Source organism: Mugil cephalus, chromosome 17, assembly GCF_022458985.1.
Source record: "Mugil cephalus isolate CIBA_MC_2020 chromosome 17, CIBA_Mcephalus_1.1, whole genome shotgun sequence".
In the NCBI taxonomy this organism is placed as follows: Eukaryota; Metazoa; Chordata; class Actinopteri; order Mugiliformes; family Mugilidae; genus Mugil; species Mugil cephalus.
This window is the reverse complement of record NC_061786.1, coordinates 6,754,913-6,876,107: the sequence shown is the minus strand read 5'-3', so window position 1 is coordinate 6,876,107 and position 121,195 is coordinate 6,754,913. Positions and strand designations below refer to the sequence as shown.

General features: G+C 43.0%; 4 protein-coding genes across 10 annotated transcripts; 3 read left to right on the top strand and 1 right to left on the bottom strand.

The window, feature by feature from the left end:
- The first annotated feature begins 3,336 nt into the window (after nucleotides 1–3,336).
- Nucleotides 3,337–36,157, top strand: ldlrap1b (low density lipoprotein receptor adaptor protein 1b). 6 transcript variants are annotated; one of them, XM_047611033.1, is made up of 10 exons: nucleotides 3,337–3,614; nucleotides 17,092–17,234; nucleotides 18,448–18,560; nucleotides 21,351–21,465; nucleotides 22,576–22,648; nucleotides 28,466–28,561; nucleotides 31,286–31,380; nucleotides 31,796–31,830; nucleotides 33,449–33,480; nucleotides 34,687–36,157. In XM_047611033.1, the coding sequence occupies exons 1-10, from the start codon at nucleotides 3,530–3,532 to the stop codon at nucleotides 34,731–34,733; spliced, it is 834 nt and encodes a 277-aa protein (XP_047466989.1). In that variant the 5' UTR covers nucleotides 3,337–3,529; the 3' UTR covers nucleotides 34,734–36,157. The 6 variants fall into 6 exon arrangements, with proteins under 6 accessions (XP_047466989.1, XP_047466986.1, XP_047466988.1 ...); XM_047611032.1 differs by having other exon boundaries at nucleotides 3,338–3,614; nucleotides 31,286–31,419; XM_047611030.1 differs by lacking the exon at nucleotides 33,449–33,480 and having other exon boundaries at nucleotides 31,289–31,380.
- Nucleotides 36,158–53,899: 17,742 nt separating this feature from the next.
- On the top strand, nucleotides 53,900–59,339 carry LOC125024028. The gene is made up of 6 exons (XM_047611657.1): nucleotides 53,900–54,062; nucleotides 55,343–56,624; nucleotides 56,770–56,906; nucleotides 57,177–57,277; nucleotides 57,426–57,519; nucleotides 57,808–59,339. The coding sequence occupies exons 2-6, from the start codon at nucleotides 55,344–55,346 to the stop codon at nucleotides 57,935–57,937; spliced, it is 1,743 nt and encodes a 580-aa protein (XP_047467613.1). The 5' UTR covers nucleotides 53,900–54,062; nucleotide 55,343; the 3' UTR covers nucleotides 57,938–59,339.
- fndc5a (fibronectin type III domain containing 5a) lies at nucleotides 59,152–91,427 on the bottom strand. Of its 2 annotated transcripts, none has more exons than XR_007114694.1 (6): nucleotides 90,458–91,426; nucleotides 74,198–74,313; nucleotides 73,100–73,298; nucleotides 64,105–64,194; nucleotides 63,799–63,990; nucleotides 59,152–63,387 (listed from the first exon to the last, which is right to left on the bottom strand). XR_007114694.1 is itself a non-coding variant. In XM_047611658.1 (6 exons), the coding sequence occupies exons 1-6, from the start codon at nucleotides 90,609–90,611 to the stop codon at nucleotides 63,334–63,336; spliced, it is 747 nt and encodes a 248-aa protein (XP_047467614.1). In that variant the 5' UTR covers nucleotides 90,612–91,427; the 3' UTR covers nucleotides 59,152–63,333. The 2 variants fall into 2 exon arrangements, 1 of the variants encoding a protein (XP_047467614.1); XM_047611658.1 differs by having other exon boundaries at nucleotides 63,857–63,990; nucleotides 90,458–91,427.
- A 14,337-nt stretch (nucleotides 91,428–105,764) lies between these two features.
- On the top strand, nucleotides 105,765–107,644 carry LOC125024002. The gene is made up of 5 exons (XM_047611620.1): nucleotides 105,765–105,871; nucleotides 105,967–106,085; nucleotides 106,174–106,234; nucleotides 106,347–106,441; nucleotides 106,551–107,644. The coding sequence occupies exons 1-5, from the start codon at nucleotides 105,773–105,775 to the stop codon at nucleotides 107,428–107,430; spliced, it is 1,254 nt and encodes a 417-aa protein (XP_047467576.1). The 5' UTR covers nucleotides 105,765–105,772; the 3' UTR covers nucleotides 107,431–107,644.
- The last annotated feature ends 13,551 nt before the right edge of the window (nucleotides 107,645–121,195 follow it).

The following is a 121,195-nucleotide window of genomic DNA, read 5'->3' as shown; positions in this document are numbered from 1 at the left end:
TAAAATCCCATTCAACTCTGACAAAAAGGAACTCATGAATAATTTGTTCATGAATACCTCTGATCACTGTTAGTCCAGACGGGGGGACCGTGGTGCTTCCACAACGCTATCCAGCAGCTGCGGATTTGTAGGTGAAGTAAATGAGAAGTGTGTCCCATTTAAATATTGCCAGGAGGGACTTTTACACTTTTTTTTTTTTTTTTTTAAACACTGCTTCTTTGTCCACATTTCAAATTCAGACAGGTAGTTTCTGTGCTCTGCTGACCTCCGGGCTTGAGATAATCTGTCAGCAATTGAATCATGAAAGAGAACAAATTATGGGCTGCCACACATTTTGATTTGACTGATAATTCCTCTAATGCAGTCTGACTTTCTTTTTCTTTTTTCTTTTTCTTTTTAGATTTGATATTGTTTTGGGAGGGTTGTAAGAGGAGATAAAGAGTCCCCCCTTCCAAGGACACTGAATTTCAATGCATGAAAGGAGCCCTCGGCTCAGCATTCTGCCACATGCCCGGCTTCCCCAAGCACGCGTGATTGACCTGTGCAGTGAGACAAATGTGGGCGAAGCTCCCCGCTCATTTTCCCGGCATTAATCTGTGCCCGGGTTATGCATACATTTGTTTTACACTCCATCCTCACTTCTATTTTATTACTCTTCCACTCCCACTTTGGCACCACGCTGCTTTGGCAGAGTCGAGCGTGTGGAATTAGCAGATTATAATGGGTCTTTTTCCAGCAGTCAACATTTGGCACAGTTTTAATCACGATGCATTTAGGACTCACAAATGTAGAGTAAATCCAGCTGTTTGAAGGGAGGACGACATGAATGAGAAGATCCAAGGTATGGCGTTCGTGTTTCTCAGATACATTAACAAATTTCTCTTTGAAAATAAAGTTTCCCTCCCCTCCTGGCTCTCAGAGAAACTGAATCAAAATGAATCTATTGCTCAGAAGATCACCAACAGATTCTCACCTATAAATAAATTATGTACAGTTTAGTTTTATCTTTCCACCACCAGAAACTCCTTGATATTTCTCCTCAAACACTGTAACTATTACCCGTGTTACTTCTCTGAAGTTTGTCCCACACCCTTCAGTGAAGCATGGCTGTAACTGCCAATAAAGAAATTGTGATTCAAAATGAATACTCCTACCTGAGGACAGAAGTATGGCTTAGTCACCAGTGCAAGATGTGGTGATATGTCTCCCTTGGATTTATTGCTATTATTATTTTTTTGTGTGTGTGTGCAGAGCAAGGCCGGTACTGTCTGCTATAACTAAGCCTCAGATTGAAGATAATGGTGGTGTTGCCTAATGTGTCCTTGGGGACCTATTAGCCTGTTGCTCTCTTGTGTCTGAGCTCGTCATCTTCTATGAAATGTGGCACAGCAAGATTTTTCGCGAGCCATTCTCCCGGGTGATTCACTTACTGGGCGATGATGTAAGCTAAGCGAAACTTCGGTATCGCTTTACATCTCCCGAGCACCGACATCCGAACAGTGCAGATTTTCAGATAAGTAATGTAATCTTATTGCAACTAATGGATTACAGTCATAAACATTACAATATAACTGAAGATGCTATCAAAGAATGGCCGTTAACACTCTATATATATTTTGGTTTGTGCTTAAAAATGATTTAACTTTAATGTCAGCATAAACAGAGCATTGATCTATCTTATTAAATTTACTTAATCGATCCTGATTCTCGCACCACGTGAAATGTCCTACCCCTTAAAAAAAACAATCAAATTGATCTGACATTGACCTCACAGTTCCAAAGCTTTTAACCACCTGTCCATCAAAGGCCAAGTGGGGGCTAGCTTGATCTCATAGGAATTACAAATGTCATGATCGTTGCTGGATGACCTTAACTTGTCCCTTTGACCGAGTCATTTTTAATCATGAGATCACACAGTTGGGTGCCTCTTCACCGGTCAGCAGTTTCCTCTTCATTTCTGTGAAATGAGTCGCCTTTGCCTCCAGTCTGCTAAACATTGGGGCCTTATGTTGTGGACAATGGTTCACAATGCAATGTGACTCGAGAGGAGCCTTGTCACCCCTCCCCTGCAGCTGTTCACTGTGGGATATTGGCCAGTAGCTTTCTAAGACACTATGGGGGCAATGTGATCACATTGTATCTAATGTGAACAGGAGCCTGTTGTGATGGAAGTGAATGAGTCAGTAAAGGCACAAGTAAAAAGTATAGTGAGGTAGAAATGTATAAAAAGCATATGGGTATATAAGATATACAAAGATATATAAGCAAATTACTAGGGTGTATATAAATGCAATATACAAGCAAAACACAGGTAATATAAAATGTAAATTTAACTTTACAATCTATACATTATCTAAGAATACGCAATACGGAATTGACATGAGATATATAGAGTGTATATGCAGATAAAATGTCTGAAGAGGTAAGTTTATGAGTCTGTACATCATTCAGGCATAACATCATGACCAACTTCGTAATATTGTCTCCCTTGTGCCTCCAAAACAGTTGTGACTGATCAGAGAATGGACATGGGTCTTCTGAGGGTGTCCTGTGGTGTCTGGTAACAGAATGTTGTTAGTGGATGTCTTTGGGTCTTATGGTTTGAGGGGAGGGGACTGTGGATCATCCCACACGTAAATGATCAGTCTCAGATCTAGTGAATTTGAAGGCCAGGTCAACACCTAGTGCTGTTCTTCATGTTTTTTGTTGTTGTTTTGTTGGAGATGGCTGCTGCGACCAAGGAGTGTCATTGATATGGCGTGGGGGGTGTCTGGTCCGATCTAGGTGGGTGGTACATGTGCACGTGAATGGCAGGTCCAAAAGTTTCCCAGCAGAACATTGAGTTCTCACAAGATGGTCAATGTTATCTACTTCTCCTGTCAGTGGTTTTAATGTTGAATGAAATAATGATGGGTATAAATAGCGACACGGCAATGCACTCTTGTGAACAGGTATCTCTCAGAACATATGGTTACTGAGAGGACTCATGTGAGTTTAATTTTTATTTACTCTAGTCTGGTCCACCTGGCCAGGTGAGTCAACTGAAGCGGTCCCACCCTCCCACGTTTATTTTTTACTACGTACCTTTTAAGAGCTCAGACAATAACCTGCGCGGCTGAATAAAACATGAGCGGACTGAACGCAGCCCGTGACACGACTACCAAAAATCCTCCTCCTCCTCCTCCGCTGACTCTGTGGGAGAGGTGTGTTAACAGGAACAACAGCGGATCCGTCCGTTCGTCCGAGATCGTGTCCCACTCCCGTGACTTCACAAACGGGCGTCACACACGTTATCCGGTTAATTTGCATACATAACACCGCCCAGGGGGAGGGAAAGGGGAGGAAGGGGAGGTGGAGGCACGAACATGGTAATCTGCCGTCGGCAGAAGGCTAGCCGTGCGGAGTGGAGGAAAAAAAGAGCCGGAAAAAAGTTTGCGCGGAGAGAGGTCGATTTAAAACCGAGCGAAGTGTTTCGACAGAGGCGGAGAGGTGCTCGTCGGGCTCTTCGCCCCACTTTTGGATTTACGACATGGACGCTTTGAAATCCGCCGGGAGGGCAATTATACGGAGCCCCAGCATCGCGAAGCAGTCCTGGGGATCAGGGAAACATAAAAGTAAGTGTCCGGCCGCTTGGTATTCCCCATTATAGGCTTTAGACTGAGCCAATTTGGCCAAACCGAAGGCTAACTTGGCTAAACCGAGCTAGCCTCCACCAGTCGCTAACGTCACAGCCGGTGTTTTTCTGAGCTTACTTTACAAAGTCGTGTGCGAACGCCGCACGAAATACCAATCATTCAGTCAGACAGCCAGTCAGTGAGTCAGTGTGGCGGATGTTTGGCAGACTCGGTGACCTCAACCCGCAATAGTTTACCATTAGAGCGTGTGCAGTCGGAAATGTTTGAACCACTGACTCTATATATTGTTCTGAACTTGACACTCAGACTGACAGCTCCTAACTAACCCGGCTCCCGTGGAGGGAACAAGCACCCCCGGCTGCTTCTGTTCCAGCCCTACAAGCTCGGCGAGTTAGTGGTTCAGTTGCGTTCACTGACATCAAGACGAAACTTTAGCAAAACTGTGAAATCATGTTTTTCTGTCTGCCACGTCACTGTGCCGAGGAGGCTCTGCGGGGAGCCGGCACCCTGAGGTCCGGACAGCGCAGCGAGGAAGCAGGGGGGGAGACACCACGGGAGACACCATGGGAGAGATGAGCGGTCTCCCTCCTAGCTAGCCTGTACGACCCTAGCAACGCACTGTTGCTAGGCGATACACAATGTGGAGAAAAAAGAAAAAAAAAATAGAGAGGGTTTATTAAGGAGTGGTCTCCGATTCTTTAAAATCTCACGTGTCTAGTTCAGCCTTGTATTTAGCTCCAATTAGGGGGTTAGTTCTCGTGACTGGCTTCATCTTTCTAGTGAGTACAGTACAGTCATCTCACAGGCTGAGCATCATAACACGACTGCTTGGGCTTTCGCATGCAGCTAGATCCTTTTTATGTATGCTCGCACAAAGGGGAGGTGGGGATGCCCCCTGCTCCACTGCCCTTTTCTACCATTTCGTAGACAATAGAGGAGTTGGCAGCGTGGGGGATACACGTGTCCGACTGTGCAATCTGCGCTTTGTTTTTGGTCCTCCCTCCTGTCTCTCCGGGACGCGATGCACGAACAGCGGGATCTTTCCACGTCTGACCAGGCAGTTGTCACAGAGGCCCAATCAATCAGGCCACGCTGGAGGCTCGGACTGATGTCGAGCTTTGCCGTGAGTCTACATTCAGTCCGTGGCAGAAGCCCCCCCCCCCGCCCCCTGCTGCTTTGACATTCAAGCGCAGAGAATCAGCTCCTGTCAGGGTATCAGTTCTTCGACCGCATTTTCTTATTCGCCGGAGGTTCCCGTTTTTTGATTGAAATTAGGTGGCTCTTCATCTTCCTCTATTTTTGCTTTTTGCCATAATTAAGTTCATTACTGTGTTTCTGTGTCGTGAATAAAACAGCCTGTCTCATCTTTTAGCCTGCACACTAGACCCCGTCTCTCGCCTGAGATTCATGCAGACCGGCGCGGTTCAGTCCACAGAATAAAAATTTAACGGCGTGCCTCCGGGCTCGGATCGTATTAGCTTAAAGACACAACATTTCTAGGCCGAGACAGGTCCATAATTAGAGGCAAAGTTTTTGCCACGAGTCTACAGTAAGCTTGTCTCTTCCCGCCCCTGTGTGGGCTCGGCCCTGTCAAAGCAGCCTATTCACTTCTTTGGCATCTATCAGTGCTGCATTCCTTTTTTTACATACTGTTGGGGTTGGATTGCAATGGATTTCACTAATGTTTTCATAAAACTGCTGCGTGCCTTTTCATGGTTTCATGTCAACATATAAAGTCAGATGTTTTGCATGATTTGTTCTGCTTTTGCAGTCATTTCCTGTGGTTTGAAACGACTCACTTGCTGCTGAGATGACAGATTGCTTTCCTGCACTGACCTCTCATTACATCCAAATAGTTCCCAATTTTCTGGCGGTGAAATACGTATGTATTTATGTATGTATGCATGTCTCTTTTTAGGTCATGAAAGTCCTGTTTTTTTTTTTTCTTTGCCAATCTGAAAAGTGTGGGAGGCAGTAAAGGGAGAGCTGTATTCTGCGTGCTTGTCAATATTGAAGCTGTCAGAATATCTGCTCAGTTGAATCGTGCATGCATTTGTGTTACACTTCCCTTGACAGCTACAAGTGTGAACCACTGTTGACGGGGCTACCACCTAAGATCCTTGACGACTGATTAGAATTCTGTATATTAAGCACATTGCATTACGGCTTTGGCAGAAGGCACTTTGAGTTGGCATTAAGTAACACACCTGTAGTTTTTAATTAAGTGTCATTCACTGTAGCAGTGTGTGGTCTGCACCAACCAGGTCCTTTTACACCTCCGGCCCCGCTCTGGTCGGTCAGTACTGTGTCCTCTTGCGCAAAGTCACCCAAAGGGGGCTTGCCAGGCTGTAACGGAGATTGCTTCCTGCAGGGTTCCTTTATGGAGCCGTAAAGTCCTTACTGATTTACAGCCCCGTTAGGTCTCCTGTATCGCATGGTGTCGGTGTACGATGTGCATGAGTGGACAGGGCTGCACAATCATGCCTTGTCACGGTTTCTTCTGGAGGGCAATTTTAATCCTGCGTGGGAAATGGATGTTTGCCTTTCTCTTGTTTCTGCTGACAACACTGGAAAGATATGAAACAATTACATGTCCAAATTGTGGTTTTTAAACACACAAGCTCAACCGAGCTGTGAATTGCAACATGAACATGAATTTGTTATTTACAGTGTCATACTTCACTAGGTTCTCTGTGACCCAATAGCTCTTCTGTTTATGTACTATAAGACCATTTTTATCTTAGAAAATAGATCTACAATGTAATATTCTTTGGCATCATCTCTAGACGTATGGTCATTGTGACTGTTCACAATTATTTAGCTTTACTGTCTGTAGGACAGGACCTTGGTTATTAAAAAAAACAAACAAAAAAAACCCCTGAGACTTTTAGGGTTAGAGGAATGCCCACGAATACAAACTATATTTAGACAGTGATCTCAGCCTTGAAACAGTCTCATTGTTGGTAATTTGGTGTCTCCAGCAATTACACCTCCTACCCTTTAATCTGCGCAGAGCCAGTGAGTTAGTAAAGAAGAGGAGATGACTCTATAGGTCCTCAAGCATGAACAAAACATTGGTGTGCACTCGCAGTTTGTATAGCCCTTCCTTGAAACCACAGCTTGTCTGACAAGTTTATTGGATGTCTCTTAAATGTTTGACCGGTAGGCAGGAATGCAACTCGGGTAGCTGATAAAGCAACCTGCTCCCTCACACCCCCCCCAGAGCAAAAATAATTCAGGTAAAACTTGTTATTTTTTTACTAAAGCTTATTTAAATCTTGCTTTTTTTTTATCTTTATTGTCCCAGTACACCCAGAGCTGTAGCTTGAAGAAAAAGAGATCCATGGTATTACATGCTTTCTGCTGCGGCTTTAAGGGGCAATTGTAACCAATATAAAATTCCTGTACCGGCCTTTGCACGCAGTTGCATAGTTGAAAGATGTCCCTGGGAAGGAGCACACCTTGGAGTAAAGATGATTTGTAGGGGAACTGACGTGCACGCTGCTAAAATATCAGGGACACTTTGCAGAACTCTGATCATATGCGTCAAACACTGACTGGTTAAACAAGACAGATACTCAGTCAGCCCTCAGGCAACAAAACGTAACTCTAACAAAGATTTACACAGTAAAAGTTTAGCTTATACCATTTATTGTATTTTGTTTGGTGTGGTTTGTCTTGCTTTGTCCAGCAAGGTTTCTGTTCTGTTGCTGAAAGTCTACAATGAATCCACATTTCAGAGTCATAATTCCAGAAAACTATTCCGCATGTGTAATGCGTGACATATTTCAAGAAAGAAAAACAACAAGTCCCCCGCATTAGAGAAGTTGGAAAGACTGATAAATTGTTTTGGCTCTGTTCGGCTGCAGCTGTGCGGAAGTTAATGGTGCGTTGTAATGCTGCTGCTCAGGTCAGTGATACTTTGGGTGTAATGATAGTTTTAATTTCGGGCCAATTCAGATGATTGCTAGTTCATTTGATCAGGTCATTTATTCCGTAAGGCTGTTGAGGTCAGGCTCAGAGTGTTTAGCGAAAGACTTTCAGCAAAATTGCGTTTGAGAGAATCTGTCAGTGGACTAATGCACCATCCTCAAGTTTATACGTTCATTTTGTGCATCTACGTTGTTTATGTTAGATAGACTTAACAAAATGCACCCTCTCCCCGCTACATCCTCATTTGGAGGGGCATTAGAATCCAGCCCATCCCGTTTTTAGCGTGCCTGCGCACCAAGTGCTCCAAGGATCAGTTTCATAACCTAGATACTGGCCTCAGCTGGTCATCAGCTGGTAATCCATGACTGGCATGATCACTCATTTCTCCTCTCCCGCTCCTCACTTTCCTCCTTTGAGTGGATTTAGCCGATACTGAGAGACACGTGTCTTGATGTTCCGCCTTAAACTATGACTATAAGGCTCTTATCCTCAGCAAATCCCCTCCTTCGTCCAGCTGAAACTGTTTTGGGATGGCCCGCAAATGAAATACTGATAGCCGCACAGCCCCTGCAACATGTCCTGCGTGTCTTTGGGCACGCTCCAGCGTTGATGTTTAAGAATATCATGAGCCAGCTGGTCGAGGGGATGAAAGTAGAGGAGCATCATTGAGCCTGAGGACTGAGGAGAAAAAAGAGGTCACAGGCTGGTGGGCGTCAAGGATCCCCGCTGACTGTTCATTTCACTTAGTTTGTATCGATTGGTCTGTTAGTGAACTGGGCGGTAGTTTATGTCTCTATAGGCATGCGTGTGTCTCTTAGAGATGTTTTGACCTGGGTTTCTGACAATATGTAAAACCACAGAAGCTGAAGGAGGACAATAATACCGGATGGGTCTACCAGGCAGGGACAGACAGTGACTGTCACCCCATGTGGACCAACACCCTGTTTCCCTTTTTAACAACAGTCTTTGTCTTCTTCACAATGCTCTGTTTCATCCTTTTGCCGTAATGACTGTGTCTGTTGTTAGGAATCAGTGATGACTGTGTTTGATTTCCATTGGAATCAGGCTGAACCGAACATACAGGCTGGCGAACGCCGCTACATGAGACTCAGCATCAGTCGGAAATAGTCACAGGACTTAACTTTCCTAAGGCGCAGTTAGAGGTTGTGTATTTCTCTCTCAGCAGGCTTTCTGCTTTGTCTCAGTGTTTCACTTCAGGCATCTTCCCTCCTCTGAGTCGGCAGTTTATAAATGAGCCCAAAGTGTCCTGATTGGAATCTAATAATGCTGGAATAGGATGTTTTCGCACGTCTTGTGTTTGTGTGAGGGGGGGGTCATCTCACCACAGGGGCAGGTCGGCCAAGGGTTTAAAAAGCTGGTGATGCACGAGCAAATATTGCTTTGGTGATTTGTTGCAATTTATCAAAATAACTGGGGCGTATTGATCTTTTAGACGCTCCCCTCATTTTCAAAGGCTGATTACAGTTTGTCTAAGCAGGAGGTCAGTGACACTGTATTTTATTCTTTTCATTATGGGGCACCAAGTATTTTTAAGTGAAAGGATGAAGATTGCACCTAACAAAAGTGCGTTGCTAAGAACATGCTTGCTTGTACTTAAAAAAACGGCTTGTGATGTTTTTAAAGATTTGCATCTTCATTTGGAATGGATCGGGGCCAAGTGCCGCAAATAGCGCTTCAAATCAGAGACAGACTAACTCTTTGTTGACTTTGCACCCTTCATTGCATTTGTTGATCGTAAGAGTTTGTTTTTCGCACACGAATGTGACAGGCTTGCCATGGACATGAGGTTGTTCCGTCCCACACAAGTTTGTTTGGGTTGACAATTGACTTTGACTTTCTTATGGGCTCACAAAGCCTCCCTGACTGAAGAGCAGCTGGTTTTACCTTTGTCCTTACAAAGTGCACTACCGATCCTCTGACAAGACCGTGTGAAAGGCAGCCAGATAGTACAACTTTTCCCAATATCAATGACGCACGTCTCCCACCAGAACAAGAATTGACACCCAGCTATAGCCAGGTTTCTGTGGCTATAAATCTGAAGTGAACAAAAGCCTCTGCGCTTTGTTCATTTCCCATTTTGCTGCGGAGAAGGTAGACAGGTGGGCAGGCGTAAGCCGTGCCGGACCAAAAACAATGATTCATTCACGGTTTGGGATCCGGAGGGCTCAGATGAATGCGCTGGCATGCGCTCCTCTTACATACGGTGCCATGCAGAGAGTTCTCAGCGCTGGGACGCTCCTTTCAAATCTTGACAAAGGGGAAACTGTTGATGCAGCCGGTTTGACTCGTGGACTGCTGGAGCTGTGGAGTGTTGGTAAGGCTGTGACTGTTGACCTCTCTATTTGAGTTTGCATGTCAAACCAAGCTGTGCCACGTCGCTCCTACCCCCCCGTCTCCAGTCTCCACAATCCCAGAATACTAATTCACGACAAACTTGGTTGAATATTTAACTGCTTGCTCATGTACCCGCAGCTATTCCCACATATTCCGGTATCACTTGTAGGATGATCTCTGTAACAAGGATTTAAAAGGATTTTCCCAGTTTCTGTTGAAACACTACCGCCTACTGTTGTGATGTGATGTGATGTGATGTTATGTTGTTAATCATCATCCAGATCGTCACAGTCTGACTCTGACTCTGTCAAGTCACCTGCTCCGCTTTGTCACCTCTGAACTGGATTTGACTGAATCTTCTCTGTGTTTTGTCTTTTCCCAGCAGTTGGGAAATCATATCTTGCATTCAGAGAACCATTTTTATCCCCTTCAAGCAGACGAACGCAATTAATGTTGTCTCGGGGGCAGCTAGATCGCGGCGATAAAACTACTGAGCTGTCAAGATGGTGCTGGCGATTTGTGTTTTTATGCTTGTGTCGCGGGACGCTTATCTCCCTCCCTCTCCCATCCCCAGAGCATTAACTACGTTATTTAGCCTGCGCTCGCATCACAGCCGAGTCTTCCTGCCGTTTCTACGGTGATTAAACTGTTGCATCTCCCTGATTGTCCGTCAGTTGTGTTGTGCGAAGGAGGTGTGTATGTAGGTGCAGGTGTGTTTTATGGCTGCGTTTTAGGACTTGCTGACTTCATTTCCATATTGGACCTGGTATTTGTCTATTTCAATGCTTTGTTATTCATTTCTGACTGTCTGTCTTTTTTTTCCCTCCCTGTCTCCTTCCCCCTGTTCCCTTTAAAGCAGAGGCGAAGCCAGAAAGAGCAGATCTTCTCCCCTCATTACTGTCACTGGCTGTTGACAAGGAGAGCGATAGCGATCCTCCCTGACCCTCCCTTGTCTAAACTGCCTGCTTCATTTCCTCTGCGTTGGCTTTGACCAAAATACCCCACCATCACACATCACCCGCCCCCCTCTCCCCCTAATTCTACACGAGCTCAGCACTCAAATCCCTTTGATTATAATTCCCGAGACCGCTGCGCCGGCTTGCCTCTCCAGATCTCTTGTTGCATCAAAAGGACCCAGCTCCCTCTGTAGTTTTGGCTTTATTAAATCTGCATGTAAAGTCACAGCTTATACATAAACTGAAATCATTCAATCTTAAAGCCCGCGAGTAAGATCTTTCGGCGCGTTTTCCTCCAGCGTGGATCAGAGGAGTCGGTTGGCCGCCAATAGCACTCAGAGCTCTTTGTCAACAATAAGATTGCGTGGGTTCAAGCTCACGGGTCCATTGACCCCCGCGGGATCCAGTAACCTGCTTGACTTCATCCTCGATAGTACGCAGTATAGTCTGTCTCTATCAGGTGCTGTTTTCACATGTGAACCCCAGACAACCAGACCTTTCTGTTTCCTCATCACAGGCAACATAATATTGTACACGCCAGGCTCTTTTTCACCAAAGGTAGCCTGTGCAGACTCATCTGTAATTATGGCTGTTGTGAGTTTACCTCAGAACTATGTATTTGGATTTATACGCAAAATCAACAAAAGCAAATAAGAGCCTAGCAGAAAAGAGTACAGCAGAGCTTCACTCTGTGCATCAACGTGTCTTCTCGCTTTCAGTGAGTTATCCTCACTCAGGTTGCTCAGGTTCAGTCAGATATTACACAAGTTTTGTACTGGGAGCTTTCAAGATAAGGATTGATAGTCAGTGCAACTGATTTTGACATTTGGCTGGTGAACAATCAAAAAGAATAGATATAATATATAATTATTAATATTTCTCTTCCATGAATGACTATACAACAAAACTACTGGGAAACTCTTGAAACGCGCGCGAGAGACAGTTTGACGCACTCATGCGTCGTAAAATACCATCAGTCGTGCAGAGCTCGCATTGCTTTAATGACTCATTTACAGAAACATTTGATCCCTGACTCTGACGTTCCTGTATTGTTAAACCTGACCGCTTCTCACATTCTTCTCCTCCTCACTTGGCAGTGTGTTGTTGGGGCTGTTGTAGACTTGAACTTCGGTTCACTTGAGGCCGTAGCAGAGCAGAGAAGCAGCCCAGAACATTTTTTTTTTTCTTCCTTTCTTCTTGTTTTGCATTAGCGGAGGAGTGTTGAGACTTGTCTGAAGAAGGAGGCCGAGGGGATGGGAGTAGGTTTGGATTGGTAGAATGAAGTGCATTGTTGTCCGTGTTATTACAGGCTTACTATGCTTCAATAAGTCCCTCCTATGGGGTTTATCGGCACTGCTCTAGTACTTGTTATTATGCCAAAACTATCTCTAACAAGTAATTATAGCCAATTAAAACTAGATAGAACTAGACTTAATGCCACCTGGAAACATTTTGAAAGTTTTAGACTAGCTTTTCTGGATATCATTTATTATTGAGGGTCATTTGGGTTTTATTATACAAGTGTATATAGTTTACAAGTGCTGCCCCTTTTCAGTGGAGCGCCATATTTTGAATGCGTACAGTAGTCATTGGCAAGAGGCAGCATTCCTTGATCCTGTTTGAATTTGGCCATGTGCTCCAAATCCCATTTAGGTTTCTGAGAATCCACCCAGTGAACGACATATCTGGACTTGCACCATATGCATCATCAACTTGAAGTGTCATTTAGGCATATTTCCTTTCATCTTCTCTTAAAATGAAGGAAGAAGAAATAATAGAGGTGCAAATCACTGTTATCTGTCTGCTGTTGTTCCATTGTAGGATTCTTGACAAAGTGGTCTTTTAAATTGACAAATGTTTTATGTGCAATACATGGAACAACTGTATCAGAAGATTAATGGTGTCCCTCCACTGACTACTGTATATTCTCCGTAATAAGCTCTCCTGACGGTCCGCCGGCGTGGCCAGATGTCTGTAGCCACACTACAGACGAGAACAATGACTGAGAACAGTCTTTCCAACTCGCTGTGTGAATTTAATACTTAATGTCAAACTTATCTTAAGAACTTTCACGTGAAATGTGTCTCATGGTTTGTATTCTTTGATTCTTTGGCACTTTTCACGCAAAATCCCCAACGGCAGAGCAACGGCGATTCCCACTGTTCCCTTGCAGCCTTAAATGTCTCAATTCTCTGACTAAGTCTGTATTTACGAAATCCACCATTGAGAAGAGTATCATCTTGTCGTTAATCCGAGGCTGTCATCATCAGACTGTAAACCAGCAGATATTTATTTCTGTTCATTGAGCCTTTTTCCCTGACTCAAATTTCCTTCTCCCTGGCTTGTATATTTGCCTCCCTCATAGTGTGGTTTGATTTATGTAGTAGTTTGCGCGTGTGTGTGTAGACTCAAACAGTTTCAGAGGATAAGGTTGCAGGCACCACGGCCTGTTAAGACTTACAGACCAGGAGCCGGAACAAGAATGAGTGTATCACCGTGTTTCTTTTTTTATTTGTCCACCCCTTCCTTTCAAAGTTTCTTTTGAAGATAATTGGCTAATCAGACCCTCACACCTCTAATCCCAGCTGATGCTGGACGCAGCTGTGGCCCGCTACCTGTTACCCCAATCAAGTCCCCTTCCTCTAAGCCAGCATCGGTGCTCCATCACCCGCTCTCTCTGGCGAATTTACTGGCCAATGTCGACCAGGCGAGCAGCTCTCGGTGACCAACCAGAGCTCCAGCATAGCGAAGAAGCCTTTGAAGTTTGCTCTAATCAGCACTGCAGCTGCAGAGAGCTGCTGGTAGTGGTGGTGGTGGTGGTGGGTGTGTAAATGCAAATGTGACCAAAATGAAAATGGATTATTGTTGCATAGAAAGCACCGTGGGTATATGCACCAGTCTAAAAATAGCTCTACTTGCTTTTGAACTGCCGTCATGTTATTCTCTGGAAAAAAAGCTGTTTCGCTGCTAACTCGCATTCATTTAGGCCACATCAACTCAAACCAAGACAATATTTTTTCTCCAGTTTTCCTTGAAGTCTTTTTGAGAATTTTTCTGTAAATGATGATCCGTTGCAAAACCATGTCTAGTTGTAGAAAGGCTGTAGTGCTTATCCCAGGTGTATGCGTGGCTCTGTTTCTGCGACAGAACTCAAGCAAAAAAAGAAGAAGAGGCGGACCATGCACATCATTCATGCATGCTGTATACAAACATACAGTCCCTAATCCTTTTTAGCTCATCTTAGTGGTGAAGTAACAGTATATATTTGCCCTAACCATCCAACAAGGGTTAATATCTGATGCAGCACCGTCACAAGACTAGTCCACCATTGGTGGTGCTGTTATGAGACGTCAAGGGGCTAGAGGGTCGATGGGTGGGGTTTGTATCAGGTGTCTACGTGATTGAAAAAAATAAACAATGCAATGGCTCCGTATTATTTTCATCCTGGGACCTGGATCCAAAAAGTTGCGGTTCCAGTCACTGAAAAATCCGGATCCACCATGATGGTCCAAAACCAAACGTCGGACCAAATGTGCAAGACTTATGCAGTTTACCCAAAAATTGGATTTGTGCTGAAACAGCTGAGTGAGGCCAGATGAAAAATCTCCCCATTATTTTTTTTTTATCTCTCATTTAAGCCTTTCAGCAGCCTTCTCATATTCTCTTAGGATGACTCCAGTTCCTTATTAATCTCTGTGGTCAAGGTGAACTGCTGGTCGCTCTGCTTCGGGCTTCAAGTAGAAGGGCTTGCTTTTGAAATCGCTACTGCACCAGCACAAGCCTGCTGATTCAGCTGCGCACACTATGTGAACCACGTCTCTCCTAACCCTTGAATCACTCAGAGCATTTTCAAAATAACATTTGACAGTCGTTTGAAATTCAGTGTGGCAGACCTGTCAGTGGTGTTGCCTTTTGTAAACACTGGAAGCACTGAAGGGTTAGAGGTGTTGGACTAGGTAAGGGTTAGCCGGAATCACCTCCGTCACATCTGTGTAACTGCTGCAAATGTCTCCAACGCCTACACCCTCTAACGGACATTTATAGTGCGCTCGGTAACTTGATTTAGGTCATGAATAGCAGCTAGTGATTCCTTACCACAGATTCTATTACAGTAAGGGTGTTACTTCTCCAGGCACTAATGTAACTGCAGGATCAGCAGAGCAGGCCAGTCTGATCTGTTCACCACACTTAAGAGCTCAAAGACCCTGACCTTGGACTGGGTGTTCACTCTCAGACTCGCCCATTACTTAAGTATGGGTTTGGTTAGAGCTACATTTAGACCATTAAAAACCATTCTCCATAATCGCTCACAGTTGGCTTGGTTTGGCATGAGAAGAAAGTATGTAGGTTAGCCTCTGCTGCTATTTCCAAATGGTTTATGTTCCTTGATATTTTAAGTCGAGTGATAGTCTTCACAATAAATAAAATCACAAGGCTTTGGCCTTTTGGGACAAACGGGATTTATTGCGGTTCTTTAAAAAGACAGTGAGTTTGTGCAATGAAATGCTGATTTTATTCAGTCTGTTTCATTATTTGACCATGAGCCATGGTTAATTTAACTGAACTGAAACTGTTGACATGAGGAAGGCAAGAACAGGCACCGCGCAGATGATGAACTGGTTTATTTAGAACTGCATAGAAATGCAGTGTTACCAAGGAGAGGTAAAGTCCACAAGCTGTACTGGGGGAAGTAAAGTCTGTTTTCATCATCCGACTACTTGTGTGTTTTTACTGATTGTCTGTTGAGCAGAATTGCTGCTTGTAGCGTTCTGTTTTCTGTCAACTACTGAGTAATACTTTCAGCTTCAGTATAAAAGGTACTAAAACACTGAACAACTCATACCGTCAACACTCACGAACCTCAGAAAACCTTCGGTGGGCCAATAACCTTAGGCCAGTAAGAGCTTTGGAAAGTACAAACCTCTTACCATGAATACCTGGCTGCACACCTCCTCTCACAAAAACACCTCGGCAGTGTCAAGTCTTGCATTTAGATCGCCGCCTAGATACTGGGCGTCGTAAAGGCCACACAGGAGGGCCGATGGTGTTGTTGACAATAATGTGTTCTAATGGGCTTTTTTCAGGAGACAAATGGATTCCGTCTGCCCCTCACTCAATCACGCCACAAAGAGCCAAGCCCATAAACATTTTATGAGCTTCAAGGAGAAGTTAGCATTGTTTACCGTGGTGGGAAGTGGCTGAATACGGACGGAGCAGATGCATGTTTGAGTGAACTTACGCTTTCAAATATATTTGTGCAAATATTGACGTATTAATAATGTTCAACATCCATTATGTCAAATGACATAATTTGAACAACTAGACAACCGTGGATATCATATATGGGCTTAGTAAGAAAAAAAGTAGCAAAGTTTGTTCTTTTGAACCTGAACTTGTATTTGATCTTGGTTGATAGTGTATGTTGATAACTCTGTACACTATATGGAGATGAGCCCAGGAAGTTTACTAAGGGAAGAGATGCATCCCTGCTGCAGAATGAATAAATTAATTAAGTTCCTTCAGGATAGTAGTTGCCTTTATGTGTTCTGTTAAGTGAATTAAATGTTTTCTATCCAAGCAAATATTTTAAACCGAAATGACAGATTTATTTTGCTCAGGCCAAATTGGTAATATTAAGAAACACATGTTATTCTTTATTTTACTTGACTCGTCTGCAGATAGGCAATGAGCTATCTGCAGACTAAAAGGAAACACAACTTGCAAAAGGGTTTTTGTGTGTTCTGTTGTGCAACTGGAGGTTTTTTTTTTTGTTGTTTTTTTTTTAGATGGCTAGAATTTTTAAAGAAGTGGTTAGTGATATTTTGAAAAATGGATGTGCATGACAAACTCATGTGCTTAATATGCAGACATCCCACGTTCTGGTCTGTTCGCCCAACATCACCACACAGTCTGAAATGGCAGCTCGGGAGGTTATTTATCTAGTGGAATAAGTATTCCAAAAGAGCACGTCTGCCCCCGTAGCCTGTGTGCATGACGAATGGAGAAAGCATGTGCTCATTATATACACCCACGATGAGAACCTGGTTTGGCTGCAAATAGCTGAGTCAGCATCCTGTAAGTGGACTGAGAGAATACCGTGCTGCCCTGACATGTCCTGACACAGGATCTCCAGCCTTTCTCACCGTATAGACAGCAGGGTTGTTGCTGGTGAACCGAAGTGTCACCGTTTTTTTGTGTCTTTTTTGTTGCAGAGCTTCCGGAGAACTGGACAGACACGAGAGAAACCCTGCAGGAGGGCATGGTGTTCCACCTCAAGTACCTGGGGGTCACGATGGTTGAGCAGCCCAAAGGAGAGGAGCTGTCTGCAGCAGCTGTCAAGAGGATAGTGGCTACGGTGAGAGGCAACACACACACACACAAACGAACACACACACACACACACACGCTGAAGGGGCTTAAGCACAGGGCAGGCAAAATCTCTTTTTAATGCACCTCTATTACCCGAAAATGAGTCTCTCTCAATCACGTAAAATATTTTCTCCACATCATCACCACTTGAAAATCATCCGGTAGTTTTCCCTCCTCCTCCGACCTGAGCGACACCTCGGTAAAAAGTGACTGGTTGCCCTCCTTCCCCAGGCCGGGGTTGACATTTAAAGAAGGAGGCAATTAGTGTGGACAATGTCGCTCAGTGTGCGGCTCAGGCAGCTTTATCGTCGTACAAAGGGCTTAATGTTATTGGATCTGGCAGCTCTGTAGATAATGAAGTTAGTGGCTGTAGAATAGTGGGACCTGGGACACGGCGATGTGTGCAGAGGAAGGCTGCGATTCGGCCTAATCTGTCGGCTGCCCTTGGCGTCCCTCTGAAAGGCATATGTTTTCAGAACCTGTCATTTTAAGCAACACGTCAACTTGGTAAAGTACCATTGAATGTCTCTTAAGCTCTTACTCACACAGGTTTGGTGTTGACTTATAGAAAACACACCTACCTGTTAATAGGGCTGGGTGTACTGATTCAGCTTGATTTATTTGGAGGTATTACAACTTTGTTATGAAAGTGGCCTTGACAAAATTCCAAAATTCTGCCACACAGCAGCTTTCAGGCCTGATGGTACTCTCAGAGTTATAGTTCATGTAGGGCACGTTTTGGATCTCACACACACATGGACTAATCTCACCACCACGAGAGTGTTTTTTTTTTTTTTAAATTGCAACTGAGCTACTGTGATGAAGCAATATCACTTGTGGATGAATAAAGTCTGCCTAAGGTCACGCACACCAGTATTACAAGAGGAGATGAGTAGTTGCAGTAAATATATGGCATATATTTAAAAAAAAAAAAAAAAATTCAGTCCAGGCCTAGTTGGTCATTCATGCCACCAGCTCTGAAGATCAATTCTCTAGCCATAAACTTTTATTTTTCAAGTTAAGTTTGATGGTGAGAAATGTGCTTTGTAACACGGTCGTTGTAATTTGCCACCCTCACTGGCATTAAAGGATCTCATGTTGTTTAGTCTGATTTAGATTTTTCTTGTGTTTTCTCACTCCCACCCTATTTCCTCTGTGTGGCCTCCACCCTTTCTGTCTCCTAATTCTCTCCTTTCCAGGCCAAAGCAAGTGGAAAAAAACTCCAGAAAGTCACGTTATCCGTCTCCCCTCGTGGAATCATCCTTTACGACAGTGCCTCAAACCAGCTGATAGAAAACATCTCCATATACAGGTCGGTCTACTTTTTTCAACTCCTCAGGCAGCTGTTAACATTTCTCACACACCCCGTGTCCCCGTCTCAACCGGGCCTTCCCGATTATGAAGCACTTACAACCTTAGCCTATCCTCTTTCACCCACAATAAAGCAAAAGTCGTTATTCCCCTCTCGCGCTCATTTATCACCGCATGGAGGTTGATGTTGAGAAGTGTGTTGCTCTAAGTGTTTGTGTGTGTGAGGGAGGGTAGTGCGTCTGTCAGCGGTGTGTCTCATCAGTCTCGTCTCTCCTGGGAGCACTGCAACAGCTGTACGTCTGGGTTTTTACCCAAGGTGCTGTAGACGTGCACACAGACACACTTGTCTTCTCGAGTAAATTCCCACAGATGTCACTTTCCTGCCACAACCTGCTCCCTGAAAGCTGCGTAACCTCCACTGGCCCGCAGCTTATGAGCCAGGCTCAAATCACTTTTCTAAAATTCCACATTTATGAGCCTGCAAATCAAAGAGCGATGGGACTTTCTGTCATTTTTTTTCAAGCATGAACAGGCTTATGTTGAATGGTTTCCTCTAAGCGCGGGCAGAGAAGGACAAAACTCCAGTTGTTGACGGTGTTCTGGAGTTATTCTGGAAAACCGTGATCGACCAAACGTCCTCGCTAACTGATGTTTCCGTCTACTCCGTGTCGCCGTGCGTTGCTAAGCTCGGGTTGCCAGGAGTTTTTAGTTTCAGCCTTCCCACCTGTTGTCACCGAACAGCTGTTAATTGATCCTTTGTTGGCCCTCTGATTAATCTGCTGAACACCAACCAGAGGACTCTTGCCCTTTGTCAATTCCCAAAATCCTGCGCTACTGTTGCTAGGTGCGACGAACAATAGCCATGTGGTGACTGTCCCTCATAGAGAAAACACTGAGCGCGTGTAAAAACTAAGGACTGGTGAGAAAGTAGTGATCTGTTCAAAGTCTGCGAGGGTTGGAAACGGTTGCAGACGCCTCCGCGTTACCACTAGTCTTTCAACACTTTTCAACATTTTTCTGTGAGAATGTCTCGTGGTTCTTGTTTGTCAAACCTAGCAACAGTAACGTAGGCAGAAGGTAGCAGCCCTCAGGTTGGTGGTCAGCAGAACAGTTGGAAGGCCAACTAAGGGGCAACTGACTGTGCAACATGGGAGTAAATATTTCTCGAGCATTTATCTTGATCCTGAAGGAAACCTAAAAGCAGGAGTCCACTAAGATTTTGAATACTTATGGTTGTCATCACACGGATGTGAACACCCTGGAGATAATGCGCAATCTCTTGGCAGGTGTGGTTTGATAATGATTATTAGAACACGTGTGAGCGCTGTTTGTCTAAACACTGGTGACCTCAGCAGTCCGACTGAAATATGAACACAGCCTGAGCAGAAGGTTTAAGTTCTGAATGTGACACTATGTCATAGCAGCTGCAGCACGTGCCCCATCACAGTTCAGAACACGACGTCACAAATGAGGCGAATGTGAGTGTGAACCAGGACTTCTGCTTTGGCCTGTACCGGGAACGCTGAGCCACAAGTGTGAGCACACCCTGAGAATATGCCTAAACTGTTTCTGTGTTCATAATCGACTGAGTTACACCTCCCAGAGGAAGCCGCATAAAAAAGTGCCACACCTGCATCCGTGGGTTGCAGAACACAAGCCCTTATGTCCCTTTCATTTATAGCCGTAGCAATTAAAGACCGAGCTGACGTCTGGAGGTGAGTCTGGCCGTGACCTCAGGGTTCCGTGGGCACATAAAGCAGCTGGATGCATCTTGCTCCACTGCGAGATCCAACCCAACCCAGACATCTGCTCTGGAGATGAACGGCCAATAAAAAAAATGGATTAGAACAGACACCCAATTTCCCCAAAGCCCTCCCGCCCAAACATTCGACCGTAAATCTGAACGGTGTTGCGCAAAAACCCCAGATGTGATCCTTCTCCTCTCCATTTCTTTATTTATTCATGTATTTGTTCCACAACTTATATTGTCATTACTTGACGGAGTGTGCGACTGTCCCACTGTGAAGTTGGTGCCCAGTGTAGATGTGTGAAGGAGAAAGGAAGGACAGATGGCAAACATTCATTATAGCCGTCCTCCGTCGTTTTGGGCGTCCCTCCCCAACTGGCCGCTGTGTGTGTGTGTGTGTGTGTGTGTGTGTGTCGCCGTGGTATCGGAGTAATGGCATCATGATCAAATGGTGGAGGAAGGCTATTTGCAGAGCCTCGTGGCTTCATTTAAAAGCACACTCCGCACCTGGGACTGAGCCAGGCCGATACCTCAACACGCGCAGCCCGTCACCTTCTGCGCCGCGAAAATAACCAAGAACAATCACCTCTGCCTGCGTGAGTCTTTTCATGCACTTCGCGGGGGCCGGGCCCGCTCTGAAAGCTTGCGCGAGTGTCACGACTGGACGCAGCAGGTGCGTGATGCAGCAGCAGAGAAGAATGGCCCGTCTTTGAGGAAACGGCACAGATGTCACCGCGCGCACGTTCCAATCAAACGCGTGACATTGTTCAGCTCTGTACCGGCGCACAGCTGGAGTGTGGATTTGATCATGTGTACAGTGGTAAGCTTGTGAGTGCGGCGGGTTTTAAGAATGTCAGGGATTATTTTTTTCAGTAATAGTTTTTACAGAAATGCTAGATTGAACAGTTTAAATCAGATCGCTGGACTCGCTTAAGAGCTTAGTGCGAATAAAGTTTCACAGCGGTTTGTTACGGGTGTAGAAATCACACGAGTTTTTGATAAAGTCTGCTCATCTGCGTGTGTGTGTGTGTGTGTGTGTTTCAGAATATCATATTGCACTGCGGACAAAATGCACGACAAAGTGTTCGCCTACATCGTCCAGAGCCAACACAACGAGACTCTCGAGTGCCATGCCTTCCTCTGCTCCAAGAGAAAAATGGTGAGTAAATGAGTTTGTGTAATTATGCGTCTCTGAGACACCCGCTGTGTTCACGAGTAGGCTGTTTTCACAAAGTAGTGTAATAAACACTTCATGTGAGCTGAACACCCACCTCTCTTAAGAGTTTCAAACCAGCTGGATCCGTTTACACCAAAAAAAAAAGGTTAATTGCAGTTACTTATTTTTAAATAAAAGAACATTTATTTTGGGAACTTTGTTTTCTCACTGAGATGGAGTAGTAGCGTATCTATCTGTTAGACATGAAGATAAACCAACTCTTAGTTAACTTGGTTTAGCATCGAGGCTGGTGAACTCTGCCTGAATGAAACAAAAAGTGCCTCCCAGCGGTGCCGATGGGTGCGGTCAAACCACAATCTGCCCGGCAGGATTTACTCAACCGTTGTGGCCCAAATCTGGGGCGCAGGAAATAGCATGGACGGAGTCGTAAATATAAACTTCAAGCGCAGAATCTAGGACTGGTAGCACTCTCATGTAAGATGATATGTGAATGAGCATATTTCCCAAAAACGTGGAACCGATGCCTTCCGTTACTATACTGTGTATAGATAAATATGTAGTAGCATAAGGGAACAAGCTGTTATTGCATAATCTTTTTGGAACGTATAGATTCAGTTTGTGCTCCTGATAGTCCATAAAAATCACTTAATGCAGATACAGTGTGTTGCAAAGAGACCTGAGAAGAGCCACACTTCTACTTCGAGTCACACTTTCCTTGTATTTAAGCAAGTATCCAAATATGAGGTCAGGAGAATGAAAGGAGTGAGAACATGAAGGGCGAGGAGGCTGTCATCCCACTCTTGGAATTCTCGCCATCCCTGGAGGTTAGCTGAACGAGTGAGCCACTCCCTCCTCTTCCTTCCCCTCACTAATTTAGCTGTGGCCAAAAGGCCAAGCATCCTCCCAGTTGCGTAAACAATTTGTAAAGAAGTCCACGGGTTTCTCTTCCTTCTCCTCTCGAATCTGTGAAAAGCCTGCTTCTCGCGCTGGTGGTCACTTCCTGTTTGCACCGCAGAAATATCTCTTCTCCTTCCTGGAACTCCATTCGAGTATTATTCATAGCTCACTCTTTTTCTGTCTCTCCACCAACAGGCCCAGGCGGTAACGCTGACCGTGGCTCAGGCGTTCAGGGTGGCGTTTGAATACTGGCAGACCGCCAAGGAAGGTACGCACGGTTGCTCCCGACAACCACAGTGTAACGGATGAGTGAAGACGTTCCTCTTTGCTCCTCTTCCTCCTCCTCCTCACTGTGGTCATTTTTTCCTCTTTCTGTATACATCCTTCGTCTTCCTTCTTACGATAATCCTACGTTTTATCCTCCCAGGCAACACGAAAACACACACATTCCCATGTCGTCCTCTCGGCTTAGCCGTCCTGTAGAGAGGTCATGAGGACACGCTGAGGAAATCACTGTTATCTCTGGTATTAGAGAGGGAGTACAGATTGTAATTATTAAGGAAATGCATAAATTAACCACACACCGCTCAACATGCGTCAACGTGACCGCATCAATAATTAACATTCTTTAATGACAGAGTCACAGGCGTGTACTCATATTAAATACTTATACTGGTCGGGGATTGGATCTATCAAATGCAGTCTCTGTCCGTCCTGCGGTTTTTCATGACTTTTACACTGGCAACTTGCGATCGCATAGATCAGATATTAAATCAAGGTCTAAACAGCAGGGGTGGGCATATCCATCTAAATATCGATAATGTCGATACCAAGGCTAGAATCAGTATTGGATCGATACTAGTGTGGTGAGATCAGTACTTTCTATTCTATACATCCAGCAAATTACTCCTCACAGAGTTGATGCCTGTCTGTGCACGGAAGGAGCTTCTCCATCTCCACCCGCAGCCAAAGGTGGGATAAAGACAGAGTTTGATACTCAGATCCCAGCATCACAGCAGCATCGCACAGCTGGCACCGATGCTGTTATTGAGATGCGTCGCTAGTCAGAAGATAGAAGATAATTTCACGGGATGCAGACCCACTTCTTTAGTTGGAAATGAATGAGCCAATATTTCTGTGTGTAAAAAAAAAAAAAGTAAAATGGGAATTATTTAATTTTTATACTGTTAACTTATTTTACATTCTAATTAGTTAATAAAACCACGGCTATTTGCCTCAAATATTTGTCCTGCATTTGAAGTAAAAGAATATCGGTGTCAGCAATACAAGCCCTGTATTTACTTGGTGTTAGATTGATACTAAAATTCCCCAGTATGGCTTACCCCTGCTGAACAGGCCCCGTCACGGTGTAAGACTCATCTAGGTGTTGAAGTGGAGAGGAGGTTAAAGTTGGCCTGAGGCAGAGGCAGGCCGGCTGGAGTAAATCTTCCACCGCGATTACAGTGATCTTCAAGTGTGTGGGATTCTCTCTTCGTGCATTTCATCTTTTATTGCGCTCTGCATCGCAGAATTCCTTTTCTTCTCGGCGTATTTTTTTATTTTTCTGTTTCATGTCGAACCCGTAACCCCTGTGAGTTTTGTGGGAGTATTTCGTTGCAGGGAATAAAGGGTATAAGGAGCGGTGCGCGAGTTCAGACACAACCGTGAACACAGCAGGCAATCAAAGTGCTGTGTAAGGATAGTGTCACACTCACAAGGAGCTCGGCTCAGCAGAACATGCATGTAATTTGCTGCATGTATGACTCCAGAGTAAATGAGCTATTCTCGTCACATAATACCGGTATTTGCATCGCCGCCGCCCCCCAGCCGTCTCCTTACATCCGCGTTGCTTTGTGTGCGCTCTTTTGAAATGTGTGATTATCCATTGTTGCTTTCGGTTTTTCATTCATTTATTTGTTTCTTCATTTTTTTTTTTTTTTTTTTTTTTGCACCTGCCACCTTGATCTCCAGCCTCCCCGCGCTCCCAGTTGAGTTCCCCTTCTTTTCCCCCTCCATCCTCGTCCCAGCGCTCTGTTTATCATAAGGAGCGGAGAAGAGGAGAGCGAGGCGGAGGGGGGATGGGGACGCGGGGAAGAGAGGGCAAGAAGGCATGAAAGGCGGGGCGAGGGAGGGGTGCGGGGATGGCGAGCGTGCGAGACAGAAAGGAAAATGATTGTGTGTGTGTGTCAGTGGGAGCCCCCCTCTCTCTCTCTCCCCGACAGATACAGCGGCGGTGCCATTGATCCCGTCTGATGCGAAGGAGCCCTTATTTATTCAGTCCTTTAGAGACGAGCGATTGCAACTGTATGAAAATTCCTACCCCCTCTTTCTTTCTTTCTTGCAACATTGCTACCCCTTCCTTGTTGGTTGGGAATGCTTTTATGTGGGCACATTTCCTTTTCTTGTCTTTTTTCTTTTACAAGATCAGTGTCATGGACTCCTTGCCTCACGCCTCTTCATTTTTTATTTTTTTATTTATTTTTTGCAATATACTACAGACAGCCATACCACTTTTTATCCTTAATCTTTGTCCCACACCGCATTTCACTTTCCTCCTCTCATCCCTTTTCACCTCTCCTCGAGGTTTTCTAGGTGGGTGTAGTATCCCTTTTAATTTAATGACATGTTTTCTCCTAGTACTCCAGGTTGTGCTAGGGGTTACGGAGAGGATAGGAGGAATATATTTTCAAAAGGAAGCTGCGGTGTTCTCTTGTGACACGGGAAGAAAAGAGAGCTGAAAAAGAAAAAAAAAAATCCTTTCGAGTCTGTTTCATTAAAGTTACAAGACCCCGGAGGATCAGGGCAGGAAGCGGGGTATCCACCGCACGCCTGTCTTGTTTCTCGCCGTCTCTCCTCCACCACCCAGAGTGGTTCTCCGCAGCGCACCACACATTCCTGACCCACATTCCTCCGCATATTAAAGCGCCCATCTCTGCTCATAAATCTGCGTTCGGATAGTATTCACTGTAAATACTACGGCTTTGAACTGGAATGTTCAGAAGTGAAGTTGACTCCTTGTGTAGCAGCAGCAGCAGCAGCAGCAGCAGCGTAATACTCCAATCACACTGAACACTACACACTGGAAAGGCCATGAGGAGAAAACAGGTGCCTGGGGAGATTTCTGTTACACTGCCATCTCTAAGCTACCCGTTCCCATGAGATTTTTTTCTTTTTTTAAACAAACGGTGGTGATGAAATAAAAATGTCTCCTTGCTGAACGAAGGTCCTTTTGGAATAGGCAGAAATGGACGTCTCATGTGGAGCGACAGCTCTGAAATCCTTATTTACTGTGCGTCAGCATCTTGACCCCTGTGGGACTTATCAGTAGCACAGAAGGTCTTGTGTTTTTTCCGCAATTAGTTTGAGTATATCTTCTTAACCTCCGTGTCATTGGAAATTATATTTTAGTTTAGGCACAGATGGGTGTTTTCTAAGTCCAAATATCTGGGCCTCTATTTGTCCGTCGTGTCAGCGGAGGAAATCTCTTGACAGATCGTTGGTCTTAACAGGAGTGAAAACATTTGACGTTGACAGAGAAAAATCCAAAGGACAAGCTCTCCCTGCATGAACTGATGCCTCCACGGTGTTTCACTTTAATTGCATGATGGAAAATGCAGCTTTGCAATAATAATAACAATAATAATATTGTTGAAGCCCAACAGACATTGAGTTTAGCTGCACACTGCGCAGGTCTCCAACAGGGGTTCCGCGCCCCCTAGGGAGTCCACGGTGGTACTGCATGAGAATCGCAAAATCCTTGGTTTATTAGACATTATATATATATATATATATATATACATTTTTTTTTCATTTCTTCAAATACATATTAACATGTCAATCCTTTTTTATTATCCAAGCTTTGTGGTTATGTGGTCTTTGAAAGGCCTTGCAGGGGACTTTACGTCCCTCATGGTACAATGCATTTTCTCAGAACAGGCAAATAAAGCAATCCTTTTTCTTCATAGCTCACATTTACGGCACGTGCTTGTGCAATGTGCGTGAGATGCATCTGCACTCTTCTAGCAATTGTGAAATTAGGAGATTAGATAATACATGGCAGAGAGAAATTACCTAATAATCTGCATTGACCAAAAAAATACATTGAATGACGGTACACGGGAGAAATGTAAAAAAAACAACAACTATCCTCTCACCACAAGAAGTGATGATGCAAAGACAATATCATGCGCAAGATGTACACACTTCATGATGGGGAAATGTTTTTCAATGTAGCAAGAACTGTTTGTGGTTAACAGTTCCCTTCAGTATCGGTAATGGAGACAAGGGGGGGTTTTATAGATTGAGTGTAAGATGAGTGTAATAAGACCCAAAGGCCTTAGTAAGATAAACGTTTTTTTTTCCCAGTCTCAGTGAGCAGAGGTCACAGGTGGTACCTTTAAACACAGTCAATTATTGCTTTTATGATTGGAGATGATGTGGAAATTTGTGGAAGAAAGGATCGACCAGGATGTAGACATGATGATCTTGCACAGAGAAACTTTTATTTAGACTAATCTAAAAAATGAGAATGCTCAGCAACTTTTAGAGTCTTCTAGGAGTTTAAAAACCCTCTCAAAAACAAACCCTCCTACATTTTCCTGGTGGATGGAAAACAGCCCAACCCCTCATGATTCAGATGTACTCTAACACAGTGTTTCTCACTTCCGGTCCTCGGGACCCACTGCCCTGCATGTTTTCCATGTTTCCCACCTCCAACACACCTGATGGTGGGCGGACGACCGGAATTGAGAAACACTGCTCTAACAAATACACAATCAAAATGTCCATTTTGTTAGTGAAGCTAACGAACGAACAAACATTCTCTTCTTCAGAACTGACTCAGCAGGGAGTCATGTCCAGAACATTTTAAAGCTTAGATACTCAGGGGACAGGCAGCTGAGTGAATTCAAAACCTCCTACGGAAAACCTGTGTAAGCAAAAACGCAGCCTTTTGACGAATACAGAAATAAGACTGACTTTAACATGTGCCAACCATTGGCCGTATATACTGTGGACAAACCCATCGTGATGTCACCTACTGGATTTTGAACCTCGAAAATGAATCCCAAAGCGGCACCATGTTGGATGAGCTTTACTCCGCCCACACTCGGATACTACTTAAATATGTATACGGGTGTCGTATTGGGGTGGAGCTAAAGCACGTTGAGACCCTCCCACCCAATTCCTATGCTACCTGTTAGTTCAGGTTTACCGCCTGTCACTCAAAGCAGGAATGCCCTTAATTATGCAGAATTCCAAACCTTAGTAAAAAGATACAGAAATGAATTATTACAAATTAATTATCATCATAATCAAACAAGGCTATAGCCATACGCCACCACCTGGATGGAGAAAAATATGACTGCGATACATATGAGAAATCCACCATGAACTTCAGTGATGTTTGAAATTAAAATCACTTTTTTTTTAATAAATAACCGTAGTAGAGTCCTCAAGTCACTGATACATTATGTAAACAAGAACTGATACTATTTTCTAGGCCTCGTGCCACCTTAATCTCTTAACTGTGTTGTCCTGCCACAGTACTTCCGCACACTTTCGCAGCGGTACGTTCCTAGATTCCAAACTTTCACTTCGTAGGAGGTTCCGAAATGCCGTATAATCAGAGGCTGTAAAGCTGCTCTACTTGCCCCATGCTAAGTTTAGAAACAGAGCAGTGTCACGCAGGAAGTGCACTGCAAGCTGTTGTGTTGCACTTGGCAACCTCAGAGGGTGCCGTGCCTCCTCGGTGTCAATGCGGCAGGAAGTGCACTTCTTGTCGTTTGAGATGTGTGAAAGTGTTTGAAGCTGCGGTGGACCCTCTCCTGTAGGTTTCATCTGTGCTTTAGATTAGTTGAGCGATGGCTTTAACCTTATCTGCCAAATTACCGCGACTGATTTGTTTACGCATATTACATGCTCGGTTAGTGAAACATTCAATGCCCACATTTCCAGCTGCCAGAAAAGTAACAGCTCCTGCAGCAATGCCACGATCACCCCGTGGTGCTTTGTGAATGACAAATCACTTGTCTTTACCGACTGCTCTTTTTTTTTTTTTTTTCTCCCTTTGTCCTGCCACACAAAGAAAAAGAGAAACGAGCGAAGTCGGGTTCAGACGGGGAAGGAGCCAGCAACTCCCAGTCGGACAGCTCGGCCAGCCTGGGCAGCCTGAAGGGAGGAGGTGAGTCATGTCACCCATCATCACGTCTCTCCGTCTCTCTCCGCTGCCTCTGTCCTCCTCACCCTCTCTGTCACAGCGAGCGTAGCCTCGGGGGAGAGGAAGAGTATTCAGCCAACTGTCAAAGATTGGCCTATATTGAGGCGGCAGGTCAGATGACAACAGTCTCCGCTTCCTTGGTTATAATGTCTCACAAACATAACAGTGGAGAGCGAGTGACATTTTTAAGTGATTGTGTACGATGATAATGATGATGGCCTCTTTAATTCGATAACATTAAATGTTCATTGCTGTTTTGTGGATTCATTAAAGCAAATCTTGGTTCAGCAGTTCTATTGACATTGTACGATAACAGATAACTCTTATCGTGCTCGCACAATAGCCCGACTGTGGAGCACAATCACAGCCCAGTTTGTTTGAAACGCATTGAAGAGAACTAGGTTTTCTATGACCTCAGTGTTCCACCAGAGTTCCTTAGATTTTAGACGGGGTCATGCCCTCCATGCATATCGCTGACATCCAAAGAGTCGGACAACCTCAAGGCATTATTAGTTCAATGTCCAAGAATCAATGAGAAGAAGTGCATCCTTTTGTCAGAGGCACGGTAGTTGTACACTCTTATTCTCTTATTCCTATTTGTGTTTGTGCCTTTTTCTGTCACACTTTGTTAGCCAGCGTCCAGTGTCGGCATTGCCCCGCATCCGTTTGGTATTGGAGGTTACAGTTTGGGACGGGCAGTCTTATTTTTGCTTATTTATTTATTTGCGGGGGAACATCAGCTTTGTGCAGAGCTTTCCCTTCTGTTTAGCCAGGTGGCCTCCAGCCACGCAGAGAGAGATCTCTCTAAATCTGTTGGGACACTTTGTTTTGGCGCGGCGCTCTGATTGCGTGGCATTTCACGGCAGATGCGGATTTTAAGGATGATCCCCCGTGAGAAGACTCAACAAAGCAGGGGTTGGATGCAGATTTCTGCTAACTGAGAGGCTTGATGTCTGTTTCTGGACTAATATTATCCCTCTGACCATTTGGTGGGTCATTTAGCTGCCAGGGAATTGGATTTCTCTAAGGCAAATTGGAGTAATTGCCGAACAGAGTAATACACTGTGCTTTGGAAGCTTCTGAGTGCATTTTGAACCAGGTTGAGCGACGCTCTCCTGCCAAAGGGTTTTAGCCGTGAAGCAGTGACTGGGGACGGCGGAGCTTTAGAGCTTTAGAGGAAGGTTACATTCAGATGCTCTGCACTTTGGCTGATCAAATGGCAAGCCTCTGAGTCAGAGAGACTCTCAGGATTATCAGTGGTGTTGTCAGAGGTGAATCAGCTTTATCCATGAGACATGATACCCTCCGCTCCGTCCCGCTGCCAGGCCTCTAACGCTTGGTTTTACACTCTCGAAAAGGGATCTACGCAGAGATACTTGTGCGCTGTTGTGTCGACATGGTTCTGTAATTACGCCACTGACACATGAGTCAGCTGTGATATAGTTTTCTGTGTACTGCAAACTGGAACCTGACAGATCGCATGAAGTTAATAAATGTTGAACAACACTTCTTTTTGTTGAAATCACTGCACACCATTAAAGAGAGAAGATCTGTAAGTAGATGGTGTCTATGGGGAAGAAGAGGGGACGTTCTTCTTTGCTTTTCCCACTTGTGAACGAAGAAAAGCATTTCACACCAATCGCTATTGCTGCACGCTACATCACCAACATGTATTGACATTATCTAAGGAGAGGTGGTCATCTGGCTACGACACAGGGTATGGAGCTACACCGCACCTGTTGGTGTAGACCTGGCTTCAAAAAATAAATGCTACTCGGTGTGTTAACCTGATTGTTAGAGGGATTTTGCTCTATTTACAGGTTTAAATGTAGAGCTGCTAATTCTTTTTTTCCCCACAGCAATTAATCCGATTACTATTTGCCAAGATTCTTCCCTAAGTCCAAAGTGACATCTTAAAATTTGACTGAACACCAGTTCAAAGTCAAACTGTAATTTGCTTTAACACAATATTTGAAGACCTAGTCATCAAAATAGTTTCTATTATAGATTCGTGTTTCTTCCTAGAGCACCACTTCAACCTTAACAATAACCTTAGCTGTTCCATCAGATGAATCCTGATCCTTTCACCACGAAGGACGACTCCGCATTATCACCCCCCTCATGACTACACAGTATTCCTCATGCCTTTGAGCCAGTGTAACTTTATTCCTTGCTGATCCCTTTGTCTGTGACTTTTACTTTGAAGGAATCCAAAATCTATTCAGATATCAGTAGGGTTATCTAGTTTCAGACTCACCGTTAGAGGAGTAATTCTCCCGTTCTCCGTGGACAACATTAGCCTAAAAGACGGGACAGAAACGAGTGTTGACACACATTATTGAAACACATTAATCATCAGGCAAGGCCATTACAAGCCAATCCCATTATAGATCAGCGGTGTCAACGTAGTTAGGCGTAAAAGTCAGGGGGTTACTCAGTGCTCACTAATCACAAAGTGACAGTGAGCAGATGGCTGAATTGATGAGATACATTAGAGGTGTAATAATGAAAACTGAACATTAGTGGATAGCGTGGGATCGTGGATCTTTTACGTACATAAAAGTGTGACAGTCACAAGTGCTGATCATATGCTTACACGGAACAAATGTATCATTATGTTGTCGTTGTTTACTGACTGGAGGCTTAACTGTAAATTTTATTATCTTAAATTGTGCTTGTGTTTTTCAGAAGTAGCCACCGGGAAACTTCTGGATTTGGCGGAAGGAGCCAACATGGGGCTGGTCCACTCAGGAACAAAGCAATCTGAATCGGATCCCTTTACGGTGCATAATCACGCAACAGAGAACAACAATATTGTATGGGTAAGACAAGAGCCGGGCTGGTCAGAGAGTTTCAGTCGTATGGCTTGATAAGATAAACTCTGAGCAGGAAACACTGATTGACTGACCACAGGGTCTGGTGAGGCCCTGTACCTGTGGTGGGCCCCGCAGCTGTACCGCTGCCACAATGAGGTGGACAATGGCCCATTGAACAGAACAGGTCTTATCGAACAGTCGCATAGTCGGAGAGGATGTGACTTAGCTTTACTTCTCCTTTGAGGATGGAGGAAAGTAACAAGAGGTTACTACTGTAAATGCATGTGTGAGTGAGTCTGTTAATATGTCGTGATTAGACGCTGTTTACTGATCATCTCTCGGGGCATAAAACTAATAAACATGTGTCTGTTGTGTCTGGCAGGAGTTGGAGGACGGTCTGGACGAGGCTTTCTCAAGGTGAGGGGAAGTGTAAATTTGTGTTTTCCTCCTCCTCTGATAAACAGCCGCACAAGCTGCCGTTGAGGGAACAGGCGCCTGCAGCGTGGCCCGCTCTCGTAATCAGCTCTGGCCTTCCCCGCCCTGAGCTCGGTTTACAGGCCGACACCCGCCCAGAGTCATGCTGCTTTTGTAGGCTCCGTTTTCCATCACGCTGGATTTCACGTGAGGTCAAGAAGCCTGTGATTACAAGCGTTAGCTGCTGAGGGACACTTTAGAAACCCAAAGGAGAGCGGCTTATTTACACTGTTGTACACTCTTCGGTTTTATTGTGATAGCAAGAAGCCGTATACATTATCCGTGTTGATTGGAATTCCCTAAATCCTCTGTCTGCCATCAACAGACTAGTCAGAACAGATCCGGAGTCCATGTTCAGGTTGCAAATACAAATGTTTACAGCTATTTGTTTAGGGCCGCTGTTAAGACGCAGCCCCTTATTAGCATGTTTATATGTTCTGCTTTTCATTTCCTGTGCTAATTAGGCAGGGGCGCTCTTATTTTCTCACTTTAATTTATTAGCGGGAGGCCAGGCTTTATGGTTTCTGTAATCAAGCACTAAGAGGCCATTTTAGCCCTGTTATCAGATGATTATTTGCGCGCACACACTGTAATTACATCCTAACGCCGTTACTCTCCCGCTCCGTGATTAATGAGGATGCTGCCAACATAAGCAAAGATGCACCAGTTTTGTAGCCTATTGTAACTGAAGGAAATTTAGGGCCCCATGAGACAGGTTGACACCTCTGATCCCAACGTCCACCGGCACAATCGACTTCTCCTGACAAGGAGAGAAGGGAAACTCGGAGGATGACTGAATGATAATGTCTGTATTATCTTTAATTTCACTGTTGGATGTTCTGCTCTAGGATTGAAATAATCCCCAGATGAATGGATCGTTTACACAGGAACAATATACATGCACTTTCTGTACTTTCTGAGTCACAAAAAAATCAATATTATTTTGGGAAAATAAACCATAAGTAGCAAAATTTAGGGGTCTAACATATTAATTGATATTAAGCTGTAAGGTGTACGTTCTCAGTACACCTTATATAGGTTTTAGACTGGTGTTGTTTTTCTTTCTTTTTTTTTTTTTTTTTTTAGAGACAACAGTGTGTGAAAACAGCTCACAACCACTAGGTCTTATATTTCTCTCAACATGCAGGAGATAATGCAGCAGGCAACTAAGAAAATGACTCTGTGTTGAATAATATTTTGTGTTTGATCAGGGACATTTGAGTTCTCTTACAGGTTTGTCACTATGCCTCTACATGAGTAGGTTATGTGCTTATGTTGTCAGGGACCAGTGTTGTAGCTATTATAGGGTCTTTACTGCCATCTGCTGGCTGCTGCTCAGTAACTGGAGGTTTAGATTAGATTTTTAGCTGAGGACAAAAATAAGAAAACAGTGTAATATTTGCATATATATATATTCTGTTTTGTGAAGAGAAAAATAAACCTGTTTCTAAGCATTTAGACATGAGGCCAAACAGTGGCCACATAAGTGCCCATTAACTTGCTAGTAAGGCAGTCAAGTTTAATTGTTGCCTGACTTGTGATGTTTCCTTTGCACCCCCAGCCGCAGTCTGGATAGCTTTGAATCCTACTCAGGTAACAATATCATTCACTGGATATTGTGACTCCCACCTCATTCTCCCCTCGTCAAGTCACGATTCAAGTCCGCTCATCTGTGTGGATGTTGGTCTTCAGTCAGATTTATGAAGACACGTGTAGTTTTGTCATTAACATAGATCAGAAACTGACTTACTGTAAAATGCAGCGAGGACCAAACCTCCCTCTTTTCACCATTCATGGTTTAACACGGCAAAGGAAAGTCTCTCTGCCACAGAACCTGATGTTTCCTCCACTGTGTCCATGTCCTCATCACAAATGTTGTGGTTCCGCTTCACGTCCCATCACCTTTCACTGTGTTAAAACCATGACACTGAATGAGAGACGTCGCTGTGAATGGAAGTGTTGTGTGTTCACATGTAGGACTAACACGTTTACAGTGTAGAATAAGTATTCAGTATGTGGGATGTTGGATTGTCTTTTAGGCTGTAGTTAAAGTGGACGACGTGACAGCTGCACAAACGTAAAGACACAGCTCACGGAGCGCCCCTGGTGGCTGTCTGCGGTATGGGTCATAAGCTCTACCTCCATGTTAGTGGATGGGACTTTGGCCAAAACACTAGTCTTTTTTCCCCACGGATGGTTCCTGTCATTTTAGGTAGTTAATATAATACCGATACATATTCAAGCGTCCATTCTTCTGAGAAGTTTTGCTTTAGTTAGTAATTTGAGGCTATAGAAACAGGATGTGACATGATGATGAACATGAGGCAGTTCATAATCCAGCATTTCTTTCAAACTGGTGGGGATAGAGAAGAGTGTTGCACTAACCAAATGCAAAAGTCGGTGACTCATAGGGGAACAGTGGACGGGTCATCTATAATGTGACTCCACTCTCAGACAGGACCGCTCAGTCTCTCCAAACTGGCAACGTGGTGCCACCCGTATCCCCAAGACACCAGCATCAGTTTGACCCGTCATAGTCCATATTTTCTGCAGTCTGTAGATTCTCATGATCATATCATAAGGGAATCATTTTATTACGCATCTGGCCACATGTGACTTTAGTTTTGTTTAGTCATGATCTTCTCATTACAAATAGGATATCCATTTTTATGTCCATCCTCTGCTCATACACTTTTTAAAGTAGCAAACTATCACTAATAATTAGACGAATTGTGATCGCAGCCCAGATTTAATCGTATAAGTTGCTAATAAACTGTCCGTTTTCCTTTTTTCCTCCAGACTCGCTGAGTCTCGCACTAACCCCCAGGTCCTGGACATTGGGGTAAACCCTCAGGACTTGAACTCTGAAGAGTGCCTGTCCCCAGGCAAATGGGACCAAGAGGAGACGGACTTCACAGCACAAAAAGACACGTTCGGGTTCTAGTGTGAAGCCTCTGCCAAGAAGGGAAACCCAGGGAGAGATGAGGAGGAATGACGGTAGAAGTGAAGTGATGACATCTTGAAAGCTCCCCAGCTCCTCCCTGCTGCTCTCGCTGCTGCAGTCTACAGGCTCTCTGATGGTTCTTCATCCACGCGACCAGAGACGGACAACGTGGGCAGGCTGCTCGCAGAACAGGCCAAAGCAATACAAAGCAGCGTCTCCCTTTCCGACGGAAAACATGCAGTTACTCAATGTTGGTTACAGTCAGTGTGTGACTTCTTTTTTGTGTCTGTTTACCCATTCACGGTTGGTAATGTGTTTGTGGTATGTGCTCGTGTACATTGCGTTACAGAAAGCGTGTGTGTGTGTGTGTGTGTGTTGTGTGCGCGGATGTACGGTATATGAATTTACAAACTAAAATACGAGAACCATGAAATGAATGGAGATTGGAAGGTCAACAAGGAGTGCTGTTTACTATTTGATTTACTTAGAGACAGAGAAATGAAACAGGATTAGAGGGAAAGTCACCAGTGAATGTCACCAATGCACCAGTTCCTACACTGGCTGAAGCACTTACGTTACTACCTATGTGCTTCAAGACTTCAGCCTTTCGTAGGGCAACAAAAGCTTTAAAAAAAATATGTGTGTGCATGTGTTGGTCAGAGAGCGTTTGCGTGAAAAATGGATGAGAACAAAGTGACAATCTTATTTTTTTTCTACTGCAAAATCTATTTTTGCACTCAGCAGTCATCATTAAAAGCACACATTTCATTTAAGGGAATTAAATGTCAATAAGCATCCAAGTCGTTATTTAGGCTTATATATATATATACAGTGCCTCTATTCACTCTTCTCCTTCAACTTTAAAAAGCTTTTTACAGCTTTAACTCATCGTGCTCAAAGTTAGATTCCCGATGCTTATTGGTTATTGACATGCGGATTAAAATGTTGCATCTCACAAGATTGACCAACCCTGGAGAGAAGTATAAAACTCCACATAACACTTTTGACTCAAGGATTAGTATTGATGGTAAAGTGGAAGAAGGTGGAGAGTTTTGTTACACTTCAACACAACTTTTAACAGGTCAACTCATAGATTCACAGTCGTAAAACAAACCAGGCAGTCCAACAGGATCAAGGTGTATCAGCACTCGCCCCTATATGTTCTTTTATGTTGTACTGACATTCATAGTTTACTGTTTTGTTTGCATTTAATTTTTTTTCCCCAAGGGATTTTCCCAGTGTTACTTCTGACATTTGTTCATGTATGAATTTTATTTAATTCATTAATTTACACAAATTCCAATAAAATCTAATTGTGTTTGTTTATGATGCCTATTTCAGGATCCGTTTATTATTGTATGAAGATTCACTTTCGGGTTTGTGTGTTTAAAAATAAGTATAATCTGAAGATGTCATCTTGTGTTTTATGAAGTTCTGATGCTTACATCATCACATTATTGTCTTATTTGTTGACCCAATAACTAATTAGGGGGCTGAGAATTTGGAGCCAATGCGGAAGTACCAAAATGTGCAGTTCCTTCTTCAAAAGGGAGCCAATTCTCACGGACCTCCATGTTTAAGTGTCCCACTCTCTAAAGCTAATTCCCCTACTGATGACAAACTGTCAGGTGAATGTTTTCAATAATTCATCCGTTTAAATGTAGAGACCCAAAGTGCTGCATACGAAGGTTTGTGCCAATGTCAGCAGGGATGGATGCTCTTTCAACAGTAGCCTCAGGTTTCTCCTCAGGTAATGGCAACCTCTGTTGTTTTCGTTCATTTTGGTGGCATATACTGAACAAATAATGACCTGCTGCACGGTCAATTGCATCGAGAGACTAATGCCAATTATTTTTTTCGGTAAGTGAAGTTTTAGTTTTTTAATTTCATGTTAAGTGTTAACCGGCTAATGAATTAGCCTCGGTTTGAATTGAAAAAAAAAAATAAAATAAAAAAATGTTGCGCGCAGACCACAGCAACAGTTATTATGGTAGTCAGATAGGAAAGGTTAGCGAGGATGTTGCGCGCAGAGTGTTATTACAGTAGCCGGTCGCGATGCACAGCTTACAGACGGTAACAATATGTCAAAAATAATGAAACGGTAAATGTCCGTTTCTACATTTCATCTTGATGCAAAAGTGGTTGATTGTAGACTTTGCTACTTCAGCTCCTTTCTGGACCTTATGCCGTGACCTACGTACTAGATCTACCGTAATATATATTTGTGAGTGATGTTTTTTTATTTTTTTATTTTACGGCAACAGTTCCGCTTGACTCATATGCTTTCACAAGAAAGGGCAGTAAAGTTGTTACATATGCTGACACCTGCTGGCTGGTTCCTTTAAGGCTCAACTCAGGAACCGTACAGTCTATGGTCCATGCGATGGACCCATAAAAGCACAAACCGCAAACAAACTAACCGGGGGCGGGCTGGCCATCCGTGTGATCCCAGCACGCAGACATCACCTGTTTTTTTCCACCTGCTAATATACTGTTTCACACTGCAGCACGGTAGGTGGCAGCAGTGCACCTTTAAGTTGGATGGCAGCGGCCCGAAAAAATACGAAAAATTGCGAAAAATTTGGACAGTGAAGCCGCTAAATGTCGCAAATTATCTGAAATGTTCAGCAGCACAGCACAGCCGAGCAGCCCGAGGCACTGATTCATTTAATATTAGCGCATCCAAGAGATGATAGTTCCACTGTAATGATAGGACGAGGATGAGCTGTTCACAGACAGTACTGGCACATACACTGTACTGAACTCATAGTTGTTTCTTACTTTGGCATTGAAAAAAAAATCGTCGAAATCACTTATGAGAAGGTTTATGACACACTTTAGAACACAAGGGGATTGAGGGGACATTTCATTTTCATTTAGAATTTTATTATGAACATGTAAATGAGATCACATGAACAGAAGCATATGACCCTTGTGTTATGTTGCAATGCTGTGGAAATATATTAAAAACTTAGGGTTTTTTCCTTCTTTATATACACTACTGGTCAAAAGTTTTATAACACTCCAATATTTCTGCAGTTTAATGTCCCATTTTAATGAAAGTGTAGACCGAATAAACAACTGAAGTTAAAAATAATAATAATAACCATGAAATCAATATATAACCCAAAATCTATCTTACATTTTCGACTCATCAAAGTAACAATCTTTGGAGTTCTTCCCAATTTTGTTGCTTTGCTTTCACTCATCTGTCCAAGTTCATCACAAACCAGCTCCATGGGGTTAAAGTCTAGAGACTGGGCCGTGAACTCTATGTTTTTTAAGTTTTTCATCCTGTTTTTATCCTGAGGTAGTTCTGGTAGAGCTTGGACTAAAGTTTTGGGTCATTATCTTGCTGTAGGATGAAGCTCTGACCAGCTATACCAGAGCCCAGCCAGCATGTCCATGTGGGGCCCACGAGGGTGAAATATGGGCTATGTGGGCACTGAGTGGGCATGGGATTGAAATGGGTAAATTTAGTAGTATTGTGTGTTTGAGGTACATGGGCCCCACATGTGAAACCCATGTGGGCTGGCTGTATGAGCCCCATAAGAGATGTAAGTGGGCTAAGTGGGCTTCGGCATAAAAAGGGCACATTTTTTGTTGGGCCCCATTTAAGGTCCAGTCTGATCCCCCTTCATGCCGAAGTGGGCAAAGATATGAGGCCTACATGGGTCCTGTGCAACTCAGCAAGTTGGGCCCCACCTGAAACCCGGTCAGAACCTACTTGGGACCCTTATCTGCAGCCCACTTAACCCTTATTTCTTGAAGAACCTGCCTTTTGTGTTTTGTGGACTCAAACTGTGTCAAACTGTATAGTCCCTCGGAATATGAATCTTTTAACGGAGTACAACTCAATAGATTAAGAAGTTTAACTTTTTAAAAAAATAAATTAATAAAATACATGGATTTTATTTTACTGTGAAAGACGTATCTGGTTTTGTAATGTTTTTGTATGCATGTCGAACAACATCAATTAGCAAATGTTTGCCAAGACTGAATAATACTACTAAGGAGTTTATCAAGCATTTAAAGAGTTCCATTTATGCTGCATGTTATGTTACTCTCATTTGTTAATACGTAATGCTCTCATTGCTGTTGTGCCACATATGAGACTTTGATACACCATTTTCCATGGTTCGATGATCATCTGAATGCTATCTTACATAAAACTGCATTGAAAATCATATATATTATGAATGTGTAGTGGTTTCAGGCTTTTGATAGCAAGTATTTACAGACATGTCAACAAATGACTGTTTCGTAGAAATAACTAAATGTTTTTGATGACTTTGAGGATGTATCCCAGATTCCGCCTCCGGGCTGAAAGTACTACTTATTTTTAAATGACAAACCAACCGCAACATATCTGAAAATACCAGAGAAAATTTGATCACTTCCTTAAATTTCTAGAACATCGCTTTGAGTCTAATGTCGTCCTTGAAAATTTGCAGAAAATACATCGTTCGCTCTATATTAATTAAATTAGACGAATAAAAGCGCTTCAACAATTGACTGAACTGCTCAGTGCCAATGAACAGGTTCTATGTGACTTACAGCCTGGTTTCAGTGCAAGTTCAATCTTTCTTCCCTCATTCAAAGTGTGAAACGCAGGAGGTGTTGTGAGCATGTATGTGTATGTCCGAAGGCAAGCCCCCTCCAACCACATACACAAGTATGTGGTAAGTGTGTGGCTAGGTTGTAATAATTTCATTCTAGTTGGTGACATCGGTTGTAGCATCGACCGTGGCATCTCCCTGACAATACCAAAATAAAAGCTCAATCAAGGGAGCAAGCCGCATTAAAACACAGACAGGACAATGAAAACAAAGAAAAGCACACGACTTGTGAATCAGTTTCAGTGTGTGGTGTTATGGTTTGTCTGTTATAAGTCATATTGTACTCGGTGTTTTTGAAAAACAACGCATAATTTCCGTAGACTGCATATAAACGTTTTATTCTGAAAATACAGAAAAGGAAGACGTAGACGGAGACGCCCCCCTGTAAAACTGCTGCGTGCGAATGTTTGAACAAATGAGCAAGACCTGCGCCGGGAAGATGATCGCTGAGGTTTCATTCATATGTGAGTAAAATGTTAAAAGTCTTTGATTAAAAGTAAAAGCAAAACAAATGGCATGTGGACTGGTGGAAACAGGAACCACATAGACTGCTCATGTTTCACCGTTTACACAGCATTTCTTAGTCACCGGCTTTCGGTTGCATCATTCGGTCCTTATGAATCAGTGTCCGGAATGAAAAGTTCAGAGGTTGAAGTCACTGACAGTGCGTCAGATTGTGATGGAGCTGAAAAAAAGCAGTTGGTTTGATCACCACATGGACTCCCAGTTTTTGCATACAGAGTTGAAAACTTCCAGGGAGAAAAAAACATGTCTGGACATGTCCCCTATATATGTGTGTACATATATATATAAATTCATGACAATGTCGTCTTTTTTGGAAATCAAACTGTGGTCACTCTAGGTTATTATTGTGATTTCTCTAATTATGTGATTTCTCTAATCATGCACTGTGAGACACAGTTCAGTTATTACCTATTAGTTGTTCCCTATGTACACTAACCAGCCATTATGACCACCTTCCTGCCATTTTGTTGGTCTCCCTTGTTGGGAGTGGTCTCTGTGGATCAGGTTTGATCTGGTTTAGATGGGTCTAAGACCCACTGACTGATCCTGGACAGCGCCAGGAAATGAGTCACTTAAATGATTTCATTTTTGGGAAGTAGTTCATAATTGTCGCTAATGTGAGTGTGAGTGTGTGGGAGTACCTACACTCTAGCACACTACTGTACAGTAATATTCGCAGTGAACTAAAAAAATGTGTTTTTGTTCCCAGTCGTCCTTCTGCAACTCTGCAGTGGGTCAGACATCACCTGTTCAGCCAATCAGGACCATAACCAAACAACCTACAGCATCATTGATGTGGATCATATCTTGGATTCCAAGGCAACCGACTGCGAGTATATGTTGATCAATGACGAGGTTAGTTGGATGAACCAGAACATCTTAATGTTTTCTAACATGATACATGGTCTATGTTTTGCTTTGTCTCAGTTGTAACATTGTGAGACACTACTTCTACATTCACATTCATTTCTAGTTCATTATTAGTTAACCTGCTGTACGATAGTGAGTCTCGTTTGATGAGCTTTCTGTATGTTTAGAATGTCACCATTGAATACCGCCGGGAGAAAATTGCTTCTGTGGAGGCACACAGTCTCGTCACCCCAGGCTGTTGGGAAAAAACTGTCTTCAAGCGAAACTGCGTGTCAGAGGTACGACCTTTTTAACATAATGTGAAAATATATCACAGCCCAAAAACATGAGACGTGTTGAAAGCAATTCAGTCCAGACGTAGACTCATCATGAATCAAGTCAAACGTTACACTTCAAACGACTTGGTGTGTTTAAGAGACTTCAGGGATGATGACACAATGAATTAGCTGTTAAAACAACTTTAGAGCTACTAGAATCCTTTTAGTCGTCCTTCTCCAGTCAATGTTAATGTCACTTTCCTTCTTTCCATAGCGTGTAGAGCACACGGCTGACTGTACAAGTGAGTATCATAAGCTGTCAGGCTTCACCGTGTGGACATTTAATTCTCTCATTCATCTTGCTGTTCAGTGGTCTGACGTGAGAATGTCTTTTTACAGCCATCTGCAGTGACAGTGCCTTGTCTAAGGGAAACAAAGGTAACATTGAGATTTACTTTACAAAGCAACTTTTTATCATGTGTTATTACTAGAGACAAGAACAGATCACTTAACAATAAAATACAATACATTAGTCATCAGGGACATGGATGGTGTGGAGGTCACACTCAAGCAACATCCTCCAACTCATTCACAAATAAACTGCAGCATTCGTTTTAGAGCCTAGATTAGCTGCATGTTTACAAAGTAAATAGTACATTTTTCTGGGGTGGTTTTGTGTCAAACACCCAGTCAACTGATGTGTAAAGTTCTTTAAATTATCGGTAAATTGTATTAAGACAAAAACCCTTATTTTCTGCTGCTTTTCATAACTACCTGTTTGAACAAACTATTTTGCGTGTTGCTCTCTGTAAGAGCTGGCTTATAAAACATTGGCGGTGGTTAACCGGACCTAACCTCACAGTGGCTAAGCTAAACGAAATGTCAGTTACTGCACCACCAGCTACAAAGAGACGAAGCCTTAGCTGTAGAGTTTGCTGCATTTGAAACAACGCCTTTACAAAGTTTAGCCTGGTGGAAGAGATTAAGTGAGCTTGTTTATTATTATGTAATATGTAACATGTTGACTTTAAATAAAACGATGTCTGCTGTCGAACTATTTTCAGAGACCGTCTCCTGGATTCCTATTCTTGTGATCATGCTTCTGGCAGTGGCAGTGGCAGCGTCCGTTGTCTTGTGTTGGAAATTCAAAGATAAACTACACAGGTATTGTTCATCTCACCATCATCATCATCATCATATAAAATGAAGTGCTCTGTGCTCATCCTGTATGCTCTAGCATAGCATAATACCATTTATTACTCTCATCCAACATGATCTTATTAATGCTCTGTTTATTCTTAGGATTCGCTACATTGGTGTGAAGAAGTCAGACACAGAAGAAGCTACTGTGTAGCAGGGGAATTAGTAGGAGACGCTCCATCCTACTGCTGGAAACTATAATCATGCTATCTACTTAGCTTCACCTTCGCTTTTTTGGTAGCCATGCTTTCATTGCACTGCATTATATTTTTATTTCTTCCACTTTACTTTTTGCTAAGACAATCATGTACACGAATGTATCGTTTATTATTATTGCTTTTTAATTTAAGCTGACCTTGATTTTAGGATTTAGGACACAAACCACCACAGTTGCCTTCATGCATTTATATAACACAGTTAAGACACTTTAATTAGTGTTTCCCTCCAGCTGTAGCCACATGTGGACTTTTATCAGTCTCGTGTTTATTGAGAAGGGTTTCCAGCATTATCACCAGCCTATTTTAAAAACGACGTTAGATTAAAGCAGGTTCTAACTTCACTGCCGTAGTTTGTGTGGCAAACAGAACACAAACAGGTTAGACGATAGTAATTGGTGCACAGATAAAATAGTTCTTGAGGCTGTGGAAGCTGACAGACTCTTTGCTGCACCAGCGAGTGCACCCTGAGGACCCAGTAGCAGCGTAGTGATCTCCCCAGCTCCAGTCAGGACCCCCGTTACTGGTGTTAACGTGACCCAAAGCTGTGGAAGCTGAGAGACCCGTAATGCAGCACCAGAGAGTGCCCACTACAGAGTCCTGTAGCATTGCAGCATATTATATATAATAATAGAGTACTATCTAGATACACACACATAAATAATACCTATGATTATATATATACTTATTATAGAAATGATAATATTGTGGTAATATTAACATTATATAGATTATTTATATTGTATACACTACATAGATTTTATAAATACACTATTCACGGTTTGTATGCATTAATGTGTACAATGTAATTCTGTACACTGCAGTGTTTTTTAGCAGATATACTGTATTATTGTGATATATTGTGAGGCAGTTAAGTCCAGTCGCTGTCTTTTAATCTTAAGTCATTCCTCTCTGTTTTCTCTCTGTCATGATATGAAGCAACTTGGCACCATATAAAAAAATAAAGACTTTTATATCCAAATCAATTGGAATGAGTTGGTCTCATTTTTTTCTGACCAAGTGTGTGTGTGTTTTTTTTTTTAATAATCTGGTGATGTGTTTTAGCCGGTGAATGTTTGAGACGTGGGCTGAGAATTTATGCTAAATGCTGTATTCACACATTTAAAGATTAAAGTCTCAAAACTTCCGCCAACGTGATGATGACGTAGTCAGCGCTAAGGAAGGAAACCGAAAGTAAACAGGTGGTGTGAGTCCTCTCAGCCAATCGTGATAAGAGAAAGTGACCTCAAACAAGCGGCACTATGACACGATCGCTCAAGATTGTGTTCAGGGTATAATCCAGAAATGCGATAACACACTGATTAAAAGTGTGCATGTAAACACTAAATGACAGTATATTTCTCAGTCTTTGTCCTCAACAAACATGGGTCTTAACAGTGTGAAGTTGTCTATTAATTGAGGCTCCTGAAATTCTGGCATACTGCAAAGTCAAAGGTAAAGTCAAGATTTACGTTACACAGCAACTTTGTGTCTGGTCATAATCACAGGCCATGTCAACACTATGTCATGATCAAGGCCCGATCTAACAGACTAGTCTACTGACTAATGTAGCTCAAACTGCTTAAAAGGTTCATGCTAATTCTGACAGAAAGGTACCACAGTACACCTTCAGGGGCCATGTATTCATGCACAATACCAGGCCAGTGGTCATAATGTTGTGGGTTACATGCTAGATGAGACGGGAACAGCTCCGGAAGTAATGTGAGCCATGTGCTGTTTTCCTATTTGAACTTCAACAGTACTTCAACATTTGAACCCCCCCCCCCCCCACACACACACACACACACAAAAACACAACGCGTACAGTCTCATCAGGTGACATCATTTGTCTATTACCAGTAGTAGCAGTAGTAGTAGTAGTAGTAGTAGAAGTGGTGGTAGTAATAATTACCTCGTAAACTGTAGATGTGAGACAGCGTTATGTTGCTGCCTTCATGTGGAAAAGTAACATCATGCTGTGAATGCTAACCTGCAGGCTAACAAGCAGCACAGTTGGGGATTACACCGACTAATATTCTGTCAATTTACTGTAAAGGCTGTTCATCTATCAGAAATTTGATGTCGGTGTAATTCATCTTTTATTTTCTCTCCCTGCTGTTCTCCTTATGTCCATATCTCAAGAGTATATTATCCACCAAGAAAGCATGGCACATCTTACCACTATTTCAATCAGCCAATCATGTCTTTGCTGCCAACCCTTAAATGTGTTCTGCTCTGCTGCTGCCTGCTGTGATTTTAGTTGGAAATTGCTCTCCTTCACCTCCAGTCTTCACCTCCAGAGCTGGGGTTAAACTCCTCTGTCCACCTCTCATCCCATCCAGAGCTCCAACCCTCTCTTCTTCCAGTCACCACCACCAGTGTCTAGGCCTTACTGTGTTTTCTATATTGGGCACAGCTGTGGCCTTGTGTACTGTAAATGATTGCATGTAATTAAGTTGACCGATTGTTTTAAAAAAAAATATGAAAGAACGTAGTGTAAATGAAATGCTGTTTGAAATGCTGAGACTTTCCCTCTCCAGGTAGATTGAGTATGACTAAAATAAAGTATAAAAAAAAAAGAATACATTTTTCATGAAATGTGTACTTCAAACAATATTTGAACTTAGAGCAACTACATGAACATCATTCACAAAAGTATGTCCTCCTCATACGACTATAAATAGAGACATGACGTGTTAAGTGGATTTGGATCATTTCTAAATCATCAAAGCAGTAACATGACAGAACACGAACAGCAGGCGTAGGTGTTTCTCACATAATAATCAGTGAGCTGTTAAATGACCCCTCGGGGATACCTAAAGTTATTTGAACTGAATTGATAACTGCAATAATCTGATAAAAGACACCGGGTCCTCATGGTGTTAAATGGCCACTTGAATAATACGATAATCCAGAAATGCGATAACACACTGATTAAAAGTGTGCATGTAAACACTAATTGACAGTATATTTCTCAGTCTTTGTCCTCAACTAACATAGGTCTTAACAGTTACGTGTGCAGTTGTCTATTAATTGGGGCTCCTGAAATACTGGCATACTGCAAAGTCTGCAACCGCAGCATAACACAACAAAACAAAAGAGAAAACGGAACCCTATAATCTTATTAGAAAAACCTGAGGTAATGAGACTATTTGTTTTTCCTCATAGACCTGTAACAGCATGCTCTCACTGTGACTGAGTGGTTGACACTGTTCCAAAACAATATATATTAATATAATAACGCTTCATAATCAAACAGGTGATGTTCTAAAAACAACCTGTAACCCTTATCAAGTTTGCAGGCTGGAGTGTCAGACAGTTTTTGTGCAGTCGGCGCGAAGACAGAGGTAGTTTCCGGGGATAAGGAGGTCAATGAACTCAAGATCTCTGGAAAACGGAAAAAATAATGAGTGAACTCACGTCGGTTTAAGTTTCAACGGGGTAACTGTAGTTCAGAGAGGTGTGTCCTCCTCAGCATGAGGTGATTTCCTCATCAACATCACGTGCATGTGTTAGTTTTTCGTCGAGCTCGTCAAGAACGGACGTGCTCTCGCCAGCTCCTAGTTAATGAAAGGATTATTGAATTCTGTAGCTTACTTATAGTAGAGTACTATAATGAGGAGAGTCGCCGGCATCTGGATGGTCGCTGCCGCGTTTTATTTTTGTGAGTAGTTTCTGAGTCATACTATTTGATTGCGTCATTCAGATCTAGAGTTGTGGCTGTATCCTGCTTGTCATAGAGATCGGCACAATGTGAGTGAGGATTTACTGTTAACCGCTCTGTGTTAGACCCACGGTAAGTGCGCTAATAATGACAAAACGTGGGCTGGATAACAGTTCTCTGTGTGTCGCTAGTTTGTCGCAATTCGGCTTGAGCGCCGTGTGTAAAAATTCTCATCTTTCAGAATTGAAATGAACTGGACATTGCGCCGTGTATTTCTTGACACGCGTGCTGTCAACTGGTGTGTGTTGTTACTGTATGATGTTGTTAAAGTGCTGGTCCGTTTAGGCGCCATAATGACGTAATCTCTCCTGAGGCAGAGAGGGGATTTCCTCCCAGGGGAATCCCAGAAAGTGCGACTCCGTTGTCAGTTCATCCACAGATTGTGTATATACACTGCGTTTGCTGCAGGAATACAGAGATCTGTTGCATCTCATGTATAATAGCAACACTGACGATTACACGCCTCTTTTCAGAAGCACAGTACTTGAGCTATTGTGTCTACATGTTTGTCTTCCCAGATGCCTTTCTGCAACTCTGCAGTGGAGTGGAAATAACCTGCTCAGTCACTCGGGACCATAGCCAGACTATCTACAAAATCTCCTATGTAGATCCAAATGCAACTGGTTGCCATTATAGTTGGGCCAATGCTGTGAGTTAAACCAGAACATCTTATCTTAATGCTGTTGTCACAGTTGTGACTTTCGTCTGAATGGTCATTATCAGTTACCTGCACTGTGATAGTGAGTCTTGTTTGATGAGCACTAACGCTTTCTGTATCTTTTGATTTCTTCATGTGTTAACTTTAGAGCTTAGTGATTGCTAATCATGTGGCCGACATGCATCCGGTGATCACAAACTCCATTGGCACCTTAGTCACCGAGAAATGTGTGGAGAATATTATCTACACGCGAAGCTGCATCTCAGAGGTATGACTTTTTTAATATTTGAAAATATATAAAAAAAGGGGAGATGTTAAAAGTAACTCAGTCTAGAAGAAGGCTCTGTGAATCACGTGAAGTCAAATGTTACACTTCAAATAACTTTGTGTATTTAACAGAGTGAAGTATTTGGTTTAGTTTACTTTAGGGATGAGACGATGAATTAGATGTAAAAACAACTCTACAACTACTTAGTGTCACTTTGCTTCATTCCACAGGGTATAGAGTACATGGCTAACTGTACAAGTGAGTATCATTTCATTCATCAATCATTTACTCTGGAGTAAAATGTGTATCTGTTCAGATTTCTAAAGTGATTTTTTTTTTACAGTCAGCTGCGGAGAAAGTGAACCATTTCAGGAAGTCAAAGGTAAAGTCAAGATTTATATTACAAAGCAACTTTGTGTCCGGTCATAATCACAGGCCATGTCAACACTCTGTCATGATCAAGGCCCGATCTAACAGACTAGTCTACTGACTAATGTAGCTCAAACTGCTAAAAAGGTTCATGCTAATTCTGACAGAAAGGTACCACAGTACACCTTCAGGAGCCAGGGAGTCATGCACAATACCAGGCCGGTGGTCATAATGTTGTGGGTTACATGTTAGATGAGACGGGAACAGCTCCGGAAGTAATGTGAGCCATGTGCTGTTTGTTTCTCATTGCAGTGTCACATGATGGTGTTGCATCATGCGTACAGTACTTCCTATTTGAACACGTAGCGCCCCTCCCCCTGAAAACAACAGGAAAACCTCAAAACACTTTCATTCACAAACAGCAGATAGCTAAGTAGGCTGGCCAGAGGCCACACTGTCTGTTTACTAAAAACACAACGCGTACAGTCTCATCCGGTGACATCATTTGTCTATTACCAGTAGTAGTAGTAGTAGTAGTGGTGGTGGTGGTGGTAGTAATAATTACCTCATTTGGGTGGTGGTGATCAAGGGTCAGTTACTGAACCACCAGCTAGCAAGTCATATGGCAGAGTATTTGACTTAGTTGATATTGTTGAGCTCTGAAATGATATATTTCTTTGGATGCATTCCTACTGTAGTTGTTTTCTTTTTCAGATCCTGTCCAGCCCCATGTCTCCTGGATTGCTCTGGGTGTGATTGTGGTTCTGCTGGTGGCAGCATTCTCTTACCTGATTTACAAATTCAAAGATAAAGTTCAGAGGTATTTGTTTTATCTCATCATCATATAAAATACCGTCCATTACTCTCATCCAACATGATCTTATTAATGCTCTGTTCATTTTCAGGATTTGCTGTCAGTGTGGAGGCTTGTACAATGCTGTGAAGAACCCAGACCCAGAAGAAGTTCCTGTGTAGCAGGGGAATTAGTAGGAGACGCTCCATCCTACTGCTGGAAACTATAATCATGCTTTCTACTTAGCTTCACCTTCGCTTTTTTGGTAGCCATGCTTTCATTGCACTGCATTATATTTTTATTTCTTCCACTTTTTACTAAGACAACCATGTACACGAATGTATCTTTTATTATTATTGCTTTTTAATTTAAGCTGGCCTAGATTTTAAGATTTAGGACACAAACCACCACAGTTGCCTTCATACATTTATATAACACAGTTAAGACACTTTAATTAGTGTTTCCCTCCAGCTGTAGCCACATGTGGACTTTTATCAGTCTCGTGTTTATTGAGAAGCGTTTCCAGCATTATCACCGGCCTATTTTAAAAACGACGTTAGATTAAAGCAGGTTCTAACTTCACTGCCGTAGTTTGTGACGCAAACAGAACACAAACAGGTTTGACGATAGTAATTGGTGCACAGATAAAATAGTTCTTGAAGCTGTGGAAGCTGACAGACTCTTTGCTGCACCAGCGAGTGCACCCTGAGGACCCAGTAGCAGCGTAGTGATCTCCCCAGCTCCAGTCAGGACCCCCGTTACTGGTGTTAACGTGACCCAAAGCTGTGGAAGCTGAGAGACCCGTAATGCAGCACCAGAGAGTGCCCACTACAGAGTCCTGTAGCATTGCAGCATATTATATATAATAATAGAGTACTATCTAGATACACATATATAAATAATACCTATGATTATATATATACTTATTATATTATATATATATTTATTATATAAATATGCTAATATTGTGGTAATATTAACATTATATAGATTATTTATATTGTATACACAATATAGATTTTATAAATACACTATTCACGGTTTGTATGCATTAATGTGTACAATGTAATTCTGTCCACTGCAGTGTTTTTTAGCAGATGTACTGTATTAATTGGATTATATTACATTATATGATGACATTACTTTATATTACATTGTGAGATGGTTATGTACAGTCACCGTCTTTTAATCTTGAAATATTTATCATAAGTGCTTTTGTTTTCTCTGTCTGCCTCTTATAAAATCAAATGTACTGTATAAATTAAATCATTTTTCTGCATCCGTTTCTTTGTGGTGTGATTTATATAAATCAAGTCAAAATCGCTTACTGACTCACTGAACTAACATGCTTATCAGATTCAAAGGCAGAGTTGACAGTCACACCCGGTAATAATTTAGATAAGCCTGTGTACAAATGTTGCTGTTAGTCTATTGGCAGATACATTTGTAACTCATCTGCAAAACAATGAAACAAGATGCCAGTACATAAAAAAAAAAAAAATTAAAAGTTATCTTGTCAACCCCAGCAGCAAGAATGGGAGGGGTTGTCTGATCTGGTGATTTGTCTTGAGCCAGTGAAGGTGGGGAACTCCAAGGTGGTGAGGTGGTGTGACAAACTGATGCCTCCTCCTCCTCCTGTGAGTCAACTTCCTCTCTTGGCAGTCGCTCTGTAGCCTGACACCAATAACCTCGCTGCCTCACTGTATCTGTCTACAGTAATGTTTAAAGATCTATGTCTCAACACTTTCTCTAAGTACCTCATAAAGGGCTATGTTGAATACCTTAATCGTCCTCATAGAGTTTATACTGTAGCTACTGACTGAATGTAGATAAAGCTCACTCAAACAATCTACAATATAAACAAAACAGTACCCAGGTCACTGACAGGGACAGGATATGTGTGAGTCATCTTACATCTGAAATACAGAGGAATATGGGGTGAGCAGGCTCAGCCAATGAGACTGCTGGCACATGATGTCCGGTGTTACTGAAAACTCAATCACAAACACTACAGAACACAGGAGCAGTCATGTTGTTTGTTGTTCAGCAGGTGCCATAGCAACACTGAGAGTTTGTGACCAAAACACCCAGATTCCAGGGAAGTCAACCCTCAGTCTGAGCTTTGACTTTCATGACCATAGCATTGGTAGTGTGTGAGTGTATGGCACTTCCAGAAACCAGTCTCTTACGTCAGACAGGTGTTGCAATACAGCCATATCTTGTGTTTTGATCCTACCAGGTACTGTACATGCTGGAGATAATGCTTGTCCTGGCCTTCTATGTGCCCTCATTATAGCAGGAGGAAGATAAAGCTGGAAACTGGACTCATCTGACCACAGAATCTTATTCCAGTTCCTGAGCGTCCAGTTATTGTGTGCTTGGGCACAGGGGGGACGCCGGCCTAACCTCTGTCCCTGATTGATCAGGGGCTTCTTGACAGCCTTGTAGGACCTTAGGCCATGTTCTAAAAGTGGCCACATACAGTGTTGGTAGAACACTAGACACCAATTTGGTTTGATCGCTGCTGTTGGATCTCCTGTGGTGTCATTCAGTGGTTTTCCCTGCACATGAGGATCAGGATGCGTCTTTTCTCGCTGAAGAAACCCTTGGACGCCCAGATCTCAGTTTCTCTTCCAAGCTGTAGGCTCGTCTGTATTTCTATGTATCCAACTGCTGATAGACTGCATCTGCATTTCCCGACAATCTAGTGGCAGCTGTATCCTTCCTGGCAGGGAATCTGTACCTTCAGGCCTGTTTCCTGCGTTGGCTTCCTCGTTTTAGCTATTTTTGTCTCTGAAAAACTTCCAAACGTACTGGCTTTATACAGACATGAAGCGCAGCAACAGAAGAAATGTGTCTTTTTATTAAAAAGCACAGCCTTCATTAGTGGATCACTGGTACCAGAATGACAAAATACTCAAAACTTCTTATGTATTTTTAGGGAAACAATCAATTTTATGTTATTAATGACTGTTTTAGGATTTGTTTAGTATTTTGTCTGTGACTGTACTGAAAAAAAAATGCATTTGAAGACCTATCAGTGAATCTTAATGCAATATTTCACAAATGCATGGGGTATCCGCACAAGACACTGTATCAGATTCAGAGATGAAATCTTGTGACTTTCACTTCATTGTTATTGTGAAGAAGGACAGGCTGTCAGGTGACTAAACTCACTGACGGTAACATCCATGACAACATGCGTAATTTCCTGTCTCTGTAATGAGTCCACATGGCATGATGCCTGCAAAGGTTCTCAGGCAGACCATATCCCAAAGAAAGAAGCTGACAAAAAGGGAACACTTTTAATGACTGATTGAGGAACTTGATGAATCCTCTCAGAAAATGCTCCTGATCTTCAGAGAAAATCTATTTCAGTTTCTGATGTACAGTGAGAACATAAACACCCATGATGATCCAAATGCAGCTAAACCAACTATATATAGCAATGTGTATGTGGGAATATGTTCCTCAGAGGTGTATGCTAATGGTTATATTAACAGCTACAAGTAGTTGGGAATTTACATGAACAACAGTATACAGACCTCCGACAGACCTCCGACTGGAGGTCCAAGAAGGGTCTGAGTAGACTCTAGTTTCTGAGGAAGCTCAGGTCTTTTAATGTGTGCAGAAAGTTACTAGAATGAAAGATTCTAGTGAAAAGATACCAGTCTGCTGTTGTGAGTGTGGAGGAATATGCTGCCATCTGTTGGCAGTATCCTGTTAATGGATCAATGAGGTTCCTTTTTAATTACAACGAGGAAAAAGCCTGTATGGCATGGTTATATATATCAATATACTGGCTTTTATACAGCACCTCCTCTCACTCCCCATTCTTCTTTTGTAATTGGTTTGAAACTATTGAAGGATTTAAATAACAAGTTGAAAGAGAGGGAAAATTATCCACTCTGAGCTGTGTGACTTGACTACTAGTAGAGAGCTGTTAACTTTTCACCGTGTAGCCTTTATTTCATTGGTTGACAGAAGCATGACCTGTGGTGTCTCAGGCTGTGTCCTGAGCCCTTCCACCTGAGTGGAGAGTTAGCTGAATGCTGTTGGCCACTGAGGATGCTCTGTGCTTTTCAGTGCTGTGTGTATAGAGTGTCATGGAAGGGAGGTGAGAGACGATTATCCTCTCTGCAGTACTGAAGGCTCACAGAAGCCAAACCGCATCAGCCTCAGATGCGTAATCTTCACTATAGCCCTGGTGTTTATGACCCAATTCTGCTGACACGTGAAGACCCCTTGATGTTGAGAGGCTTCATCTGTTTTCTCTGTGTTAACAACAAGGTTGTTGTCCTCTCCAAAGACAATGATGTTGTTCATTTGTTCTCTGTATAATGTCTCATATGCGATGTCTCGCTGTGCAAAAGTTTTAGACAAGTGTGGACAAATGCTGTAGTTCTTAACAAAATGCAGTGAATCAACAGAAGAGAAATGTAAATCAAATCAATATTTGGTGTGGCCGCCCTTTGTCTTCAAGACAGCATCAATTCTTCTACACTGACGCACAGTTTTTGAAGGAACTTGGCTGGTAGGTTGTTCCACATCTTGGAGAACTGACCATGGATCTTCTGTCGTTGTAGGCTTCCTAAAATCCTTCTGTCTCTTCATTTAATCCCAGACACACTCCATGATGTTGAGACCAGGGCTCTGTGGGGGCCATCACTTCCAGGCCTTCAACTTCCCACTAGTCTCTCAGAAATGAAGAAGCTACTCGGATGAGTGGTGAAACGTCTTCAAGAAAATTTTACAATTCCAGTTGCCCTTACTCAATGCCTTTTGGATTCCAGATCGTCTTGTTCTTCTTTACGCTGCAGATAGTTCTCAATGACTTTGGCTGATTGTTTTGAGTCTTTGTCATGCTGCAGAATAAATTTGGGGCCATTAATATGCTTCCCTCACGGTATTGCATCTGCCTGTATTTCTCAGCATTGAGGACACCATTGATCCTGACACTTGGCCTTGTTTCCATGTCAGAGGTTTGGATTTTTGGCCGCAACTCTTCCATGAAGACCACTTCCGCCCAGACTTCTCCAGACGTTACCTGGGTCCCACTGGTTTCTGCCAGTTTTTAGCTGGTGGCTCTGCTGGATATCTTCTGATTTCAAAGGGAAATAAGATTGATGTGTTTTTCATCTCCTGCACTAGTTCCCTTGGCTGACCACTGCATCTGCGATCCTGCAAAATTTTGTGCAAGTGCACCCATAAGGATTGATACTGGTTTGAAGGCAAAGGGTAATTACACCAAATATTGATATGACTTAGATTTTTCGTTCGCTCACTTAAAAAAAAAAAAAAAAATATTTATCTTTTTTGAAAACATTCTTAGTTTGCAACATTTTTCTCACTCCTGCCTAAATCTTACAGTATATATACATATATACAGTACCGTGCATATATATATATGTGTGTTTTCTCTGCTTGATGCATGCCAATGATTTGACCCCTCTCAGACACTAACACGGGATGCGTCTTTCGGTTGTTTAAGAAATTAGAAGCTACTCATTGCATTGGGTGTGGTTAAATAGCTTGTTCGATCTCATCTTTCGAAAGTAAACTTTATTTCATATTTAATTTCAATGGGAAGGCCCGGGCGTCCACGTTATACCTATGCGTGCTCGTTCACGTGTCAAAGACGCACATGTACGCATAACCGAGAGCGCTAATAAGGGCGGCAGGTTCAGGTTCAGGTTCTGGTTCTGGCTGGAGCTAGAGGGCTTTGAAGTACAGGTGAGTTTATTTTGAATTCCGTAGTTTTACATTCGCATTTTACGCGGTCGACTGTAAAGCTCAAAGTTTAGCATTCGTGAGCTATTAGCGCCGTTTATAAAGTTAGCCATCTTAGTCGAGAGCAGTGATGGTGCTGGTTAATGTTAGCGCCAGAATCCCTGCTGACAGAAACCCGCTTATTGCGTACAGTTCTACACTATTATCTGACTAACATTAAAAAACAAAGAGACGCTTTAAGTTTCACAATCTGGTTAAACTGAGTGGTTGTCCGTGACCTAGCGTGCTCCGTCCTTTAGCGTTAGCTAAACTTTGCGTTAAACCTTTTCCGCTTCAGCTAGTTGTTGCTAATAACAGTGACAAATAAATGTGGCAAACATTTGTCACGGTTATAAAAACCTGAGCTCAGTTGTTTCTAAAGTTAACGGTGGTTGTGACTAGAATGACTGATGTTTTGATTTAAAGCCACGATGATGAAGTTTTTAGATCACGGTTACAGTAACTTAGTAAATGACACAGTTTTCTTTTAAATCATTCTGCCATTAAGTGTCTGTAGAAAGGAAGAAGTGAAAATGACACACAGATCCCACAGTGAGTAATGAAAAGGGGAAATCATGGTGGATCATATGCAGATTCTAATATTTTTACTTTTAGACTCATGACTTTAATGATCCACAAGGGAAATTACTTGGTCACAGTAGCTTAGTTGCACATAAAAAAGCACCATTAAGAACCACAAGTAAAAAGGAAGATAAAATAAGGTTAAATTAAAATATATAAGTAATATCTAGTAAAAAAAAAAAAAAAAAATAGTGTAAGCAAAAATGTACAGAAATAGCACATGAACAAATGTACAAGAAACAGACTGAAAAATATACAGTATATACATAGGAGTAATAGTCAGGAGCAATAGTGAATAGAAAATATGTACAGAATTAGCATTATGAACAAATTTACAAAAGTAGTTGGCAAAACAGAGTCCAATGTGATGCAGTTGTTTGGCCAGTCGCATAGCAACAGTGGCGTGGTGTGTGTAGCATGCTGTTTCCTTGTCTGCTGAAGGAGGGATGTAAACTCCAACACCCAGGAGCCCGTCTCCATTCGCCCATAGAGTCGTGAAGACGGGCACAGACGCACGGTGGTCTGTGTACACCCTCAAAAGCTCCTGGAAAACTCAAAAACCTTAATATTCTGTTTAAACACATTTTCTGTTTCTTAGAATTGTTGTTCTTTTTTGAGTTGGTTTACTGATGATGTGATTTTTTATTTTTTTTTTTCAACAGCATGGAAAAGCAAACGCAATCCCAAAACACAATATTCTCAAGGCTCAATCCGCCCCAGTATGAACACTTGAAGCCTCTTTCCTCATATTCGAGGATGATCACTTGTGACCAATCTTCCAGCCTCCATCAAGCTGGTGAATTTTCGAATCCATTTATTAATTTTAAAATCGAAGTAGTCAACATTGGGGCAAATAAAAGAAAATTGGACTATTCCAGTTCTGATGATGGTTATGAAACGCCAGCAAAGTTGCCCTATAGTCCAACAGCTTTGTCTCCGGACCTTGGGTGTTTCATGGACTACTGCAGCCCTGCCGCAAGCCACGATTCAGTGCCACCTGTTGCCAACACCAACCCTGCATATTTAGAGGCACAAGGCGCTAGGAGTGAAATAAAACAAACCCGGCACTTTCGGCAGCTCTCGGATCGTGTGGGATCTGGGTCATCAACAGATCCAAGGAGGGAGCAGGAGACTGTACCCCGCAATCTGAAGAATGGGAGGGTCCTCGTAAATGCTGCGCCTGCGTTTGACCATGATGTTAATGACATCTTGTGCCTCAATCCCTTTAGCACTTATACAGCTGGGGAAATTTCAGACAAAGTAGACGCCTCTAAGAATCCAGCTGGTAACACATTTCCGAGGAAGCCCCTCTTAATTCCCACTGTGGCACATGGAAAAGGGAAGGAAACAAGAGCTGGGCAAGTCGAAAAAGGACAAGGGGAGCTGAGGAAAGTGAAGAAAGAAATGTGTGTCACTTTGAAAGACATGGCAGAAGATAAAGGATATTTCACCATGTCCTACAGAAATGAGCGTAAAGCTGGAAAGACCCTCCCTCAGCCAATAGCCCGCCGGCCGCCCACAGCTAACCCCGTCCCCCTGCTCCGGACAGTGGAGACTGAACCGCCAGAGGATGAATGTCATCCTGAACGTTTATCGGAGCCGCGGTGTCGCGATCAAGCCTTGGTGTCTGGACAGTGCTTTTCCTTCACAGAGGATGTCTTGTGTGGTACCGTGGGGAGATTGACGGAGCCTGTGAACTTTCCTGTGGAGTCTTTAGAAGGTGAAGATGCTGAGTTGTGGCGTATCGGTCCACCTGTGTTTGAATCATCCATATGCCAGAGCGTGACAGTGGAGTTGGATGCTGCTAGTGAGCAGAATAGGCAGGTGTCTGAGAAGGTGCAGGTTGGTGCGACCGGGACTGTTCATGAGTGTCAGGACTCACTCAGTGGACAGGGCACCACTTTGGACACGTCCTACGAGACTACATTACCACTCCAAGTGCAGGTGAGTTGACATCAAGTGTACGGCCTCATCAGGTGACCCCCGATGATGAGGTCCTGCACACATGTCTCGTTTTTGTTCGCCGAGTTCATTTTGTGCCACATATAGTGCTTAACCTGTTTGTTAACACAACCTGTGTTTTGTCAAGGTGAAATCAAAAGTGGTCCTTTCCAACCAGCACACCAGCAAACCAAAAGCCCCCCTCCCCGCGGGGTCCAACACTAAGCCAACGAAGCCAAACGAGGACACAGCTGGTCAGACGGCCAAATGTAGAGCAAGGAAAAGGTACCGCAGGGCCGTTTTTAACCTCTAGGTGGAGCTGTGTGACCATTTCAGACACAATGTGAAAGTTTCAACCATGTGTTGGTTTTTAGGGCAACTGTGTCTGTTCTTTATACGTCTCATATGTACATGTCTCCTGTGTCCATGGGGCAGTATTAACAAAAGGGTTTTGGTTTTATCACGTTCAGATTTCCACCTGAAGCGTGACGTGTCTAGTTATGGTCAGATGTGTCTAAGTGTATTGGTGGAGTAATGATGTTTTTGTTTTTGCAGGCCTGTGGTGTTCAGCAGGGAGGAGGACTGGGAGGTAGAAAAAAGGAAGTATGTCAATTCAGTTATCAGCCACATGAACGAAAAACCAGGAGCAGCTAAAGGTAGGGGCACCGTGACCTCTAAATAGTTTTATTTGTCAGTATTTATTTAATGTTGTGTGCTGATTGTTGGGTAGACTGCTGCTGTTCTCACTTGTCATGAATTGCCCCATCACGCATGAATTGGGTTTTTGTTTTGTTTTGTTTCAAGGTGTCCTATTTGAGCTGAGCAACCTGATGACCAATGTGGCCGATGAGAACATGAACAGCAAAGAGTGGCAGCATCCGTCAGATCTCTCATGCAGGTAAATCATTCTCATGTCTGTGTAATTATGTGGAAATGTGACTCCTGTCCTTGTCCAAGTGGTTATTAAACTTGTCCTGGGAAGAAAAAAGAAAGACCCCACCCTGATTTTCTTTTCAGTCATTAACAAAGATGCAGGAAGCAACTAATAAAAAGGATCCAGGTTTGTTTCCCCTGATGTAAATCGTTCAGCTTGACTGTAGTTCCCTCAGTTTGAGAACCAGTGCTTTAGTCAGAAAATGCTCAACCAACACAAAATACATGACTCAGGATTTGCGCTCACTTTCAGAAACTACCAAAAACATCTCGGAAGCGCACCACCAAAGATGACCCTTAACAGCTGGATGGCCAAGAACGGTGTGACATACAGGCGGTTTGAGAACGTCCCAAAGATCTTTGAGAGGAGTTACGTCCAATAAGTCGGGACGTTTGGACGGACTAAACGAATTGCACTTGCTGGACTGAAATCCAGTGTGTCATGTTGTCTTCATAATAATAATGACGATTGCACAGTTTTTCTTGTTTAAATGCGTGGTTTGTATTGTCAGTTTGAATGTTGCTGTGGTTTTCTTTTGACTATGCATGTACCTTTTTTATATAGAAAGTGTTGCACAGGCTCACAGACGAGTGTGTTGAATTTAATGGCATCTTGCACCGACATAGCAGATAGAACCAAGTGAATAGTTCTCCTTACCAAGGCTTTCTAAACTACAGTAGGTAACGGAGTCCGTCCGTTCTGTTTGAAAATGAAGCCTCATTTTTGTTACCGTGTTCTGTTCACTCTACAATGCAAGGAACCTCTCGGTGTGGGCGATGTCAATTGAATAATGTAAACCTGTACAGATCGTAGGCCTCCCTGGTCGTACAGAAGGCAGAGGTGTATGTGTGTCAGTGAAGGCCTCGTGCCACATGCTGTGCAGGCTTGCGGGGCGCATGGCCCCACACCTTCTGTTTGTTTTTGGTTTTTTTTCTTCACGATCAGGAGTCATGAGTGGTATCTCTGCAGTGAAGAAGCTGTTTGTGTTCTTCTGACAGGCCTCACAGCTTTTCTGCAACTCTGTCGGGTGTTGTCAAAACAGACTGCACTACCGAGAACAAAAGAGACGACGAGGTAGTATCCACGCATTGTCAGCCATAATATCCCCCAGCAGCCTTTTCTGTTTCTGTTGAGCCAAACAGTCAGGGCTTCTCTCGTATTGACACGCAGTCAAACAAATAAAAATCTAATGTTGGACTTGAGTAAGCTCTGACTGATTTGTTTTTCGCTGCTCAAGCTTAATTGATTCCACAACTGGCTGACTCGACGGTAAATGCATTTGCTTTAAACCGTGTGGAATCTTTCCACAGGACGTCTCTCTTTCAGAAACATTTGATTCCTCCTCCTCGCTCATGGTAAACTGTATGTCTCTGTTTTTTCGTTTTTTGTTTTGTTTTTTTGATGGAGAGAGGGACTGACAGCTGACTCCTGGTAAAGTTTGAGCTTCACATGTATTATTCACTAAAGGAAGGACCTGTCTGCTGGGGTCTCACAACACTGTTACCACAGAAATGTTTCATTTCTCTTACTTTTGACTAGTTTTCGACAACCTCAACACGTCATCGTTCCCAGTTAAGAGCAAACAAACTTTCTGGAAAATATTATATAGTTTTATTTTATTTAAGCATACACAAGTAAGCATACACCATGTTCTCCATAATTGAAGTTGTGTAACCCTGTGCATAATAGTTAAACCATGCTAGCCCTCATTAAGCAATGACTGCTGTACACTCCATACAATGAATATAAACATGATAGCACTAATAAAGCTTCATTTTTCTAAACCATGCTTCGTCTCATTCCTATATTTTCAACAAGTCCCAAATGAAAACAGTCAAACTCTCTGTGTGTTATCACAATGTTGGGTTTCCAGGCATTTGTTTTCTAAACTAATACAAAATACACATTGTGTAAGTTGTTGAAAAATCCAGTGTTTTTCGCCACTAAATAATAGTCCGTTTCTGCGACAGAGCATATTTTTCAGGCGCTGTGTCGTCCACACGGTAGCATGAGAAAATGTCCTGTCACGCCCAGAGAAAGTCCTCTGCGGGTTGGTAGGAGAGTGGTCTGACAGCACAGGGCTCAAGTGGAATGTTGAGTTCTTACAGTCGTCACCATTTGTCAAGTGCGATTAAGGAAAAAGATTTTTCACCTATCTTTGACGGGTGTGTACTCGACCTGCTCTAACCACAACGGAAGCGGCGGCGGCAGCAGCAGCAGTGTCAGGATGTCCTTAAAAGCAGCCTGAGTCCGTCTGATCGGTTGGAAACAGTGTGGACAGTCCATGCATGTGTCACCGAGCTGCACTAGACTGCCGGATATGAAACGCGCTACACACCCACCGCACGTCTTCCTCGGGTTCACGCGCCATGCAAAACTGCTGTGTGGCTGTTTAATGCTCTCAAACTCACTTTTATGTAAAATCAAATGATGACCTGTAGCTTTTTTTTTTTACCTTCAAACTGAGGCTGTTAGATTCTCACTGTGTCTGTGTGGGAGAGCTCACTCAGGACATGCTGCTCCGCGGCTGAGGCTGCACACGTTAGAGGAACAGCCTGACATTTTCAGAAACACTTTTAATGCCTTACTTAACCGCGTTATATGAGAAGACTAATAACCAAAACTTAAATCTTTAACATTGACTTGCCAGTTCATTAGAGACACTAGTGGAAACGAATGTGTTCTAATGATGATATTGTAGTAACTGAGAAAGCTGCTTCATTTCGAAGGCTGTGGTGTGTGGAACTACTGAACTGTATTCTACTGGCACATGTTTCTTTTATTTCAACCTCGTTTTAAGCTAAATAACCTTACAGCTTAAATCATACCAAGCTTCAGCGAAGGACGGTCACACAAGAACGCTTTTGTTTTCACTGAATGAATAAGCTGCTTGAGATGGCATCAGGCTCCGTCTGCAGACTTTATGCTAACTAAAGCTGCCTCATATACCTTCATTATTCACTGCGCTAACCTAAGAGCGGCGCTGATCCTCACTAAATCTCTTAAAGTGTCTAAATATTCATTTAAACTGTAAAGTTGGACAACACCTCGCCTACAAAAAAAGAAGTCTCGCATTAGCCCTACGCGTCGGTCATTAGTAAAGGAGTACATTATTTACAGTGAAAGCACGGAGGAGGTGATAATACCCACTACACAGAGTCAAATAAGGTTCAAGTGCGCGCTGCTGCAGAGTTTTATACACATTTATGCAGCAGAGCGGGAGGAAAGTGAAGTGACGGCTACAAGGAATGCTGCTGAAAAATATATTGCTGGCGACCTTGAGAAACAATGTATTCTTGCGGAACAATCATCGCTATTCGTTGCTGTGTGGATGTATATTGATCGGAGAATCTGCTACTGGAGCGGCGTTCTTTTGGAAAAATGGATTCAACCCTTAGATTTTTTCTTTCTTTTTACTTTTTGGTGAAAGGGTGATCACTCCGCAGGAGAACAAGGTTTTACCTAAATGTGCTAATCAGTCAGCTAGCCGCTCTTTACTTTAAACCGCCCCCGGTCTCTGGCGTGAATGCAGTGAGCGAAAAGCGTGGAAGTAGACGGAGAGCAGTGGGGAGGTGGGGGAGCGATAAGGGCCGCTGCATTAGTCATTATTCTATCCACTCCACTCAACCGTAACCTGCAACACTCTCTGCTGCCCCTCTCTTCCACCGCTCTCTGCTCAGAGGAGCCGTTGACCTGTGATATTTGTGTTTTTGTCTGCGTTTCCACTAAATGACAAGTCTTTGTATATCAAAATAAGGAGGTGTGTGATCCTGACTGTCAGTACAGGCTTCCTGCGGCCTGTTCAATTTTCCACTACTATGACGATTATTGAAAATATCCAGGGATTATTCATTTTTTTTCTTTTTTTTAATACTTTCTGTTTTTGCACACAAGAAGCACAATGACATAATATAATAAATACAGCAGAGGAGTGCTATGAAACGCCTCTTTCAGCGCATTACCAAAACATAATCGCCCTCTGACATTAGCTCTACGTGTCCACATTAGTCTTGAGTGTAAAAGGCTCTCTAGAGCGACACCACCAAACGCGAATGGAATATAAAATGTATTTACACGCTGAATGCCGAGCCGTCCCTCACAGATCTTCGGGCACCTTCACCGCAGCTCTACATGGCATCAATTCGGTTCCTTTTACTTTGCGCGCACATTTAAATACTGGGTGAAAGGTAAACGCTATGGCACAAATGTGAGATACAGGGGCCTTCCGTGTTAACAGATACATCACAATTCGTTTTAAGGCAGTACTACAGAGTTTGGATCAGCCCTCAGATACATCCTTTGCTCCCCTACGTGCCACGCGGCAACAAGCGATTCTTTATGTGTGTTTAATGTGGAATCTTAACACATATTCTCGTCTCGGGGTTTGTGAAAAAGTCTGGGTAGAAGCCCTTCTGTCTCGGTGACATCAGTTCAGGATGTCAGAAATAAGTCTCAGGGTTGCATGTACGGCCCGTAAAAAAAGTTTTGTCATGCTAGCCATCAGAAACAGCGCTTTTTGGGGATCGTCTGAAAATAATGCGCAGGGGTAAACCCCTTTGTACTGGATGTGCGGTTCGTTTGGAACATTTCATGCCAAGAGGTTTTTTTTTTTTTTTGTTCGAGTCCTTGCTTCCATCGTTTCCACCGAGGGCTGTTATTGCTGATATGAAGGATCGCTTCAGTGCCTCTGCAGAAGCAAGTCCACTCCTCGTAGAGTCCAGCCCCTTTGAAAAAAGTTGATTAATTAGATGAATGCACTCCGTTATGGCAGTTCTGCTCCCCCTCCAGAATGCTGTGAAATTCATCACCTTTAAAAAGAAAGACACAAGGGAATACTAAAGGGCTCATCCCAGACGTGGAATGTAACATTTCAGACATCTAGAAGGAAAAACATGAAAGAAGACAAATGTGAACGTGATGATCAAACTAGTCCTGTAAAGAACTTTACTGTGTGTGTGTGACCGGATCAAAGATGAATGAACGGGTTTTGTGTTTCTGACAGGTTTGGGTGACTCAGCTCTGGTGTGGGGAGCCGAGCGCTCCCTCTAAAGCTTCTGGGGCGGCAACACGGCGCATTTTAGAAATTAGCCAGGTGGTGTCTGATTCCCTGAGGGGGGGGGGGGGGGGGAACGAGCTCACTAAAATGAATACACTTCCCACAGGACAGCGGCAAAGAGTTTCTAACTGAGGAGCAGCAACTGTTTCTGCGGCACCTTGTTAAAAATGTAAGTAAAAAACGACACCCTGCCCCGTGATAAAATAAGGTGTAGATGAAGTGAGAGAGGGACAATTTTGACATGCGGTCACAAAAGATGAAGGTCCAGGTTAGTGGTCGCTCGTAATGCACTGTTCAGTGTTGTGAGAAGAAAAGAGGTGATGGACGCAGCGAGGGAGAGACAGAATGAGAAGGTCTCTGGCTCTGTTTATGGGCTTTGGTCCCTGGGGTTGGTTCATCAGCAGTCTCTCCGCCGCCGCAGCCTTTCTGGCTCCTAATCCCTGCTGCCCCACGGCGCAGTAGTCACAGAGCTCTGAGCGGCCACTCAACTCTCACCGCAGTCTCTAGCGCTGCCGACTCCGCTCTCAGACCAGCGTCGGGCCAGGCCCCGCGGTCCGGCGGCTTTCGTCCCAGCGCCGGGCCCTCTGCCAAAGGAGAACGGGCGCCTCAGAGGGGCCCAGAGTCCCAGCCTCATCCCGACAGGCAGATGGGCTCCAAAGGGGCCCCCGCTCGCTTGTGAGAACACAAAGTCTTTTGGATAAAGAGAAGACGTCCCGCGGCAGTCACACCTCAATGATGTTGACAGATGGCATCCTGTTGTTGTTGTTCTTGGGGAACTGTGGGAGGAGAGAAGATGGTGACAGGTGTGAGAGGGCGCGAGGACTCACAGGAATCATACAATAAACGTCTTCAATGAGCATGAGGATGCCTCTGCACTTGGATGCTTTATTGATGTTTGTGGCAGGAGAGACAAAGGAATAAAGGTTTGTTTTTTTTGTTTTTTGTCTTTTGTCTTGTGCACATAAGAAATGGGTATGGCATGAGGCTCTGTGCGCTGGTAAAAGCAGAGCGCGTCAGAAGCGCGAGTGCTTTTGCTATTAGATGCCGGATGCTGCAGAGTCATGCACATAATGACGCCATGTCGCAGCGGTGAGTCGAGTTACAGCCCGAAGCTGAGGCTCGGATGACACTATGAGAGCACATGAAGCGTCGGTGGAAAGAGTCTAGAAGTGGCCGAGACCATTCACCTGCCGCCGAGGGGGAGGCACCCGGGGAGAGGAGGGGGTGGGGGCGGATGGGTTATACCTTACTGCGCAACAGACCCCCAGTCGGGTGCTCCGGAGTGCTGCACTCGGAGGAGTTTTTGGCTTTGTCCTTGTTGTTGTTGGGCTCGTTGTCTTTGATTATGTCGTACTGGCGACAGAACAGAGCGATCACACCTAGGGGGAGAGACAGAGTGTGTTCATCAACAGCCAACCCAAAGCAGCACAACGAGTGAGGCGAGGGCAGACGGAGCGCACGTGAAGCCTGCCTGCCCCTGGCTCGACCCTCACCTGCCCACATGATGAGTACCACCACGATGATGATGAGCTCCCCCGCCCTCAGCTGGGAGCTCTGGCCCACCTCCTCCATTGTCACTTCGTCTGAAGGAATCAAGAGGCAACAGTCAATGAAATAGATCAGGACTGAGCAAAAAGCCAGCTAAACGTAATCCTTTAAACGATCCTGTTACACTGATTGTAAAGGAATCAAGGTCACTTTGTTGCCGATCTGAGCCTGTTACAAACATGAACTCCATTAACGCATGACATGATTCGTTGCGTCATCATTAACCTCAGTGACCTTCCGTGAAGTTTTTACATCATCGCAGATGGTGTCTGAGTCCTGAGAGGGGTTTGAAAGACATGAGCTAATGGACTTTTAACGGAAAATTAGACCATGCCACTTTCTCCAAAGACCAGTGGCTACTTAAAAAACACTGTTTCAGCATTTGCGTGTATGTTTAACGGGCCTCTGAAAACAGCAAGGACTGCTGGGTTGCTTTATCTGCCAAAAAAAAAAATGCACATGCAACTATCTCAGAGAAAAAACAGTAGATAGACGACGCTGTAATCAGGGAATACGTGAAAAGCTTAATCACGGCTGCTGTAAAATGCATAATCTGAAATCCATTTCCTCTTCTCACAGTAATTAAGAAGCTGTATGGGATGTGTTTTTTTGTTTATTTATTTATTTTTTTTTACTGAATAGAAGTAGTCTGACTTTCAGGGAGCTCAGGGGAGAGGAGGCTGTTTCAAAGGCTTTTGTGTTCATGGATATGAATATGCCATATGCAGGTTAGTTGAAGTGCGAGTCCATCGCTCAGAGTTTGGGCTGGAATAGCCGAGCTGGCATTTTAACAAACACCAAAACCACGTCTAATGTCTGCAGAGATGGCCCCCATGAATACTGTATACAAAGGTTTGAGGTTACAGCTTAAATTTGACACAGTTTGACTCTTTTGTCGGAGATGACTAAGACAGCATGAGGTGAATGAGATATGTAGGGGAGGTTGCTTTATTATAAATGAAGGAGAAGGGCCAAAATATATTAATAAAGAATGGTAGAGCCTGTAAAGGAGGTGGTACAGTTGGCATTTTCTTCCTGCTGCTGTGTGGCTTTTCTTTGGATGCTAAATTGTTGATGCTAAACCGGTGTTTGTGTGTTAGCCCTGTGAATCACTGATGACGATAATATTTGACTGCTCTTCCGTTTTTCCAATTACGTGTCCCTGCACCCGTCCGTCTCTCCGATCACATAACCACAAGTGCTGCACTAGGTCTTTTGGCCTGTTGCTGCCTTTAAATGAGGTTGTGTTTACCGTGTTCACAAAAAAAAAGTTCCACCACTGCGGTACTAACTCACTTGGTAAAAGGAAATCCTTGATACATAATTTCATAACGCGTGTAATTTCATAAGCCGCCAGCGAGCCTTGTTCTCACAATTTACAGCTGATGAAGCTCTCCAGTTCCATTTGAAGGCAGTACATATATATTTCTGCATGCAGCGTGATTATTTAACTTTAAGTCTGAGTTCAATATGTGCAGGAGACTCCAGCAACACAATTTTTGCTTTCCGGTTGTGACCCACACCATGACCCAGGTGAAGGCCACGAGCTGATGGTCTGAGGTGTCGTTGCAGTCTTGACCTCCTCATATTCCTTTTCCACGCATCTTGGATGCTTGGATGAAATACAGTTTCTTTTCCACCATTGGTCAGCGTACCCCTTTCAGTCATCCTCCTTCTTGCCATGTGCAAGCACAGATTGTCTTTCTTAAGGGCTCCTTTTGTTTTTTGCCATGTGATGGAAGGTACCACTGCTGAACACCTCTTCTCCACGCAAACAACTCTCTGTCTTCTTGCCAAGATCCTTCCGTCTGTGCTGGGTTTCACAGTCGTCAGCGCACGCTGCTGTAGAGCGACATCAGACCCGTCTGAGCTCGCTTATTTTCGTCCATTTGGGGTTTCGCTGACAGACTTTCACTTCAGACAGCTACCTTTCAAGTTCTGTATTCCTGCTCTTTGAGATTGTGGGCTTCCTTGCCTCATGCCTTGAATCTTACAGCGTTTGTTTCGCTATTTCACAGCTGCTCTATTCCCCAAATGTTCTGTTAATTGAATGCTTTTACTTGCCCAGGCCTCGTCGTATCCGCCGCGCGCGTCGGACACTTTCCTCTCTTTGTCTTTGAATTACAGCTGCTGCGTGCTAATCGCGGGGAACTGTAGCAAAGGCGCTGGCTAAAAGAAGTGATGATTTCTAGTCCATACAAAGCGTAGAAACCCTCTCGTACGCAGGCTGCCAAGGAGATGTATTTTTCATCATCGCTAATAGGCCCAGATTGTGTTAGTGCCTACTGGAGAGAACACGAAGAGAATAGTTAAGGCTTCATCTGGACCACAGGGGATCCTTCGCACTGACGGAAAGATGAGGCAAGGAAAAAAGTTAATCACAGCACTCAGGCTCAATTCACACCGGCCTCAATAAGATTCCATCATCGTCTTTGAAGTCGTGTGACGTTGCGGTGAAAAACAGGAGCGTGTACAGCAGCTTCGCCTAAAGACGGAAAGGAAAGCAGCAACACGTGGCGACGTTTTCTCGCACTGCTGAGTGTTGAGGAAGTCGCAGGCTTGATCTAAAGTTCACTGCAGCGTTAAGAGCGCGACTGTCCTTTCATTAGATGCGGTGGGTGACATTTGGAGGGCCCAGTGTGGCAGGATCCCCACGCTCTGGTGGTTTCTAGCAACAAGCAATTCTGCTGATCGATTGGCCTCTGTTGCCTTGTATTAAATAATGATTGCAAGCCAGCCCCGTCAGAGCTAACTCACCTCCACAGCTCCCTGACCGAGATCTGGACAACGCTGGGGTTTTATGAATTACCAAGTCTCGCTAACTTTCAACATTCCATTTGTTGTCAGCGAGACAAAATACAACAAAAAAGAAAGAAAGAAAGAAAGAAAGAAAGAAAGAGAAGACTAGTTTGCTGTTTCATTGCTTTTTGATTAGATTTTAGTGGTCAAAATCGTTAACTTTGTGGCTGCACCTTTAAAGAAGTAGTTAAACAATATAGTGCGTTCATTTAAAGGGGATTTTTGCTGATGAGTACTGTTCACTAGAGTGTGTCCCAGGGTTCTCATCTTCTACTACAGCTTATCTTCACTAGGGTTGCTGGAGCCTATCTCAGCTGGCATTGGGCGTGAGGCGGGGTACACCCTGGACAGGTCACCAGCCTTTAACAGGGCTAACACAGAGACAAACAACCATTCACACTCTCACTCACACCTAGGATCAATTTAGAATCACCAATTAACCTAAGGAGCATGTCTTTGGAGGTGTGAGGAAACCAGAGTACCCACGCAGACACAGTGAGAACATGAAAACTCCACCCAGAAAGGCCTGAGTCTGACTCGAACCCGGACCTTCTCGCTGGGAGGCATCAGTGTTGGCCCCTATCATCCTGTGGCTCTGATGGGAGCTTTTTCAAAGTAGAGAAAATAACATGTTCATGTAAAGAGAGCATTCTCAAATGGGCTTTTATTTGGTCATGTTCTCATGCAGTTTCCAAAAACCTCTGTGGGCATTGCCCCTCAGAAACTTGCATTTCTGTGCTCTGTTAAAGATTAGACGCTCACCTAAAGTTGGAGGAAACTGTTTTGATTCCATTTTCCTTTCCAAATGAACCCATTACCGGCCAGAGAGAGAGAGAGATAGAGACAGAGCCTCAGGCCGATAAGAGGTTGTAAATGAGTGTGTTGTAAATAGATGGTAGATTATATCTCAGTCCACCTGAGGTCTTTTAGAACTGAATACTTTACTTTGAAGAGTGGCATAATGTCTTCAAGAAACGCCACAAGTTCAGTTGCCTTTCTTTTGGGGATATTCCCAGCCCTCTCACGGGTGTTATCTTGCATTCTAATTAGTGTCAAAAATTAAAATGTGCGCTACATTTGGACAAAAATACGACATCCACTAACATTTTCTGGTCACTCTTGAGTGTCTTTTTATTTTGTAAGCGCACAGACATTTAAACATGTGACAGCCAAGATTCAACACGCATGCATAAATCCACCAACCCCCCTCACCTGATCACACATTACCAGTTTTCAGTGGGTGGATGGAAATTGGACGGTGTGATAACATCACTCTGAGCTCGGCTGATTTTATGATTAAGAGACCTTATATTTTCTGTGCTATATTTTCTCTATATGTTCTGTCTGTAATGACATTCAGACGCACTACTTGGAACAGTGCTTAATTTTAATTAGGTAGACATGTGTTTTTTGGTAAAACTGGAAATGGACAATAGGCGCCTAATCTGTAATCTATTCAGACTAAAATGACAAATGTTTGCCTTCAAATGCAGATTTTCTTCACTAATTATGCAGGTTATTGTTTCACACATAATAACTGATTATTCAAATGCGCTGTATCTGCCAGGCCGTGCTACAGACGCTGCAACAATGCCCAACTGTTCCTTTATATCTGTTGTAAATTTGTGATTGGTGACACACAATAGTTTTTTTGACTCTGAAATAAGAACTGTCGTGAAAATTTGCTTATGCTGTGGTGAAATGACCGACTTATTTCTTAATTAACAAATGAAAAATTTCTCATGTCTTCCTTTTGAAAATGCTCTGTGTAATTTGAAACGCAAGAATGTTTCTGTTCTTCAGTTCCCACATTTTGAAGGTATGTATATATATATATATATATATATGTATATATAAAAACAAAAAAAAAAAAAAACAGAGGACATCTGCTGCCCTCAAATGAAACTTGTGAGCTTGTGGTAACGACAAGGGAAGTCGTGTACACAAAATGCTTGTCATGCAAGTGGTAACATCAGCGTATGTCGTGGGAACACTGCTGCTAGGCAACTGCTGGGTCTAGATGCCATGGAGGCTAACAGCTTAACGAGATAAAGGTTAATACCCTGAACTGCCCCACTTTGCACTGTGCCCTGGGATAGAGGACCAGGAACTATTACTGTACAAATAAGACAAAAGAACTGATATAAATGACCACTATATAGACCGATCAGGCAAAACATTATGACAACATTCCTAATATTGTGTAGGTCTTCATTGTCCCTCCAAAACAGTTGTGGCTCATCAGGGAATCGACGTGGGCCCTCTGAGTGTGTCCTGTGCTGTCTCACAACAGAATGTTGTTAGTGGGGGTCTTTGGGTCCTATGGGCTGAGGGGAGGGACCTCTGTGGATCATCCCACAGGTACTTGATCAGTTTGGATCTAGTGAAGTTTGAGGGCAGGTCACCTTGTGCTGTTCTTTGTGTTTTCAGTTGTTCCTAAACCGTTTTTGTGTGTCCGTGTCTGTGTCTGTGTCATTGCTATGGGGTGGAGGTGTCTGGCCTGGTCTTGCTGGGTGGTACATTTTCTAAGTAATATCCACATGAATGCCAGGTCTGAAAGTTTCCCAGCAGAAGCTGAAGCTTAAACCCACTGTTCTCACAAGATGGTCATTGTTATTTACTTCTCCTGTCAGTGGTTTTAATGTTGTGGCTGATTGGTGTATGTTGCTCATTGTCTACTCATCTTGGCAGACATTGTCTCCCATTGCCCAGTTCTGATCTGATTCATGATGTTGTCCAGTTGTTCTCCAAAAACAGTTTAGCTAACGACCAGTTAACTTAATGTAGGAAATACCAAGTTGTAATGAAAGCACGAGTCAGATGGGAATATTAACCTTTTCCCCAGACATATGATATAATTACTAGTCAGAAACTACATGACTAAAACAAAATATTTTTGACAATGTGCATTATGAATGCACACTGTACCAAAACGTTTGCCTCCAAGGCCTTGAATGTCACACGAGTGGTATATTATTGTGGACATTTCCTGTAAACATGATCTCATTTGAAGGCAGCATTATGGTCGATGTTTTTCCATCTATTCACAGAACCTGACAGAACCAAAGGATTTCCTGCCAAAGTTTTTCTAATATCCTGGGCCAAAAAATATCCTGACTCTGCTCCTTAATTAACACAGACATGAAATTGACGTTTATTTTCTCATCTCATTATTGAAAGGAAAATGATTGGTTGCATTCCAAGAAACATCTATTCCTTGAGGGTGTTGTGGTATTTTTCCAAGAAAACCCAGCAGTGTGTTGGTCCATTTTGGATGTAGCTGATCTGGGGTATTGCTGCCTGGGGAAATATCACAGAACGTTTTCGCTGCAGCCTCATTTTGACCTACAGATCAAAATCACATGTGACAGGAAAAGAGGAAAACCTTTGGTGCAACCTTTGAGCTCTCTATCTTTATTAGATCTGAGGGGGACCAAAGAGCCTTGCACTACGTTTCATTTTCTACATTTGTGCGTCTGGTTTAAATAATTTGCCCAGAGTGGGTGTACATGTACATCCATGTGTAAACAGGATTGCGAGGATTTCTTATTCTAAGTATCGCTGCATCCTTTTTCCTTTCTTCTCTTTCGCTCGTTTTCTGGTTCAGAGTCTTCCTTGTGTATTGCTTGTACTGTTTTTTCTATATGTCTCCCTCTCCCTTTGATCTCCTGAAGCTTAAACCCATTGTGAAAGAGAAAATGAGAAGAAACGTGGAATAATCCAGCATTTCAGGCTAATACTTTGCTCTTTCCACTGAGATCAGCATGATATACGGCACAACAGACGGGGTGAAGCAGTCGAGCCAGGACGGTAAAAACCTCTCTTCTTTCTGGGAAGTTCGTCTGTCATATCAAGACAAAAGACTAACAGCTGTACTGGGACTCTCTAACACACTCTGCACTCTGTGCAATTATCTGCAGTGAAAGACAAACTCCATCGCTCTCGTTTGGAAATATTTTGTCCATCAGTCTTTCCCGGTTACCACAGAGCTCTTGTTTCACTTATTCAATTCGCAGATCTTTTATCAAACTTACTATTTATTAATAATTGATCGCTTTTTCAGCTTTTCTTTTGGTGTTTGCAGACATGCAACTTGTAGGACGTTAAACTATTCAGTGGAAAATCAGAACTGAAATGAATGAACTATTGTTGCTGCGGTGGATCGCAGATCTTAACTCAAATCGATTTCTACTGAATTCCAAAAGGTTGACTTGAAGAACACCTGTGCACCTGCCTCTAAAGGCTTCCAGTGTTTCAACGCAGCTAAGCTAATTAAACAGATGTCCTTGATCAGGCAACACAAATGAGACAGAGAAAAACGTCTGGTGTTGTGTTAAAGTGATGTTTGAGTGAAGGATGATGAATCGCAGGAATGCTCTCTGCAGACACTTCCTTTGTGATGGAGGGGAATGTGCAGAGAAGCAGGGAAATGTTTTTTTCTTTGAAGCGAACAGGGTCTTTCCCTGTGTGTGCTCTATACGTGTGTGTGTGTGTGTGTGTGTGTGTGTGTGTGTGCAGAGCCTGCCGAAATATAGAGATGTTTCATTTTTGGGGGGGATGGATGGGTGAACTGAGACAGAGTACTTTTTCCTTTAATAGCCTCCCACATAAAACAAGACAACAAACATTCATAGAAGCATCACCTACAAATAACTCTGAGGCACTCATGTGAAAAAGCAGAGGGCTGCCCTCTAGTAGAGGCTAGCTGGCTAGCTTGACCTTTGGAAAGCTAGGCCTGAGTGTTTTTGTTATCTTGCTGAGAGTTGCATGAGAAGTCTTCTACCTCTCTCGTCCCTTCACATTAAATATGAAGCTGTGTGGAAGCTGCTGGCTGACTTAAAGATGAGCAGCATGGTGAAGCAGCTGGCCGAGCTCTGCCTAAATGTCATAAAATCTACCTACCACCTCTAAAAGTCACGATATGAAGATGTTGCTTGGGGACATTTAGCTTAGCTTAGCATAAGGATATGGTCACAAAGGGGAAAAGCTCAGCTAGCTTCGCTTTGGTCCTGATTTTCTAAAAAGTGACGTGGCACGTTAATTTAGGAGATAGATTTTGGTGACTATTTACATCTGTATGCTGTCTCTTGTTAAGCTAAGTTAGCTGGCTGCTAGCAAAGCTTGGGATCATCCCTATGTTCCCTAGGTGCTATGTTCCCCGCTTTGTATGTGACTGGGGAACATAGGACCCTTTTGTTGAAAAAGGGTTAGGGTTAGGGACCCAGGGAACAAAGGTACGCGCCTGAGAAGCTCTGTGTTTAGTTTTCCAACGTGAAAGTGGTATCACGCCTCTCATCTAACAACGGGCAACAAATCAAAAAGGCACTTTTGTTTATTTGCGTGCGCCGTGCGTGACTTGGAGCCATTTCTCTGTCTTTGTGGCTTTTGAAAACAGCAGGAGAGAAAATCCCACCTCAACTCTCAAAAGAAAAACCTGCAAAAACAAAACCTCACTTGTTTGTCCGGATCCTGTGCTGTTATCGATTTCTATCAATTCTTTCCCATCTGCAGTTACAGACAACGCAGCCGGTGCTAATTAGGCCTCAGTGGTGGCGAGACCATCTCGTTGCTGCTCTGCTATGACTGTTTGACATGCCTCTGTCAGCCCACTCGCCAGCAGAAGTTCAGGCTCTGTCTAGCACCACACCCTGGGAAGTATCGGACTATAGTGGCAGCTCACATGAGAAATGAGTGAAAATGAGAGGAAGAATAGATGGAGGAGTGCTTCAGCCAAAAGCTCATTGATTTGCCTCCCCTCGCAGTTCAGCCTATCTACTCTCTGAGTCTGACAAATGCCTTTCCTCATTTTGGTTTACTGTGCACTTGTGCAGGGTGCATGCAGGGTAAGCCCACAGAGGTACATCAATACATAGTGAAGTATGCATCCCCCTGGGCTGTTTTATCCCCGTGCTGCGGTCAGTGGGGGCGAGTTCCCAGAGCACTCTGTTGTGAAATTTCATTTCACGCTTTGTGTGTCTATTGATTTTTATTGGTCTTTAGACAAAATTAGTCAAGATACTGTCAAAAGGCCACGTCCCCTCTGCACTCGCGACTTACAAAACGACAGAAACCGATTTGCACTTTTGTTGTCTGCCACCGTGTGTGTGTTTATTCGTGCGTTTTGTCTCTTTGCAGCCTCACCTTTACTTTTAGAGGCCTGAGTCTCGGCCTCCTTCGGCGTGCGGAAGCGCAGCGGTTCGCTCAGCGGGCTCGTCCCAGACATGCTGATGGACTGAACATGCACGATATAGTCTGTCTCTTCCTCCAAGTCCCATAATGCACAGGAGCGTGTGGTGGTGTTGACTTCCTGGATGAATCGCAGCATGCGCACGTCTTTCTTCTGTTGGAACAGGACACAGGAGACACATTACGCACATCAGGCTGACAGATGCTGTATGCTCTCCGAGGCTCTCAGAGGCATAGTGGTGACAATAGAAACAGCACAGATGTTTACGGTGAGGCTTCAAAATCAAACAAAGACTTCATTATAGCTAACTGGAGGGGCATTTTGAACCTCTTGAGTCCTTACACTGAATATTTCATGCTGCATTTGTATCACCTTGTGAGCTTTCTTGCCGAGACTTAGACACTTAGATGTTTAAAAATGAGTTTGTGTGTGTATGCTGAATATGAAAGCATGGCATAAAGACTGACTTTAAAATAGGAGCTACTATAATGTGAGTCCTCCATTAGTTTTAAATTATTAAAATGTGACAACAATAATTTGTTAGGGCAGTATATTTCAGCTGTACTCACTTTATTTGGAAGGTTTTTATCTCTTTAAACGTCACGCTACACCAGTTATGACTGAATTTAGCCCACTCTCCCCCTGCTGTCCTCCCCAGTCGTGTCACTCCCAACTCCTGTGTGTCTGTGTCTGCAAATTCACAAGATGGCAGCTTGTCCCACGCAAAGTAATTAGATTAATGCGTGGGTGAGAACCAAGAAACACGCGCGTGTAAGTTTGCATGTCGACTTCTCTCCTTTCTCGTAGCTGTCATGCGCTGTCAGAGTGCGGACACGCTGTCGGGCGGGATCTGACATCCTGTGATGATTCCCATAATGCACACTGACTGTCAGTAAGGGAACAAACAACCTCAACTTTATTCAGTGCATGTGTTTTTGAGACGCATTATCAACTGTATCCTCTATTAGGAAGGTTCTCATAATGTTATGCCTGATTGGTGTGTACTGTATATTGTGCACGTGTCGCGTTTGTACTGTTTGTGTTGCTCTCACCTGCTGTGTGATGGCAAAGCCGATAACGGGGTCTCCATCGGGGATGTCCCATGACACCACAGCGGAGTTCGCTTTCACCTCTCTGATGGTCACATTGACAGGAGGTGACAAGCTATCTGTGACAGAGGGCAGAAAGAAGAAGCTGTTTTTACCTTCTGTGGTAGGAGGCGATGGAAGCCTAAATCTGTTTCCGCAGGCTGCTGAAATGGCCACAAACGGCGAGCCAAAATCAGTGGTGTGAATAAATGTCTCGGCTGAATTACGTAAGGAGGAATTCATGACGGCGTTCAGAAAACACAAAGCAGTCTCTCAGAGGTATGGCAGACATCGTGCACGCTGTACATGATGTGGAAGAGTCATGATATGATGTGGGGAGAAAATCACTCTAAACATTCCAGGTGTTAGACCTCAGATTTTAAAAGAAACTACTGCCCTTTCTTAAATAATTAACCACAGTATTAGGATGGTTTATGGACAACCAACCAGTTTGGTTCAACCTGACGCAACTTCACATGATGGATCAACATAAAATTTGGTACAGATATCATGACACCCAGAGGACTAACTAATAGATGAAGATGTATCAGTGGCTAAGGTACTCATTTCGGCTTCGCAGTTCAGGCAGAAGTTACCATGATTCTTAAGGGAAAAACATTGATTTCTGGTGCAACCAAGGTACATGGAGGAGGAAAAGTGGCTGCGTAGAAAGAGTCAACTAGCAACTCTATTAGACCAATTCGTTCCGACTTTTGGTCATCATGAAACACACGGCAAAGGACAGTTTAAAAAAATAGAAAAAATAAATCACCATAGTTAAATGTCTCAGCATAGCTGTAGACTCCTGTTCCTGTTTGCAATGCTCGGCGTGACGTGTTTCTAGTGTTACAAAATGGTTTCTGATCGTGGCTTTTAGAAATTGAACACATGCGTCTCAGGCCTTCGAAGCTGTTCACTTCACTGTTGCATGCATTGATTTCTGATAAGACATTTCTAGCGTCGCAAGGATATGAAAGTCTTCCAGCCGTTCAAAGCAGCCCCGGTCAATGTGGAGGTCGCCCAGTCTTAATTACACCCGTGAAACAATAGAATCCTTCAGCACTGCAGCCGGGATTCATCGTCTTCTTTTTCTGCTAAATACTTACTAATACTTTAAACACCAACGTTTGAAAGCTTCTGGTTTAGTGGCCAAACCCAGGTGAGCTCTGCTGCAGCAGAGCTCACCTGGAAAAAACAAGCATGATAAAATGTTTCTCTCAATGTCTCGACGTGAGAAACCATGGAAAATAAAACCGAAGAGCATAGATCTGACTGTCTCAGAGACCTTTCTGTAACACTGCACAATATCCAAATGGGACTCTTACATTTGAACACTTAAGAAACTTGCTTTTAACCTGTCCTTGTTTTATTTTCTCTTGTGAGGCTGTTTTTACCTCCTGGTGGCGTTCACAGTCAGACAGCTATTACGGCTTCATCAATTCGCTCCTCTCTTTCAAAGCAGAACATGATGAAAGCCTTAATGCTGACCACATGGAGACCTCATTAAATTCAGCCACTCACTTCTTTTCCCTCACTTTGTCAGCATTTGCACACATGAGTACAATAAGACGAGTTTTGACTCATCGACTACTGTTTATATTTCAAACTCCATTTACAACAAACGCGTGCGCGTGCGGTTCCTTCGCCTGGGCTGTCGGATTTCATGTTCCGAACACACCTCCAGTTTAATTAGGGTCACAGGATACAAGATTTGAGAAGAATAATTTGGTTTCATTATATAATTAAGTGTGAGACTGTGTGTGTGTGTGTGTGTGTGTGTGTGTGTGTGTCCTCGCATACTTTATTGGCCTCAGCTGCTGGCGAATAAGACTCTATAATTACTGAATGTGTTGTTGCAGAAATCACACAAACACACACACGCGCGCACACACACACACACACACCTAATGACTACACTCTTGATATAAGAGATCGAGCATTTGTGCGGATCAGATCATCAAAGTGTAAACAACAAAGGCGTTTACTTCAAATTAGTGTGAAACGGATTCGTGGAAATGTAATAAGTATTACTTGAAGTGTAAACAGTAGCTGTCATAATTGGCAAAAAAAAAGAAAAGAAAGAAGAAATGCACCACGGAGCAAGAATTAGATTATAATGTCATGTAAAAGCAATGAGTCATGACTCATTTTTGATATTTTTACATGTAGTTAACGCCTGATGGGTCTAATTATATTTTTACTCACACTGCAAAATGTCAGTGGAATGAAAGAACTGCCTTCTAAAAAACTGACATCCGAGTGTCAACCTAAGAAGTCTACGAGTCTAAGAAGCACGGTTATGCTGAGATAAGGTAACTCTTGACATAAATAAATCCTGACATTCTTTTTCAGCACAGGGGGAAGTCAGAGTGATCTGGCCTAATATGTTATTTAATATGTTATTTACCGTGTAGCTGGCTACAGACAGCAACTTAAATTTGACAAGCTCACAAGCACAGAGCAGACAAAGCCTTGCACATGACGTCTGGCCTCCTCATGCTGGGGGCTCGGACCTCAGGCTGGGGACTGTGGACGCAGGGCACAAAGGACTGTGTCCTTATGTTGTGTTGCAGCAGGCCTCATTTACGGTGAATCACTGCGGCCCTTTAGAATTGACTGACGCTGTGAAGCGGGACTGAGGATGAGGATGGCGGCCGTTCTCAGCGAGGCTACTCGTCTGCCTGTAACGGGCATAAATCTAATTCAGCCAATCAAACGCAGGGAATGAATTATTGAACAGGTTAACGCTCACTTGCCCTTCGACTGGTGCAAACCTCACAGCTGGTAATTGCAGGATGATGGGCTGCTGCAGCGGTAGTGTACACAGGCCGACGCACTGTACGTTCAGAGGCGGTGAAACACGCTCAAAGCAAAGCGCCTGTGTCCTGCGCTCCTTTTCAGCCTGCCGCTGACGTTTTGATGAATGACCAGGCTAACGGCAGATGACAGGATGGAAACCCGCGGCATCTCTTCATCAGGAGGCTGTGTGTGTGTGTGCATGTGTGCGTGACACAGACCATTACTTTGCATTACATGCTAAAACAATCCTGCAGAATTATCAATCGAGAAAAAAAAAAAAAAAATCTAACAGCGCTGATGAGTTTGTTGAGTTAAAATTGACTCACTCTTCAGTGAGGGCTGATAACTTCTGTTCACTCTCTGATCGATGCGTTTACACGTGTTACCGCGGTTACCAAATGTGTCGCATAAATGTGCGTACACAGATCCTGAATCTCTTGACAGTATACTGACAACATCCGCTGCTACTATGAATCCTGTGGCTCACCGGATGACATCACAGTGACATCATCACCATGGCGTTGCCAGACTAGACCACCTGCCAGACTGATCTCCATTTACAAAGTGGCGGATTGCCTCCTCAAGGGGCTGGAACGGACGGGAGAAGAAACAGAAATGAGAAGATCAAAGAAAGAAACAAATTGGAGAAAAAAAATTCAAATGGGAAGCAGATGAATTTTGAATTTTGAAGTCTGGTGTCACTCAGCGCCGCCTTCTCAGTAATCTCCTGACTGCAGTCCGATCTACGAGGCTCTGCTCATGAAGCTCTGGGCCTCACGCCTCATGTCTTTCAAATCCTATAGTTCTGCACAGAGCTTGCGCGGTTTAATAACGTCTATAAATGTCTGGTCTTCATGAGGCTGCTTTCACTTTGCTCTTCAAAATGCAGCAGTCTGACGTAAATCCCTTTGAAATCAGAATTCCTCTCCCGCCGGATGAGCTTAAGTAATGATATCTCACGGTTTCACTGATGTCTGTCTTCCTTTCAGTGTGCATTTCTTTTGTTTCTCCTATACGTTCTCGCGCTGCTGACTGACAATTGCATCGAATAAATGAGTCTCGCTCGGAGAGCAGACCTTGATCTCTCAGAGATTCCTGCTTTTATTAAGAGGCAGACGAAAAAAGAAATGAAGTACAGCGCAAAGATGGCGAGGGGTTGTGACAGGGTGGAGCTTTAAAAATATATGCCCTTGTTATTTCATCTTAGCTTCCTGGAAAACAAAGTTAAAGCATCTCTTTGAGTGTCCTCACATCCCACAGCTTCTGGTCACGTTTTGTTTTTTCTCTCTTTGTCCAACTCCACGTACGAGTGCGTCACACCGAGGGGAGGGGAGAGAGGGGACGCCGGCCTTGACTGCGGTCCTTAAATATCCTCGTGACATGAGAGCCAGCTCTAATGAAACACCAGACAGATGTCTCCATAAACTCTCCATGGCACGCGGTACGCCTCGCCCTGAGAGACGGGGGTGACTTTGAGCCGTGGCGGATGTCCCTGGTGCGCGCGTTCGTGCGTCTTTGTTAGCTGACGATGATCAGAGTGACAGCCCGCTGTCTGTCCCACGCTGAGCAGTTTAAAGAGTGACAGCTCCTTAATGTCCGCCTTCATTAGAAAACTCTCTGGGACGGAGCGTGCATGCATGTGTGCGCGGCAAAGCGTATGCAGCAAAGTTACTTTTCAACAAAACAGACTTAAAAAAAAAAAACTAAAAAAAAAATTGGATTTGACCCTGTTGACGCTTGGCTTTAAAGTGTGGTTCAGTGATCTGAACACAAGTGGACAGCCAAGTCACAACACCTGTCATGTGTGTCCAAGCTCTGACCACTTGTGTTTAGATTTTCTCAAAGCCTGTCACTTATTCCGTCAGTCCGCCCCCAAACAAACGCCACATTTGCCAGAAATATCAAACGTTTCAAGAAAAAAACAAATCACGCTCTGCATTGTTCACCTCATCCCTCACTGATGACACATGTGGTGAAACGTGACCCAGACCACCTCTCTGAGCAGTGTTTGGATTCAGAGGTGTCCTCTTGAGATCCCATCGCCCCGGGGCCAAGATTGTACAACCAAGTGCAAACAGGGTCGATATTCACTAAACCCTGTCATTGTTTAATGAACAGCCTCCCTGATGATCGTTCCTCCGATACCTCCTTTGGCCACCCCTCTTCCCCGACTCCTTCTCTGGAGCTTTGTTTGCTCTGACACACTTCATAAACACTGAAAAGGCGAGGGCTAGGGAGATGGGGGGATGCTGCAGGTAGGTAATATATAATGTGGAATGCATAGTGTAGTGTCCTATAAAGAAAATATTAGTTTTTCTTTTTCTAATTTTATTGTCCTGGTGTTTAGATATTTACTTTTTTGTATCATTTGTTGGAAACAACCAAATTTATATGCAGTATTAATGTGAACTAGGCAGAGTAATATTGTATCTGAACAAGAAAAACAACTGTATGCTAATGCAAATAGTCCAGTAAATGCGTACACAGTGTATCACAAAAATAATCAGTTCAGTCCGACTGCATCCGCAATGCAGTTTAGCCTCACTCTGGTGGAAACTCAAACTGTACACTTCCAGCTAGGAAACAGTCTGACGCCCAACTTTGGCACTTCTGCTGACCCAGGTCGTCCCACGCTACATCTACTTTATTAGCATATCGAGATCTGATCGTGATGTGGGCAGAACTGAGGCAACATTAATTCCGGGTTATAAATGTAAAGGCCTTGGATCAGATGCCATCATTAGCATAATGTATGCATGGGTTGGAGTACTTCATACCTAATGCACAGTAAGTATAGTTTTCAGACTTGGCCATGTTTTTAGTTAGTATTGTGTTTTAGTGAAGCAAAACTTCGTTCCAAACCTTGGTACCTTGGAGCAGTTGCAAATCTAGTAATCCACGCTCAGGTCAAATATATTTAGTTACCGCAAACATTTATTTTAAGAGTTAACGGACGTTATATAACATGTTGTTGTTTATTACAAGAAAGGTCTTCAACAATTTTCAGACCAAGGACCTCAAACTGATAAAGATTAAGTAGGGACCCCTTACTTACTATATGTGTTCTATATTAAACTCAGCCTAGTTTTATTTGTAAATATACATTATTATTATTATTATTATTTTGCATTCAATACTAATCTATCCCTTATCCTTTTACTAAAATATGTTGGATTCATGTTATAGTGTATTTAAATAAATTTAAATTTGTGGGGGAAAATTAAAAAAAACAAGAAACAAATATACATAAAAATGTCTAATCAACCAAAGATTTTGCGACCCCCCTGCAGGGGACCCCCTAGGGGTCGCGGACCCCCTGTTGAAGACCAATGTTTTATAATATAATCATGTTTAGATTAAACTAAGGAGACATATTTAAGACATGATTGTCAAACAGCTGAAAAAGTGATTCATGTGCATGGTCTTATTTACATACTCAAGTGTACATGAGCTTGTTGATATTCTGTAAAAAAGAAAAAAGATGAAAACCTAATTTCCAAGTACAAGCGGCCAATAAATCTGAATTTGACTTCTTCAGGACAGAACCTGTCGGCTGAAATCAGGTTATCTGGTAGACTTGCTGCTGGCTCGGTGTCCCGCTGTGGCACGCATGAGCAATTGATTAGAACAGAACCATCATTCCTGTTAATGCTGTAACTTTACTTTAAGGGGAAATGGCAGCTGTGAAAAACCAGAAGATTTGGCAATATTTCCCAACTCCTGCTTCTGTTGTGTGTGTGTGTGTGTGTGTGTGTAAGACATTAGTTTAGGAGCGTGATCTGTTCAGCTTCACTACACTTGTGACCCCAGTCACCCTGAATCAGTCTCATTCAGAGTGATACCTGAGCAGACACCAGGGGCTTTAAGAATGGGAGATCATGAAAGCAAAGCAAAGCAAAGCAAAGCAAAGCAGAGCAGGGCAGTGCTCCGGCTTTCACCCAGCCCCGCAAAGGAGGTGTGACTGATTTGCGCTGCCTTATTACAGCTCTGCAATCCTTAGTGATGCCTTCCTCAGAGTCGGACCTCCAGGGTGGTTCTGCTCCCTGGGATGCTAATGAGTTGGTCTCAAAAACTGCCGCCTGTTTTTACATCATATTCCACGGTATTTTGCAGGCAAGTACAGGCCTCAGGTGTTACTTCCTGTTCTCCCCTTTGAAGCACTTTTGGATCACTCGTTCACATTAGCAACTTTAGTTCATTTCACGGATAAGAGTAGGTTACTTTGCGCGGAGGGTGTAATGAGCAGCAGGTGGGAGAGGATATAAAAGCGTTTGAAGGGAACTTTGTGCCGCAGCCCTAATGGCCAGAAAGTGTGAACCGAGGGGGAAAAGACGACTGTGAATTAGCACGTGTTGATTAACGTGCTGACATCTCAGAGTGGAGCCTCGAAGAGCGCTGGAAAAACTGCAGTTACTTTCCGTTCGGTCTTCCCGCTAACATGTTATTAAGTCTCAGGGCTGTATCGCGCTCTCGGGGAGGAGGGCGGACGGGGGGGTTAGCATACAAACAGCTGGCAGGGTGCAGGCTCCCCCTCATTCATAGTTAATGTGCCATGATGGAGCCATCACGATTTTGTGCTGATCTGGAGTATGCCCTTGCACGAGTCAGAGCAGAACCTTGGCATGTAGCGGTCTCGTCCTTGCGGATGCGCACACAGGCGCCAGCGCACAAACCGCACGCAAGTTTGAAGCATCGCGGCGCGTTTGGAGAGGAGGCGAACACAAAACGCTCGCATGTCTCGTTTAGGAATTAAAGCATCCGGTGAATAATTTAGGAGTGCTCTGTGTGCTCACACTGTAAGGCTGTGTCATGTTTCATAATTGATTGGCCATAATGCCTTTTTCATTAGAAGCGCCCGACTGTTTCACAGCCTCTTTTCTGTATGACTGCAAAGAAACGTTACGTAAACCACAAAAGGGAGCTCCTCTGAGGATCTCGTCTTTTCCTCTTTACCCCGTCTTTTTTTTCTTCTTGTTTTTCTCGTACAGCTCCCAGCGCATTTGGAGCTGTATCCACCACCTCCTTCTCAGAGCAGCTCCACCTCGTACGTTTCCTGTATTTCTTCCCCCCTTTGCTTTCGACACCTATTCTCAAACCTCCCGTTCACAGACATGGCTCCGTCTACCTGTTTCTTTGTTTTCTTCTCTCCCTGTCTCTCCAGTGCTATTTGCCTTCTTTCTGTAAAGCTACTACAATGAGGCTTGTTGGCGTCGCCTGATGTGTAAAGCCCGGAACCGACACTTGCAGAATGGACGCGGCGGGTGAAGAGAGGGAGACGGTAGCCTAACTGTGACTCATCCGTGTGCTGCTCTATTATTGATTGACCTCACGCTACTCACTCGCTGGCTTCTGATCAGCTGGTGTACAGTGGAGGCAGATACACTTTACAGGAACACTTGTTGTTACCATGGAACATGTAGGTTTTTATTTATTTATTTGTTTTTACATTAGGTTCTTCATCTCAGATATTGCATGTCTGGGGCTGCAGCGAGTGTGTTTTGTTCATGCGTTGCCCTCCACGGCCCATTCTTACTCCGCACACAGCAGCGCGGCGCTGTCACATAATCACACCTAAGGGTCGTTTTGTCCCTTTGTAGAGAAATGAGTTATTTACTCATAGGAAATGAATTTTCCAAACCCGCTGGCCTTGAGAACGCTGAGGTGTGGAGGGTGTGGAGGGTGGGGTAGCCGAACTGCATCTTTTCCCCCCCTCCCCTCCTTCCATCAGTTTCTGTCACCGTGGACACACGAACGCGACTGATTTCTCTAATTAAATGTCAAAAGGCAGCGTATGAAAATCAATTCAGCCTTGTGTACAGAGAGAATGCGAGCCAGCTAATTCAGAAAGGCAAGGAGTGCCGTGAGGCTGATTATCTGACAAGCCCACTGCTAATGAAATCTACTCCCAAATCAGGAGCCGCCATGGCCCCCAGGCAGGGAAGCAGCGGTGATATGGGCTGGGCCCGATAACGCTAAAGGAGCTCACAGCTTGATATAAGGTTATGAATATAATATTAAAGCTTTATTATACACTTTCCCTTTTTTTTCCCCCCGTTTTGGTTTCTCTCTGTGGATTCCTTCCAGGGCTGCCGATGATTTGGACACAGCTGGGAAAATAACGCCCACAGTATCTGCCTGGGAGGAATGGAGTCGGGCGGAGTGAGAGAACACGAATAATACTCTCTCTCTGATTCTTCCATCTTTCACTCTCTCCTTTTACCACCAGTGGTATCTGTCCCCCTCACTGTATTTATCTTTCCCTCCCGCGCTGCTAACTGGAGCCCTTCTGCATACGTTCATTTCTCTCTCATCACTGCCGTCATCTCTGTTCCTCTGTCGAGCAAGTATTCCCCTAGGAGACTTGAACATGCTGAGTGACTGACTACTGGCCCCTGACTGTGGATTGAGGCCCCCTACACAGTGCAGGCGCGCAACCCGCCCCCCCGCACGGTGGTTGATCATGGGAGACTGATTGACAAACGCACACACTGTTTAACATATGCAGGCCTTGGCCCGCGTGGCCGCGTTAACACAACCGTGAAAGAAAGGGATTTCTGGATCATCTGTGTCAGACACAGCTCATGAAGCCCGGAGACAAAACTTTGTTTGAAGGTGCTGCAGGTGCCCTCCTGCTGGGCACACCTGTGCCACAGACAGAATAAAGAAGACGCACCATCTGGGCCACCGCACACTCCACTCCACGCGCACAGGAAGTACTTTCATGCGCTCCTGGGCTGATGGGGAGGGGATGAAAATCTCAAAGCCGAGAATCTGACTGATCACCTTTTGCGCCTATAATGAAGCACACTGTTGAAACAACTCCACAAATAGCAGTGCACCGTCCACCAGCAAACTTTATAGGCTGTAATCTGTTGGCGCCGAAGCTGTGCCCTTTCATTTTTATGTGGTACAAGGTAATTTATTTGAGTGAAATTATACAATGAATGCCAGCAGACACAGCCTGTAACTTTACAGAAAAGGGTTTGTCAGTGTCGCTGAGTTGTAACTGATGTACATGAACATTAAAATGTCATGTTCCAAAGACACAGATTTGAATGGACTTCACCACTGTGTAGGTTACCTGGAATGATTAAGAGTCCGGAGATTAACAACGTGAAAGTCATTAACGTCCAACCTCAAAAATTAAGGAACACAATAAATGTGTCAGGGTTTTTATGGTTTATAGCGTTTCAGACAAATCCTCTGCACACACACATCCTCCAGGTAATCACACTTAACTGCGATTAAAATATAAAATATATGAACAGCAGACCTCTTGGTGTGTCTTAACCTGATATGCTGAACTTATTCATCTTTATTTTTCTCGGCTGCCATCTAACTCTGTATGAAGGCTCGTGTGGGAGGTGGTTGACCACAGTGAAACACTGCATGTGAACAACCAGATGGGCGAAGAACGGGTGAAATTCTTCAGCGTGTGAGCGCGCACCTTTACGCTCGTGCCATCCTCCTCCACCTGCGGCGCACACTCAGACGTGACGATGGACAGATGACTTGGCTGCGTCACAGAGCCACCGCTGCCACGTCAGCCATTCGACATCCGCCTCTTTCTCCCACAGGCCCAGTGTCCACATGGCTGTGGCCATCTGCCCTGTTTCAATCCATTTTGTTTTGTTTTTTTACCAAATATGAACTAAACTGACAGACTGAATGAACACAGACAAGAAGAGGTTCCAACTAAACTTGCAACAAAATTTTTTTTTTTAAAAAAGGCAGTTGTTCTGAAAGGTTGAGCGGACGTAAGTCCTTGCTATTAAGCACAAGGCCATCGCTCTATTCATCTGTGTCTAAGCCATTGGTGAGCGCTCAAAGAACTTCGAGAGGCTTTTAGAAACGTGGAAGAGGTTATTGTGCGCCGGAGGAAAGAGCGGCAGCAGTAGTATGCGGACACAAAATCTCAGCAGCGCTGCCACTCTGAGTGGACTTTGTGAAACGGTTTTTCCATCATGCTTCATTCACTTCAGCTTGTCAGGTGGCAATTTAAATGTGACAGGGTACAAAAAGGCTCGCGAAAGATTATCTTCGCAGCGCTGATGGAAACAGAGGAGAGGAACACTCTATGGAGGAGGATGGACTTCTCAAACCTTCTCAAACGGCCCTTTTGTCTTCCAGTCCCAATTCTGTGCTCCAGAAATACACCAGCGCACCCAAATGGGGATAATAAATTTGATCTAGTTTCATATTCGAACTCTGAAGCTCCTTCATATTCAAACCCAGGCGCACACCTGCACAACCTAAAAAAAAAAAAAAAAACACAGCATTTCCTTGCGTGGAAAAAGCCAATGACTGGAGTAATGAGGTCACTAATATATAATACATGTAAAAGTTTTCATTGAAATAAAAAAATATGGTTATGAATAATAAACAATAGGAAGGCTCTGAATATTTCAGTGCTACATCTCGCTTATTAAGAAGCCAAAGACTTGCAGTTACACAAGTAACGAGAGATCAGGGGGAACGAAGACTGTGTGATCTGTCTGAGGTCTCAACAAAACACTGTTATAGTTTGGTGTACAGACAATTAAATAGGATTGTATTATATATGTTTTTATTCAAATGTATCCATCTAATTTTAATAGGAGTGAGTCTCTCTTTTACAAAAAGTGGGTTGGGTGGCTATGCTAGCTGATTGTACGCAAAGATCTAGAAAAAGTGTTTTCTAAATGGAGGTTGACACATTCATCACTGTTGTGCTAATGTCGGATGCATATTTTAAAAAATATACCTATGAATGCTGTTCCAAAATTACAAATTGCATTTTGCAGATATAACAAAGCATAGCCCCTGTTACACAACATTATGGAAACATGCAACTATATCATATCAGGCTAAATTAGCAAACAACTTCTGGGGATCTAACTGTGAGGCTAGTTCTTCAACAATGAGTAAGGTTCATTAGAAACTGTGTGGAAGTAAACAGCTCGGCTTATTTCTTAGTGATTAAGCACATATCACATAGAAGTTATGTTCCCTTGTAATGTAATAAGTGCTTCTTATTGGATTTAGTAGTATTCTGCTGATGTTTCCTTGCAACAGATTTAACATTCATTGACTTAAACAAGGATGACTCATCTGTGATGTCAGCCATACTGTAATGTTCTGTTTTTGAAGCTGCACAGTGGCATCAGCCTTCACCACTTTGGCTGCTTGTTCTAAAGTGAGCAAAATGGGATGAAGAAAAAGTTTTTAGTCACCTGTCAGTCAAAGTGGCCGCGCCCTAATTATCCATAACTTGAAACTTTTTAAATACGTGAATGGATCATAAAACATTCCTCCACATCACAGTCGTCAGGAATTGAGACATTACTTAAAGAGACTAAAAATACAATGTCAAGTGTTTAAAAATTATAAAAATGTAATGTGGCAGTAAACACTGACGTCCTATTAGATTCAGCATCTAGTGGCCTTTGTTTTTCTTCTAACTTCTATGTTGGCTTAGTTTTTCAGTACCAGAGCCTGCTCCCTGGTCTGAAATTATCACGCATATCTAAGAACCTGAGACTGTAAATCACATTGTTCATGAGGGATTTCTGGGTAACTACTGCAAACCCATCGAGGCTCTTATGATTTTGCAGCATACCACAGAAATACATGCTCAAAGTTGCCATCTTTCCGTTTTGATCTCCTTGGCGACACCTGTGGGAATAAGTAGTAAGTGTTGCCTGAGTGAAATTGAAAGTGAAAGTGTCTCTAGTAGGAAGATAACTGCTGGGTGATAGATCGTGTGCCATTTAGTGTGCATAGCTTGTGATTTTGAGCATGACGCCTAGTCAGACACCCAGTTCTAAATCTTCCGAATGGAAGCTCCAATGCAGTGACTAAACAGACACTGATCGAAAAGAACATCTTTAAAATTTTACTTTATTTACTTAGAGTAGAATTTCAAAAGAAAATAAAAGGCTCACTGATTCAGTACACAAGTGTGTACTAAGCTGGTGAACTGTGCGTGCCCACTGCGGCCTCTGAGTTAAACGCTTTGGTAGTGTGCATTGATTTCTCCATGTAAATAATGTGGAATAAACAGCAATGAAAATGAAAACACGAATACCAGAGAAAGTCACACATAACACAATCTAAATACTTTACTCCAATATTTACATGCTCTTGCAACATAAGTAGATTCTCCTGCCACAGCCCCCAAAATCTGACGCAACACATTTGTGTGAAGAAAATGCAGTGTCTGTGTAGCAGACTGTAACAAACTCATGGGAAAGAAGCTGAGCCGGACTACTTTCAGAAAATGTACTAAATGCAAACAAGGACACCAACACAAACACTATTCCACACACACGCGCGCGCGCGTTTCTGTGTCCCTGCGACTCATATATATGCAAACACTGACTGCACACGCACGCACACACCCTGCACAGACAGATCTGAAGAGGATCGGGGCAGCAGGGTTGTACAGAAGACATAATATTGCACAGCCGAATACGAACGCGAGACGCGCAGTATTCTCTGCACAATGGACTCTGTGTCTGTTCAGAGGCAATCACTCATAACATTTCATCCATGTGACAAAACCGCCATCTGGAAACAATAACATCGGAGCCCTGGAGGGTTTTTATTTTATTTTTGTAAATGAATAATGCAGAATGATGTCTCTGACAAACAGCCCTTAAAGCCTAAACAAGTATTCGCAATTTGCGTTTGAGGCTGCGTGGGACGAACGGCTCGCGAAATCCTACAAAGTCACATCTGTTTTGAGTTTGTCTTTTTCTGCTTTGCTCTGACTGATTGGACTGATAAATATTCAACGTTTCATTTGATGATAATTTGGGCGGAGAGGAGGAGACGTGTAGGTAGGTGTTGTCTTTTTACAAACTTTGGCTCTTAGAAACATAACTGCTCTCTATGGATGCTAGATAGCTTTGCACTTGACACATAATGTACTGTATTCACTGAGAATTTATCACCTAGCGGGAGGCTGCCAAAATATTCTAGGGTTTACAGTACAAAGAAAATAACCCCTGATGCCTTGAAAGGCTCAGCCTTCTTGACTCATTATTAAAAACGTCCCTGAAACTAAAAAAGCGCAGCCCCGGAGTCTTTCCACTGCTTGCATCAGTGCTCAATTTGTTGATTGATTCATTAATTTTGTTTGCTTTTTGTTCTGTTTTCCAAACTCAGGACCGTTAGGGAGCGGAGAAAATTGCCTGCAAGGATTTATGGCCTCATTTAGACGAATGTGTTACAGAGTCGATTTACATTTTAAATGGAAACATTACCTTTGCCTGGATCAACCGACTGTTTATGAGTGACTATAAACACAGACCCAGTAAAGACGTCAGAGAGGCGCGTATTTTATGGCGCCACGGTTTGCACCCACTCAGTCTCACCTCTCCACCTTGACATCGATTTGGCCTGGTTTTCTGGGCGCAGTCTTAAAATAACGCAGGACACCAAAACTAGACGGAATCTAAAAGTTACGTTTCTGAATTGATGGTGTGTTCTCAAGCCCGCGAGGCCAAAACACTCTCAGCATCGAGGTACACTGAGCAGTGATTTTGAAGCGATAAATTTCAACTGGGGAAGTTGGCTCAGTTGTCAAGGAACAGTAGATGTTAAAATTTCCATTTCTGTCTGACTCATTTTTCAGATTATTTTAAGGAAACGAGGAGGAAACCATTCAACAATGGCTTGAGGCGTAACCACTACAACGTCATGAGGGCATTCTCTTTTTAAGAGTGGAAATAAATACAACACTGTATTACTGTACCACAGTACACACACACACATTGAAAGATAATCAGGTTTTCACAGACTTCTCTTTACGTAGAGTTCTTGTCCATATTTATTTGAAAGCTGAAGTTGATGGTTATGAATGAAGATCACGTGGCATGAGCTAAAGCTCAAACTGAGCTACTGAATGGATCAACATTTGAGGTTATTTAAACATGTCCTGGCCTCAATGAATTTTTTTTATTTACTATTATTTCTGCAGAGTTGTTTCTGACTGTGGCATGATGGAAAATCTACATACACATATCTATTATTGGTGTAGCGCATCTTCTCATTTAACAAGCAACACGCAGTACTACTACTTGTTTAAGGGTTTATAACACTTTCCAATGCAGTTTCTAATGCAGAACATTAATTATCAGCATCCATAACTGCTAATAAGAAACAATACCCTCTCTCTTTCAGTTACTTATATGTAAAGGTAATTAAGGATTTAAATACATGCATTTTTAAATCACTACATATGTATTTCTTAACATTTGTCTCATCAGCCATGAACATTTCACCATTTAAATGTGTAGAATGACATGGCAAAGCAAGTGGGGTCATAACTAAATTCGAGAAATTACTAATTATTTCATTTAGAGAAGCTCATATAACTGAAGTACAGCAGCGTAAGTGGGAACGTTCATTTGGAAAGGAACACTGTGGGCTTCAAGAGTCCCTCCACTAATTTGTAATTAAGCATCAAGAATGGCTATAGAATTGCTTAGTTTTGTAGGAGATTGATGTTTGTGTGTGAGTGTGTGTGTGTGCGCCCAAGAGCAAGAGGCAGCCCCGTAATCCATCGTCAGTGGAAAGGTTGAGGAGTGGGAGGATGCCGAGGGAACCAGAGGTGCATTTTGATGCCAGGAGTGAAGTGTGGCACTCCATTGCAGCGAGCGGTCAGGTGTTTGTGTGTGTATCTATATATATATAAAAAGTGCTTTTAGAGCCCAAGCTAGAGAGTGCAGGTCGGACACCAGCACCCACACAAGCTCAGCACGCATCACTGGTGTTTTTCATGGACGTCGTGGGGCAGAGGTGGATAGTTATAATCAGTTATAGGGTAAAATGTCAACAGATGCTCGTAGGATATTCTAATTTCCACACTGGCACACTCTTAATACACAGCTAAGGTCAACAGGGAAACGACAGTTTAAGGTTGATGTGTGTGCTGCAGGTTATAGCACCTGTCTGAAATGAGATTCAAAGGTCAGTTTGGCTCACATCACACACACGCGCGCACACGCACACACACGCACACGCGCATGCACTCGCGGTTTCCGCTAGGTCAGTTGAGCCTCACTAATCTTAATCAGTCCACACTGATTTATGCTTCTCTCTGGTTGTGATTTTGTGTTGAAATCTTGAAGCCACCCGCTGTCACCCTTCATATTTGTTCCAATAGAGTGCAACACTGACGTGCCCCTACACTGTATTTGCAAACACAGTCAGCATTTCTACAAACACAACAGACCACGCAACGTCTCACATTAATACCGTCTCAAATCTAAAGCCTGTGCAAAACCAGCTCCGCTAAAGCCAGAAGCATTTTACCCACATGCCGATGCAGACCCCCGGTTCGGCCGATAACAGGCAATTAATTATCAGTGTGCACGGCCAGGCACTGAGCAGCTGCGCTGAAATTCATGGAAACATGCCTACCGTCGCACATAAACTTACCCGCCGTCACTCGAGAGACGCCGAGAGCGCTGAGGGCGAGCAGGAAAATTCTATCCATGTTTCTAACGCTCGGAGGACGTGCGGTCCCATTTACTCTGGCCGGGGGTGCCGCGTTAACCGCCGAACTGGTGCGCCGCGGTGTGCTGCTCGGCATTCACGTCAGTTCGTGCGTATCGTCTCGACTGGAAAAAAAAAAAGGAGGGGAGACCGACGGTCTGTCGGCGGCGGCGTTTCAGCACCTCGGACAGCGCTTCAGTGACACCTCCGCTCCTTCAACAGCCTCCACCGCCCCCGAGCCCAGCACCCAGCCACGGGGCAGCATCACGGACCGGTCTCGAGCCTTGCGGCGTTCATATGCGCCGTCGGTCTTCCAAGTGTGCTCCAAAACCCTCCCCGATCTGCCGCTGCCGCTGCTGCTGCTCCTGCTACTGCTGCTGATGGTGGTGGTGAAGCTGGAGGTGGTGCTCAGCACCGTTCGGCTGCTGCAGACAGAGTGAAACGTGCTGTCTTTGTCTGGACCGTCCCTGCCTGCCTATCACACCGACTCCTGGAGGCTTTACAGTGAGAGAGCGAGGCTGCAACACCTTCAGTACAACCCGCCTGTTCACACTCATGAAATATAAATCATGAAATGCCGAAAAAAAAATGCACACAAAGCTAAACTTTCTTCATTCTTCCTTGATGTTCAAATTCCTAGCTGTGGCCTACTTAAATCAACTCTCTCCACATCCAACAGATTTCACACTACAAGCCTAAAAAAAAACAAAAAAAAAAAAAAACGGCCGAGCAAACAACGTACACTTCTTCCAGGCCTCAGCGCAGCAACGAAGGACGAGCGCAGCTGATCAAAAGCGAACTTGCCGCGAAACAGCCCTCTCCTCTCTGTGTCTCATCCTGCTGCTTTGCTTGCCCACTTGGTGAGCCATGTAATCTGAATTACCGCTGCCCACTCGTCGATTAAATATGCATACACTGGCCCACGCAAACAGCGCAAAGACAAAGTCTCCGTGGAGCTGCTTTGAGCTGCTTTTTCCCCCCACTTCACAAACAAACACGTGCCTCTTGACATCGCCGCGGAGTTTACTCTCCTCAGCACCCACTCTGGCTCTCATTGTTTGTAAAAAAAAAAAAAAAAAAAAAAGCACCTAGAGCGCACGATGAGGCGAGAAAAGTGGATAAAGTGGATAAAGTCTACAGTACCTGCGGTTTTCCCTGCAGCGCGTTGTTGATTTCAATCTTTCCCGGTTGTTAGTTAGTTAGTGTGTTTGTGTGGACGTAGGGGAGTGGCAGTCCCGAGTCAGGAGACCGGCACTGTCCCCTAGCTGTGTCCCCAAGAAATGTTTGCTTCACCCCGCTGTGCACCTCGATTCATAGCCTGCTGCCTCTGACGTGCTTCAGAGGAACACTGTTGGTGGCGGAGGGTTTATTGTGCTGTTTTCTTGGCTTCACTCTCCTGTGGGCTACTGCGCTCTCCCCCTGTCTGTGCATGCGAGAGTAAGAGAGAGTTGGTAGGGACGAAGGAACAATGATGCCTCTATTCTATACTCATTCACTGGTAAAAGTTTGCAATTGAACATGTTACTTCAATCAGGTAGTTAATAATTCACAGTAATGCAAGCAAAAGTCAACATGAAAGAGAGAAAAAAATAAATAAATCTGCATCTCTACCCTTGATTAACCACAGATTCCCTCTTTTGATTCACTCTTAGTGCTCTCAAGGCACGTTTACTCTATTATGGTTTAACTTTACCCTTGCACCAACTTCATGCATGCACCCAGTTATCACCGACCAATGCTTAAAAAAAACACTTTAGCTGACTCTAGGATATAATTTGTAACAATCTGTAGCCTTGTGCAGATTCTACACATTGTCCTCCTGTGTTTGTTTGCTGCTGAAAGTCTTGACACAATACCAGCAAACAGATGCAGTTGCTGCGTCTGTGTCTGCTTTTAGCTGTTTTAGAGGAAAGTGCCACAGATGGGCCGTTACTGCTCCAAATGGTAGGCATATATAGCGACCGGCTAGTGATCCCAGTGGTGCATTTAGCAGCTGAAGAGTCGGACGTGTTCTCAGGATGTGGCAGAGACCAAAAACCGAGCTTGAAGAGAGTGAATTATTCAGGGGCTAGCCAGCCTAATGTATGCTAATGCTCTTTTATGAATGTGCAGCTGTTTGCTAATAACATCCCCACGTCAACTAAATGAGGAATGCACACAGTTCATCTGTAGTGGTAACTAAAGCTGTCCTCTGTATGGAGTAAAAAGCACAACATGTTCCTCTGTAAAGTATCACAGACTACCTAAATAAAGTACAAGTGTCTCATCTGCTCTCCTTTGCTTCCTCAGGATTAAGAGACAATGCTGTGCCCTTCCAGTGGTGGTGGATGTGTGTGAGGCCCTGGAGGAACTCTCCTCTTCACAGCTTCACCGTTGACGAACACTGGATCACGACCGGTTCTTGCTGAAATCTACAACAATCTGCTGCTGAGATTATTAGTGGAAAATCCTACATAGCGCACAGCAAAGAGCTGTCCTCGAGAACTATTTTGGACAAGCGCCAGTCCTCCCGGGTAGAAGTGAGTCGGTCTAGCTTTCTGTTCAGACAGCTTCCGCTGGAATTTAAAGTAACCCAGCGACGCTTTAATATAACTGAGATTTTTTTTTCTATCAGCTGCAGAAGAATTACAACATTATTATTGAGATTACACCAAGAAGAAGTACCAGACACCCACACATCATAGCAGCAATACTCCTTGATGGCAGCGGGATGCAGCCTGACTTAGACACACACACACACACACACACACACACACACACACACACACACACACACACACACACACGCACACACACACACACACACACAAAGACGCTTCAGGAACAGCACAAGGTGTTGACCTGGCCTCCAAATTCACTAGATCCCATCAAGTATCTGTGGGATGATCCACAGAGGCCCCTCCCCTCAACCCACAGGACCCAAAGACCCCCACTAAAAACATTCTGCTGCCAGACATCAGTGTATCTTTAAATGGCAACGGCAAGGACTCAAAATACTAGAAGAAAATATCAGAAGTCAAAAAAGTAGATTCATGTATGGCTTTCTTTTCAATAAAGTTATTACATTTCCACAGTCTTCAGCCCGGCATACAAAAGTTCAGCTTCCACCCTGCTTCCTCATTTCAGTAACTTTTTTAATGTCAAAGAGAAGTAAAAATCCATACCCGGCGCGGTCATAAATTTGGGCAGAGCTGAGGCCACTGAAGAAGTGAGGAGTGGAACGATCGCTCAGGGCTGAGGCTCAGATGAATGCTAAAAGAAAGAAAAAAGACAAATCACAGAGGCATGTGATGACGTAGATGCACAAACATTTGCACTTTTAAACTGACTTTTTGTTGTGTTGTGTGGCTTGGGCATAGTTCTATTCATACTGTGTGCTGTCTGTTCAGAAAATAATTATTTTAACACACTGTTATGTATCATGTTTGTTAATAATAATAACCTGTGGGCATGTGGAGATCGAGGTATAATGATCTGATAACTGATCGGTGCTGCAGGACAGAGGAACGCTCTCTGCACAAGCAGATTTACTTCATGAATTTTAAGCCCTGGCAGCACAAAGACGGCCCACTGGATTGTCAACAGTTTCTAGCGGGAACTCCCAGACATCCCTCAAAGTCCTGGGCCAACAGAATGTTAATGGTCTTTAAATTCAAGCACTCAGCAAACACAGAAAGGACTCAGCCCAAGCGAGTAATTTGCTTCTGGAAATTGGCCTCGCTGATACCTTACAGTCTTCGACATTAGATGCAGATCAGGCAGAAAATTAGCAATAAATCTGATGTCTTTATGGACACTCCAGCTCATCTATGATCCCGGGAGCTTCAGCCCAGTGGAAGTTGACGTTGTTTGTCTCTGCGAGTGTGGTAGCATTTGTGTTTGGTCAGGGAAAAGGATTTCTGTAGTCTCTGTAATAATTTTTTTTTCTAAAGGGGGAGCAGGGGGCCATGAAGTGGAACATTGGTGTAAAGTTACAGAGGTTACGCTCAGCTTATCCTGCTCTGTGAAGTGTCCCATCTTCTAACACTGGCTTTAGGATGCCGTGACTGTGCGGCTCACTGCTGCACCCCTGTTACTGTCTATAATGAAAGACAGGCCTTTGTCCCACCACACAGATAAGTGATAGTGGAAGGACGCTGACGTCACCCGCCTCATGTAGGAAGGGATTTGGCAGCACATCTGTGGTAATTTGATGTTTCCTAAGGAGTTAGCTCCTAAACGTTGTATTTATGTTTCAAAACTGTTAAACACTGATGAATATTTACAGCCTCAAAATAGGTGCAATATCAGTTTATGTTTTTACGCATTGATGAAAAGACTTTTTGACCGCTCAGAGCCAATGTACAAGCACACAGCCCTGTCCCAAATGACTTCTGATTAACGTGTACGGGCTTGATCAGCTAGATGAATTTTGCTTAATATATTCTTCCAGTTTTGTAAGCAGTGGACCATGGACCCAACGTTTTCTTTTTCTACTTTCGAGGCTAAACGTTCCTCGCAGCTTGACGGGGACATTTTGTCTCGGACCAATGAATGGAATAATAAAAACTTGTCCCAGCGTGCAAAATTTCTGTACATTTATTTTATTTTATTTTTTTTTATCAGACTGAAGCAGTTTAAAATGATTCACATGCTAAAACTCTCTGTGACCACTCCTCAATAAACGGTTATGGAATAGATGGAAGCGATTATTGGTTATTTAGCAGTTAGTATCATTTGAAGTTCAATACCACAAAGTGTGTAAAAACAGTAAAAAGGTTTAAAAGCGTTGTGAAGTGGGTGTACATGTGCAGCCTATAAAACACCAGAAACATGTAAGCTTTAAATTATAGAAGGTTATCTCCCCCGTGTTGCTTAAACCCCAAATTCCCAGAAAAAATAAAAAGGATGCAACCTCAGCGCCCTCGGTGCTAGCTACAGCCACGTCTGCCTCACAGAAGCAGAAGCTTTTCTAATTCTCCGCTTGTATATAAAGCTCAGTCTGCGGCCCACAAAGTTGAATAGATTACAAGTGTCATAACAAAAAAAAAAAGGATTGTGACTGATGAAGCATTTTTGAAAAAAAAAAAAAAAAAAGAAGAAGATATAATTTAAAATTCTCCATCTGGCCAGAGAATGTCATAAGGAGCTGGTGGGAATAAAAACATTGTGGGTCATCTTAAAATCCTGCCAACACAACAAAATCCGGAGGTAAATGTTTAAATGTCAGCAAAACGTGTTAATCCTGAACCGTCATTAAGAAGATCCATATAATCATGCTTTTAGTTGATATGAAATATGCTGGATATTCCTATTCAGACCAGAAGTATTAGTCCATGGTTGTTTGAGACAATTCATGCATTTTGTTACGCTTGTAATTTGAAATTGTTGAGGCATGAAGCTCAGTCTTTATCTCATTTAGTCACAAAGTAGGAACTCCATCTGACCAAGCGTTATGGCCACAGAGGATTATGAAGAAAAATGGCCACTCTAAAACAGTTGCGAAAACCCACAACCTGATTTAGCATTTCTTTTCTTAAACACGGAATATAACAGCAACGAGGATGCCCCGCCATGAATATTTTACACGCACCAATATTTCCTGACGCAACACCGGAGCATCCTACCGTGACTTTTCTGCTGTTCAGAATGATTTTGGATTATGAGATCCGGGAGGTTGCTCAGAGGTGAGGACCACGAACGGAAGGGGATTTTCTAGAGATTGGTGTAAGGTGGAAGCGTGGATTGAGGAAGTAGGAAGTGAAGGAGAGCAGCCTTTGTTCCTGTTTCAGCCTGATAGGATTGGGAGTCCGGCCCGGGAGAGAGGAAATACAACAAATACTGAGCTGTGGCAGCAGGGAAAGGAGCGATTAAACCTGGGAGAGGAAGGGAGAAATTAGAATTCATACATGGAATAAATTCAAAAAACTTCTCCGCTGTCACTCCCCCCACTTTAGTCCTAGTTAGGAAATTCTGATTGGCACCCACTGTTGATGCATTAGTGGGAGAGAATTGATTGGTTTTGCTGACATGTGGGGCAACCGTAGCCCCAGATGACTGCTCATAATCCCATTACGGCGCTGCAGATTCAGAGTTCATTTGCGGCTTTGTGCAGAAGACATGCACCCCGTCTGAAAATGGGCTAAATCTGGCAGCAGCTCACCGATTCAAAGCTCCTTATAGCAGAACACGGAAGATAAAGCTTTGAAAATGACCAAAAATTAACCTGAATTAACTTTAACGGTTGCAGAAAGTGAAGGCACGCAGGGAAAAAATAGACTAATGAGTACTACATGTGTTTGTTTGTTTAGCTGCATTATACAAAGTAGACAGTGGAAGTGTTATTGTGCAAATAGAGTATTGTGCAAAGCATTTTGTTTAATTCATTTAATAACATATATTTTTTTCAAACTTATAGCGTATGATAGCAGAAACTATTGAAGCTATGAGTGGCACATCCGCCAAGCCATAGATTTCTCCATGTGTTAAACAGCCTGCAAGGATATTTCTAAAAATGCAAAATAGACCAGACTGATATAAACTGAAATGATGAACATGTTCCCTTCTTTCACATTTAATTCCTACAGATCGGTGAATTTCTTTAAAACCCCATGGTCTCTTGTCTCTTCCTCTGTTTACGCCTTTCTATGACCCTTCAAAGCTTTTTGGACACTGTTGTTCCTGAAAACAGTAAAGCAAAAGAACGGCGGATTATTCACCCCTAAGCTTTCACTGTTAGCACCAAGATGCTCATGTGCTAACTTAAACACTGTGCGTGGAGCTCCTTTAGCCCTTTATGGGGCAAGGAACCATATTTGGTAACGTCAGCACACATGAAGGAAACCTGATGATGTGTATGTTGAATGTGCCAGAATCAGCACTTATATCCTAATGGCCTAGATTTCTTTACCACTTAAGGACACGTAACCATATACAGTACATTCATTAATATTGATTTTCTACAGAAAAATAACATAATCTTAAAAATGTCATGCAAGTAAAAAAGTCTTCTTATGCGCTTAAAATAATATATGTGGAAGAAATTCAGGACATATGTCAACGAGTGCTTGATTAAAGGGTTAAAAGACACAACTGATGGTGCTTAGCTTGCACAAGTTCAGCGTGAAAAAACAGAACAATGGAACCGTGGCTAAGAGCGGAGGAGTGTAACAAATGGCCCATCAGGTTGTGATTAAGCACCCCTGGCACAAGTTGATATACTGATCATTTAAAAAAAAAAAAAACATTTATTGAGCTGAAGAATGTTTAGCTGAACAATAAACCTGATGCAGTCAAACAATATTGTTTTACTTTATTGAGGAGGTCAGTAAAGGTAATGATAGTCAATTCTGAGCGTTACTTTAAATATAAAGTGCAAGATGTATGCATGAATAATAAATCTCATGGTAATGGTGCAGTTACTTTTTGCTTAGCTGGCAACACGCTGTGTTTTTCACAAAGAGTATTGTCCTGCCAACGCATACATTGTGCTCTCATTACGGCTGCTTTTGCAGCTTGTTTGGATGGTGGATACTGTTTGGAGGTAGCTGTGAGCTGTCGTGCACCAGCAGCTGGCTGACCAAGGGTGAAGGCCAGAACACTGTAAATCACTGAAGGCAGGAGGCAGACTTGACTTCTCTCTCAACCAAGGAGACCATATGCAGCTCTTTGACTCTGACAGATAAAAGAAGCTGGGTCACGGTCACAATTACAGTCACGCTGCCTCCCATCGTCCCTCTGTCTCTCGCCTCTGCTTCTACCTCCATTTCTCCTGTGTTTGACTGGGTGTGAAGGATTACGGGCTCCTTAAAGACTTCCAGTCTCTGCAACTGACCACAAGAACATCTCATCTCTTGCTTTTGACGGGTTTACTGTGCTTCCTGGCTTGTCCTTTTAAAATTTTGGCACCGCTCCATCGACTCATTTCCAGTCACTTTTGGTTTAGTAATCTTTTTTTCATGCGGCCGCCTGATACCATCTCTAAGTCTTTAAGTGTTTGCCCGTGCGCGAGATTTAGAGCGGGGCCTGCGGGTCAGGGCTGTTCAGTCTGTTCATGGAGGCAATCACGCTGTCCGCCCAAATAATGACCACCATGAATCAAGGCGTGAATGAGACAGCCATTAGATACAGCACCGCGGTCAGCACTTCTGCCTTTAACTAACCCCTACCAGCAGATGTTAAAACTATAGGGGAGGCTGTCTGTGTTGAAATGAGTGTCACAGGCGCCTGCTCTCAGGTTAGCCCGAGCTGACTGATTTGATTTGGTAGAACAGTTACGAGAGAGAGAGAGAGAGAGAGGTAGAAAGAAAGAGAGCATTTCTTCCCCTGGTGGAGAAGTCAATTTAATTGGCCGCGTTTTGCATCGCAGAGCACAACGACGTAGCTGTTTTTTATGAGAGGCTGTTACAGGCCTCATTGGAACGAAGCTCTCTACCTCCGCTGCGGCACCTATTCATCATGACGGTAATCTTCACTTTAACAAGGAAAGAGTTAATGTTTACTTTGTGAAGTGAAGGAAATGACCTGCCTGACGTGCATTAGTTGTAAAGACCAGTAAGTCGTTCTTCTTTATGTGTTGTTTGGGGTTCGGTTGATGCGCTCTAAACTTTTTATTGATTTTCACGGCACCGTGAGCTCAGATGAGTGAGAGCACTGTCCCGACAGTGAGAAGGTTTTATTCACCTTTCATTTCTTTCTTTTTTTTTAATTATCTTTTGATTTTTTACACCTCTTAGGATTAGAACTTTGTAGCACACAATTTAAAGTGATACACGGCCCCCTAAATGATCATTGGAGCAGCAGAAAAATATAGAGAGCAACTTAGGTAATTCACTGTGGGAGTGCCGAACTCTCTGATTCATAGCCCTGTAAGTTCACACTTTTCTGGATTTCTCATTCCGCTTACACCCAGTGCTGCTCGTGATCAACCGTCCAAACAAAAATTGGCATCTGCAAAGTCCCCCCACCCCCGAATCCTCATCAAAGCTCTATCGAAATCCACCGCTTCTAAGAGCTCAGAGTGTGCACAGATCATCTGAGATGAAACGGCAGAGATTGACTGAGAGAAACCCTCTAAGCTGCTTCTGCATCTGGTTTCTGCCACTCTCGATATGAACTGTCACTGAAGATCCAGAGCTCCACGAAAGCGCTCAGGAAAACTGTGGCTGCTAAAAACAAGAAATAAAAATAAAAAAAGGCTGACATCATTTTACAGAGTCTGGTGAATATTCATGAAGCAAGAGGAGTGGTGAAGGTGATGGTCATCGGACGGGTGTACTGGGCTGTCTTTCATGGGGGGGGTGGGCGTGTAAGTGTGTTTCTATGTGTGTGTGTTCACAGACACGAAGGAGACATGATGAAAGTGCACATTTCACGAGTGTCTTGGTGGTTTGTGATGGGAGCGAGGTCGCTGTGTCCTTCCTGGTACTGATGTGGCTGTCACATACACTGACGTCACTGACAAATGACACACACACAGTGACATAAAACTCTCCCTAGTCTTTTACCCAAACCTTAACTTTTACCCTAAAACCAAGTCACATTTTAACCCTGAAAAAGCCGAGAAAATTGTCCTCAACAACTTAATAGAAACGCACCTTCACAAAAATATGTGTTTGTTAAGTTTGTAATCAGATTAATCACATGGTCGCTGTGGACTAATTTCCATGTTAATCCACTTTAACGTGTTAATTTTGACAGCCCTAGTTTCGGGTCTACATAAACATCTTTGAGAACCAAATTAGTATTGTACACCTTTAATCTGGATGAAGATTAAAGGTTTTAACAAGCCCAAATATGTGTTAACCAAACTGTCTGTTGTAAACGTTATGTGCAGTGAATGGACAATTTCCATCTTCTATCTGTATTCAGCATTGACATATATTCAACAGGACATGTCTTTGGGTTGCGACACATCAACCTGACTGTTGGTGCCTGGTCTGGTAAAGGTGGGACCAAAATCTTCCCAGCAGAACATTGTATTGTCACAAGATTACTTCTCCTATCAGTGGTCATAATGTTATGCCATTACAGTGCATGGGCTTATTAGCAGTTGGCTATAGTCCTCGCGGTGTGTTCATGTGCAACTATTTGGTCCAGGCTGTTGTCTTTGCTGAAGAAAAGAACCATGCTAACCAAAATAAGAAAATAATACGTTTAGCTCATCAGCAGCGCACTACAACACTAAGCTTTGTGACCATTACATTTTACTATTCACATTAATCCTGAAGGGAAATAGTGAAATTCCACAGGAGGAATAAACACAAACTACAGCAACAGGAGAACAGGACTGCATTCTCCATGCTGCACTCTAAGCAGCCACACTGAGCTTGTGGGGGTGGATTCACCGGCTTGAGGAACACAGTTACTAACATACCACAGCGCTCCTTTGCCTCCTGAAACATCGCATTGGCTCCTGTATTATGCAGCGCCTCTTCTCAAAACCATGTGCAGGCCAAAAAAACCCAAAGCAACACTGTCCTTTGTGTGTGTGTGTGTGTCTTGTTCTCTGTGCCCTATTGTTGTAAGACACCGCAAGGATGTTGCTGCAGCTGTGTTCTGCCAACTGTCCTTTTTCACTCTGCCGGCCTTTTCCCTTCATCTCTCAGGCATTAATTCACTGTCAAAGCATCGGTGGTGGTTGCTTCGGTTATCTTCCACACACACAAATGTGCACGCGGACAATATACAAATGTCTTGCATTGACGTCACCCGGCTTCTATTGTTTCCTGTGCTCCAGCCCCGTCTGTCTATCTGTCTGTCTTCCACCCAAGCTGGCGCACGTAAAACCCACATTTAACATCATTCATCAGATTTCGAACCGCTGCATGAGCATTTTCTTTGGCTAATGTGCTGCCAAGTGAATTTCATATTTTAGAAATTAAAGACCTTAAAAACTAACATCCTCTTCTTGATGCAAACACATGGGGCAAATAAAATATTTCCTCTGCACAAAAGAGAAGTTGTGGATTCCGCCTCTAACTATCCGTTTGCCGTTTCGCTTCATGTTGCAGCCTTGGCAGGTCAGTAAATTGAGTGCATCTGTGCAGCGCAGGATCCCAATACATCTCTCCTCGCTCTGGCAGAAGCCTCCCCGTCATCCTTTTCACCTGCCACTCAGTGCCTCTCTCAATTAAATGGACCACTAAGCACCAGCGTTTATCTCCGAGGAGAGATTTCCTTCGAGGCTGTGTGGATCATATGTTTTTGTGTTGTTGTTTTGTTTTTGTTTTTTTTTGTTTTTTTCTAAAAATGTCAAATCCGAACAGTGAACCCTGACTTATAAGTCTTAGCGATGCTGATCAGTTATGTCTGTCTAATAGTGGAAAAATCCAATCTTGTGGGAACGGTTTCAGCGGACGAGAAGATAAATCAGATCTGAACCAATGACTTCACCATTGGGGCTTTTGAGCTGGTGTGAAATTAACCAAACAGCTGAGCTGGGGCACGCTGTTCGAATCCAAAACATGACAAAATGTGACATTTCTTGGATTGCTTCCTCAATGTGACTGGGCATGATTTGTCTCATGATATTAGTGTCTCTGTCTCTCATTCTCATTTCCTCTCTTCGGTTTTAATTTTGCTGTTTCTCTTTCAGTTGCACGCACCAGAGTGTCTGCCGCTATGCGTATTACAGAGAGAGACAGAGAAGCATTTGGGTATTTAAGGGAGCCAGCTCACTGGGGAGCTGCTGTGGGCATTTTCCCAACGCTCTCTTCGGAGTGTGAATCTAATCGAACGGCTCTCTCCCTCCAAACGCCCCCTCAGTCCAGCTTCTGATGTAACAGGTCACTGTCACACACCTACACTCTTTAACACCCTGTTGTTCATCCTTCATTGAACTTGAGTTGGTCACAGTAGTAGTAGTAGTAGTACTACTACTATTAGTACGAGCTATTCATATGTGAGTGTTCTGGCAGAGCAAAGGTATTTTTACTTTTATCATATTTCTGAAATATCTATTCTAAAAAAAAAATCATCGGATCAAACGCGTTGGCAGGAACATTTTTAATTGTCATTTAAATCCTAGGAAAAAGAAGAGCTAACAGTGAAGTAATCCTAACCACAAACAGAGTAGCCAAAGTCTAAGTTAGATTATAGACATAGTCTCTCCACTATGGAGCCCCATTTGAAACATATCAGTGAGCCACATGGTTGCATATGGTAATATGTTGTTTCATGTTACCCAGTGCAACAATTTAGCAACTATGTTAATACACAGGCTGCAGTCGCTTGAACACAGTTGTAAATGGTCCCAATGAAAATTCACTCCAGAAGGAAAAATTTGTTACTTAAAAAAAAAGCAGTTTCTGGAAACTGGTTAGCATTAAAAATAAAAACACACAAGTGGCTAATGTTATCAGATAACAGCCCCCTCTGCTGGCCTAATCAAAATCACTGACTTACTTTTTAACATTTTCCCATTAATCTTATTAAAGTATTCCCAGTAACCTAATCTTTTCATTTTGTCTTGTTTTCATGTCGTCCGTTTAAGCCAAGCTAGTGGTACACGCTCCTCTGCTGTGAGCTGCACAACCAAATCGTCCCTGGTGGCTTGCTATCTCTGAACCCACGATGACGGAAAGAGGAGAGGCTATCGTTGTGGTTGCAGATCTTCTTAGAAAACCATTTTCACAGCAGACTTTCCAGGAAAAGCTGGATATTGTGAGGGAAGGATGGTCAGTCTAGCAGGGACAAGTGTGTGTCCACTACTTTCAGGTCAGCAACTAGGAGCGCTAGGCTTGGCTACCAGCCTCTGATGAAAATTCAGGATTGTTTCTCAAGTTCTAGTGAGTAAAATGAATAATATTTCTATATTTTTTTATATTTTTGCAATTTTATTGGACCGACATTAATGTTTCTGCTGGATTTGACATGTGCGACGCTGGTGCACAGCTGCAGATGCAGGGCTGCAGCGACTGAATTGTTTGAAGTGAGTTTCTTGCTTTAATAGTGGTATTCACCTCGCTAAATGAGATACTTGTCTACGATGCAACGACCTGCTTTATTGCCTATCCGTATGATGTTGACGGTTTCTATAGCAGTGGCATCATAACAATCGTATTAAGAGGCATATTGACTGAGGTTGGAGGCAATTGAAGGCCTAGAAAAATGCACACAAACAAGTTTAACGGGTTGACATTTATCTTTGTATGTATAATCTTTACTGTGTTCAGCATCTTACTTTAGTATTCCATTTAGTAAACCACTTCTGAACTTATAAAGACCAGTTCTTTCAACTGAATATACTTCTCAGAGTTAAAAAACAAAAACAAAAAACATCATCTGCATATTAGCAGACGTTCCAGCACACTTGAGACCCCTTACTTTTTGTAATATGAAAATTGTAGGTTTTTAAGTAGTAGGTTATGAGCTTCCCATAAAACTGAAATGTTATGTGTCAGAAGTTGACAAAGCTTAAAAATAATCACGTATAATTGCTCTTGTGAGACATGAAACTCAGCAGCAAACACAAACCTTATGAATGAAACAGCAAATCAGCAGGATTCATCCTCTGGTGACAACACGTACTTGTACAAATATGTTACGCCACTCCACATAATAGTTACTGACGTGCCGTATTTCAGTCTATGCCAGATAGGTGGGCTGAGAGATTTTGCATGACTGAGCCACATGCATGAATTCGAAACACATAAATTATCATTAGCTGCATTTCTTAAAGCCAGCGAACAATACGACGGACAGTATCCCGCTGAAGCTGTCAGAAACAAAGATCCTATACATGAATCGTTTCCCTGCTGATTCATGGTGAGTAAACTCCCTGAGTAAGTATAAAGAGCTTGCCATTTATCATATTAACTAATGTCATTAATCACTGCACGTTATACCTTTACTGTTAATTAACAGAGGACACTTCCAGAGCCAAATCAAGAGCAGTTTTTTCACAGTGATTATAGCTCTTTCCCATGTATTCAGCACAATTAATTAAAAGCAGACTGTCTTTAGATTCATTGATAAATACGTGTTGTTTCTGTACAGAAATGAAGCCGTTTGTTTGTGTGGTGCTGAGACTAAACTCTCTCCTGCTGCACCGTTAACCCATCCTCCCTCAGTATCGCTCTCTTTCCATCCTTTTCTTTCACCCTCATTGTCTTTGTGTCCCTGAGGTTATTCCTATTAGACATTATTCAGCATGGGTCGGACAAAAACCTGCCTGCTGAGCGCTGATACAGCCACAGAGCACAGCTCCAGCCTTTCCTCTCTGATGTCACCCCATCACACGCGCACACTCGCCCAAGAAATTCTCTTTATATTTAGAGCAGTGGTGTGTGTGTGTGTGTGTGTGTGTGTGTGTGTGTGTGTGTGTGTGTGTGTGTGTGTGTGTGTGTGTGTTGAAAACTGAGAGAGGCAGAAAAGCATAGAGGCATTAACAACTAAATGCTTCTCTTGCCTCGGCCGGAGAACAAAGGAGTTGGAGCTTTTCGGTTGACAAGGGAACAAACACAGAGATTTTGATTTGGCAAAAGGAGGATAACAGTGCAGTCAGAGACAGACGAAGGGCCACAGACAGTGATGGATGCACACAGATGGTGGGCGGGAGTGAAAAATGAGCAAATGACAACTGTTATTGAGGTGACACGTACTGATGATGAGGGCCGCAGAGAGAGGCATGAACAAAAAGGAGGATAGAGAGGGTACCCGAACCCGAGCCGTTCGTTCAGTGGGAGAGCTGCACAGCTCTGTGCATACAACTTGATGAACATATGAGATGGAAAAAAATGTCACATTTAACAGATGCGCTTAGCAGAGCAGCAGTCATGACTAGGGATGTCACGATTACACTTTTCCTTAGTTTTCCTTCTGGTCCTCCATACAAATACATATGTTCACTATAACGCCCAGTAATCACTGCTCACTGGGCTCATACCACAGTGTCTTATTGCAGCTGTGTATTTGGGTCAAAGGTCATCTACAGGTGTTCTAGAATGTTTTAGAATGTTGTTGTCACAAAGTCAGAATTCCGTTGTTCTTCCCTCTGTCTGACATTCTTCATTCTTCATCTCGAGGTGACTTCGTTTACTTGTGTATCGAGGATTTTCTGAGTGCTTTTACACGTTTCACCCGACTCGTTGTAACACATTCATCGTTTTAGTTTAGTCAGTTCTGTATTCAGACAGCCTATCCTATCCATGGCGTTCACTGAAGGAAGTAGAGGCATCTACAGCCCCATCAGGGTAAGGATCAGTTCAAGGGTCTTCAGTCTGATTCTAAACATTTCCAGATGTAGGTAATACAAAATAGGAGGAGAAAAGTGAGCTAATGAACAAATTGACCTTTTTTCCACAGGTGTTCTTTGACACCATCATCTATGAGCGGCCTCTTCAGAACTGCTGGCATCTCGGCTCCTACAAGTGTTATGTAAGATCCTCCACAGTTTCAAGTCTTCTATATCTATCTCTATATAATATATACAAGATAAGGCATTAACCCGTCTGATCTCTTGTTTTATTTAGATTGCACTTATTGCCGAACTTTTGCGACTTCAACAGAACAAACAGCTCTCAGCTAACATATCTGTTGAAGACATGATTGAGCTGCTGATGGAGGAGAGCAAGAAGACTCTCAGAATCCAGTGAGTATTTGAGAAACACACCACACCTGACTTTTACTATGCTCATAATAAGGAATTGTAAAGATTAAACTTTTCTTTGTGTTTGAAGGATGTGGGAATTTGAAATGGACGGCTTCCATAAGACCTACGCCAAACCTCTTGCCCAGCTGGTAAGGACCCACTCTGAACACTAGTTTGAATTCAACTGTTACTTAATTCACTTCTTTTTCTCCTGGAAATATGTTCAGTCTGCTCGACACCCCTTTTCTTTTCGTGTTTCAGGTGTGGGAAGTGAGCAACAGCATGAAAAATAGAGATGTGGAGTTTGAAGCCAGAAGGTTCCTCCACACCTCAGAGCCCATGCCTCACAACTTCCAGTAAGTTACATCTGCCATTCATTTCTTCTCAGCTAAGTTGTTTGGTTGTGATGTTTGTGTCTTTCCCTGAAGTGTTTTAAAACTAACTCTGAATAATTGTAACCCACAGACATCCCATGATCATCAGCCAGGCCAAGGAGTTTGCCAGGAGGCTGACAGAGCAGCAGTGTGAGGCCCCCAGCTCCAAACAGCCTGAACCATGGGAGGTGGTGGCGGAGGTGGTTCCCAAAGTCCTGCAGGGCTTCTGGGACCTTCCTCCAGGCACTTGTGTCGACATGCCCTCCAAGAAGCTCTGTAAAATGGCTGTTGGAGTCACAAAAGCTGTAGAGGACCAAGTCTACGCTGCTCTGTCGTCCATATTTGTGCAGTTCATGTACACTCGCACCATACGAGACGACATAGTCCAGTCTATCCAGGACAAAGTTAGACAGGCCTACACCGAAGACGTCTTGAAAAAGAGTCTCAGCCGGTTTGCTGCAGAGTTGCTGAACACCATTGTTGATGTCACAGTGGAAGAAATCTGTTTGTTGTTTCCTCCAGATTGTCTTGCCACCACTGCTGAACCACCAGTGCTATTGTACAGTACCCTGGATGCAACAGAGCAACGGGAGTCGTCCATTCCTGTCGTCCACCAAACCCAGACTACATCTGCTGTGGCTCCACCCCCTCCACCTCCACCTGCACCGGCAACCACCGCAGATGAACCTCCAGCCAGCGTTCAGCTTCCATTTGGGTTTTCATTGTTTTATTTTGGTTTCATTTGTTTTCATTTTTATTTCGCAGTCCATTCATGTAGTTCATTTTCTGTGGCGTATTTCGCGTCATTTCCGTGCATGGCATTTTTGTTCGTGTTCATTTTCTTTAATTTAGTTTCATTTAGTTTTTATTCAGTTTTATTTAGTTTTCATTGTTTCTTGTTTTACTTCAAGGTCATTTACATTTTTGTTTTAATTATTCATTTAATTTTCATTTTGTGTTATTTAGTTTGAATTTGTTGTTTTTTTGGTGGTGTTGAAAAAGCTGACTGTCTCTGTTGGGTCTGAACTGAGCCCACAAGAGACTCTACTGTAGTTTCAGCTCCACTCTACCATTTTCATTTAGATTTTTTATTTTTTTTTATTTCATTGTTATTGCTTTATTGGTTTTGTTTCATTGTTATTGCATTTCAATAAATTGTTCCATTCAGATTATTCTGAATTTCCACGTGACCAAAAATCACCGGTTGATTACACCTTTTTATATATATTTCCTAATTTTCCACCACAAATTTAAATTTCTTTAAACACACATGAATCCAACATATTTTAGTAAAGGGATAAGGAATAGCTTAATATTGAATGTCAAATGATGATAATAATAATAATTTATATTTATAAATAGCACTATATATATCTGTATGTATATATATATATATATATATATATATATATATATATATATATATATATATATATATATATATATATATATATATATATATATACATATGGTAGTGGTTGGATTAAGCAGGAGGCTTAAGTCTCAGATGAGGTGCAGATCAACTAAGTGTTAAACCACAGACAATGATTAGCTATAATCACTTACCAAAACCATCACTACAGTGCATGGGAGGCATGAGGTTTGAGTGGCAGCAGCTCCATTGTAGATCCGAGCATGTCAGTCTGCACTAGCTCCATTTTACAGGCTGCCACTAGCCCAACCTCAAGTCCTGTCAATGAACAGGACAGTGAATGATCAATGTCAAGTATAAATCCATATATTTATTTCCATAATCACATCTGCTACCTAATAACCTAGTTTAAAACCCTTACATACATCACATTAGCTTGTTCTTGTTCGACATTCGAACATTTGCTGTCCTCCTCAATTACACGTGTGATTTCTCCTGGAACCTTTAGAAAAAAGTTTTCAGGGTTCCTTTAGCCTGAGAAGGAGACACAACAAAGATTAGAAAGCATCATTCTATAATAAGATTTCACTACACAAAAGTGTATCTGTACAATCTTATCAAGGTAAAGATATTACACTATTAAAACCTTCTCAGCCAACGTGTCACTCATTACAGGACATCAGTTCCAGCTAAAAAATTACAATAAAATATACATTCAATCTTTATTTCCGGATGAATTTCTTACATCCTATGTCAGTAATTGACAAAAAGATATATTCCTACAATGTATTTTTAATCAGTGATTCATTACACTGTACTGACACATGCTTCTGAGATGAATTTTTTAGGAATTAGCGATATGCATTTCTGTGTTTATATATACACTGAGCGCATGTGTGTGTGGACATAATCTCAATATGTTTCTTTTTCGTCTTGTCAGTGTAGCACACCCCTCAGTAGACGTGCTGATGAGGGCAGGGCTTTTGGGTTCATTTAGTATTTATTATTAGTATTATTTTAAGCCTGATTCTGTTTTAAATATTACCTTGGATCTCTTTTAAAGTACATGTCTGAAGTATTTTTAACTTGCCTATGAAAACACCTTTATTAAGTTAAAGTTTTAATAAAGATTTTACACCAAATGTGTCTGGATCTCTCTTTCAGAATAAAATGCTTCCCTCGTACTACATAAGTAATAAAGCAACAGAACACAGAATTTTAGAAAAATACTCCTCAATTATTTACTTAAAGCAAAGACTAATGAAATAAGAAAATGCAATAAAAATATCAATACCTGTTTAAACCTTCAAAATAAAATGTCCTTTTTAAGGACATAGTTTCAATGAGGTACCATGTACACTCACTTGCCACTTTATTAGGTACACCTGTTCAATTGCTGGTCTGAGTATTTCAGAAACTACTGGGATTTTCACTCACAACCATCTCTAGGGTTTACACAGAATGGTCCGAAAAAGAGAAAATATCCAGTGTGGATGAAAACGCCTTGTTGATGTGAGAGGTCAGAGGAGAATGGGCAGACTGGTTGGAGATGATAGAAAGGCAACAGTAACTCAAATAACCAGTCGTTACAACCAAGGAATGTAGAATACCATCTCTAAACACACAGCACATCCAACCTTGAAGAAGATGGGCTGCAGCAGCAGAAGATCACACCGGGAGCCACTCCTGTCAGCTAAGAACAGGAAACTGAGACTACAGTTCACACAGGCTCACCAAAATTGGACAATAGAAGATTGGAACAGAGCCTCTGTTGTAGACCTATGTTTTAGACTAAACATACAATACTTTTTCAAAACTGTTTTTGACCTTGTTATGATACCTTTTAAAATAAATTTAAACTTTTTAATCACACTCTTTTATTGAACACTAAGTGATTTTAAGAACATCACTTATTAACTGGGGGTTACATCAGCATTTGCAAAACTAAAAGCAGAAGAGAGAAAAAGGGTGCCAGAAGCCAGCAAGAAGCCATCTTTAGCACCACCTACAACCTGCAACACATATGATTATTCACAGGCTGGGCGGTGTGGCGCAGGCTGTGTTTGGGTGTTTGGGTCCGGCAGCAGCTGCTGCGTATCCCCGTTGCGCTCAACGCAGATAAACATCACATGGAGCCCAACCTCCTGAGAAAGAAAATCCATACCTGAAATGGTTGGAACTTCTAAACAGAGCGCAGTATGTATTTCCCTGACAGCACTTTGTATTTGGCAGCGGGCCCTTAATCTAAATACAGCACCAATACACTTAGAGGCAAGTCTGCTAGTGCCATGAATATACATCTCTGCTCCCTCCCCATTATATGAAGACACACCCTTCAGAAATATGCAAAGAAACGCGGGAAGTGCTGAAGCAGTTAAGAAAGTGAAGTATCCGAGTTTGATGTGATTAATCAGAGGGAAGATGAAGTAGGTCTTATTAAATGTGTCCAAGCTCATTATTAGCAACTGATGCATTAGAAAGACTATTCTTAACCAGCAGATGTACATCTCCGTTCATCATGAGTCATAAATAAACGTTGAGCTCGGATATGACGTCCATCATGGAGGCGATCAATCTTCAATTCATTCCAACCCACTGAGAAAGACTAAAAGGCGCACTGCTGAAATAGTGTGCCCGGCTGTCAACCTGCCAACATCAGTGGTAAAATATACTGCGGTGCACTCTGACTACTGCGTGAATGATGAGGAGCACAATTGCAAAGTAGAATTTGGCAGCCGAGCGGGGTTAGCCCTGAGCGACCTCCTTCCGCTGGCTCTTCGGCTGAAGGAGAGCTGCTGGCCACCGAGAGGGCCACTGCTGTAACCGAGCCGAGCGGAGGCCACATCCGAGAGGTGCACTCCAGCAGCTCGCATCATAAACAACGAATCATCTCCGGCATGGCATCAGAGTGCTGTCATGTCAGTTTAGATGAACACGGTGTCTTTGTCTTTGTTGTCATTAAAGCACAGGAAAGTCAAACTTCAATAGAATGGAGGTGTCATGTGGCTGAGTGACTCACGAGTTTAATGAGGGTGTCTGTCAAAACAAAGGACTTTTCTTTTGATGTCTGGTTGTCCTGTCTTCCGGCAGCTATATCAAAGATTTTGTTAGGCTGTGGTGAGTTGTTGTCTCATTTGTTCTAAAGTGATTCATCTTTGCTTCGAATCCGTCCTTCACTCTAATTTTGTAATCAGAAGTTCAACTGTAATCTTTTTTATGTGCGAGATAAAAAAACGCTGATCGGAAATCGGTGCTAACAAAGTGCATTTTCTTGCTACTGGTCATCTGTAAGCCTCCAACCTTCCTCACCTCCATCTGCTTCAATCGTCCTAATGAAGTACATCCTTCTCTAAGGTCCTGGGAGACGCCACCTCCACAGCGGCTTAATCAGCTTCTGAGGGCTCCAGCCCCTTTGCGGCATTTGGTCCGGCCCAGGCCACGACTCAGCCCAGATCTGTCTTTTCATCAACACCCGCCGCTTAATGAACTAAAAGAGGGAGGACGGAGGGAGGGCGAGAGGAGAGAAAAGATGTAAATGAAGGAAAGCTACAAGGGCAGGCCCTTTGTACTAATAAACTCTTCCCGTAATGAAAGTGGCTCCTTTGTTCCGTATTGGGAACACACTCAGAGGACGGCTGAGGCGAAACTGAACACTTTAACATTCAGCCCTGTGATAAATGGTCAAGTAGTGAATTATTTCTCCCTTTTGGGAGGTCTTTCTTCTCATATGCCAGCACTGTATTAAGCGCTCATTTTAACTGATTGCTTCCTTTGTGCTTGAGGGGGGGCCCATGCGCAGCCCTTGCAATCTCTCATTCCACGTATGCAAAATGTATTTTCCCTTGCAGTGGCAGCTCTCTCTCTGCTCTGCCTCAGCCGGGAAAGTCACATTCATTTAATTTGACAGGAGTGACTGACAGCCCCAGAATCTTAGAGGAGTGCTTGATATTTGTTCCATAAAGAAATTGGTAAAATTAATACATTCGACAGAAAATTGTGATGAAATTTATCTCAGTTTAAAAGGGGGGGGATCACTCAAAGTGGCCTTGAAGAATATTACTTACCGCACAGTTTCCATGTTATAATTGACCATATTAATCATTTATATAACCCTCAACCACCGCACAGCCTGCCCCACCTCATGGCAGATTGTGGGTCTAAATATAGTCCCTCCTGTTCTGCCTCTCTCCTACACAAACACACCGTGCACACACAGCAACACTCAGACTTGTAAGTCTTTCCCTGTAGCCATGTGTTGTCTCTCTGATCGAGCTCCGAGTAGATAATTCACTTTTGTACGGACAGGTGCCAGAGGGCAGACAGTCGGGTTAGAGCAGGAGAACTAGCTGTCTCCATCCATGTGCGTGCGTGTGTGCGTGTCTCTGATCACCTATAGTCTTGTAGGAACTTTGTGGGAGGTTACAACGCTGTGTTTTTTTTTAAATAAACTTGATTTATATGGTTATTCCCGTAAAGTAAGCCGCGCTGACGGTGGCGGAGCATTTCCATTTAGAAGAGTTTTATTGAGGCTGGAGAAATGATAAAGCAAATGATTTATGAGAGGGAGCGACATGCCGGGCTAAATCTAATCCAGCGCCGAGAAGGGGGAACCCACCGATTCCCTCCTGAAGGAGGTGAGAGGCCAGTTGTGCAAATTGAATATGCGCATGGGGATGAAAACAGCATGTGATGTTGTGAGATACTGCTTCTCCATGCTGAACATCAAGATGGGTTGACGCATCAAAGACCAGAATATGCATTAGCGATGGAGTCAATATTAATTCTCGCTGAATGTTCCATTCTTCAGCCGGTGAATTCATTGTTGATCACTCTGAAAAACCTTCGCTGTCCTCTTAAAAACACCATCTATCAGTGTTGCTATCACGCAAGGAGGTTAAAATGAAGTGCATACCCAAAACTGCTCTTTTTTTGGAAGTGCCCCCTCATTGTAGCATCTGTCAGTGTCTTCTGGCGACTCTGCACTCATTAGCAGGCAGACTGGTACAGGACTTTCTCCATCTGTTAGCCCCAAGCAGCACACACTGTACCCAGCTCGTCAGAACAACACAGAGCTCATACTAAATGGCACACTGTGCAGAACGCACAGCTCAACATGCACCCAGCCTATGCAGGCTAATGGAGGACTTGTAACGGCGTGCTAATCAGCCAGCTACAAATACAGCTCAGACACATTCATACACAAGCCTGTGTGTGTGTGACTGAAGCGAGCCTTTGTAGTTGCATTGACTCTAATCCACAATATTAGCTTTACAGTTAATGTCCTTAATGCACTTAAAGGTTTCATAAAAGTAAGCCCCAAACAGCCGTCAAAAACAGCCTGAACCATGTTTCAGTCAGGTTCTTGAGGGAGTTTAAGATCTCTAGTTTTTGGTGCACACATGTTAAGAAGCTTTTGGATTTTGGGTTCCCTAAAATCTCCTCAGAGCACAGTTCTTCCCAATTTGGATCATCTTTTGCTTGGCATCAAGCAAAACTTCCGCGCTTCCCTTTTAAATATTCTGAAAAAGTAGGACCAGCTGTGAAGAGTATGAACTGGAAAGTGGCGTGTCAGCACAACAAAAGCAGCTTCCTGTGAGCCAGGGGTGCCTGTCAAGAAATGTTAAGTCTGCCTAAGAGCCCAACTTGGCAGGGAGATGCCAACTAAATGAATAACAGCCACACTCTTATTTTTTTAATGCGCGATGCTTCACTTCGCTGAAAAAAAGACAAAAAAACAGCTGCGTTTGGACATCTTTTTTGTCAAAACACAAGTGCAAATGCAATTTGTGCGACATCCATTTTCTGTGGTTGCTATTCATTCTTGTGAGCTGCTGTTTTTTTTTTTTTAACCAGAGATTGCTTTAGTGTGATTACAGCATGCGCACACGCAATCCTTAGCATAACTTTTAGCATGATTGGTCCCAGTGAGAGACGAACCCCCAGCCCCAGCAGAGTTAATGACGGAAACCTGCTTCCCCTAAGTGTTTTCCACTTGCAAATGAACTACTTTTGAGCAACGGGATTGTGATGCACTGTAAGCGGGAACGCTCACCGCAGCGAGACCTTCTCTGCCTGTACAAAAATGTGCCGCTCCTCTGCGGCCTGAATGCCACAGTCAAAAACACAGACGCTTTTCAAGTAAATTACCTATGAGGAGGACATAGTAGCTGTTCTTGAAACACATTTAGGGACTGCATGTCAATCATATCCCTCTGCTGTCAATTCTTTATCATGCAGGTTGTGTTACTGCAGCTAAATTGACCACGTGGTATGCACTCAGGGAATTTATTCTTTGCATTTCCATCCATTTATACACATGAAGAGTATGGACAGCCATGCAAGACAGTTTGGTTGGGTTTAGCTGCTGTTCAAGGGACTTGAAGCCGTCCAAAAGCTCCTTCTCTAACCACTAATTCTAAGCTCCCCGCATGCTCACTAATTTTAGGTGGCAGCTATCCGCTCATTAGAGAACTACCATAAAGGGGTTGTAGAAATACTGTGCATATCCCAGATTGTCTGGAATTTTAATGGTCAGCATCACCTGTTCTGCTCTCCTAAAGTAGTTTTTTTTATAAATCCCACACTGAGTCTGTATGCAGGTGTGGCAAACTCATTGTAACGGTAAGTAATGACTACTCTTTTTCTAAGTAGTGAAAGTCGGCAGTAAAATCCAAGGTGCCCAGTGCTATTTCCACTATTTTGCATCCCGCAGTAAAAAAAAACGTACAGTTCTGCAGGGATAAGTAGTGTTGAAAGCTGAGGTTAATAACTGTGTTTTTGTACTATATATCACCTGCTATTTCCCTGAGAATTCAACGATCCATGGAAATAACAGAGTCAGTCTTCTCCTCAGACGCAACATTCAGTTGAATCAATCTAATTCACATCTAAACACCATGACAAGGAACGCAGGGCTGAACATGTGACGGCGAGGACGATCCCTTACAGCAATTCATGCGGCACAATAGCAGGATTAGCACTTTTCCATATCCCGGGGGATTACACAGAAGAAGTGCCACAGACTATATCTGTCTGTGGTGCACATGAGACTTTCTCCCACACTTAAAATGATTTATGGGATGGAAATGGAAGGAATATCAGTGAGGGAGTCACAGGAGAAGTCACATGGGATAGAGTCTTGGGAATTAGAAGGAAGCTGGAAATGAGGTTGGCTTGAGTGAAAGGTGGGTGACGAGTCCACGGGGAGAGGATGAATCTGAGCAGGTCAACTGTAAAAGAAGACATTACATATTGCGATATATTTTTGACTGGCATGGAGGCTGATGTTTGCTCCTTAACAAGAAGAGTCTTCAAACTTCTCAGTGGCTGAATGTTAATGTTCTGATGTTGAGATGGTATAATGTAATATTTACCATTTTCACCAGATTATGCCGCATGCTAGCATTGGCTAATTAACAGTTAATACAAAATGCATCTAAGGCTGTTGGGAAACATATTAGTTTTGACCTGATAGGGTCACAAGTACTAAAGCTGACCCCATGTCGGAGCTAGAGGAAGCGTCACTGTATCGACCACCAACTGGACTCAAATTTTTTGACACAAACAATTCTTCCCTGGAAGCTCCGTCCAATTTCTCAAGAGACAAATCCTTCTGAGTCTCAAGCTGTTTTTCCATTCTCACTCTCCAGACGCATAAGGACACTCTAGGTAATAGACAAAATACAAGAAAGGTATATGCCTTGAGTGGAAACAAAAACCATGCTCTGAGTCTATCTGAATTCTGGTGAGCGCTTTGCTATGGAAATGTCACCGTACCAGCCCACCAGCTTCCAACTGCAGCCTAAGAGTGGCAGGTGACAGCGAGACATTTGTCAGTGATGGAGGAGCCTCCTCTTCACCACGTCAAGAGGCCACTGTGCCAGATGGAGACCCGTTGGGTGGCTCCTTATCGATGGACCCCACGCATCAAGTGAACGGATCGATGAGGAAAAAAAGGTGTCACCTGTGAATTTGAAATGGCCTTGCCTACAAATCAAATAACCTCCACAAGGTTGAGTATTGGAATAAGTATCAGCTGCAGTGACTGAGTGAATGGGTAATGTGTAGATGGTAAATTTGCACTTTCCACACACTCACAGGTCTGCAGCTAACCCTCGCTGGCTTCCTTCCCCAGCTGTAATGCCCACAGCAGTTAGCTGGCAAAGCTTAATGACATATTAGCAATTAGGGAAGAGCAGGTTTAATGATTTCATCAGGCCTGCGCCTCTGACCAGCTTTATTTAATTGCAGTCCAGGGGAAGGTTGTGGTGGCACTACACCAGCAGGCCACTGCCTGAAGGAAAATTCTTCTGCTGATGAAAGATATACAAAACAGCGGCAGCATGATTTAAGCTAAATGCGTTTGTTCACAGTGACGATCAATGAATAAACTGAAGTGGTGGCACTTTATAAAGTGGACTCATTGGATTTCTGATGATAGCACCTAAGATGTTTGCTGAATTATTAGGAGCTAATGACTGTAAAATCTAGTTTCTCTGCTCCTGAAACACACACAGAGGCAGAGAATTGTCTTAAACTGAATGATGCAACGGTCATAAACTTGTGCATGAAGTTATTTTATATTCTAGTAGGTTTTTGCCCGAGAGAAACAGTGCTACAGTTCCAGTGGCATGTCCTTTTGAGTGCAAAATAATGTATTTTACTTTCAGCTTGATCCACTGGGGCTCACAGAAGAATCTCTTGGGCACTTTAAGGAAGTAGTCCCACAATTTGGGAAACCATGGCTTAGTGTGAAGATTTTAAACAGGGAAGCAGTTAGAATGTGTTAAACAGAGATGGGATCAAGTCACCTATGTGCAAGTCTCAAGTAAGTCCCAAGTCTTTTATTTATTTTTTGGGGTAAGTCAAGTCAGGTCAAGTCAAGCTCTGTAATAGATCAAGTCAAGTCTGAGTCAAGTCAAATTATTGCAATCTTACCTGCAGAATCAGGTCTCAATAAAGAGAAAATATAAAATATCAGTACCTTGCCCAATTTATCCAACCTTTTTAAAAGGTATGATATTTAAGTTACTGATATATTCAGTAAAACCAAACAACACAAAACACAAATAAATTTAAACTAAATTGAAGGCAGTGTAGAATCAGTGCAGACTTTTTGGCCTTTTCATACTCTGTAAATCTGTGAAACAGACGCAAAAACAAGAATGGGATGGGAAAAAAATAGCTCTTTATGGCTTAAATGTGTTTTTATCTATTAACTTACTCCTTATTAAATCACATCTACTTATGTTTATTCTGTTTTATAACCATATTTATAGTTTTAATACTATATTTATCTAACTTACTCTGCAGAATGGTTCTTTAAAGATCAGACAAAGTTTGACGTTGCAGACGAGCTGTCCGACGTCTTTGTTTTGCACATTTTGCAATCTGCAGTTCGCCATTTCTCTTCACGTATGTAGTTCTTAAAGCCAAAAGCAAAGACATTTGGCACCTTTCCTGCTCCCAGCGACATGATGATGATAATCGTCTGGTATGCGAGGGGGGCGTGTTTCTCCAAAACGTAAGGTTGGTATGTAGTGTGGTAGCAAGAGAGTGACTGACAGGGTCGTCATCCAATCAGTACAACACCATTCCCAGTGTGTGCTTACATACCAGGTAAACTTACAGAGATAGAGCTAGAGATAAAGATATTTGTATTTCATATTCAAACTGAAAACATGAAATGAACAATAATCAAGGCGTTCAAGTCATGGTGTCTCAAGTCAAGTTAAGTCGAGTCCCCATCTCTGGTGTTAACTATTTGTCCAAGCCCTCATCTAGAACAACACATATAAGTGATTTTACAAGAAGATTGGCTATATATATTGTTATTGTAGAAGAAAATTAGGGAGTGATCATGGTTTGTATCAACTAACCGCTTTTCCAAAATAAAAGTTAAGTACAAAAGCTTGGTCAAGTCGACATAAAAAACTGTGTTCATGCTTTCAAAAGGACGATGTTGACTTGCAGGCTCCACCCTGTTAAGGAAACTAATACAACAATCAGACCAGCAGGTCAGATCACTGCTAGATATGAAAAGATTGGGATTTCCAAAAACTACAGTGGGGGAAATAAGTATTTGATCCCCTGCTAAATTTGTAAGTTTGCCCACTTCCATAGAAATGATCAGACTCTGGTTTTTATGGTTGTTTACTGGTTATGGGTATAGACAGAATATCAGTCGAAAATGCATAAAAAACACACAATCTAAAAGTTATAAATTGTTATGTATTTTATTAAGGGAAATAAGTATTTGATCCCCAAGCATAACACAAGTCAGTACTTTGTAGAGAAACCTTTGTTGGCAAGCACAGCGATGAGACGTTTCTTGTAGTTGGTCACCAGGTTTGCACACAGCGCAGGAGGGATTTTGGCCCATTCATCTTTACAGACAGTCTCTAAATCCTTCAAGTTTCTTGGCTGCCTCTTGGAAACTCGGAGCTTCAGCTCCCTCCACAGGTTTTCGATCGGGTTAAGGTCTGGAGACTGACTAGGCCACTCCATGACCTTAATATGCTTCTTCTTGAGCCACTCCTTTGTTGTCCTGGCAGTATGTTTTGGGTCATTGTCATGTTGGAAAACCCACTCACGAGGCATCTTCAGTGTTCTTGCTGAGGAAAGAAGGTTTTTGTCCAAGATGTTACAGTACATGGCTGCATTCATTGGCCCCATAATGCGGTGAAGTTGCCCTGTACCCTTTGCTGAAAAACAGCCCCAAAACATGATGTTTCCACCTCCATGCTTAACCGTGGGTATGGTGTTCTTTGGGTCATACTCACGTTTTTTCATCCTCCAAACACGGCGGGTCGAGTTAATGCCAAATAGCTCAACTTTGGTTTCGTCAGACCACAGCACTTTCTCCCAAGCCTTCTCTGAGTCATTTAGATGTTCACTGGCAAACTTAAGGCGGGCCTGTACATGTGCCTTCTTGAGCAGGGGGACCTTGCGGGCACTGCAAGTGCTATCCTCCCAACTGCACTGAGTTCAATCCATAACGGCGCAGTGTGTTGCCAACTGTTTTCTTGGTGACGGAGGTCCCAACTGCTTCCAGATCATTAACAAGCTCCTGCCGTGTTGTTTTAGGCTGCTCCCTCACCTTTCTCATCATCATCCTCACTCCATGAGGCGAGATTTTGCGGGGAGCTCCAGACCGAGGACAGTTGATGGTCCTTTTATGGGTCTTCCACTTGCGAATAATGGCACCAATAGTTGTCACCTTCTCACCAAGCCTTTTGCTGATGGTTTTGTAACCTATACCAGCCTTGTGCAGGTCTACAATCTTGTCCCTGACATCTTTTGACAGCTCTTTGGTCTTGCCCATGGTGCTGTAGAAGTTGGAATGTAAGAAACTGATTCTTAGAGCAGGTGTGCTTTATATACATGACGAGTTAAGATCAGGAGTATTGGTAATTAGTTGACTGAGCACAGCTGTGTGCCACATGCGCACCAGCCAATCTGTAGGAGCCTGAATTCTAAGTGAATTGTTGGGGATCAAATACTTATTTCCCTTAATAAAATACATAACAATTTATAACTTTTAGATTGTGTGTTTTTTATGCATTTTCAATTGATATTCTGTCTATACCCATAACCAGTAAACAACCATAAAAACCAGAATCTGATCATTTCTATGGAAGTGGGCAAACTTACAAATTCAGCAGGGGATCAAATACTTATTTCCCCCACTGTATTAAGTTCACTTTACCTCCAATCCACCAGGTGGTGTAAGTGTGTAAGTGTCTCCAAACACATGTAGCTGGAAGTTGTTTGGTGGTGTGTGCCATGTGTCTTTTGTATTGAAGTTATTTCAATATAAGTAAAGTTTAATTTATTGATGAGGATCATGTTTACGTATTAAGCCAATATTAATTTTAACGGTCGATGATTTAACTTGTTTATTATTAAATAAACGTGAAGTTTTCCCAGAAATTATTTGAATTATCTACATTTAACATCACAGGCATTGTGATTGCAAAGCTTCTGTTTATATTTTACTTTGGACAATATACTGTAATTTTGTTTTCTGTCTTGTAGAACCATCAGTACTCATCATCAGCTCCCAGCCAGTTCTGTCGCCAATCCGCCTTTCTGATGGAAGTAAAATAAAACTAAGAGACGAGTGCAACCTTGTTTCCTGTGTGGTCTGTGCGGCTCCAGTTAGAACCTTAAATCCAGTACAGCCGTGTTGAGTGTGCTTAAAATGTTTCTATTGCTAGACTTCAATCTGCTCTGTATTCTCTGCACCTCGTAGCATTTTAACGTGATTTAATCAGCAAAAGCTGTGATCATTGGAGCAATTTTATGAGCCAATGAAGCAGAGGACAAATTGGATGAAATGAACCATGTCTGTTAAAAATGTGTGAATGTTACAGAACAGTGATGGAGCGTACCTTTCAGCTACTTCAGTAAATCTGTCACAGTTGGCATCTCTTTGTGACTGTAGCGCTTGGTTGACTGATGCACTTGTATGTATATGTCTCTGTCTGCGTACAGAACATTTTACTAGGATGTGCACACAGGAAGGACTGAGTGCACCATTTGGAAAGTACAGGCTGGTGGAGATTCAAACCAGATCATCTCATTTCTTGTAGCTATTACTGTACAGTGCTGCTGTATATTGTACATAATATATCTAATGTATATACTGGTGTATATTTACCTATTAAGTCATGCATTTTTGAAATTGCGCTCCATAACTCCATACTCCATAACAGACATACTAATAAGGAAATCACGCAGGAATGAATTCAATACTTTGCCTACTTAGATGTTTTACCTTGAATTTGATGAGCATTTATTGACTACAACAAAGTTGGATCAATACATTGCCCTGATTAATGTACAACATGAACAGAGAAAAACTAATTAGTTTATATGTCCACTGTTTGGTCATTTATCCTCTAAAACATAAAACTCCATGCTCAGTCTGATTAAATGGCCATTCAACAAGGGATGCTTGATCATTTTGTCGTCTAAGGCAGAAGTAGATGACTTATACATAGCTCTGATTACTTGCTTGTGCAGATCAACTCTTTGAACAATTGAGTAGAAAGTCTAAGGTTAAGAACTTTTGTGGTATTTTGTCAAAGAATTGGGCTGATGAAGTAGGAGAGCACATGGTCACACTTTGACCTTTAATGGTGACACACAAGCTACATTGTTGCAGCTAAACTGGTTGATGCTTCACCGAGTCATTGATCATTTATAGTCAAGCTCGATTTTGATCCAGATTGCCTGTTCACTAGTGCTCTGAGCACGCCATCAGTGCATTGAAAAATTAACGTGCTAGATTTGCTCATATCGACTGCTTCTCTACAAGCATGAGTTTTTAAATATATATATTTTATATTTATCATTTTATA

What these genes read in the sequence shown, in the direction of transcription:
- ldlrap1b (XM_047611027.1), top strand. Translation starts at nt 3,530, where the DNA reads ATGGACGCTTTGAAATCCGCCGGGAGGGCAATTATACGGAGCCCCAGC. An exon ending in TCAAGAGGATAGTGGCTACG is followed by an intron (nt 17,235 to 18,447) that starts GTGAGAGGCAAC and finishes TCTCCTTTCCAG; the next exon opens with GCCAAAGCAAGTGGAAAAAA. An exon ending in CTGGACGAGGCTTTCTCAAG is followed by an intron (nt 31,831 to 34,686) that starts GTGAGGGGAAGT and finishes TTTTTCCTCCAG; the next exon opens with ACTCGCTGAGTCTCGCACTA.
- LOC125024002 (XM_047611620.1), top strand. Translation starts at nt 105,773, where the DNA reads ATGAACAAATTGACCTTTTTTCCACAGGTGTTCTTTGACACCATCATC. An exon ending in TCGGCTCCTACAAGTGTTAT is followed by an intron (nt 105,872 to 105,966) that starts GTAAGATCCTCC and finishes TGTTTTATTTAG; the next exon opens with ATTGCACTTATTGCCGAACT. An exon ending in CCAAACCTCTTGCCCAGCTG is followed by an intron (nt 106,235 to 106,346) that starts GTAAGGACCCAC and finishes TTCGTGTTTCAG; the next exon opens with GTGTGGGAAGTGAGCAACAG.
- LOC125024028 (XM_047611657.1), top strand. Translation starts at nt 55,344, where the DNA reads ATGGAAAAGCAAACGCAATCCCAAAACACAATATTCTCAAGGCTCAAT. An exon ending in CATTACCACTCCAAGTGCAG is followed by an intron (nt 56,625 to 56,769) that starts GTGAGTTGACAT and finishes TGTTTTGTCAAG; the next exon opens with GTGAAATCAAAAGTGGTCCT. An exon ending in AAAACCAGGAGCAGCTAAAG is followed by an intron (nt 57,278 to 57,425) that starts GTAGGGGCACCG and finishes TTTTGTTTCAAG; the next exon opens with GTGTCCTATTTGAGCTGAGC.
- fndc5a (XM_047611658.1), bottom strand. Translation starts at nt 90,611, where the DNA reads ATGCCGAGCAGCACACCGCGGCGCACCAGTTCGGCGGTTAACGCGGCA. An exon ending in CGTCTCTCGAGTGACGGCGG is followed by an intron (nt 74,314 to 90,457) that starts GTAAGTTTATGT and finishes CCTCTGTCACAG; the next exon opens with ATAGCTTGTCACCTCCTGTC. An exon ending in GGGGTCTGTTGCGCAGTAAG is followed by an intron (nt 63,388 to 63,856) that starts GTATAACCCATC and finishes CTCCTCCCACAG; the next exon opens with TTCCCCAAGAACAACAACAA.